The sequence below is a fragment of the Rattus norvegicus genome, chromosome 7 (genome assembly GCF_021556685.1).
Source record: "Rattus norvegicus strain SHRSP/BbbUtx chromosome 7, alternate assembly SHRSP_T2T, whole genome shotgun sequence".
Lineage (NCBI taxonomy): Eukaryota > Metazoa > Chordata > Mammalia > Rodentia > Muridae > Rattus > Rattus norvegicus.
Genome location: NC_141540.1, coordinates 14,585,639 through 14,691,636, shown reverse-complemented (window position 1 = coordinate 14,691,636; position 105,998 = coordinate 14,585,639). Strand labels below are relative to the sequence as shown.

General features: G+C 56.2%; 8 protein-coding genes and 1 long non-coding RNA gene across 104 annotated transcripts; 5 read left to right on the top strand and 4 right to left on the bottom strand.

Annotated features, from left to right (window-relative positions):
- Positions 1–12,022: 12,022 nt before the first annotated feature.
- Positions 12,023–13,463, top strand: Rps15 (ribosomal protein S15). Its single transcript, NM_017151.2, has 4 exons — positions 12,023–12,046; positions 12,357–12,442; positions 12,982–13,216; positions 13,317–13,463. Exons 1-4 carry the CDS (start codon positions 12,044–12,046, stop codon positions 13,428–13,430), a joined length of 438 nt encoding a protein of 145 aa, NP_058847.1. The 5' UTR covers positions 12,023–12,043; the 3' UTR covers positions 13,431–13,463.
- Positions 13,464–15,163: 1,700 nt separating this feature from the next.
- Apc2 (APC regulator of WNT signaling pathway 2) lies at positions 15,164–37,005 on the top strand. 2 transcript variants are annotated; one of them, NM_001106769.3, is given in 15 exon segments: positions 15,164–15,259; positions 20,760–20,918; positions 21,086–21,176; positions 21,260–21,440; positions 23,202–23,310; positions 23,411–23,527; positions 23,714–23,791; positions 23,938–24,033; positions 24,730–25,117; positions 25,801–25,896; positions 26,109–26,248; positions 26,593–26,670; positions 26,876–26,992; positions 27,559–27,773; positions 29,357–37,005. In NM_001106769.3, coding segments are annotated over 15 exon segments (6,918 nt in total). In that variant the 5' UTR covers positions 15,164–15,205; the 3' UTR covers positions 34,356–37,005.
- Positions 36,958–39,087, bottom strand: C7h19orf25 (similar to human chromosome 19 open reading frame 25). The gene is given in 2 exon segments (NM_001007657.1): positions 36,958–38,266; positions 38,779–39,087. Coding segments are annotated over 2 exon segments (330 nt in total). The 5' UTR covers positions 38,909–39,087; the 3' UTR covers positions 36,958–38,066.
- Positions 39,088–39,760: 673 nt separating this feature from the next.
- On the bottom strand, positions 39,761–48,150 carry Pcsk4 (proprotein convertase subtilisin/kexin type 4). 29 transcript variants are annotated; one of them, XM_087555628.1, is made up of 15 exons: positions 47,685–48,150; positions 47,363–47,467; positions 44,383–44,475; positions 44,172–44,300; positions 44,004–44,080; positions 43,818–43,906; positions 43,468–43,640; positions 43,167–43,379; positions 42,354–42,454; positions 42,174–42,277; positions 41,984–42,101; positions 41,500–41,715; positions 41,242–41,366; positions 40,516–40,642; positions 39,761–40,387 (listed from the first exon to the last, which is right to left on the bottom strand). In XM_087555628.1, the coding sequence occupies exons 1-15, from the start codon at positions 47,862–47,864 to the stop codon at positions 40,243–40,245; spliced, it is 1,995 nt and encodes a 664-aa protein (XP_087411754.1). In that variant the 5' UTR covers positions 47,865–48,150; the 3' UTR covers positions 39,761–40,242.
- Positions 42,010–46,481, top strand: LOC108351405 (uncharacterized). 7 transcript variants are annotated; one of them, XR_015625067.1, is made up of 5 exons: positions 42,010–42,265; positions 42,365–42,867; positions 43,968–44,019; positions 44,180–44,309; positions 46,284–46,481. It is a non-coding gene; the product is annotated as an uncharacterized LOC108351405 (long non-coding RNA). The 7 variants fall into 7 exon arrangements; XR_015625068.1 differs by having other exon boundaries at positions 43,802–44,019; XR_015625073.1 differs by lacking the exon at positions 46,284–46,481 and adding an exon at positions 44,723–45,446 and having other exon boundaries at positions 42,365–42,520.
- A 426-nt stretch (positions 48,151–48,576) lies between the features above and the next one.
- Reep6 (receptor accessory protein 6) lies at positions 48,577–55,301 on the top strand. Of its 3 annotated transcripts, none has more exons than XM_087557751.1 (6): positions 48,577–48,774; positions 51,963–52,056; positions 52,148–52,286; positions 52,528–52,696; positions 53,263–53,347; positions 53,789–55,299. In XM_087557751.1, exons 1-6 carry the CDS (start codon positions 48,660–48,662, stop codon positions 54,954–54,956), a joined length of 1,770 nt encoding a protein of 589 aa, XP_087413877.1. In that variant the 5' UTR covers positions 48,577–48,659; the 3' UTR covers positions 54,957–55,299.
- Positions 55,302–57,994: 2,693 nt separating this feature from the next.
- Adamtsl5 (ADAMTS-like 5) lies at positions 57,995–66,161 on the bottom strand. 38 transcript variants are annotated; one of them, NM_001400965.1, is given in 15 exon segments: positions 57,995–59,507; positions 59,643–59,714; positions 59,796–59,994; positions 60,114–60,277; positions 60,362–60,448; positions 60,987–61,098; positions 61,645–61,772; positions 62,933–63,041; positions 63,148–63,208; positions 63,434–63,525; positions 63,625–63,818; positions 64,151–64,320; positions 64,870–64,972; positions 65,115–65,183; positions 65,894–65,950. In NM_001400965.1, coding segments are annotated over 11 exon segments (1,458 nt in total). In that variant the 5' UTR covers positions 63,757–63,818; positions 64,151–64,320; positions 64,870–64,972; positions 65,115–65,183; positions 65,894–65,950; the 3' UTR covers positions 57,995–59,205.
- A 7,933-nt stretch (positions 66,162–74,094) lies between these two features.
- Positions 74,095–82,509, top strand: Plk5 (polo-like kinase 5). Of its 21 annotated transcripts, none has more exons than XR_015623977.1 (16): positions 74,095–74,277; positions 75,395–75,455; positions 75,593–75,700; positions 75,834–75,950; positions 76,359–76,488; positions 77,209–77,296; positions 77,379–77,474; positions 78,070–78,268; positions 78,355–78,481; positions 78,670–78,746; positions 79,083–79,155; positions 79,356–79,433; positions 79,815–79,971; positions 80,917–81,020; positions 81,099–81,209; positions 82,119–82,505. XR_015623977.1 is itself a non-coding variant. In XM_087557037.1 (16 exons), exons 3-16 carry the CDS (start codon positions 75,626–75,628, stop codon positions 82,308–82,310), a joined length of 1,650 nt encoding a protein of 549 aa, XP_087413163.1. In that variant the 5' UTR covers positions 74,095–74,277; positions 75,395–75,455; positions 75,593–75,625; the 3' UTR covers positions 82,311–82,505. The 21 variants fall into 21 exon arrangements, 11 of the variants coding, with proteins under 11 accessions (XP_087413163.1, NP_001424354.1, NP_001424353.1 ...); XM_087557037.1 differs by having other exon boundaries at positions 80,891–81,020; XR_015623981.1 differs by lacking the exon at positions 75,395–75,455 and having other exon boundaries at positions 78,432–78,481.
- Positions 82,510–96,969: 14,460 nt separating this feature from the next.
- Mex3d (mex-3 RNA binding family member D) lies at positions 96,970–104,219 on the bottom strand. 2 transcript variants are annotated; one of them, XM_087556225.1, is made up of 3 exons: positions 103,182–104,219; positions 97,856–99,243; positions 97,506–97,683 (listed from the first exon to the last, which is right to left on the bottom strand). In XM_087556225.1, the coding sequence occupies exons 1-3, from the start codon at positions 103,939–103,941 to the stop codon at positions 97,630–97,632; spliced, it is 2,202 nt and encodes a 733-aa protein (XP_087412351.1). In that variant the 5' UTR covers positions 103,942–104,219; the 3' UTR covers positions 97,506–97,629.
- Between the last annotated feature and the right edge of the window lie 1,779 nt (positions 104,220–105,998).

Below are 105,998 nucleotides of genomic sequence, written 5' to 3'. Positions count from 1 at the left end.
TCTCCCGGTTCTGTGACCAGTGCCTTAACCTACTGATCCTTCTCAGCCCCTGGTCTGCCTCTGTGTGTGCACTGTGACCCCTCCACAGAAGACAGCAGTGCTCAGCTCCCTAGGACTCTGGTGAGCTGCTGTGGGCTTGGGGCAGCGCCAGGTCCTCCAGAAGAGCAGCTGGTGCTTCTTTCACCCTGTGCGCCTCGGTCCCCCACTATCCCCGTCCCTCCTGTCTGACCCCGGCCCTGCAGCTCCCCCAAGAGGAAACATTAAAAAATTAGCCCTTGCCATGGAAGCCCCGATGTGTCACAGTGTACCCTTCGTCACACTCTGCATGTGTTCATCGTCACCGGTCACTGGTCTGGTTCTCGGCCTCTGACTTCTGTACTATAGCCCTCAGCCCTCGCCAGGAGGTCAGGAGGGGAGCAGCTCTTAACTGCTAAGCCATCTCTCCGTGCTGGAAATACACCTTTGAAGTATGGCCAGGCACCCAGACAGACAGAGCTTGGGGAGTCTTACTGAAGCGTTGAGAGATTTGAGGGACCCAAGGAGGACAGGCACTCCAACAGAGGCAACTCACCTGGACCCTTGGTTACAGAGACAAACTATCACCATCAGAGTGAGCCTAGGCTGGACCTTGGCCTCCTGTGCCTATGTAGCAGATGAGAAAGCAGCTAGGTCTTCCTGCCCATCCCCCAAACAACTGGAGCAGGTGTTGTCCCTGAGCCTGTTCCCTCCCTGCCTGTGGCTTCCACACCCCAACATGGACAGTCCTGCCTGACCTCCATGAGAGAAGATGGCTAGATTCACAGGGACTTGGTGTGCAGTGTGAGGTGGGCTGGGGGCTGGACAGCCAAAGTGAGGCTTCCCCTGCTAAGGAGAATGGGTGGAGGACTTACCTGAGGGGGTGCTGAGAGGAGAGAGACGCTGATCGTGGGCTGTAAAATGAGTACATTTAATTTAAAATTTAAAAAGTGTTTCCAGGTGTGGATGCACACACGTCACTTGGGAGGCAGAGGCAGGTTTATCTCTGAGTTCAAAGCCAGCCTGTGAGACTGTCTCAAAAAATGTTAATGAAGGCTAAGACACTGGTTAGGAGCCCATGCTGGTCTTACAGTGGACCCTGGCTCTGTTCCCAACACCTAAATGGATGGCTCACAACCATCTGTAATGGGATCTGATCTGATTCCCTCTTCTGGTGTGTCTGAAGACAGCTATAGTGGACTTATATAAATAAATATCTTTTTTAAAAAAGTTAATATAAAAGCCCTGCCTTGAAATAGGTCAGGGCACTGAGCCACACTGCCATCCTTCCCACAGAGTAGAATCACAGTTGTTGGTCTCTGGACCTAGATTGGCAATTCATATCCCCGCCTGATCTTTATACAGGCAGCCAACGGCTCCTTTTATATTAAATAGTAGAATCTTAAGTTTTCACGGGTACATTTGTGTGGACTCTGCCCCCACACACACACCCACGTGTGGATACGTGTGTTGGACAGGGCTTGGGCGCTAGGTCAGGATCTCAGTGGCTTCTCCCCCTTACTGAAGGAGGCAAGGTCTCTGGTTCTTTGTTGTTGATTTTTTGTTTTGGGCGCTAGGTCAGGATCTCAGTGGCTTCTCCCCCTTACTGAAGGAGGCAAGGTCTCTGGTTCTTTGTTGTTGATTTTTTGTTTTGGTCTGTTTGTTTGTTTGTTTGTTTGTTTGAGACAGGGTTTCCCTGTGTAGCACTAGCTGTCCTGGAGCTAACGTTGTACATCAGGCTGGCCTCAGACTCACAGAGCCACCATCCTCTGTCTCTGGAGTGCTGGGATTAAAGGTGTGGGTCAACACCACCTGAGGCAGGGTCCCTTAATCAAACCAGGAAATCTACTGCCCCTGGGGCATGCTGGGATAATAGATGTGTGCCCTGCCCTGTTTGTTTGTTTCTTTTAAGACAAGGCTTCACAGCTGGGAGACGATGCCTCAAACCTTTGATCTCAGTGCATGGAAGGCTGAGGCAGTTGGATCTTTGAGTTTGAGGCTAGAGTGAGTTCCGAGACAGCTAGGGCTACCTAGAGAGAAGTCCTGCCTCAAAAAACAAAAGGGGGGCAGGGTACTACTTGGTAAACACAGGAACTCACAACAATCCTGCTTCTACCTCCAGGTGATGAATAGTGATTTTAATGGGTATGACTGCGTGCATGTAGGTCTATGAATTGTGCCAGTGCCTTCTGCTCTCCGAGGCCAGAAGAGGGCATCAATCACATCCCTTGGTTAGCAGTCACCCGGGCGCTGGCCTCTGCAGAGCAGCAGTGGCTCTGAGCTGAACCATCCCTGCAGCACCCACCACCCATTCTTTTTTTTTTTTTAAACATTTATTTATTTATTATGTATACATCATACAGCTTTCTGCCTGCATGTATGCACCTGCAGGCCAGAAGAGGGCACCAGACCTGATTATAGATGGATGTGAGCCACCATGTGGTTGCTGGGAATTGAACTCAGGACCTCTGGAAGAGCAGTCAGTGCTCTTAACCGCTGAGCCATCTCTCCAGCCCCCCCACCACCCATTCTTAATTTTGAGGTGCGTTCTCACGTAGCTCAGGCTGACCTCCAGCCTGCAGTTCCTGGCCCTCCTGTCTGTGGGGCTGAGAGGCAGGAGTCACTACTTCACCCAGCTCACGTTGGGACTGCAACCCAAGGCTTGGTGCACCCTGAACTTGGCTATTCATGCCCAAGAACCGCTGCCTTCTCCTCCTCCTCCGCCTCCCCTTCCTCCTCCTCTTTTTCTTTAATTCACAGGTACTTATTTAAGTGTATGTGTTTTGCCTGCAAGTATAACTGTGTCTGTGCCTAGTGCTGGAGGTGGACAGAAGAGGGCTTCAAATCCCCTGGGAGTAGGGTTATACATAATCGGATGGGTGCCCCAGTCTTTGGAAGAGCAGCCAGTGCTCTTAACCAAAGGTCTCACTGTTCCTCCCAGCCTGCCTGGACTCAAGAGAGCCCCCTACTTCAGCCTTCCCAGTAGGCGGGACATGGTTTTGCACACACACACACACACACACACACACACCAGGGCTAATTTTTTTTTTTAAAGATTTATTTAGGGCTGGAGAGATGGCTCAGCAGCGGTTAAAAGCACCCGACTGCTCTTCCAGAGGTGCTGAGTTCAATTCCCAGCAACCACATGGTGGCTCACAACCATCTGTAAAGAGATCCGATGCTATGCCCTCTTCTGGTGTATCTGAAGACAGCTACAGTGTACTCATATACATTAAATAAATAAATCTTTTTTTTTAAGATTTATTTATTTATTATATATAAGTACACTGTAGCTGTCTTCACACACACCAGAAGAGGGCATCAGATCCCATTACAGATGGCTGTGAGCCACCATGTGGTTTCTGGGAATTGAACTCAGGACCTCTGGAAGAGCAGTCAGTGCTCTTAACCTCTGAGTCACCTCTCCAGCCCACCAGGGCTAATTCTTTAACCTCACATGTCTGTGCCCGAGTAACAGACCCAGCTGAAAGACCCCAGCTTAGCAGCAGTAACGCCATTTTGCAAGGCTGTACTTAAGATGACTGGTTCAGGGAAAGGTTAGAACACTGAGTACACAGCGGCTGCCAAGCAAGATATGTTTGGTTGAAGGCCTGGCAACAGGACGACTTCGGTTGAGCACCTGACAATGAAAAAAAGCCCCAGGAGAGGTCCCACACCCTGGTGGGGGGCCGAGTCAGTCGTTATGTTCCAAGAAGGTAGCTAAGAAACTTGCCCCCGGGCTGAACCCTTGGGGGGCCGAGTCAGCCATTATGTTTCAAGAAGGTAGCTAGGAAACTTGCCCCCGGGCTAAACCCTTGCCATATTAGAATCCACCAATTATATCCCTGTAACCATGCATCTGCTTCTGTATGCTTGCTTCTGCTCCCCAAAATCCTATAAAAGCCCATCCTTGGTTCCGTGGGGCGCGCCAGTCCCCCGAGTGACTGAAGCGCCCGCAGGTGCCTGTGCCTGTGTATCCCGACAATAAACCAAATCCTCTTGCTGATTGCATCCTGTGGTGTCTCGGTCTGGTCTTTGGAGTTGGAGGGTCTCCATCCTGAGGGAAAGTTCTCCCTGAGAGCTTTTCATTTGGTGCATGGGCCGGGAAAGGAGATCCTCCACCCAGGGACCACCGACCACCCACTGGGAGGTAAGCCGGCCGACGTCTGTCTGTCTGTCTAATTTTGTCTCGTTCTACCTTATTCTGTCTGTTCTGTGAGCGCTCAGCCAGGTCTGTTCTGTGGGCGCTCAGCCAAGTCTGTTCTGTGAGCGCTCAGCCAGGTTGTTTGGAATTTGGGCGGGACGAAGAAGGAGCTGACGAGCTCGGACTTCTCGCCCCGCAGCCCTGGAAGACGTTCCAAGGGTGCTAGGGGCCCGACTTTTCAGGCCCCAATCTGGGACTCTGGTTAGAGGAGAAAGATCCGGACTAACGGCACCTCTGTCTGTATTTTTGGCTTTCAGAGGGCCCCGGACTTTTGCCACCTCCATCTGACTTTTTGCTTTCAGTTTGGTACCAAAGCCGTGCAGCACGCCTGTCTGTTGTTTGTTTGACTGTTGGTGTTGTTTGTTTTCTCTGTGTCCTAATCTTCCTTAGAACTAACATGGGACAGTCCCTAACAACGCCCCTAAGTCTCACTCTTGATCATTGGAAAGACGTCCACGACCGGGCACACAACCAGTCCGTCGAGGTTAAAAAAGGAAAATGGCAGACTCTCTGCACATCCGAGTGGCCCACCTTCGGAGCCGGATGGCCAGTGAATGACACATTTAATAAGATCATTATTTTACAGGTTAAAGATCGGGCCGTCCACGGACATCCTGACCAGGTTTCTTATATTATCACTTGAGAGAGTCTCGCCTTAAACCCCCCCCCCCGGGCGGAACCCTTCGTGGACCCGAATTGGCCTCCCCTCAACCCCCAGCCTGCCCCCTCGGCCCCGCCCGGTCTGCCAGCCACGTCTTCCTCTCTCTACCTTTGTGAAATCAGAGCCTTCTAAGAAACCTGTCCTCCCGGCAGACCCAAACTCCCCTCTCATAGATCTTCTCTCTGACAGGCCCGGCTAAAACGGAGGAGGCAGAGCCGCGGGCCAGATCAGTTGCCGGGCCACAGTCTGATAAGGGTTTCTCCCCTGTCGCAGGGAGATTGCACAATAAGCGCGAGGTGATGCCAGATTCAACCTCCCAGGCTTTCCCACTTAGACAGGGAACCGGTGGCCAGACCCAATACTGGCCGTTTTCAGCAGCTGACATTTACAATTGGAAACAACACAACCCTTCTTTCTCCAAAGATCCGGTGACACTCACCGACCTAATAGAATCTGTTTTACTTACCCACCAGCCTACTTGGGATGACTGCCAACAGCTCTTACAGTCCCTCTTAACCTCAAAAAAAAAAAAAAAAAAAACAAAAAAACAAAGAGTGTTCCTAGAGGCCAAAAAGCATGTTCTGGGAGATGATGGGCGTCCCACCCAGCTGCCTGAGGACCAAACTGGGATTTTAATACAGCTGAAGGTAAGGGACACCTACGCCTTTATCGCCAGTTGCTTCTAGCGGGTCTCCGAGGGGCTATACGACGCCCTACTAATTTGGCTCAGGTAAAACAGGTATTACAGGAAGCAGGGGAAAACTCCCTCCACCTTTCTAGAGAGACTTAAGGAGGCCTACCGTATGTACACTCCCTATGACCCAGATGACCCAGGACAAATGACGAGTGTCTCTATGTCCTTCATCTGGCAGGCTGCTCCAGATATCAGGACTAAGTTACAGAGGTTAGAAAATTTGCAGGGCTATACATTACAGGATTTACTTAAAGAAGCTAAAAAGATTTTTAATAAGAGAGAGATAAAAAAAGAAACAAAGAATTGAGTCGAATCTTGGCCGCCGTAGTTCAGGGCCAAAAAAGGAAGGGAGATAGGGGGGAGCTCGAAAGGGGCTGAAGCTGGATAAAGATCAATGTGGCTATTACAAAGAGAAAGGGCACTGGGCCAGAGAGTGCCCCAAGAAGCCTGGCGGACCCCGAAAGCCTCGACCACGAACCTCCCTCTTGGCTCTAGATAAAGATTAGGGAGGTCAGGGCCAGGAGCCCCCCCCCCCCTGAGCCCAGGGTAACGCTTAAGTTGGGGGGCAGCCGGTTACTTTCCTGGTAGACACAGGAGCCCAACATTCAGTCCTCACTCAAGCTTCAGGACAACTCAGCGACCGGACGGCCTGGGTACAAAGAGCTACTGGTGAGAAACAATACCGATGGACTACGGACCGCCGGGTTCAGCTGGCTACTGGTAAGGTGACCCATTCCTTCTTACATGTTCCGGACTGCCCGTACCCTCTGCTGGGCCATGATCTTCTCACCAAACTAAAAGCACAAATTCATTTTGAGAAAGGAGGGGCCCAAATAACTGGCCCCTACGGAACTCCCCTTCAATTTCTATGAATATAGACTATATGAACTGGGACAGGACAAGCCACAATCCCTAGAAATAGACACTTGGGTCACGAATTTTCCACTGGCTTGGGCAGAGACTGGTGGGATGGGGTTGGCACTCCAACAGCCCCCCTTAATTACACAGTTAAAGGCCACTACAACTCCAGTCTCCATAAAACAATACCCCCTGTCACATGAAGCTTATCAAGGTATAAGGCCTCACATTAGGAGGCTTCTAGATCAAGGCATCCTAATCCCCTGCCGGTCGCCTTGAAATACGCCTCTTCTGCCTGTTAAGAAACCCGACACTGGAGATTATAGGCCAGTACAAGACTTGAGAAAGGTCAACAAGAGGATAGAAGATATTCATCCGACTGTTCCAAACCCTTACAATTTGCTCAGTAACTGTTCATCGATGAGAAACAGGGGTATGCTAAAGGGGTCCTAACACAAAGGTTGGGACTCTGAAAACGCCCTGTGGCCTACCTGTCTAAAAAATTGGACCCTGTGGCCTCCGGCTGGCCACCGTGCCTAAAGATGGTGGCTGCTATTGCTGTCCTGATCAAGGACGCTGGAAAATTGACTTTGGGACAGCCACTCACCATCCTAGCACCCCACGCAGTGGAGGCCTTGGTAAAGCAGCCCCCAGACCGCTGGCTCTCTAATTCTCACACCAAGCCTTGTTACTGGATGCAGAACGGGTTCAGTTTGGGCCCGTAGTCGCCCTCAATCCTGCCACCTTGCTTCCTCTACCAGAGAAGGCAAAACAACATGACTGCCTACAAATCCTCACAGAAGTACATAAAACCAGGCCGGACCTATCGGACCAGCCTCTTCAGAATGCTGACCACACATGGTACACGGATGACAACAGCTTCTTGGCAGAGGGAGAGTGAAAGGCTGGAGCTGCGGTCACTACGGAGGACAAAGTGATTTGGGCGAAAGCCCTGCCTGCTGGTACCTCCGCACAACGGGCTGAACTCATCGCCTTGACTCAGGCGCTCAAGATGACAAAAGGTAAGAGGCTAAATATATATACAGACAGTCGTTATGCCTTTGCCACGGCACACATCCACGGGGAGATCTACCAGAGGCAGGAGCTGCTCACATCTGAGGGTAAAGATATGGCTAAAATTCTGGCCCTCTTAGAAGCCCTATTCTTGCCCAAAAGACTGAGTACATTGTCCAGGACACCAGAAAGGACACAACCCAGAGGCACGAAGAAACCGGCTGGCCGATGCCACGGCGCGAAAAGCGGCCATGAGCAAACAAATCTTGCCCTTAAATAGCCCAGACCAACCCACGCCCCCACCAGTGGGACAAACCAGTTGGGTTTATGCCCATGAGGACATAGAGCTCCTAAAAAAATGGGGGCCATCTACCACCCTCAACTAAAACAGTGGGTCTACAAAGGACTTTTGAATTGATCTCCTTTTTACATAAGAAGATAAAAACCTTACTAGATCGAGAAGAGATAAATCTGTGTTTTTTTTTAATTGAGACAAAGCGATACAAAAGGTGACTGAGAGTTACAAAGCGTGTGCTCAGGTTAACCTGGGAAGGACCATGATTGGACAAGGAGTTCGTCCTAGGGGACACCGTCCCGACATCCATTGGGAAATTGATTTTACTGAAATTAAACCAGGTATATATAGATACAAGTATCTCCTAGTGTTTATAGACACCTTCTCAGGATGGGTCAAAGCCTTCCCCACGAAGCACGAGACTACAAAAATGGTCACCAAGAAGCTCCTCGAGGAAATCTTTCCCAGGTATGACATGCCTCAAGCGTTGGGGTCAGACAACGGGCCCGCTTTCGTCTCCCAAGTAAGTCAGTTGGTGGCCAAATTGCTGGGGATTGATTGGAAATTACATTGTGCCTATAGACCCCAGAGTTCAGGTCAGGTAGAACACATGAATAAAACAATTAAAGAGACTTTATCCAAACTAACGCTTGCAACTGGCTCAAAGGATTGGGTGGCCCTCCTTCCCCTAGTTCTATATCGGGCCCGGAATACCCCGGGCCCCCATGGTCTAACTCCTTTTGAAATAATGTATGGAACACCACCCCCATTTGTCCATTTCTTTGATTCAAACATTGCTGATTTTGCTGACAGCCCTTCTCTGAGGGCCCATTTACAGGCCCTACAGATTGTGCAGAGAGACGTCTGGGGACCTTTGGCCGCTGCTTACCAGGACAAGCTTGAGCATCCGGTGGTGCCACACCCGTTCCAGATTGGAGACACCGTGTGGGTACACAGACACCAGACCAAAAATCTCGAGCCACGGTGAAAAGGACCCTACACCGTCCTCCTGACTACCCCGACCGCCCTAAAGGTAGACGGAGTCTCGGCTTAGATCCACACACCACACGTCAAGGCAGTCCGGTCTGAGGAATTGACTAATCACAACACTACACCCCAGACATGGAGAGTTCAGCGCACTCCAAACCTTAAAGTTAAAACTCCTACGTGGCTCCTCCTAGCCCTTTTGTGGCCTAGAGTCAGTGGGGGAATAAGCCCCCACCAGACAGAAATTTCTTGACCAAGTCGAGTGAAAGATTTCACTCTAAGTTAGCAAAAAATGGGGGAATGAAAGACCCCAGCTTAGCAGCAGTAACGCCATTTTGCAAGGCTGTACTTAAGATGACTGGTTCAGGGAAAGGTTAGAACACTGAGTACACAGCGGCTGCCAAGCAAGATATGTTTGGTTGAAGGCCTGGCAACAGGACGACTTCGGTTGAGCACCTGACAATGAAAAAAAGCCCCAGGAGAGGTCCCACACCCTGGTGGGGGGCCGAGTCAGTCGTTATGTTCCAAGAAGGTAGCTAAGAAACTTGCCCCCGGGCTGAACCCTTGGGGGGCCGAGTCAGCCGTTATGTTTCAAGAAGGTAGCTAGGAAACTTGCCCCCGGGCTAAACCCTTGCCATATTAGAATCCACCAATTATATCCCTGTAACCATGCATCTGCTTCTGTATGCTTGCTTCTGCTCCCCAAAATCCTATAAAAGCCCATCCTTGGTTCCGTGGGGCGCGCCAGTCCCCCGAGTGACTGAAGCGCCCGCAGGTGCCTGTGCCTGTGTATCCCGACAATAAACCAAATCCTCTTGCTGATTGCATCCTGTGGTGTCTCGGTCTGGTCTTTGGAGTTGGAGGGTCTCCATCCTGAGGGAAAGTTCTCCCTGAGAGCTTTTCACCAGCCATGCACCAAGTTAGCTTCCTTTGGATTTAAGCCCGGGGGGCTCTCAGGGAACCCCTCCCTGCTGGTAGCTCTGTCATTGCAACACATCATTAACCTCCTCCAACCGGCTTTGAACCCCTGAACCATTCCTACTTGTAAGTAATAACTTAGTGAATGCTTGCTGTCTAATGGATTACAGAGTATGCACCTGAGGTAGCCACTGCCAGGAGCATCCCTGTCACCTGGAACCCAGGGTGCTGACTCTGGACGGTCTTAAGTTTTAAACCTGCCAGGATTTAGTGAGGGGATCTTTCTTTCCCTGGCCACACACCCCTCCCTCCCCTCTCTCCTCCCCTCCCCTCTCTCCTCCCCTCCCCTCTCTCCCCTCTCCCCCCTCTCCTCTTCTCTCTCTCTCTCTCTCTCTCTCTCTCTCTCTCTCTCTCTCTCTCTCTCTCCCCTTTTTTTTTCACACAGCATTTCTCTGGACAGCCTTGGCTGTCCTGGCCACCACTGTCTGCCCTCTCCTCTCTCTTTCAAGATGGCGTCTCTCTGTAGCTCATCCAGTCTGCTCTGCCTTCTGTGTACACTGCATCTGCCTCTGCTGCTGGACTTTGCTACTTTGTGGGTTGCTCTTCTTCCATTCTTCTCCACCCCTCTCCTACCCTTTCAACCCCCGACCACTAGATAAGAGGGAAAAGTGCTGAACAGGAAGCCACATTCCTCAGACCACTTCCTGCTGATTTGAGGCATCGAGTTGCTTGGGGCAAATTGGATCTTCGGGGTCAGGACATCTAATTCCTTCTTCAGACACGTCTATCCATTTTACACATACGAGTACACCGCAGCTGTCTTCAGACACACCGGAACCATTACAGATGGTTGTGAGCCACCATGTCGCCTCTGGGACCTCTGGAAGGGCAGTCGGTGCTCTTACCCACTGAGCCATCTCTCCAGCTCCTTCTTGTTTCTTCTTTGTGCATGACTACTTAACAAACTGTGACCAACTGCAAGCAATGCATGCCACCATGCCTGACCAAGGGACATCGATGGCCCAGCACAGTCAGCTGAGTGGCACAAATCTGTTGTGCCAGCTCTCTGGAGGCAGAGGCAGGAGGGTCACAAGCTAAAGGTCATTTCCAGCAACACAACAGGATTGAGGCCAGCCTGAGCTAAACAAAACCCCCGTCTAAACCACAAAGAAGTAGGAGTTGTTGGCATTTAGTCTAGGCTCCGCCCCACGGTTACCTGGCAACAGCCAGGTGTGCCTGACTCACTGTAAAGCGGCTGCTTGCCCCCTCCTCTTGCTCTCCTGCCCTTCCTCCCAACCCCTCCTTCACCCCATGCTCATGGTCGGCCTCTACTCCCCTCTCCCTACCCCCTCTGGCTTTCTCTCCCTCAACTCCCCTCCCCATGTCCTGAATAAACTCCATTCTATACTATACCGTCGTGTGGCTGGTCCCTCGAGGGGAAGGGATGCCTCAGCCTGGGCGCACAGAGGCACCCCTTCCCCACACCTGACTGCACCTCCACCAAACATATTCCCTCTCTCCAGATCTTTTTATGAAGCTCACTGGGACAGGGATTTTGCTGCCATGCTTGAAGACCTTGCTGAAGAGAGAGGACTGATCCCTCCACGTTGTCCTCTAACCCCCACGCTTTTGAGGTGGCAGGCTCACACATCCCACAAGTAAAGCAGACAAGATAAGCCGGGCGTGGTGGACACTCAGGAGGCAGTGACAGGCAGATCTTTCTCTGAGTTAGAGGACAGCCTGGTTTCACAGGCTGGGTGCTTAGTAAGACCCTGACTCAAAACTATTTTGAAATAAAAATACAAAATCATCCAGATGGTGGTGGCCTTGCCTTTGATCCCAGCGTCCAGGAGGCAGAGACAGGAGGGTCTCTGATTTCCTGGACAGCCTGGTCTACAGAGTGAGTTCCAGGACAGCCAGGGCTACACAGAGAAACCCGTCTGCGCCCCCCTCCCAAAAAATGTATGTATAGATTTCGTGGCTACTTCATAACCGTAATTTTGCTACTATTAGGAACCGTAAAATATCTGTTATGGCGCCTCCAAAGAGGTTGTGACCCACGGATTGAGAATCGCTGCTTGAGACCTTGTACATGAGACAGAAACACAAAGACAAAGAAGACAAGGAAAAACACACAGAAACGGGAGAAAGAGACACACATCCGAAAGGACCGAGCGAAGGAGAAATAGGGACTGAAAGACAGACACAAAAACCCCAAAGGGAGCCACACCCCTCCGAGGTTAGCTGCGCTCGTCGCTATGCCCTCCGGACAGCAGGGGGCAATAGCGAGTCTCCGAGGGCGGAAGCTCCTGTGCGGCGGGAGGCGGGGCCTCCCAGCAGAGCTCGCGATAACTGCGCAGCCGCTGACACCGCTTCCTTTTCCCAGCAGCCGCCAAGATGGTGAGTATGTGTCTTCTTCGCTCTCTGCGCCAGTGTATCCGTCGCCATCCTCCCGGGGCCCTTTCGCAGGACTCGGGAGTCCCTGCTCGGGGATGGAGCGATGTGCTCGGGTCCTCGGAGACTGCGGATGGCGGGTGCGGAAGGGCCTGGAAGGCTGCGGGCGGCCGCGGGGCTGTGTATCGCCTCGTCGGGCCTTCGTAGCCGGGAGCGGGTAGCCTTAACGGGCAGCTGTGCAGCTCGCGCAGTCCGCCTCCGGGGCTCCCGGGAAAGAACGGCGAGCTCCCGCTAACCCCGACTCGCGCTCACGCAGGCCGAAGTGGAGCAGAAGAAAAAGCGAACCTTCCGCAAGTTCACCTACCGTGGCGTGGACCTCGACCAGCTGCTGGACATGTCCTAGTAAGAGGCCCCGTCACCTTGGTCCGCTGGGTTTCTGTCCGTTTGCGTGTTTTTTTTCTGTGCATGGTGCTGGAGATGGAGACAGGAACTTAACACACAAAAACCACACGGAGAGACGACTCCCGATCTTCCTGTCTCAACCTCTCAAGTGTTTGGGTCACCATCACGGTGCTGGGCATCAAACTCGGGGCGTCCTGGCCTCCCAGGCAAGCGCTCTACCAGCTCAGTCACTGAAACTGTTTTACAGTGTTTATGGCGACCCTGCCTCCGTCTCCAGCATGGCTGACTGACAGGCCTTCTCCAGGCCTCCCTGTGACCGAGGGGAAAATCAACCAGGGCTTGACAATTGGTCTGGGTGTGCTGTGTTTTGATTGGGTGGGCTGGAGGGTTGTGTCCTGGAGGTTGGCCACAGTACTTGGAGAGGACTTTTGAACCGGGTTGGTGGATTTGGTGCAGCCTCCTTCCCCTGGGTGGTCCACATCCTGGGGTCTCCAGACCGCAGGAGTGCTCAGGCCCTGAGCCACCCCCTTCTCCCACAGTGAGCAGCTGATGCAGTTGTACAGCGCCCGGCAGAGACGGCGCCTGAACCGAGGCCTGCGGAGGAAGCAGCACTCACTGCTCAAGCGCTTGAGGAAGGCCAAGAAGGAGGCGCCACCCATGGAGAAGCCGGAGGTCGTGAAGACCCACCTTAGGGACATGATCATTCTGCCCGAGATGGTCGGCAGCATGGTGGGTGTGTACAACGGCAAGACCTTCAACCAGGTGGAGATCAAAGTGAGTGTGGTCTGGGGGTGTGACCCGGCGGGTGGCTGCCCGCGGCCGCAGCTGCTCACACTTACTCACACTTGCTGCTCTGCTTACTCTCCCCCTGCAGCCCGAGATGATCGGCCACTACCTGGGCGAGTTCTCCATCACCTACAAGCCTGTGAAGCACGGCCGGCCCGGCATTGGTGCCACCCACTCCTCCCGATTTATCCCCCTCAAGTAGTGGGGACAATAAAGACTCGTTTTCAGCCCTGGATTCTGGTTTTTCCTGGGGGGGTTGGGGCTGGTCCCTGTGCTTGGAACCCGGAGCCCTTGGTGGCTGTCGCTCCTTCAGGATGGAGGTGAATGGTTACATGTAGCCTCCTTTTGCTTCTCCAGCGGCCCAACATTGCGAGCTGAACATTAGGAAGGGTGTAGGCCTGGGAGGTGGTGGCTCCAGATTTGAGCACGGGTCGGCAGGGTCCCCTCAGTCAGCGCAGGTGAACACTGCAGGAAGTGCTTGTGTGGGAGGGGATTGCCATGACAGTGGCACACAGGAGGCCTGCTGTCCTTTTCCCTGGGCTTAGTGCTGTTGCAGAGCTTGGAGCTCTCTGCACCATGGGGTGGCAGGTGTTAGCCAGCACTCATAGTAGTAGTGTCCTGGAAGACCTCAAGTGCAAGTGCGTCACCAAGGCTGTGTTAAAGGCTCAGTGCCTCCTACTGGTGGAATTCTGACATCTGTGGTGGAGAGATCCTCTGGCCAGTCCCTGTGCTGGAACTTGGGTCTGCCTGCCTCTGGAGTGGACTAACGCCACACTGGCTCGCATGGTAGTGGAGAACCTTGCATTTCTGGGGATGCAAGTCAGGGAGGGTTGCTGGAACCTTCCAGTCATCCTGCCTCGAAGCAGGCCTCCAGCCTAGCTGTCCACCAGGGGCTCCTGGTTGAAGACCTAACTATGTGGGTGTGCATATATGTAAGTGACTTTGTCCACCAAGGCCAGGAGATTACCTGAACCATAGGTCACCATGGGGCTGCTGTGCTCTGTCTTCCTGCCCCTGGTGTCACTGTCATCAGTCCACCCACAGCCCCAGGCATGTGACACAAAAGAGGAAACTTGTTCCAGGGGCTCCTAGAAGGTGTTGGGGAGGGGCGGTCAAAGCCAGTGACCTCCATCAGATAACTGGTGTATTCCTGCTCATCACCTAGTGGGAGATTACCCGGTGGGCTGCCTACCCACTTCCCACTGCACAAGACAACAGCACCCTTCCCGGTTCAGTTCTAGGCAGAGGTGGACTAGATGGGGACCAACCCCTCAACCAGGTCTGCTCCTCAGTCACTGGGGGTCGCCTACTACACACACTTCCTCCTGTGGTAGCTCAGTGTTAACCCATCCGCCTAGATCACGTCCCCAGCACCTAGAACAAATGACAGTCTGTGTGCCGGGATTAAAGATGTGCAACCACCCCACATGGCCGACTTAACTTTTTGCTTATTGCTAAGTAGCCAAAGACCAGGGTTCTAGAACTGTTTGTCCATTATACAGGGTTGAGCACACAGTATGTATTTCAATAATGTTCATACGACAGAGTCCACGTCCAGTGGCCGCTCCATGCCCTGTGCCCACCTTTAAGGCTGGCACCCAGAACATTTTTCTTGAATGACTTGTGAATCTTAGCGGGTATCCGGGCTCCCAGGTGACTGACATCCACACGCGGACACACTGTGTCCTAGCCACAGGGTGGCGCTTCTAGCTCCCACAAACCCAGGTTCTCCAATGCTAGCTCCTTGGACTGGTTCCAACCCTTAGGGTGCCCCAAGTCCATCAGAGACACCCTTTGTCGTTCTACTCAAAGGGGGTCCTGTCTTAAACATCCATCTTCAGAGTCTTGGGTCATCCCCCAACAGTGGAGTGACACCCCCCTCCCGCCCCTGTCTGTGCGCGCAGGCGCAATACTCCCGCCCCCTTCCATCCCTGCGGTGGAGGGCGGGGCGCGCGCTGTCCGGGCGGCCGCAGCTCCATGGGGCTCTTGGGACTCCTAAGCCTGCTGCACTCAACCTTCTTTGGGAACCAGGTAGGATGCAGGGAGTCCTGGTCGGAGATGAGGGTGTGGGGAGAGTCAGGTGAGGTCCTGACTCTGGGAATGGCGGCCCGAGGACAGTAGAGGACACTCATGCTAGAAGTAACCAACTTGATGGGTCGGGGGTCTTTCATAGTTGCTCTGGAGACAGTTGCCAAGGAAACCTCCTGAGCATGTGCATAGGGCTGGGTTCCCCTCCCTTATACTGCAGCGACCCCTCCCCCATCCTGCGCAGGCGCAGGCCTCCCTTGTGGGAGCATCCCTCTGCAGGAGACCCTCTCCTCTCCCTTTTCTCTTCTGGGGAGACCTGCAGGTCTCGGAAGAACAGAGGGCTGCAGCTGGTGCACACCCACCTTAGGCTCCAGCCAGGGCAGGATGCAGGCCTCGACCACGCCCTACATTTGCTAGGCCTCAGTTTCCCTGTGGACACTACTGAGCTAGGGCCTCCCCCACTCATCGTCCACTGACTCTGACATTTCAAAGGTTCTGTTCTGAGTCCTGCAGTATTGCAGTTCCGACATGTAAAGGGAAACTGAGGCTGGGGCACAGCTAAGCAGTCAAGGTCACATGACTGAGCCAAAGAGAAGCTTGTGTGCTGGGGTTTCCGGGAGGGACGGACTGTGCAGTCAGCCTGCTCCCCTCTGGGGAAACTCTGGTCCAGCGGCTGCTAACTCCTCCCCATTAGGGCTGTTCCCTGTCACCCAGCTCACAGCCATGCCAAATGATACCAGCATGTGGTCGTGCAGCCCCCTTTGTGCCCACTCCACACTCAGTGAAGCCCACTTAGGGGAGGGTGGCTGGCGGGACGCCAAGAGGACCTGCAGTCATCAGAGAGGCCCAGCGACCTCTGCAGTGTCATGGACAGAGGTCCCAAGGTGCACAGTGCCCACTGAGAAGCCTGGAGTGCCCTGGAGCTGGGAGACATGGTCTCGGGGCAGCAGGGATAGTCTCCTGTGTCACTTGAAGGTCAGGCCTCAGGTACTTGGTGACTGGGAGTGCCTGTGCCTCATGAGCAAGGAGGGGGACAGGAGTGAGGAATGTTCTAAAGGCTTGGGACTAAGGGCATCTTGCGTGTCAGCTTTCCTTGGAGAGAAGTCAGGAGAGAAGACTGTCCTGGCCTCCCCAGAAATCTGAATGGCACTGCTGCAGTGTGAATTGAAGCTGTGTGTTTCCTAGCCAGAGTCTCAGTTTGTCTGTATGGGAGCAGCCAGTCTTCCCTTCCTCCCACCAGCCCTTGCCTGTGAGGACCAGACAAGCGGTGGTGTCCGGGAGGGAACAGACTAGACTAAGGACTCCCACCCAAGCTGGGCACTGAGGCCAGAGACAGGTATTCCCAAGGGAGGTGGTAGCAGAGCTGAAGCCAAAAGGCTCTGAGCTCTGTGCCCCCCAGTGACCACACCCCACCTCCAGCTCTGCTCAACCCTGCGCTGTTAGGGGGATCCTCGTAGCTTTCCAAGGCTCAATGGCTTACCCTGGCTAAACCTCATGACCCGCTCCTCCAATGCTGTGCCAGACACCCACCTTGGATCAAGCCCTCCCTCATTCTTCCGTGTCAGGCACCTTCCCCTCCTGCCCCCCAAGCTGACTACCAATGAGCCATGCCACCTCTATTTCCCCCTTTTATGTTGGACACAGGATCTGACCCTAGCACAGGCTGATCCTAAATTCCATGCAATTCTTCTGCCTCAGCCTCAGTGCTGGGATGACAGACATGGAGAACAGCCTTGCCCGTCTCCATCAGCAAGAGCCCCTTTTGCTACCTCCTCCCTGGGGCCACAGGGACAGCTGTGTCCAACTCTGGATGCCACTGTTCAGTCAGCTGGGCCCTTCTGGTACTGCAACTGCGGGTCTAAGATGAGCCTTCTTGACTGCAAGCCTTCAATCCCCTGCTGCCCTAAGCTCTTACTGCTCGCTCTCTCCTTCCCCCTTCTGTGTATGTGTGCGCGTGTGTGCATGTGCATGTGAGCTCCCATGAGCAGGTGCAGGCAATCAGTAGAGGTGTGGGATCCCCTGGAACCGGAGTTCCAGGCAGGTGAGCCTCCAGACTTGGCTGTTGGGATCCGAACTTGTGTCCTGTGGAGAGGAACGTATACTGCTAACCACTGAGCCATCGGCTCCAGCCACAGGCTCTGCAGGTTAAGCACCTTCAAGGACCCTTTGGGCATCAGGGAACTGGAGCTGGAGAGAGACTGGAGGGGAGATAGAAACAGGGACAGAGGGGTTGGGGATTTAGCTCAGCGGTAGAGCACTTGCCTAGCAAGTGCAAGGCCCTGGGTTCGGTCCCCAGCTCCGAAAAAAAAAAAAAGAAAAAAAGAAAAGAAAAAAGAAACAGGGACAGAGAGACAGAGGAACTGTCACATGAAAATGGCAGGCCCTGGTAGTGATTGATACTCTGCTGCCAGAGGGTTGGAGAAAGATGGGGAGGGGATGCCAATCTCTCCCCCAGAGTGCCTGCCCATCTCCCAACCTTCCAAGTCCCAGGTTACTCGGGACCTCAGGGCACTCTTGGCTTTGCTTGTCCCCAGCGCCTCCTGCTCGAAACTTCCACACCTGGCAGGTGGATTGGGTGGTCCCCTCCCCCCAAGACTTTGGTGTAATATTTATCAACTTGATGTTTTGCATGGGGTCTTGGTCCTCTTGGCGCTCCCTTTCCCCCTTGGTAAGGGGTTTGCCAATCTCACTGCCCCCTCCCCCCATCAGCTCCTGAGCCCAAGACAAGGCCCGATGCCCCACGGTCAGCACGGGTCCCTGCCCCGGGTTGCTATTGGCTGTCGCCATAGCACCAGCTCGTCTTCCCGCGCCGCCATTGGCCCAGGCCCCTGCATCCCGCATCCTCCCCTGCTAGCTTGCAGTGGTCTCGCCCAGCGCCGGAGCGGCAGCGCCGCCTGGCCAGGCCCGGATCGGGCTTTGTCCCTCTGGAACAACCCCCTCCGCCTGTGCTGCCGAGACCCCCGGAGACCTAGACACCCCAGGTCTGGCTTGTAGGCCTAGCCAAGAGGGAGACCGCCCTGGGCTTTTACAGCAATCCCAGGCGCAAGTAAGCCGTGCGTCTTACCCCGGGAGGAGGGCAGGGGCGCGACCTGCCGCGCCCTGTCAGTACGGACTCGAAGGTAGACTAGGAGCTGAGGGGAAACTGAATCTGGATGAGGCAGTCGGGCAGCTGAGTCCGGCTGGACACACACACACACACGCGCGCGCGCGCGCGCGCGCGGTTCCCACACCAGATCCTTGGGAGAGGCAGGATGCTGTGCGCCCCTGGGGAATTGCTGTGTACCCTGCTCTGTTTCTTTTCCACTCTGTAAAGGGGATGGGATGACAGGAAATCGGCGATGAGCCCTCTGGGTGTTTTGCCTCCCCACTCTGAATCGCTCTCAATAGACTGATGTCCCGTCATTGCTGTTTCCCTGTCTGTCATCTGCTGTCATCTGCCGAGGCCGAGGTGGCTTCTTGACAGAGGTTTGGGGCTGGAGGCAGGCTCTGGGCGGAGGGGGCGCTTCTGCAGGAAGATGTAGGGTGTGAGGCTATAGCAGTCAAAGGTGGCCTGGTGTGCAAACCTGAGGACAAGTACATCTCTGTCTCCAGCGAATCCAGGTGTGCCAGTGGGGTCAGGGTTTATCCCGAGGGCACTGGGAACCATAGCACAAGGATGAAATCCTCATGGCTTCCTCTGGAGGGGAGTGTGACTTCAGTATCTAGCAGGCTAGAAGAGGCTGGGGGAGTGGCCTGGTGAGGGGTGCAGAGGCCTGGAGGGGTGTCTGTGGAGCAGATTTGAATGCTGGTAGTCGGAACAAGCTACATTGAGGAACAGCATCAAGTGTGGCTGGGAACGTCGCACAGGTCTGCATGTGGGGATAGATGTCCCCTACCTGCCAAGCCTCTGTTTCTCCTGGCTAGGCATGGCAAGGGTGGCCAGCTCCAACCAGGGGTTAGATTAGATTTGAGACTCTATTCTAGCTCCAAATTTGGCTTGGATGGAATGAGCGGGTCTCCTCAGAACCTCCTGTCAGCCCTCGAATGGGCCAGGGGTGGATTTTCCCCACCCTTCAGATGGATACACCAAGGCACAGAGAGAGGACAGGTCTGTTTTGTTTGTTTTAATTGTCGGTCTTTTGAGATAGAGCCATATGTAGCCCAGGCTAGCCAATATGTAGTCTAAGCTAGTCCTGAATTCTTGATCTTCCTACCTATCACTTCCTGAGTGCTGGAATGACAGGTCAGCCACCATGCCTGGCTAACGCTTGGACTTCTAAGCATCTCAGGGTCTGATTACATCTGTCTTCTCTCCCCCCCACCACCACCTCAGTCTCTTTTCTGGGAACAGCGGTTGTAGGAAGAAAACAAAAAGCATGGCTAGACCCACAGCAGGGCCTCCGGGGGACGGAATGATGAGGGACTGAGACCCTAGACAGTCACTGTCCTGGGTGACATCAGGGTGGGCAGGGCTTTCTAGAGAAAGAGAAAAAAAAACGAGCATTAGATTATGTGTGTTGGAGGGGGAGGCCAAAGGAGCAGCTGTCACCTAAGCAGGGTGGGGGGTGTGTGGTTGGTTTGGGTTGAAGCCTCCTCAAGGCTGGCAAGGAGGAAGCTCCCAAGGAGGAGGGAGCAGCGGATAGGACGAGACGCTATTGGTGGACCTCAGACAAAGGTGGAGGGAGGGGGCTCCCATAGATGGAAGGGAACAAAGACAGAAGGGGGATCCGGCGTGGGGGCTTCAGGCTAGCTGTGGACTGACAGCCAGGCTGAGGGAGAAGGCACTGGCCAGCCGGACAGAGGGAGGAGGCTGCACAAAAGAGAGGAAAGACAGGCAGAAGCACAAAGAACGGGACTGTGACAGAGCTGGGGGAGGTATGGGATCTGAACTGGAGCCATGAACTGGAGCTACCGGGGACCCTTGCATGAATGGAGGGATGTGTGACCACAGGGGGTCCCGGCCCAGGTCACAAACTCCTGGGATGATTGTGGTGAGTTCAGATCTTCTCCACCACCCTCCCTGACTCCTGCCCATAGCTCTCTTAGCCAGAACTCCTTGGCCTTCACGGTGTTCTGGGCCAGCTAGTGACCCCTCCTTCCCAGTGTGTCTGCCAGCCTGAGCAGTTCTGACTGTCTGTCTGTCTGTCTGTCTGTAGTCAGCTTCTCCTGTATCAGTCTGTGAACCTGGTGGCCTCCAGGTGGCTCTGACTTAGACTGCCAGGGTGACAGATGTCTATGTGTCCCTCTGGCTGTCGTCAGTACATGTGTCTTGGAGTCTTTCTGTCTGTCCACCCATCAGTTAACCTTGTATGCCTCAAACAGCCGTCTGCGGCCTCCCAGCTTCAGTTCCTCCTGTTTCTATGTCTGTCTCAAATGCTGGCTCCCAGGTGACTGGTTCACACCAGACAGCCAATCCTGTCTTGAGGGCACAGCCACAATGGGTGGCAGGGGTGGGTTCCAGTCCAGGATTTTCTGAAGGGGCACCAGTGACCAGCACTCACTCTTGTGACCCCCTTGGCCCCAGGCACTGCAGGAGTTGAAAATGGCCAGCTCCGTGGCCTCGTACGAGCAGCTGGTGCGCCAGGTGGAGGCCTTGAAGGCGGAGAACACTCACTTAAGACAGGAGCTGAGGGATAACTCTAGCCATCTCTCCAAGCTGGAGACAGAGACTTCTGGCATGAAGGTGAGAACCGGCATGGAGGGCGTGGGTCGGACAGACAGACTCGAAAGCACTGATGTATTGGGCAGGCTAAGAGAGGGGTCCCCAAGGCATGTGGACTGCCAGGGTGACAGACGTCCGGGGGCAGGCAGTCCTGATGCTCACAGCCTTACTCCCTACCACATCCGCAGGAGGTCCTGAAACACCTCCAGGGCAAGCTGGAGCAGGAGGCGAGAGTGCTGGTATCCTCCGGGCAGACAGAAGTGTTAGAGCAACTGAAAGGTGAGTGACTTCCAGAATGGCCATGGCCGGCAGGGATACACCAGGAGCAGGTTGCTGACTTCACCCTGCCTCCTTCCCTCCAGCTCTTCAGACTGACATCAGTAGCCTCTATAACCTGAAGTTCCATGCCCCGGCCCTGGGCCCTGAGCCTGCTGCCCAGACTCCAGAGGGAAGCCCAGTACATGGCCCTGCACCGTCCAAGGACAGCTTCGGAGAGCTGAGCCGGGCCACCATCCGCCTGCTGGAAGAACTAGACCAGGAGAGGTGAGAGGGCATGGGAAAGGACCCGCCCCCAGGAACCTCTGCCCTCGGATTGGGTCGCTGGCAGTGGCCCCGCCCCCAACTAGCCACACCCACCTCCGGCTCTTTCAAGCTCCTCTCCACTCTGTCCATGTCTGGCTGACCCCAACTGGTGGACAGAGGATATGAGGACATTCTTGGCAAGGGGAAAGGCTCCTGGGAGAAGAGCCCCCACCCGCATCCCCGGGTCCGAGACATACAGGCGTCTCTAGAGACAGAGCCGCATCCAAAGTCAGGGCTCAGAAACAGGCCTAACGCCAGAGATCCTCAAGGAGGCCTTTGTTGACGGAAGGACAGAAGCCCAAAAATTCTGGGCCCAGGGCCAGTGGAGGGGGCAGCGGCGGAGGGGGCAACCCGACTCAACCCCTCTGGGTTGCACAAGGTCACGACACACAGTTTAAGTCTGCTCTGCGGAGGAACTTTTAAACTTCTCCTCTGATAAATGGAAATAGTTTGTTTTTTTTTTTTTCCAGAGCTGGGGACTGAACCCAGGGCCTTGAGCTTGCTAGGCAAGCGCTCTACCACTGAGCTAAATCCCCAACCCCAGGAAATAAGAGTTTTGTTGATTGATATTTCTTTTCCTTTCTGGCTCCCCGACTACATTTATTTCTTTGGGGACACCATAGCACATGTGTGGAAGTCAGAGAACACTAGGAGATCCCGGGGTCAAACTCAGGATTCACAGGTTGCTGACCTTTGTCTGCTTCCCTAACTTGCCAGCCTGTTTAAACAAAAAAAAAAATTTAAAGAAAGGGGTCTCAGTGTCTGGTCCAGGCTGGTCAGTCTCCTGCCTCAGCCTCCTCAGTGCTGGAGTGACAGGGTTAACTTCTGAGCCTGAACCTGGTGTGTACTTGGAGATATGCAAGTGTTGGAGCGCTTCTCAGGCCTTTCTAAGATGGCCAACTCTTTCCTTTTTATCTGGTTATTTGTTTATTTTCCAAGATAGGATTTCTTTGTGTAGCTCTGGCTGTTCTGTAGACCAAGCTGGCTGCAAACTCAGAGATCCCCCTGCCTCAGCCTCCCGAGTGATGGGATTAAAGGTGTGTGCCACCACCACCAGGCTATTTTATCTTTTTTGTTTTTGTTTTTTTTTTTCCGGAGCTGGGGACCGAACCCAGGGCCTTGCGCTTCCTAGGCAAGCGCTCTACCACTGAGCTAAATCCCCAACCAATCTTTTTTGTTTTTTAAGTCAAGGCTGTCAAGTAGCCCTCGACTTTGCCAAGGCTGGTCAAGATTCTGACCTTCCCAAAGTGCCAAGATGGCAGGTGCCCAGTCCCACAGCTTTGGGCTTCTGTCCTCTTCCAGTTACATTTATTAACAATTATATTTGTATGTGCTCCGCTCCAGTGAGCCTGTAGGTGACAGGGCGACCTGCACAAGTTCCTTCCTTCCTTTCCATCATGTGGGTTCTGAAGATGGAGCTTGGGTCGTCAGACTTGGCTATGAGTTTCTGTATCTGCTGAGCCATCTCGCTGAACCCTTGTTAGGGCGGGGCTACACTTGGTAGTCAGGGCTGGCCCCAAACTCAGCTATCCTCGGGCCTCCGCCTCCCAAGGGATTTTTTTGTTTGTTTTCTTTTTTTTTTCTTTTTCTTCACCCACTGTCAGCTTTTCTTCACTCACTCAGTTCCTTCCAGTGTCCACCTCAGAGCTGGGAGCGGGGTCGGGGTGGGGGGAATCCTTGAGAATGCCACCTATAAGGTCTCGTGTGTACCCTCTCCTCCAGATGCTTCCTGCTGAGCGAGATAGAGAAAGAGGAGAAGGAGAAGCTGTGGTATTACTCTCAGCTCCAGGGCCTCTCTAAGCGCTTGGATGAACTGCCACACGTAGACACGGTGAGCTCCCGGGGCGCACCTAAGGAAAGTGCAGGAGTGTGGCGGTGGTAAGGGGTCCAGGTCAAAACGCAACTCACCATAGCCCGTGCCCCGCTCCCAGCAGTTTTCGATGCAGATGGATCTAATTCGGCAGCAGCTGGAGTTCGAAGCCCAGCACATCCGCTCGTTGATGGAGGAGCGCTTCGGTACCTCAGACGAGATGGTGCAGCGGGCTCAGGTTCGGGGCGTGCACACCCGGGCTTCAGGGAGTGGAGGACCAGCTAAATGGGAGGAGTCCGCGGCAAGGCGGAGAATTAGAAGGTGGAGCCAGAGATGGGAGGAGTCAAGGCTAGAAAGAGGCGGGGCCAGTCAGGGACCAGGTCACCAAAATGAACAAGCTTACTTCGGGTTCTCTGTTCTTTAGATCCGGGCTTCACGCCTGGAGCAGATTGACAAGGAGCTGTTGGAAGCCCAGGACCGGGTGCAGCAGACGGAGCCCCAGGTACCAAGCCAAGCAGAGCTAGGGCGGAAAGGGGTAGTGGCAGATGCCTATTAACTCAGTGGTATTCCCCTATTCTGGGCCCAGGAGGGGGTCTGCAGCCTGTGCACGGTGCAGCCTGTACCACCCAGCCTATGCTCTTCCTGCAGGCGCTGCTGGCGGTGAAGCCTGTGGCAGTGGAGGAGCAGGAGGCAGAAGTTCCCACACACCCTGAGGATGTCACCCCCCAGCCTGGCAACAGCAAGGTAAGAAGGGAAAATCTGACGATGGAGTGCCAGTGGCGTGGACTGGGAGTCCTCAAGCAATCCCCGTTGCTAGAAAGCCACTCTGGACTGAGGCTCCCTGTGAGGTGAGAGGTCTTTGTTTTTCTGAGACAGAGTTTCACTATATAGCCCAGGCTGGCCTGGGACTTTCCCTGTACACCAGACTGGTTTCAAACTCAAGAGATCCACCTGCCTCTGCCTCCGAGTGCTGGGATTAAAGCGGCCTACTTAGTGTGGGCGTCCTGCGGGGCGGGGTCTTGCTTTTGTGTCAGTATGGAGGTCAGAGGGCAACTTGCAAGTGTCTTTTCTCTCCTTCCATTATTTGAACCCTGGGAATACAACTCAGGTTGTCAGATTCGGTAGCAAGAGCCTTTACCTACTTAGCCATCTTACCGGTCCATAAGCCACCTTCTGAAGGAGAATTGCCAACAAAAGGTGATGGAGCGGGCTGGAGAGGTGGCTCAGAGGTTAGAGCACTGACTGCTCTTCCAGAGGTCCTGAGTTCAATTCCCAGCAACCACATGATGACTCACAACCATCTGTAATGGGATCCGATGCCCTCTTCTGTTGTGTCTGAAGACAGCGACAGTGTACTCATAAAATAAATAAACCTTAAAAAAAAAGTGATGGATCACAGTTCCCATTGTGAGCCTGCAGACATCGCGTGTTCCCCTGCAGGTGGAGGTCGTGTTCTGGCTTCTATCTATGTTGGCAACGCGCGACCAGGAAGATACTGCGCGCACGCTGCTCGCCATGTCCAGCTCGCCAGAGAGCTGCGTAGCCATGCGCCGCTCGGGATGTCTGCCACTGCTGCTCCAGATCCTTCATGGCACTGAGGCTGGGTCTGTGGGGCGCACAGGAACCCCCGGAGCGCCTGGTGCCAAAGATGCACGCATGCGTGCCAACGCGGCCCTGCACAACATAGTCTTCTCCCAGCCGGATCAGGGCCTGGCACGCAAGGAGATGCGTGTGCTGCACGTGCTGGAGCAGATCCGAGCCTACTGCGAGACCTGCTGGGACTGGCTTCAGGCGCGGGACAGCGGGACAGAGAGTGGTACAGGAGACAGTGAGTATGCCACATCCACAGGGCCTGGATTGGCTTGGGACAGGGAACCAACCAAGCCTTACACCTTCTTACTGTTTCTAGCTGAACCCAAGGGATCTTAAGACAGTGTGGCAAAGGAATGAAGAAGAATCTCTCTACCCCTGGACCATGCTCTCAAAACCTCCCTGGAGGATTCTAGACCGGGGCTTTACCCCATGACCACGCCCCCAGACCGTCATTGGGGAATTCTAGGGTCCACCCTGACCACGCCCCCAGCTCCTCACTGGAGGAGTCTAGGCAGGGATGTATTGTTGATGCAGGCCACCAGTCCCTTTTCTTCTTCTTTTTCAGTCTGGTCTCACTAAGTTATCCAAACTGGTCTTGAACCTGCCTTATAGCCTAGGGCCTATAAGGTCACAGGCCAGTCTACCAGCACATGTGAGCAGTAGCACTCTGCTGCCGCGAGGTGTTAGTCAGGGAGTGTGTGACACGCCACAGATTTTTTTTTTTTTTTTTTTTTTTTTGGAGCTGGGGACTGAACCCAGGGCCTTGCGGTTGCTAGGCAAGCGCTCTACCACTGAGCTAAATCCCCAACCCCCACGCCACAGATTTTGAAGCAGTAGATACGGCAAGGGGAGAGAGAGGCAAAGGAGAACTTGGGTATCAGTTCAGGATTGGGAATCTAACCTCACGCCTGTCCACAGCTCCTGTCCCTATCGAGCCTCAGATCTGCCAGGCCGCCTGTGCAGTGATGAAGCTGTCATTTGACGAGGAATACCGTCGGGCTATGAATGAGCTAGGTGAGTGTCCCTTTCCTGGGCCTTAGCCACAGCTCTTGACGACGCTCTAGGTGCCATGACACAGAGGGTGGGCTGGCCAGTGCGTGTGTGTGTGTGTGGGGGGTGAGCTATAAAAGAACTGGGAAGGTAGGCGTGTGTGGAATGGGGACACTGGCCCCTCTGGCCAGCCTCAGCCCTTCCATGACACCCAGCTCTTCTTACCACACCTATAGGGGGGCTGCAGGCTGTGGCCGAGCTACTGCAGGTGGATTATGAGATGCACAAGATGACCCAGGATCCACTCAACCTCGCCCTGCGCCGCTACGCTGGCATGACCCTCACCAACCTCACCTTCGGAGACGTTGCCAACAAGGTTCCCGGGGTGGGAGGAGGGTGGGCAAGGGTCAGGTACCATCTTGAGGCATGCCGCACCTAACCTCAGACTGGATATGCTCCTGAGAGGTAGGGACAGTCATTCCCAGTAGACAGATGGGTAGAGCAGGCAGGTGATGTGGCCCAGAGAGGGCGGGAGCTCACATCCACACTGCCTCCCTGACCCTCAAGGTCTGGAGAATTGTGACCTCTGGGCTGGCAGAGTCCAGATGTGTCCATCTGTCTGAGGCTCACTTTCCTTAGCTGGGTGAAGTGAGAGAAAGGGCTGGGGAGTCCCCTGTCCTTACTGCTGTGAGCTCAACTATTCGATGTCAATCCCAACAGGCCACTCTGTGTGCCCGCCGAGGCTGCATGGAAGCCATTGTGGCCCAGCTGGCCTCTGAGAGCGAGGAGCTGCATCAGGTACACAGGGCGGGGTTAGCGGCGGGCTTGGTCTGCTTCTCCTGGGTTGGGGCGACCACCACAGGTCTCCACCTGATCCCCTCAAAGAGTAATACACCACGTTTTGTTACTGGCTGTCTTCCAGGGTCGCAGTGGGTGGGAGGAAATGATCCATTTGGAACCTGGGCTCTGGGTCCACTGAGGCCACCCCTTACTCCCTGGCCAGGTTGTTTCCAGTATTCTGCGTAACCTGTCGTGGAGGGCGGACATCAACAGCAAGAAGGTGCTGAGGGAGGTTGGCAGCATGACCGCTTTGATGGAATGTGTGCTGCGGGCCTCCAAGGTGAGAATGGGCAGCCTGGGACTGGGGAGGAGAGAGGGCGCCACCCAGAGGCTCAGAATGGGGAGTCACCCCCGGGCAGGCGTCGGGGACCCTGTCTCTCGGGAAACCAAAGGAACTGGAGGAGTGAGCCTAGGGAGTGAGCCTAGGGTTCCCAGCCTACAGCTCTGAAACTTCCAGCCCTACACACCACATTGCCAAGATGAAAGTACTGACATTCGCGTAACAGACAGCAACCTCACTGCTGAGCCACGCCCCCAGCCCTTCTCTGGGGGATTCTAGGCAGGGGCTCCACCCCTGGCCACGCCCCCAGTCCCTCTCTGGGAGTCTAGGCGGGGCTCCACTATAGAGCTACTGTAACAGCATTTTTGCATATTATTCATATTACAGATATTCCAGGCTTGGCCTAGAATTTGTAATCCTCCTGCCCCGGGCTCCTGAGTGCAGAATGACAGGCCTTCACCACCAGGCTGGGCTGTTGATTCTGTGGAAAATCTCTTGGCCATAGTAGTGGAGGGGCCCTGAGTGGCTACACGCCTCATGCTGACCATCCTTCCCTCCCACCCCAGGAGTCCACTCTAAAGAGCGTGCTCAGTGCTCTGTGGAACCTGTCGGCACACAGCACAGAGAACAAGGCAGCTATCTGCCAGGTGGATGGCGCGCTGGGTTTCCTGGTGAGCACCCTAACATACCGTTGCCAAGGGAACTCCCTAGCAGTCATCGAGAGTGGCGGTGGGATCCTGCGCAACGTGTCAAGCCTCATTGCCACGCGGGAGGACTACAGGTCAGCTTCCATCGTGATCCGTCCAAGTGCAGAGGCCGGGACTGGGAGATGGTGGGGCGGCAGCGGCTGCTCTGGCAGAGGACCTGGGTTTGTTTGGTTGCCAGCACTACACGGTGACACACAACCACCCTTAACTCCAGTTCCTGGGAATCCTGTGCCCTTTTCTTACATCTGTGGACACCAGGCACACATGCAGCCCACACACAAATAACACAAACCACGTTATTAAATAATGTTCACAATAAGGCAGACCTGGCAGGGCAGGCTCCTCAGAGGGAGTCTAAGGCCAGCCTGGCTTTTATCAATAAGTTTCAGGCCAGCCAGGACTGTATATGAGATCTTTTCTCAGAAAAAAAAGGAAAGAAAAGGGGTGGGGGTGAGGTATGGGGTGCTTCTCAATAACTGTACACATGTACTATTTTTACTGAGCGAGAACCAGGGCTTAGTTCCCAGCCCTCAGGGTGGGCGGCTCGGCACAGGTAACCAGTTCCAAGGGCTCTGCTGCCCCCTTATGGCGTTGGTGGGCACTTCACACATGGTGCACAGACACCCATACACGTGAAATAAAATGATAAGAATGTTTTTTTTCTTTTCCTTTTTTTCGGAGCCGGGGACCGAACCCAGGGCCTTCCGCTTGCTAGGCAAGCGCTCTGCCTCTGGGCTAAATCCCCCAACCCCTAGAATTTTTAAATTAAGTCTTACAAACAAATGAACAGCCAGGCACTGGGGGTACACAGCACACACCTTTAACCCTGCACTCAGGATACAGAGGCAGGAGGATCGCTGAGTTCGAGGCCAGCCTGGTCTACAGAGTGAGTTCCATGACAGCGAGGGCTATACAGAGAGACCCTGTCTCGAAAAACAAAAAAACAAGATGTCTTAAAACCAAACAAGCTAAATACATAACCTAGATAAGGAGGTACAGGAAGGCCACCTTCATCTGGCTACGGAGTTTAAAGTTAGCCTCGCCTTCCTTAGAGCCTTCCTCAAAACAAAACGAAACCCAAACAGCTGCGAGGAGTCGTGCAGTGCGGGCTGGGGAAGCTTATGCTCTAGTTACTTCGTTTTTTTTCTCAAATTCAAACCTAAAGGTGGACATGCTTATCTGCGGTGTCTGCTGGTTCTAGTCTGGGGGTAGTGGGCGGGGCAAGCAGGGGCGTGGCTAAACCTTGCTAGCTAGCTGGGGAAGCTCAGCTAGCCTGCGGCCAAGTGGAGGTAGGCGTGGTTGAACACGCGCCTGACTGGAGGGTATGTGCCGGGCAGGGCGGAGCAAGCCTGCGGCATAGCAAGGCAGAATTGTGATTGGCTGAGCAGGGTCACCACACAGCCAGGGGTGAACCTGATTTACTGGACTAAGAGTTCAGCAAGGTAGAGGTGGGTATAACAGAGCTGGGGGTATGAGCGACCAGGGGTGGGCGTGGCTGAACTAGGCTAGAGGAGCGGCTGAGCCAAGCTAGCACCGCTGGGCTGAAGACCTTGAGGGAGGAGCGCTTTTGTAGCGTGGATGGCAGTGTGGTGTGGATGGTGGGCACCGCAGGGCTGGGATATCCAAGCTCACCTTCCTTTACTCTGGGTTCCCTCAGGCAGGTGCTCCGTGACCACAACTGCCTACAGACACTGCTGCAGCACCTCACGTCGCACAGCTTGACTATCGTGAGCAATGCCTGCGGCACCCTTTGGAACCTGTCTGCCCGCAGCCCCCGCGACCAGGAACTGTTGTGGGACCTGGGGGCTGTGGGCATGCTACGAAACCTCGTCCACTCCAAACACAAGATGATCGCCATGGGTAGCGCTGCCGCTCTGCGGAACCTGCTGGCCCACCGACCGGCCAAGTATCAGGCCGCAGCCATGGCAGTCTCCCCAGGCACCTGCGTGCCCAGTCTGTACGTCCGCAAGCAGAGGGCCCTGGAGGCCGAGCTGGACACTCGGCACCTGGTGCATGCGCTCGGTCACTTGGAGAAGCAGGGTCTGCCTGAGGCAGAGACCACTTCAAAGAAGCCCCTGCCACCCCTCCGCCACCTGGACGGGCTGGTGCAGGACTATGCCTCTGATTCTGGCTGCTTTGATGATGATGATGCACCATCCCTGGCTGCTGCGGCCACCACAGCTGAGCCCGCCAGCCCAGCAGTGATGTCTATGTTCCTTGGTGGTCCCTTCCTTCAGGGCCAGGCACTGGCCCGCACCCCACCTGCCCGCCAGGGTGGCCTAGAAGCTGAGAAGGAGACTGGTGGGGAGGCAGCTGTGGCTGCTAAAGCCAAGGCCAAGCTAGCGTTGGCTGTGGCTCGCATCGACCGACTGGTGGAGGACATCTCTGCCCTGCACACCTCATCAGACGACAGCTTCAGTCTCAGCTCGGGGGACCCGGGGCAGGAGGCGCCAAGGGAGGGCCGTGCGCAGTCCTGCTCTCCATGCCGGGGCACAGAGGGTGGGCGGCGTGAGGCTGGCAGCCGGGCGCACCCTCTGCTGAGGCTCAAGGCGGCCCACACCAGCCTCTCCAACGACAGCCTGAACAGTGGTAGCACCAGCGATGGCTACTGTACCCGGGAACACATGACGCCTTGCCCACTGGCCGTGTTGACCGAGCACCGCGATGGCCCAATATGCGGACAGACTCGGCCCAGCCGACTGGACCTAGACCTTCCCAGCCGGGCTGAGCTTCCTGCCCGGGACACAGCAGCCACTGATGCCCGAGTGCGCACCATTAAGTTATCCCCAACCTATCAGCACGTGCCACTGCTTGATGGGGCCCCGGGGGCAGGTGTCAGACCCCTGGTTGGGCCTGGAACCTCCCCGGGGGCTCGGAAACAGGCATGGATACCTGCAGATAGTTTGAGTAAAGTCCCCGAGAAGCTGGTGGCCTCCCCACTGCCGGTGACTAGCAAGGTGCTGCAGAAGCTGGTGGCACAGGATGGGCCGATGTCCCTCTCCAGGTGCAGCTCCCTGTCTTCTCTGTCTTCCACGGGCCATGCAGTCCACAGCCAGGTGGAGAACCTTGATGACAGCGATTCATCCCTGGAAGAGCTTGAGGAGGCTGGTCCTGGCGAGGCCGAGCTAGACAGGGCGTGGAGAGCATCCGGGTCCACCTCTCTTCCGGTGTCCATCCCGGCCCCACAGCGGGGTCGAAGTCGAGGTCTTGGGGTGGAGGATGCTACACCATCCAGTTCATCTGAGAACTGCGTCCAGGAGACACCCTTGGTCCTGAGCCGCTGTAGCTCTGTGAGCTCCCTGGGCAGCTTCGAGAGCCGTTCCATCGCCAGCTCCATCCCGAGCGACCCCTGCAGTGCGCTGGGCAGTGGTACAGTGAGTCCCAGCGAGCTGCCAGACAGCCCCGGCCAGACAATGCCACCCAGCCGCAGCAGGACTCCACCGGCACCTCCCGGGCAGCCCGAGGCCAGCCAGTTCAGCCTGCAGTGGGAAAGTTACGTGAAGCGCTTCCTGGACATCGCAGACTGTCGGGAAAGATGCCAGCCGCCCTCGGAGCTGGACGCGGGCAGCGTACGCTTCACGGTGGAGAAGCCGGACGAGAATTTCTCTTGTGCTTCCAGCCTCAGCGCACTGGCCCTGCATGAGCTGTATGTCCAGCAGGACGTGGAACTGCGGCTGAGGCCACCAGCCTGTCCAGAACGTGCGGTGGGTGGTGGTGGGGGCCACCGTCGGAGGGACGAGGCTACCAGCCGCCTGGATGGCCCAGCACCAGCTGGCTCTAGGGCTCGGTCAGCGGCTGATAAAGAACTAGAGGCGCTGCGTGAATGTCTGGGGGCAGCCATGCCGGCCCGGCTCCGCAAGGTGGCCTCGGCCTTGGTGCCTGGCCGCCGTGCACTGCCGGTCCCCGTGTACATGTTAGTGCCCGCCCCGGCTCGGGGTGATGACTCGGGCACAGACTCTGCAGAGGGCACGCCTGTCAACTTTTCCAGTGCAGCCTCTCTCAGTGACGAGACCTTACAGGGACCCTCCAGGGATAAGCCGGCCAGGCCTGGGGACAGGCAGAAACCTACAGGCCGAGCTGCTCCTGCCAGGCAGACCCGTGGGCACCGGCCCAAGGCAGCAGGAGCAGGTGCTGGTAAGAGCACAGAGCACACACGGGGGGCTAATAGGAACCGGGCAGGATTGGAACTACCCCTCAGCCGGCCCCAGAGTGCTCGGTCCAACAGGGATGGCTCATGCCAGACCCGGACCCGTGGAGACGGTGCCCTGCAGTCGCTATGCCTCACGACACCCACAGAGGAAGCTGTGTACTGCTTCTATGACTCTGACGAGGAGCCACCAGCCACAGCACCACCAACTCGGCGGGCGTCCGCCATCCCTCGGGCTCTTAAACGTGAGAAACCCGCAGGCAGGAAAGAGACCCCAACCAGGGCGACACAGCCTGCCACACTCCCTGTGAGGGCGCAGCCGAGACTGATAGTAGATGAGACCCCACCCTGCTATTCCCTGACTTCCTCGGCTAGTTCCCTCAGCGAGCCTGAGGCCTCTGAACAGCCAGCCCGCCACCCTCGAGTGGAGGAGCAGGGCAGTAAACAAGATAGTAGCCCAAGGGCAGAAGAGGAGCTCCTGCAGAGATGTATCAGTTTAGCTATGCCCAGGCGCCGGACCCAGGTACCCAGCTCACGGCGTCGCAAGCCCAGAGCTGTGAGGTCAGACATAAGGCCCACTGAGTTACCACAGAAATGCCGTGAAGAGGTTCCTGGTTCTGATCCAGCCTCTGACCTAGATAGCGTCGAGTGGCAGGCTATCCAAGAGGGCGCAAACTCCATTGTCACGTGGCTGCATCAGGCAGCGGCCAAAGCCAGCCTGGAAGCTTCTTCTGAGTCTGACTCCCTCTTGTCTTTGGTGTCTGGGTTGTCAGCAAGCTCCACCCTCCAGCCCTCCAAGCTCAGAAAAGGGCGAAAGCCAGTGGCTGAGGCTGGGGGTGCCTGGCGTCCTGAGAAACGGGGCACAACTTCCACTAAGGGCAGTGGGAGTCCCCGGTTTCCTAGTGGCCCTGAGAAGGCAAAGGGTACCCAGAAAACGATGGCAGGGGAGTCAGCCATGCTCCGGGGAAGGACAGTGATCTACACTGCCAGCCCTGCTTCCCGGGCTCAGTCCAAAGGTATTTCTGGACCTTGTTCCGCACCTAAGAAGATGGGGACATCTGGTACCACTCAGCCAGAAACTGCCACCAAAACCCCCAGCCCTGAGCAACAACGTTCTCGGAGCCTGCACCGACCAGGCAAGATCTCTGAGTTGGCAGCCTTGAGCCACCCGCCCAGGAGTGCTACTCCTCCAGCCCGCCTCACCAAGACCCCGTCTTCAAGCTCTTCACAGACCTCCCCGGCATCCCAGTCCCTGCCTAGGCGGTCCCCACTGGCCACTCCAACAGGAGGGCCTCTGCCTGGACCTGGGGGGTCCCCGGTGCCCAAGTCACCAGCCCGGGCTCTTCTGGCTAAGCAACACAAGACCCAGAAGTCACCCGTGCGTATCCCATTCATGCAAAGGCCAGCCAGGCGAGTGCCACCTCCACTGGCCAGGCCATCCCCAGAGCCTGGCTCCAGGGGCCGAGCTGGGGCTGAGGGAACTCCTGGGGCACGTGGCAGCCGCCTGGGCCTGGTACGTGTGGCCTCAACTCGCTCTAGCGGCAGTGAGTCCTCAGACCGCTCCGGCTTCAGAAGGCAGCTGACCTTCATTAAGGAGTCCCCAGGTCTCCTCCGGCGCCGTAGATCGGAGCTGTCCTCTGCGGACTCCACGGTCTCCACCTCCCAGACCGCTTCGCCCTGCCGCGGACGGCCCGCACTCCCCGCTGTCTTTCTCTGCTCCTCTCGCTGTGATGAGCTGCGAGCGTCTCCACGGCAGCCCCTGGCAGCACAGAGGGTCCCGCAGGCCAAGCCAGGTCTTGCCCCACGTGCGCCCAGACGCACCAGCTCCGAGAGCCCCTCACGCCTGCCTGTACGGGCGACCCCTGGGCGGCCCGAGACAGTCAAGAGGTACGCCTCCCTGCCACATATTAGTGTGTCCCGCAGGCCCGATAGCGCTGTCTCTGTGCCCACCACCCAGGCCAATGCCACTCGCAGGGGAAGTGATGGCGAGGCCAGGCCGCTGCCCAGGGTGGCTGCGCCGGGTACGACCTGGCGTCGTATCAAAGATGAAGATGTCCCCCACATCCTGCGCAGCACACTGCCGGCCACTGCCCTGCCTCTCAGGGGCTCATCACCCGAAGACAGTCCTGCTGGAACTCCACACCGCAAGACTAGCGACGCAGTGGTACAGACAGAGGATGTGGCCACCTCTAAAACCAACTCCAGCACGTCGCCCAGCCTGGAGAGCAGGGATCCCCCACAGGCCCCGATCAGTGGCCCTGTTGCTCCACTGGGCAGCGATGTGGATGGACCAGTACTCGCCAAGCCTCCTGCCTCAGCGCCCTTCACCCATGAGGGTCTGAGTGTTGTCACGGGGGGCTTTCCTACTAGCAGGCATGGCTCCCCCAGTAGGGCTGCACGGGTTCCCCCCTTCAACTACGTGCCCAGCCCTATGGTAGTGGCTACAATGACCAGTGACTCAGCTGTGGAGAAAGCCCCTGTTACCTCTCCAGCCAGCCTCCTGGAGTAGTGGTTATAGGCCTGCCTTCTGGAACTCTCTCCTCACCCTGTGGCCCAGGCTGGCTGCGCTGTGGGCCTGCTCTCTAGCTGCTCTGATTAGGCACATGTGTGCCCTTAGAGCCCCCATCCAGCTCGCATCTCTGCACCTTAGGGCCAGCCCTTGCTTCTATGCCCGGGGCTCGAGGGAATCGGCTGTAGACTGGCCATAGGGCACATGCAGCGCCATTTTCTGAGGTCGGCCTGGGAAGGGGTGGACAGCCAGTCTCTGAAAGTCACTAGATGTGGGGCTGTGAGCTGCACCCGGCAGGAGAGTGGACATGGCTTCTCAGGTGACTGAGCTTTCCTGCTGGAGGTGGGGACAGGCTGGGGGATGGGGCAGGGAGCCTCTGCTTGGCAGCTGGGGACGCCTCAGCCCTGCACTGTGGAAGCCTGTAATTAGTGCTGGGGTAATTGGTTAATGATGACTCTGCCAGGGGTGTTTGCCTTCTCCGAGGCGGCTGAGGAGCACTGGGTGAGGGGTAGTAGACAAGCTTCTCTCTCACCCAGCACTTGTCATAGCCATGAGAGACTGCTGAGGGTGAACAGCCCTCCTGACGCAGGAGCTATGGAGCAGCCCATACTCTGTCCCTTTACTGATAGGAGGGACTCTAATCCCAAGGCCACCTGGCTAGGCTCCAGGGCCCAGGCAGGCAGGCAGGCAGGCAGGCAGGCAGGCAGGCAGGCCGGCCTGAAGGGAGGCAGGTCCATCTGCGGGAGCCTGGTCCTTCCCAGCCCTGGCTGCCTTAAGATGATGAAGGCATCAGGACCAGAACAGTTCCTCGGGCCTCACTCAGTCACAGCCTGGAATCAAAACAGGGACTTGGTGACGGTGTGGGGAGCCTGGAGCTGCTATGGAGGGCAGGGACCCAGGTGGAGAGCAGGATGCAGATGTGAGGTAGCCGAGCCTTCGAGCACCTGGGCGGTGGGTCTGTGTGCCAACCACAGGGACCCAGGGCAGAGTCTTCCTGCAGAGCCAACAACCTCCTGTGGGACCCCAGGCTGCTCTTTGTAAGGGGAGCCATGGACACCTGCACGAGCTGTCCCCAGAGAACGGACTGTCCCTTGAGCTGGCCTCAAGTCCCTCTTCTGAGATGAGGGAAGTGGCTTTGAGAACCGGGGGTGGGAGGCGGCCTTGGGAGGAACTGATAATTCTGCTGCCCTTCCCAAGGGTCCCCTTTAAGGCAGGGAGTTGACAGACCCAAGCTTGCCAACTCCCAGGGGCAGGCTGACTTGAGGACACCATTTGTGGGCTACACCTATTACACCTGTCCAGTGCTTTGCGATGCCTGATGTTTCCTTGTCTGGGGCTCTGGCCCTAATTGTGGGGACAGTGTCACAGCAGAAACTCCAGACACTAAATGCTCAATGCCAGGATCTTGCCTGCCAGACAAGGCCGCTGGCCTTTGGGTGACTGGTAGGGAGGGGACAAGGAAGGCCCTTTTCAGAACAGAGCAAAGTGGCTCTAGGACACCCTCTCTAGAACACCTAAGACACACTCCAGGATGGCCCTGTGCTGGGGACCACAATGCACAGATTGGCGGCTGGGGTCGGACGGCGAACCTCATCTTTGTAGACTGAGCCTGTGTACCATGCACTGTGAGAGCTCAGGTGGCACTCGCGCTGCTCTGAGCCTTGGTTTCCCCATGTGGGCCGTGGGGAGGACTCAGGGTGGAGCAGCAGGGACGTCTAGGCTGCAGCACCAGCATGCAAGGGCCATCTTTCTCCCAGCCACCTCCTCCCATCCTGTCAGCCTTGGGCCCAGCAGCCATGTTTGCCTTCTCCACCCCACACAGTGGGGGACACAAGACACAGTGGAACTTCCAGCCCAGGGTAGGTAAGCTCTGTTGAAGGGCAGCAGCTTCTGGAGTGTCCTTAGAGACCGAGCAGGAGATCTGCCACCTGCCAGGCTGCTGATGGCTGCTAGCTCCCTGAGCTGGACACCAGTGGTCTACTGGAGACTAACCACTGGGTGCTTGACCAGGGCACCATGCCCACCAGTTACCTCACTGTGTGTCTGTCTGTCGCACTGTCCCATGGCCAATGTCATTCCCTTGCTCACAGCTGGTCAGTGTGTTCTCTGCTGCCGTACTGTTTCCGCCTGTTCTGTAGTGTACACTCTGCACCCTGATGTACAGTGTGCACTTCTGCACCCTGATGTACAGTGTACACTTCTGCACCCTGATGTACAGTGTACACTTCTGCACCCTGATCTACAGTGTACACTCTGCACCCTGATCTACAGTGTACACTTCTGCACCCTGATCTACAGTGTACACTCTGCACCCTGATCTACAGTGTACACTCTGCACCCTGATCTACAGTGTACACTCTGTAACCTGATCTACAGTGTACACTCTGCACCCTGATCTAGTGTACACTCTGTAACCTGATCTACAGTGTACACTCTGCACCCTGATCTACAGTGTACACTCTGTAACCTGATCTACAGTGTACACTCTGCACCCTGATCTACAGTGTACACTCTGTAACCTGATCTACAGTGTACACTTCTGCACCCTGATCTACAGTGTACACTTCTGTACATACTGACCCCGGAGGACGCCCAGCCTGGCTTCTGATTCTTTGTTCATATCTTTAATAAAGCGAGACATTTGGCTGCTCTGGAGTTTCATCTTTAACATGGGCTCCAGAGCGGGGAGGTTGTTCCAGAACCTTCCTTCTTCTGCAGCTGTTGTCCAACCCGAGAAGGCGATTCGGGGCTCCCGAGCTCCCCACTGACTGGACAACGTGTCAGGTCTCCACATGCTGGAGCCAAGGTTGATTGAGGGTCACCGGAGCTGTACTTGGCCATCAGCCACTGGTCACTTGTGGTGGAGGTGTCATGGTGGGAGTGGAGACCAGGAATCCAGGCTGCACCAGTCAGGGCAAGCTAGACCCTGTGGCCACCAGGAATGTCGAAGGTCAGGAATGACATGGCCCACAAGCTAAAACCATTTCTGACAAAACAGGTCCAGCCAGCTTGGGACCCAAGAAGGCCGGTGCGGTGCCAACACCCGAGTGGCCAAGGGGTGGCATGGATTTGGGCCCCCAGTGATCTAGTCCAGCTTAAGGGAGATCTGTGTTCAGGCATCAAACATCTTTCATCTTCAGAACTAAAGTCCGGCCACTCCAAGAGTGGTGGGTCTTCTGCAAGAAGACAAACCAAACCCTAGTCCAGAAGGGTCAATGTCCACCACACACAGGACTCCAGCCTTTGGGGGGCTCCTCTGGGACCCCTAGACTCCCCAGAATGAAAACCCCTTTGTTGAGTAGCCCCAGCCCTAGGAAGGGGGTAGCCAGACTACTCTGTCAACCAAGCCAATAGTGGCTGACCTGCTGTGGATGTTGGGGACGGAGATCTTCACTGTCCAGGGTGACAGGGGGCAGGAAGAGCACATTGGTGGAAGACTGGTAACGATGGGGCAGACTGCCTCTGAGCCCTGACCTGCAGTCAAGTCCTAGATGCAATCTAGGCTGGTGTCCCCAAAACGAGGTGGCCATGTCCCCAAGTCCCATCACCGGTGAGAGGCCATTAAGGATGGAAGAGGGGACAAAGCCCCAAGCACGCGGAGTGGGCCACTGGGTCCCCCAAGGGTAGGGTTGGAGCAGTAAATGTTGACCCAGAGCTTCTGGTTGTCAGGTGCCCAGGCCTGGGCCAAGGACATCAGGTTTAACCTTGGCTCTAGGACGTGGCTGATGTCACCTGACTAATATCCTGTTCCAGCCTCTGACCAGCTTGCCGAAGGCCATCGAACTTCTGCCTCAGCGCATCCCCCGCCTGCCGCAGCCTCTCGTTCATAGCCACGTAGGTCCGGCTCTGTTGGTAGATCTGCTCCTGCTGGACCTCAGAGTCCTCAGCCCTTGGGAGTGGCTCTAGGGGGTCTGAAGAGAAGAAAACAGTGTGACCATCCATCAGTGATTCAAGGTCTTCCTTGGCCATGTGGTGAATCTGAGGGTAACATATACCTACCTAGACACTAGAAAATTAGTCAGTTTCAGGCCTGAAAAAACCCAGGGTTTGGGGGTCACGGAGAGGACAGGTCCCCTCCAGCCACCCTGGCTTTGCTGTTCTACCCAGGACTGTCTGGGTTCCTGGATTCTAGGACCGGATTCACACAAATGGCCCTTACACGTACCATTCCCCCATTTCTTTGTAGGAGCAACTGGCCACGCCCCCTTGAGACATGGTCCTGAACTCACAGCAATCCTCCTGCCCTAGACCCCTGGGTTGGCTTAAATCACCAAGCTCGGCAGCACTTCGGCTTTATTTTTGATGATCCCATTTTGTAGGGGAAGAGAAGGACAGGGACAAAAAAGATAGGTCCCTAGGTGTCTGGCTGCAATCGGTTTGCTCCCCACTCGGGCTGGGACTCGGGACTCTTATGTTCTCCTACCTTCTGGGGCCAGGGCAGTAAAAACAGGATCTTGGGCGGGTGCCCCTCGCACGTCCTCCAGGATCTGCTCTACCGTGGGAGGCGCGGGGCGAGTGGGCAGCACCACGCGTTTCTTGGCCTTGGAGCTCATCTTGTAGGCGAAGCGCGCGTTAACGGGGTGCACTCTCGGCTTGGCCCTCTCACCCCGCGAACTCCTACGCACCCGTTACGGACCTGCGCCGAGCTCCCTGACCCTCCTCCTGGGACCTCGGAGTTTGGTTCGACCTCCGCGTCAGTATGCCGTAGAAAAACCCTGCTGCCTATCTTCGCTCCAAGAACTTAGGAAGCCGCCACCACTTCCGCTTCCTCCTTGAGCGCCCCTACGTTCTAGCACTTCCGGTCCGCTCCAGCGCCACTCCTCGGGAAACCCCTCCCCCTTCTTAAAGAGCCCTAGGCTTAGATGCTCCTAGGCACAATCCAGTAAGATCAAAGGGAACTGTGCTTCTGTCACCACGTGTGGTAAGAGGCAAGGAGTGATTTTGAGTTCGTGTCTCCCTGGCCGAGCAGTAAATAGTAATCAGTGTCCAACCATTGCCAGGTACACAGTGGGCGCTCAATAAATGCTGGATGGAACCTAGCTGCAGGGTAAGGTATTCCTAGAGTCTTGTTTCCTTGTGGTAGAGCTTTAATCTCAGTACTCGGGAGGCAGAGGCAGGCAGACCTCTGTGAGTTCCAGGTCAGCTTGGTCTACACAGTGAGACCCTGTCTCAAAAGAGCAGTGTGTGTGTGTGTGTGTGTGTGTGTGTGTGTGTGTGTGTGTGTGTGTGTACACGGGGGATGGCGATGAGCTAGCTTTCTGTTTATGGCTGTTCAGCACTTGGTGGATCCCCCTGCCAAGGGTCTCTGGGCTCAGAGCAGTCTTCCTTTGTGGTTCCTTATTCCTCCAGGGCCCCATGTCTCACCCTGAGCCCACCCTACCCTCAAGGATACCACAAACTCGACATCTTCTGTTTAACTTTATTTGCCAACTATGAGGTTAGACATGGGGATGGTTTGGAGACAGGGAAGGGGCAGGTGGTTGGTGGCTGTGGTCTGACCTCTTGTCTGCCATACCTGCTCCAAAAAGAATGAGGAAACGTCTCTTCCACTGGGAGCAGCTGAGGCTGAGCTGCGGGCTGTCACGTGACCCATGCAGCTCTCTGCCGTGGCCTTCTGGGGCATATTCCTATCCCGGCCTGGGAGCAGGGCCTTGGGGTACCGGCCTTCTGTCCTGAGAGTGGGGCATCTCTGGCTCTCCAGGGGTATCCAGCCTGGGGAGAGGTGGGCCTTCCTCAAGATGAGGGGCCTTCCAAAGGCCCTGGTTAGCAGGGACAGCACCATGGCCCAAGACTGATAGCCAGGATGGCTGCCAGAGGTGACAAGCCTTGGAGGGGCTCTGAAGCACTCCCAGCATGAGGGGCAGGGAACAGGCAGTGTAGTCGCTGGTCAAGCTGCCGAGCAGGTGTGGTAGGAGGGTGACAGCTGTCCTGTCCCTTGGTCACTGGCTGCTGTGTGTGGCTGTAGAGCCACCACCACTGCTTGCTGGAGATGAGGCAGAGTTCTGCCACGATGGAGAGGGGACAATGACTTTCTGCAAAGGGACAAAATGGAAACACAGGGAGTGAGGCTGCAGCTGGTGGGAGCAGCCAGTGCCTGCCCGCCCATCCCGGCCGCTGCGCCTCCTCACCCAATAAGTGACCATGCGCTGCGGCCACTCACCCTGGCACAGCCCCTCTGTGTCCCTCTGCACATGCGTGCGCGCAGCTGGTCACCTGGGGGGTCTGGGGCCGCGCTGTCATGTCCTCTGCCGTCCCATACAGCAGCAGCGTGCAGTAGTACAGAGTTCCTGGGCAGGGGTCGCGTGGACACCGAGGGGGACACGCTGTCGGTGACCTGCCAGGCTCTGTAGCTGACCTCAGTACCTCCTAACCAGGGCCCATTCAACCAAGCCTGGCTGCTACACACCTACTTGTGCCAGTGGCTGGAGGCCCCCACTTCCTCAGGGCAACTGTACCTACTGTGTGTTAGTGGCCACACCACCTCACATCTCCCAGGTAGGTACTTTATTGTTTGCCACTGGTTAGACCACCCCCCATGGTTGCTGCACATCTACTGTGTGCCAGTGGCCAGACCCCCTCCCCACTTCTCTTAGGTGACTGCACCTACTGTGTGCCACTGTGCTCACAGTGCCCTCCTCCTTTGGGTAACCCTATACCTAATTTGCACCACCATCCAGATCCTCACTTTCCCCATGAGTCAGATTTCCCTCCCTCCCTCCCTCTCCCCCCATAGCTATACACCTACTATTCACAGATGGCTGAGACTTGGCCATCTACTCTGTGCTAGAAAGGCATGGTCTCTCCAAGAAAACCCCTAGGACCCTCTGTGGCTGAGGGTCAACCAAGGCAGGGCCAGCAGCCCCAAGCTCGCAGCCAACTCCCTCACCTGTGTTATAATAGTAGCCCTTATTCTCCAGCCCCAGGGTCCACAGGCCCTGCGGGTCCTCATCCCAGTAGTGAGTAGACATGAAGATCCAGTTGTTGTAGCCTTGGCCGCTGATATCCAAGGGTCTGTGGCCAGTGGGTGGCACAGGAGAGAAAGGGCTCTCACAGGAGTCTTCTGAGTCCCACCGGGTAGGGTCCCACCTGCGGGAGGCTAGGGAGGACACCGCTGGTTCCCAGGGCCCTTGGGGATTTCTCACACCTGATGGCCACAAGCGTGGAGCGCGTGCCCATGGGGCTGGTGAGGAAGATCTCCAGGTCCCCGCGGCGGCTGTAGGAGAGCGACAGCTGGACCTGAACATGCTCTAGCGAGCGGATGAGGCGGCGGCGCGAGCCATCGCAGCATACAGTCACGTTCTTTGGCACCAGCATCCGAGGCAGGATGGGGCTGGTGGGTGAGGACGGTCCTGTGGGTCTGCTGCGGGCCAGGTAGAGCCCAGAGGCGGGTTTGGGGGGGCACTGTCCAAGGGCCTGAGGGCACTCTTTCCTCAGATGGGTAAACTGAGGTTTCGGGGCATCCTCCCTGCCTTGGACTAAGGTGGGGGAATTACTGGAGGAAGGGGACTACAACAAAGTGTAGGGTGGAGACCTGGACAGAACCCCCCGCGCGGGCGTCGAGTCTGGACCTCCGGACCTCCCTCCAGTGGGCGGGGCCCCTCCCTCCATCGGGGCGGGGCCTCTCTCACGTTGGGGTGTGCACCACCCGAATGGTGCATTTCTTCTGAGGCTTAGTAGGGAGCCACACGCGAGCCAGGTCTACCAGCAGCCCCGCGTCCAGCAGCCCATAGCCATAGTGGTGGCTCACTGCGCGGGAGGGGTAGCCGTCACTGGCCCTGCGTACACGGCACCCCCTTCCCCTGCCTGGCCCCGCCGCACCTTGGCGCCCCACGCCGTTGATCCTCCAGTCCTCCGCCTGCAGCTGCGCCGGCCTGGACGCGCGGACCACCAGGTGCTGCAGGTCCCTCCAGGTCAGCAGCGGGCTGGGGGGGCGAGGGCGGGTGAGCGGGGAGCCGCCCGTGGGGGCGGGGCGGCGGGCGGGGCCCCACGGTCACCTACTTGGCCTCCAGCGCCAGGGCGATCATGCCAGCGGCCAGCGGGGCGGAGGCCGAGGTGCCCGTGTGCTTGTCGGTGCATTGATGGTGTAGGTCCGTGGTGACCTGGGGACAGACAGCAGAGGGACCTTGATCTCCGTGCGCAGCCCAGATGGGAAACTTGTGTGGAAGGTACTGGGGACTGAGTACAAAGTGCTGAACATCAGCTTAAGTACGAGACTAAGCTGGGGAAACACATGAATGACTAAGCCCAAAAGGTACTGCGAGGGCCTGGTGACGCAGGAATTTAATTCCAGCACTCACTGGGGCAGAAGCTGGGACTTTTGGCCTAGACTGGTCTACACTGTGAGCACCTGGCTCAAATAAAGAATGCTAACGACCAAGTTTAGCAAGTACTGAGGACTAAGTCCCTGAGGACTAAGGGTCTGCTAAGGACTAAATTCCAAAACCACTGAGCACTGAGTTCAAAAGGATACATGGCCCTACATCTAAAAAGTGCCAAGACTCAAGACTTCAAGGTTGGTGAAGTGGGGGTAGGGGAGTGGAGACCACACAGGCAATGGCCTCCTGGTGGAGAACATCAGAGCCAGAAGCCTCCATGTAACTGGGGCAAAACTAGCTTAGGCATTAGCACAAATCTTGCCCAGGGATGGGGGAAGGAGGGGCAGGGCCTGTGTGGCCCCAGGACATGCTTGGGGACCAGTATCTGGAAGGGTGGAGCCAGGTTGACGCCTAGGGGTGAAGCCTGAAGAGGCGGGCCTAGGTGAAGACGCCCCTGTAGGCGGGGCCTGTGGCGCGGTCTTGGCTGGATGCTCACGATCTGTGGGTCGGTGACCACACCGCTGCTGAAGGTGGTGGTGAACGTGGAGGCGCAGGCCTCGCTGTACCAGGGCACTCGGCCCTGCCGCGTGGTACTGCCCACTGACAGCGTGTGGATGCTGTTGGTGTAGCCGTCACAATTGCAGTTGTCGTAGTGGAGGCCACCGTTTCCCGAGGCCCAGATGAACAGCGTGCCCAGCCCTTGGCGGCCCTGGGTGGGGAGTGACCCGAGAGAACAGAGTCAGCCCTCCAAACCCCGGGGACCCACCCCCTCCGCCCAGGATGTGGTTCCTGTGCACCTTGGTTACACCACGCCTGAAGGCCTCCTGCGTGAGGAGGCCGGGTCCGTCCACTGTGCGCCCATCATCCTCGGGGCCCCAACTGGCGCTATAGATGTGTATGTGTTGCGGCTGCAGGCTGAGGGACTGAGCCTCCACGATGTCAGTGATGGCTCCATCCAACATGCGCACGCCTGCGCGGGTGGGCGTGGGCCTTGCGCCAGCACCAACTCTGGTTGCCCTACCAGGCCACCTCCCTGCCACCCTCAGCCTGAGGCCTGGCTCTGCTCAGCGATCAGTGATGGGAACGGGGGTCCCTGCACTGGTCAAGCTTAGCCTGACACCCTGTCCCCAGCCTTCACCCCTGGTACCTCCAATTCTGGCATTGAAGGCCACACCGGCACCACAGAAACCGTTGTTTGCTGTGGCAGACACCTCCCCAGCGCAGCGTGTTCCATGCCTGGTTCCAGAGCAAGGAGGAAAACGGACATTTGTCCCGTGCGACTTTGGTGTCTCTGCAGGTCCCAGGAACACATGATACTCTGCGTCTAGCTCACCGGTTCTCATCGTTGGGTGTGTATCGAGGCTGGGGATCTGGGTCGTAATCATTGAAGTCATAGCTGGCCAGGGGGTCCTGCAGGGCAAGCAGGGGAAATAAGATAATGAGGTGAGGCCAGCTGTGTCCGGGGGACCTGGCCAACTGTTCTGATCCCTGGACAACTCACATAATTAGCCCAGAGGTCCGGATGGTCCTTCTCAATGCCATCATCCAAGATGGAGACCACCACTCCCCGGCCAGTCAGTCCCTGGTTCCAAACCTTTAGGATGTTGAGATCTTGTTCTATCTCCTTGTTCTATGAGAGGTAAGGAGGGACCTGGGGTCAGAGCGTCTCGGGATGGTCTCCCTTGTCCACCCCATCCAGTCCAAGTGCTCACCATGTACCACTGCTTGGAAAACCAGGGGTCTGTGGGTACCACCAGGGAGCGCTTCACCCGCCGCCTCAAAGTCTGCTGCTCAAACCACCGCACCTGCAGGGGGCATGGGGGCTGAACCAGCTACTGCCTCCAGGGGTGGGGGACCTCAGGCAGAAGGGCTGTAGACCTCCGAGGAGGTCCTTGCTAACTGACAGGCACGTTGGCAGGAGCTGCTGCTTGGGTCCCCGACAATCCTCAAAGCTGTGTTCTCAGACACCATCAGGCCTGATGATTCATGAGTCAAACCGCTAGGGGCAAGTGTGGCTCGTCTGCCCAATTCCTCCCCTCCCCCCTTTCCTAGGTCCTTCTTGCCAAGGTCGGCAGCGTGATTTTTTTCTTATGAGACAAGGTCTCACTGTGTAACTCTTGCTGGCCTGAGGCTCACTGTGGAGATGAAGCTAGCCTTGAACTCTGGAGTGCTGGGGTCAAAAGTGATGCGGCACTTCAAAACCCCCAGCACGCATGAAAGTCTTCCTTCGTCAGGACACTCCCTTGTCACACGACCTCCACAACCTCCACGTTTCTACTCCTGTTTTCCATTTGTATTCCCAGCGCTCGTTCTCTCTCCCTCCCTCTCATTTCTGTGTGTGTGCCCTCACATGCGTGCACCATGGTGTATATGTGGAGGTCAAAGGTCAAGTTGTGGGCCTGGAGAGGTGCCCCAAGGCTTAAGAGCGCTGGCCGCTCTGGCAGAGGATCTCGGTTCAATCCCAAGTATCCACATGGCTCACGGGTACCTGGAACAAGCTCTGACTAGATCTTATGCCCTCTTCTGAGCTCCTCGAGCACCTGCACACATGGGTACAGACGCATGGGTACAGACCGGCCAGCCAAGTACTAATCCATGTTAATAAAAACAAACACAAAGAGGACAATCCTAAATTCTTTAAAAAGTAACAGAGGTGCAAGGAGGTTGCGGTGCCGGGAGGTGGCGGTGCACATCTTTAATCCCAGCAGAGGTGGGCTGCTCTGTGTTCCTGGGAAAGCCAGGGCTACACAGAAAAAACGCTGACTTGAAAAATAAACAGGGGCTGGGGATTTAGCTCAGTGGTAGAGCGCTTACCTAGGAAGCGCAAGGCCCTGGGTTCGGTCCCCAGCTCCAAAAAAAAAGAACCAAAAAAAGAAAAATAAACAAAAAAGTAACCGTGGGAGTCAGTTTTCTCCTTCTACCTGGATCTGCGGATTGAGCTCAGCTAGGTTGGGCGGCTGGCACCTTCACCCTGTGAGCCATCTCACTGTCGATTCATTTCTGTTTTCAGAGATGGGGGTCTCATGTAGCCCAGGCTAGCCCCAAATTCTATGCAACTGAGGATAACATTGAATTCCTCATCCTCCTGCCTCCACTCCTCCAGCGAGTGGATGACTAGAGTGTGCTGCCATGTCTGGGTGGTTCTGGGATGGAATGCAGGATTCCATCTCACTGTGCATGCTACCCTCTGAGCCTTAGCCCCAATCCCCTCCACCTTCCTCCAGCCTCACACTTACTGCCCAGCTGGCCTACAGCAGTCAGCCTGCTCCTCTCAAAGCTACAGCCAGTGGCCAGGAAAAAGTCCTGTCTTCTACCCCGGACCTTTGCATGTGCTGTTGATGAGCGCAAACCATCGCCTGTCTCCTTCCCTTTAGACCCCATCTTAATCTCTCTCAGGAGCCATGTTCTCCTGGGTGATCTGGCTTGATCTCTGTCCATTCACGATTCCTCTCCTCCTCTTGTCCTCTCCCCTTTCCTCCTCTCCCCCTTACCCCTCCTTCAATTTGTCTTCAATCTCTTCCTTAGAGGCTTTGGCCTCTAAAGACACTGAATCCCTGTGGAGGATTGAATGAGAATGGCTCCCATGGGCCTTTATACTTTGTTTGGTTCCCAGTAGGTGGACCTGTTTAAGAAGGATCAGGAGGTGGTGCGCTTGGAGGTTTCAGTAGCCATGCCATTTTCAACTAGCTCTCCCTGCCCCCGTGTGAGCTATCAGCGCCGGCCTGACCAGCTGCTGCTGTGCTCCCCGACATGGTGGCCACGGACTCACCCTCTGAAGCAGTAAGGTCCAATAAAGTCTTCCTTCTATAAATTGCTTTGGTCATGGTGTTTTGTCATAGCAATAATTAAGACAGGTCCTGGTGCGGGTAAGCCCCCCCTCGAGTGTATCCTGTAATTTTTTTTTAAAGATTTATTTATTTATCATATACAAGTACACTGTAGCTGTGTTCAGATACACCAGAAGAGGGCATCAGATCCCATTACAGATGGTTGTGAGCCACCATGTGGTTGCTGGGACTTGAACTCAGGACCTCTGGAAGAGCAGTCAGTGCTCTTAACCTCTGAGCCATCTCTCCAGCCCTCCTGTAATCCTTTATGGCTCATACTACCACACCTCCATGCCTGTTTTTTTTTTAAAGACTTATTTATTTAGTTATTTAATGTATATGAGTACACTGTAGCTGTCTTCAGACACACTAGAAGAGGGCATCGAATCCCATTGCAGATGGTTGTGAGCCACCATGTGGTCTCTGAGAATTGAACTCTGGACCTCTGGAAGAGCAGTCATTGCTCTTAACCACTGAGCCCCCATTTTATGACTGCCATCTAAGGGCTGTTCCCACTGGCAGACTGGCCTAATGTAGACTGGACACCTACAGAAGAACCAAAAACTCAGGCTCTGCCCCAGGTCACCTGCACACTCACTGACTCCAGCTTGCCTGAGTATTGAAATGGACCAGTTCCCTTTCCTACATCCCATGGCTTTCAGTGGAAAAAGGACAGCGCATGAGACTTTCCATCCATGATAAGCGAGGTTATCAAAGAGTACCCCCAGATGCTAGGTTGTGTTACAGATGCACCTTGATCACACATGGCTTCCCCAACTAGGCCCACTTCACAACCGTACAGGCCACTTGTAACAATGACAGAAGGCCACTGGTTAGGACACAGCAGCCATGAGCTCAGCCTCACCTTGGGCTCTTTCTTCAGGCGCAGACGGTGGCCCCAGTGCGGAGTCAGGGACTGCTGGGCCACACCCCGGTGCCTCAGATGGAAATACTGGTCATCAGGAAAGATCTGGGAATGCGACGGACAGGGGCATTGCTGGGATCCTGCTCCTTTGATAGGGTCTCCACGACTTTATATGCCTCAACCAGGGGTTTGGATGAGAGCCACAGAATCCCAAATTGAACATGGAGGGGCACACAGACGCATATTTGGGAAGGTCTTAGGGACACCCTTCCATTGGTCCAGGTCTGAGGTTGTCCAGGCCCACACCCCATGACCCACCCACCTGTCCCAGGTTGACGAAGCCAAATTTACGTGCCAGGCGCTCAGCCTCCTGGTAACCTTTGGTCACCCGCACTGCCCAGCTGCTGACATAGATGGGTGGTCGGGCTGAGGCCCACCCCACAGCCAGGAGGGCCAAAGACAAAACCAGACCCAGCCACAGCGCTGTCTGGGAGGGCCGCATAGCGGGGGGCGGGGCGGGGCGGGGGCGGGGCTTCAGGAAGCCTCCCCAACCTGGACACCATAGCAACCTGAAGCTTTCAACTCCCAAGGGGCCTTGCGCTTCCTTCCTCCCCAACCCGTGAGGGGTGGGAATAGCCCACACGGAAAATCACATCCATACGGACCTAAGCCTTCGGGAACCTCACTTTCCCCACTTACACAAGGGCAACGCCTCCATCTGCCCCTTAGAAGCAGGTTTAAGGTAACAGGTGCCTTCAACCTTTTTGGTCCCGCCCACTTTTCTCCACGCCCCTCCTTCGAGATCAGCTTCGTTTTTTCCAGTGTAGTCCCGCCTCCTTTGTGATCAACCCCGCCTTTTCTGGTCTGTCCAATCAGCGCTGACCTTAGCCAGGCCCCTCCCACCTGCCCTACAGCTAGCTCCACCCACTCCACTCGCTGTCCGTCAATAATCTACTGCTTGTCCAATCAGTATCGTGCCACACCCTCTTGACCAATCACCATGCCAGCAGCCTGGTGCCCCGCCCCCTCAGGACTCCTCGCTGCCGCCCCGGCCTCTACCCTGGCCAGAGGGCCATGCGGCCGGGGAGACGGGGCAAGCCCCACCTCCTTTGTCCGCCCTGCCCTCCCATTGGCCAGAGCCGGGAGGCGGGGGCGGAGTCAGGGTCGGGGGCGGAAAACAGCGGGCTGGGGGCGGGGCAGGGCGGTGTGCGGGTGGCGAAAGTGGTGCGCTCTCGGCGGGACCGGTGCGCGAGGCTGCGGGCTTGCTTTAGTGGCCTGCCCCGCGCCCGCCGCTGCCATGGACGGTCTGCGCCAGCGCTTCGAACGTTTTCTGGAACAGAAGAACGTGGCCACCGACGCGCTGGGGGCGCTCGAAGCCAGGACCGGTGTAGAGAAGCGGTATCTCGCCGCGGGTGAGCCTGGAGAGGGGTGCATGTCGCATGGTCCCCAACGGGCACCTGGGGTCCCATCACTGTAAAGGGCGCATGTCATGGGTCCTAGACGAGTTCCAGGAGGCCCCGGGAACCCAGACCTGGCTCCTGGGTCCCATCACTGGATAAGTTGCACGACCCAAGTACTGATTAGGCACCTTGAAGTTTGGTGGGGTTTACAACTTAGGTTTCCCACGAGTTATGAGTGGCCCTGAGAGCTCTGGCCTAGTCGTGGCATCCCATCTCTCAAGTGGACTCTCATCCCAGGTCCCTGTTTAGGCACGGTGAGGTTCTGTGGACTCTGACCTGGAAAGTTTGCACATTCTAGGTCCCTGAGGGCCTCTACAAGGCCATAAAGACTCAGACCTAGAAGGAGTGCATATCTCAGGTCTCTGATGGACCTGGCAAAAGGCCTCATGAGGTATTAGGCACCGAGGTAGGGTCCTGCCTGGGAAGGAGTGCGTTAGCTGGGTCCCCAACAGTCAACCAAGATGTCCTGAATCCTTATCCATGGAAGGGGAGCACATTCTGGTTTCCCCATGGATCCTGATATTATCTTGGTACTCTGGCCTACCTCTGGGATATCATCCTAGAATCCCGAAAAGGGGGATTTTCATTTGCCTGCCTTGCCTCTCCTCCAAGGTCTTTGGAAAAGGGCACCCTAGGGTCCTGCAGCCCTCTCCTTGTGACCTGCCTCCTCTGAGCTCTGGTTGTATACCAGGCCCCATGGTTTCTTTGCAAGTCTGGTTTTTCCAGTGGCCCAACTGGCCCTTATGTAGGTAGGAAAACAAGGGACAACACCCCCATCCCGTCAAGTCAATCCATTGTGTATTCCCAACCAACTCTTTCTCACATATTCTCATGGAGAAATGTCCCCATGTATCTCTGGGCCATCTAAGGCCCAGGCTGGGAGGGAACTGACCCAGCACCCAGACTCTATGCTTCTCTTCCTCTGTGCCCCAGCACAAGAGCTTTGAGTCAATATTTGTTGAGCTTAGGTGTTGGATGGGGTTTGGGAAGTGGGGAGTCTGTCTGGAGGGACCATCCATCCAAACACCCAACTGTGTTTAGGTCCATTCTTGTTCCAGACCCTTCTGAAGTGTGATAAGGTCCTTGGTACGTCATCTTTCTGAAATGATTGTAGTGTGCTTCTTTTGGGGTCTTCAGAAGCCCACAGGCTTGTTCTGAAGTCCCTCTCCCTTCCTGAGTCTCCAGACTGTGGTGGCTCTGTGTGAAGGACATGAAGCCTTTTGCTACAGATCCCTAAGATTACATGTACTGTGACTTCCTCCCTAGCTGGAGGACGGGCTCCCGTACTCCCGTACTCCCGTGTTTGTGGGGGTTCTCAAATCTGTGTCCAGATTCCACCTGTGACTCAGCACTGCAAGACAGCTCACTGCCCCACTGTGCAGGCAAGCCCAGGTGTCCTGGCTTTCCACATCACTAGGCAAATTGCATCATAGTACCCTGGCAGGGGGCGGCCAGGAGGGGAACTGAGACCCACCAGGCAGGGGCTGTGTTGGGAAACCCCTCACCTGTCCAGTCCGTCCATCTCTATGCCTATGCTCCCTGCCCGAAGGCCTTTGTCCAAGGTTATCTTCCTCCTGCTGAGGCTGCAGTTAAAGAGATTGAGTACACTGGGAGAGCCCTCTCCACCCCCACAAATGCCAGAGACAGGGTGGCATCCCCCATCTGCTTCAGGACCCTTATCTCAACTGCCCCAAATGGCCACACTGTGCCCTCAGACACTAAATGAGACTGGCTACTTATATTCGGGGCAGTGGTACAAAGGTCATTGGGGCCAGCTGCTGCCCCCTCCTTCTTTGTCCTCAGGTCCCAGGAGATAAGACCCAGAGCAGATGGAAGGAGGGGCAGGGACTCTGACCTTAGACTCAGAAGCCTGTGTCCCTGCAGATAACAGTCTCTGGGGGAGGAAGGAGATGTCCCAGCTGCCCCGAGGGCAAAGGTCCCCTCAAGTGGATAAGCCTTCCTACAGCCCCCCCTTTGCCCAACCTCTGACTTTCAGTGGAGCACAATGATGCCCCAGATTCCCCCAAACACTTTCCCAAAGCCCCCGGCTCTCCCTCAGCACCTTCTGGCAAGTTCACAATGGTGGTTCCCATCTTTTCATCGCCTAGAATCTCTTAGTGGCCAAAAGGCTGCTCTGTGGAGTGTGGTAAGGAAGTTACTGAACCACAACCAACCACAAGCGCCCCAGGGTGCCAAGGTGAACCCCAGACACACCTGCACATGGAGAGGAAGTGAAACCTGAGAGCAGGGGATATTTCACCTTGTTTGTTTGGAAGGCGGGGAGTTCCAGCACATGCTGTAGGGAGAGAGACAGAGACACAGAGACACAGGTCTTCCATCACGTGGCTCCAGAAATCAGATTACATGGCCCACTTTTTTGGCAAGTGCCCCTGCCTGCCGAGCCATCGCTGGCTTCTCTCCACTTGCTCTCCGATTCTGTAGCTCATCGCTTCAGTAGAATGACTGTTCCAGTGAGGTCCAAGGATCTGTTTGTCTCTGTCACCCTGTCCCAAGTGCTGGGTTTCAGACACACTGCAGCAAGCCTGTTCTTGTTGGTTCCACTTTGTTAGCATGTCATGAGTTCCAAACCTATGTCCTTGGGCCTTCATAGAAAGCATTTGGCCAACTGAGTCATCTCTCCCTACCCTTTTTGGGTAGTGGGGTTTGAAACGTGGACTCTGGAGCCCAGGCTGTCATTGAGCTCACTGTGTAATCTGTGTGCTCTGTCATCCAGGGCTCCAAAGACTGACACAGAGGTGGGAGTGGGGGGCAGAGTCCAAGGCCAGCTTGGGCTGCACAGTAAGACAGTTTCAAAAAAAACTCCAAACAAAACAAAATGCCCAAGACAGTCAATGTGGCAGAACACGCCTCCAATCTCAGCACTCGGGAGGCAGAGGCAGGCAGATCTCCATGACTTTGAAGCCAACCAGAACTGCATTCATTGTGAAACCCTGTCTTGAGGAGGAGGAGGAAGAAGAGGAGGAAAAAGGCTGAATTTGTGATCCAAAACTGAGACCTGGGTGTGAAGCCAGGGTTCAGTGATAGGGATTCACTGCCCAGGGCATCACCAGGAAGAGGCACAGGGAGCTGTCAGATAGGTGCTGTGTGCCAGGCCTTGCCCAACGCTCTTGTCTTTGCAGGAGCCCTCACCCTTCTAGGCCTGTATCTTCTGTTCGGCTACGGGGCGTCTCTACTTTGCAATGTCATCGGATTTGTATACCCCGCATATGCTTCGTGAGTGCAGCAGGCAGTCCACAGGGTGGGGGGCTTCTGGTGTTCCCAGATGGCACCTTGAGGGCAGACACATGCATTCCTACCTGGACAGAGTCAAAGCTATCGAGAGCCCAAACAAGGAAGACGACACTGTGTGGCTAACCTACTGGGTGGTGTACGCCCTGTTCGGTCTAGTCGAGTTCTTCAGCGATCTACTCCTGTTCTGGTTCCCTTTCTACTACGCGGGCAAGGTGGGTAGTCGGGCCAGCCCTGGGGGCAGGGGGCAGGCAAGGGGGAGAGGTGGGCTAGTCCTGGGGGAAGGGGGGGCATAGGTGCCCTGTTTGACCCTGTGGTGTGTCCCTTTGTGTAGGGCAGGGCCCTGTGGGTGACAGCATGCTGTCCTCATGCATGGGGCCGGGCCCTGTGGTGACAGCATGCTGTCCCCATGCGTGGGGCCGGACCCTGTGGTGACAGCTCCATGTCCCTATGCAGTGCGCCTTCCTATTATTTTGCATGACACCCGGGCCCTGGAACGGGGCATTGCTACTGTATCATCGCGTCATAAGACCTCTGTTTCTAAAGCACCACGTGGCTCTAGACAGCGCCGCGAGCCAGCTAAGCGGAAGAGCATTGGACATAGCAGCTGGGATAACCAGGGACGGTAAGTACATGGGGCAGATGCCCACGGGGCTTGGTTTGGATACTGTATTTGTTTTGTTTCCCCCCCCCTACCTTTTTTTTTTTTTTTACATTTTGTTCTGCTTTGTTCTTTTGAGACAAGGTCTCACTATGTAACCCTGGCTGGCTAGGAACTCGCTTTATAGACCAGGCTGGCCTTAAACTCATAAAGATCCACCTCTCTAAGCCTCTCTCTGGAGAGCTAGGATTAAGGGCCCCACACATGGCTAATTAGGTTATTTTGAGACAAAGGACTTCAAGTAGCTCAGGCTACCCCCCTCCTCACAAGGGTGGTCTTTTGTTCCTGACCTTCCTGCCGCTACCTCCTGGGTGCCGGGATGGCACTATCAGGCCGCCTTAGCTTGCTCCTGGGTCTCGATTGACCCTCTGTCTGTCTGTCCCCATGATTGAATTTGCCTATCTGTCCCTTTACCTGTTGCGAGCCTCCTGACTCTGGCTACATTCCTTGTCTTGCGTCTCGACCAACCCCTGCATGGCTCCACTATCCTCTTACTGTCCGCCTCTCTCTCCTTGGCTGTCGGGAACCAGTGCTACAGGCCTTGGCTCGGGGTCGGACTCTCGTAACCCCAGCATCAGCATCGGAGTCCCCAGCCGCTCTGGAACCGGACCGTATGTAATCCTCTGAAGGGATTGTATAGGGCACATTCACTCAGTGTGCATGTGGTGTGATTGTCTGCATGTGTGTGTACGTACGAGCACGGCGAATGCCACTCTGGGTGTGTGTCTGCATATGTGCGTGTACGGGGGCCTCTGGACAAGCGTGTCCCATGAGGAGCAGAGTTGCAGGCCTATGTTCAGATGTCCTCAAAGTGGGGGCAAGCTTGCCTGCAGAGCAGAGCTGACACCACATTTTTTTTTTTTTTTCTTTTTTTCGGAGCTGGGGACCGAACCCAGGGCCTTGCGCTTGCTAGGCAAGTGCTCTACCACTGAGCTAAATCCCCAGCCCCCTGACACCACATTCTTACCAGCTCTCCCTCAGAGACTTGGTGGGAGGGCCCCCAGCCAACCTCAGCTGCCCTCACATACCTACACCGGCGATCTTTTCTCTCCACAGCCAAGTCAAGTCAGACCACACTCCTGAAGCACAAGTGAGGTCTGCTGGCAGTCTGTGTGTAGAGCCCCCAACCACTGACAAGGAACACATAGCCGATGATGGCCAGATCTCTGACAGTTCCTCAGACTCCCAGATAGAGGAGACACAGCCACAACCGCAGCCACAGCTACAGCCGCAACCACAGCCACAGCCACAGCCGCAACCTCAACCACAACCTCAACCTCAACCTCAACCTCAACCTCAACCTCAACAACCACAACAACCACAACCGCAACAACCACAACCGCAACAACCACAACCGCAACCGCAACCACAACCACAACTACAACCACAACCACAACCACAACCACAACCACAACCACAACCACGCCGACCCTCAAGTCCAAGTAAACCATTAGGAAGCCCTTCACGGGCCACAAATGGGCAGTCCCCGTCCCCAGTCAGCCCAGGCTCTGCGTCTGCGTCCCGGGGTCAGCTGGCCACTGGTTCTTTCGTCATCGGCTCCCAGTTTCCCAGCAAGACCCGGACCCATCGAAGCCGGGGCAGTTTGACTCCCAGGGCCGCACAGCGCGCCCGGCTGCCCAGTGGAACACTGGGGTCCATTCAGCTGCCCATGCGCTCTGTTGCTGCCCCACAGTCAGCAGGCCGGTCCTTGGGACCCAGCCGGACAACAGGCCGCCACACAGGAACAAACCAGCAGACCCCCCAGGTCTCCACGGCAGGCCCAGGCCGAGCGGCAGCCGCGGTGGCGGCAGCGCCAGCCCCAGCCCCAGCAGCCCCAGCAGCCCCAGCAGCCCCAGCAGCCCCAGCAGCGCCAGTGCCAGCGCCAGCAGCCACATCTGTACCCACTCCCACACAGCGTGTCAGTGTGTCTGTCCAGGGCTCACCTAGGGTCCCGTCTCCCTGCACATCCCCTGACCTCAACCAGGGGGCCGGCAAGGCTCCGGTTGAGTCAGGGAATGCAGGTCCCAAGATCGGCAAGCGTAACCAGAAGACACAGGCGGCTGGCAGCACCTCTGTGCCCGAGCTGTTGGTCCCCTGTCACTCTGACACCTCTCTGGATTATTTGTCCGAGTCCACCACGGAGATCACCTGCAAATGGCCAGACTACGGTCACCAGCTGCGCTGCCCTAGACACTGCTGGCTCCTGCCACACCTGGCATACTAACGCCACGCCTGGACATCCGTGGGCCATGAGACCGCAAGAGACACCTACCCAGGGGAGCCACAAGAAGCACTAGACCTCCGGAGCACCATACAAGAGCCACGTTGAATAACTGCCCGTCGTGCAAATAGTTTAAACATCTGCCACAATGCCACGTGAAACACCCACCAGCCAGGCCATCACACGTCAAACCTGCCCGTGGACTCCCGGGTGAGACACCAACCACGAAGCCCCATGTGAAACACCCTCAACAAAACATCCATCAAGGTGCATGTGAAACACCATCCGGGGTCCCCCATGTAACATCTATCCTCCGCGGCACGCAATAAAATCACCCGCTCAGGCTCACCGAGTGTGTCCAACTATCTGGTCAGGCCCCAAGGAAACTGAGGCAGAGGAAAGCAGGTCACCTACCCTGGGTCCTGCTAAAGGGGCCAAGACACAAGCACACCCAGGCAGGAAACCTATGTCTTCCCTTCCTGAGACAGAAATTTCGTAGCTAGCCCAGGCTGGCCCAGAACATATGCTCTCCCATCTCAGCTGCCAAGTTCTGACTTCACAGCATGGCATCCCTCTGCCTGGGGAAAAAATAGAGTATTAGTGTTTACTCCAGGTAGAAAGGGCACCACAGGCCAAAGACAAGTGGTGTGGCAGGTCTGCCTGTGAGGTAGAGCTTACTGGGGTCACCCACAGGAGCAGGAGTGACTCAGGCAGGAAGTCTCCGTGAACAGGTCACCCCAGCATGGGTGACCAGGCCTCTCCCCGTTATTGTTCAGAGACCGGAGAGGTTTCTTGGGATTTTCTAAGAGGTTTTTTTTTTTTTTTTTTTTTTTTTTGTTCTTTTTTTCGGAGCTGGACCGAACCCAGGGCTTTGTGCTTCCTAGGCAAGCGCTCTACCACTGAGCTAAATCCCCAGCCCCTAAGAGTTTTAATCTTTTTACATCTGTGCTCTGGCCTTGGCACAAGGTGCCAGGAAGGGCAGAGGGGCCAGAGCCCGTGGACGTGGAGCTGCAGGTATGAGCAACAACATACGTGCTGGGAGCATCTCTCCTGGCGCCCTGTCGGTTTTCCTGAGCCTCCCTCTCTTCTCTCTATTCCATTTTGCCTCAGGGAGAAATGTCTTCAGGAGAACGCAGCTACACACAGACCCATCACCCCTGTGATAGATTGGTGGCCAGGTTCATTCCCTCACCTTTCTCCCTGAAGCAGAGGTGGAAAGAGGGCTAGGGTTAGCTTGGAGAGGGAGCCAGGACTGTGAAGTAATTCTCGACACACCTGACACCTCTGCCTGGGCAGGTGAGGGCTGGGCTGTGCGCATCTGATCAGTGTGGGACAGAGCCAGAGCCTGGGTGAATGCTTGCAGACAGCAGGGGCTGCGGACTATAATGTCTGTTTAGATTTTAATTTTTGTAGATCTGCAACGGAATCTAGCAATTCCTGAATACTGGACTGGGGCTCCACCCCCAACCACTCCCCGAGCCCCCCACTTTCACTGAACTTTCCACCCCTGGCCCTTCAATTAGAATGTTCAGTAGAAGGGGCTGGAGAGATGGCTCAGTGGTTAAGAGCACCCGACTGCTCTTCCAGAGGTCCTGAGTTCAATTCCCAGCAACCACATGGTGGCTCAAACCATCTGTAATGGGATCTGATGCCCTATTCTGGTGTGTCTGAAGACAGTGACAGTGGACTCATGTACAGAGTACAGATTTATTCATTCTCAGAAAAGAATGTCTGCTAGAAACATAGCAGTGAGGTCAGCCATGGACCCCAGCATATTTGCTCACTCATTGGGCCATAACAGTGACTGCCAGGAGGGACTCAGTGCTGGGGGTGCTGTGCATCCAACGGTTTCCAGAAAAGAGTCTTACATTCAAGGCTATCCTCTGCTACCTAGGGAGTTTGAGGCGAGCCTAGGCCTAGCAGATCTTTAATCACAGCACAAACCAGAGGATATTGGGGAGCCTGAGGCCAGCCTGGTTTACACAGCAAATTGCAGACCAGCAATGGCTACATGGCGAAGTCTATATAGTAAGAACTTGTCTTAAAGAATGTAAGAAATGGGGGGGTGGGGATTTGGCTCAGTGGTAGAGCGCTTGCCTAGCAAGCGCAAGGCCCTGGGTTCGATCCCCAGCTCCGAAAAAAAAAAAAAAAAAAAAAAGAATAGACAAAAAGAATGTAAGAATAGAAGTGAGGTCGTCAGGATGGTGTGTTCCAGGGACGTCAGGAGCCACTGTTCAAAGGTTCTGGGGCAGGATGGGCCTGGTGCGTTGGAGGGGCACTTGAGCAAGCCGTTGTCCCTGAAGCTGGAGATAGAAGAGGAGGGAGGGTCGACGCGGGTTTGGTCTTGGCTTTGGGACATGGGTAGTCATGTAGGACTCCCATCCTCGTCCCAGGTGATGGTCCCCTTGGCCACTAGAGGCAGCAGGGTTTGTAACCGCTGCTTTGAAATGACAAGCATGGCCAGGGCCATGGGGGGATAGGTTTGCTCTGAGTCAGGGTCATGGGAAGTCCTGGGTAGGGGAACTCCAAGGGGAACTGACAGTAGTTCCTTCCCTCAGGTCAGCTGGAGGTGGGGAGGCTATAGAATTCCTGGAAGCCCTCCAAGCTTCCAGGTCAAGCCAAAACCAGCTCCTCACTAGCCCGGCTCTTAAACCACAGATGAGCTTGCTGTGGACTAGGATAGGATTTGGACTCCAAGGAGTTAGGGTCCAGCCTGGGCTATTTGAGGCCTTAATGGCTCTCCATCTTAATTTTTTTGTTTTTGGGTTTTTTGTTTTGTTTTGTTTTCTTTTTTTCGGAGCTGAGGACGGAACCCAGGGCCTTGCGCTTACTAGGCAAGCGCTCTACCACTGAGCTAAATCCCCAACCCCTTGTTTTGTTTTTTTTATCCACATGGAAAGGTTTAATGAGAGAAGAGTAAAAGAGGACAGGAGTAAAGGCTGGCCAAGATGAGCATGTGGAGGGAAGGGGGGAAGGGAATAGGGAGAGAGGGGACAGAGGAGAAGAGGGGAAGAGGGCAAGAGCAAGAGGCAAGAGCTTTGTTTTGTTTTGATTTTGTTTTTTTAAAGGCAAGGTTTTTCTGTATGGCACTGACTGTCCTGTAATTCACTCTGTAGACCAGGCTGGCTTCGAACTCACAGAAATCTATCTGCCTCTGCCTCCCTGGTGCTGGGGTAAAGTCATGTGCCACCACCTCTTAACTTCCACCTTGTTTATGAGGCTCAGCACAGGAACCCTGTCAGGGATGACCCTGTCCTGGTCTCTAGTGTCACATTGGCCGCCATTATAGCTGAGTGAAGTCCCTGAAGCCTGCTGCAGACCATCTCCCAACCTGGGAATCCACGGCCAGCCACCAGGGGGCGCAAGGACTCCACAGGTCCCTGTGGAGCTACACTGTGGGGTTTGGGGGGAGCTCTTGGGCACCATAGAAAGCCCTGTTAGACAAAGTGACCCCTGCTTATCCTGGCACAGCACTGCACCTCCCTGGACCGCCGGGTCTTTCACATACAGTCGGTGCTCAATAGCTGTTCATTGGAGAACTAAGTGTCCACAGGCAGAGATGAGAACTGAGGCAGAGGGGCGAGGCAACTGGTTAGACCACGTGACAGATTCAGAACCCAGAGGGGATAGCCTTAAAGGACACCCCACTGGGGATAGCTTGCTGTGTGACTATAGGACAGACACCCATGATAGACAAAGGCGCAAATGAACCCATTGCATAGAGGAATGGAGGTCCAGCGGTTCCTGTGCACCCCAACCTCCCAGACTTCTTGTGTTGGTCTCATAATGAGCGCACTGCGTTGGGTGTTGGGCCAGATCAGAAAAAGATGGGAATGGGCTTATGTCTGCACAGTGCCTGCCACTCCTAGAGTGTCTTGGAGTCCCTATAGCTCAACACGTGAGGGGGAAGGCAGCATTCTTTGTTTCCATGTTTTTGTAAAACTTAAATAGTAATTTGAAAAGAGACAAACAGAAGTTGTTTAAAGGAAAGGTAGCCCAGGATCTTGAAGCTCCTTAAAGTTCTCAGATATGGAGTGCACCTTTAATCCCAGAATTCACTAGGGAGACAGAGGCAGGTGGATCTCTGTGACTTCAAGGCCAGCCTGGTCTACATAGAGAGCTCCAGGCCAGCCAGGGTTGTGCGCACAGGGAGACCCGAATTAAAATATACGAGCTTCCAAGTGGGAGACTTTCCTGAGTCATAGGACACCAGAACAGGAACCCGCTGACCCCGACCGCCGGAGGTGGGGGTTTACACTGGACAACGCCGGGCAGCTAGTCGAACTCGGCTGTCCTCCGCAGGACTCCAAAGCCGAGCATAGCCAGCCTGAGGCAGCAGTAGCCGGTCCTGTGTGCCATCAGGGCTGACGTGTCGCCTGGTAGCCAACAGGTATTCTCGATGTGGGGCCAGTGGTGGGCATGGGCAGTGGCCTGGTGCCCACACATACTCTCGAGATCGCAGAGGCGAGCGGTTTTTGTAGATGAGCAGGACCCGCACCTCGTAGCGGGTCTCCTGGGCCAGGCGGTGGCGGCCCAGCACACGGGCCTGGAACACTGTATAAAGGGGACATAGAAGGTCATGTGGGCCCTCGGGACCTTTGGGTCAGCTGAGATCAAGGGTGAGGGTCAAAGCAACTATTCAGGAGGAGTTAAGGGTCACTGGAAGGGGTCAAAGGTCAGGGGTCTCACCAAAGTCGCTGCCACAGTAGTGAAGAAGCCGGTGTGCGCGACCACGGCTGTCAGGGCATGGCCCGCAGGGGTCTAGGGGAGAGGTGTGAGTGAGACGAGCTTTGCCCGCTGCCTGGTACCCCCTAAATCCCAGCACCACTGTTCCTGCTTCACCTGGTGCCAGGGATGCAACACGGGCAGGGATGGCCTCGGGGACCACAGTGGTCTCTGCAGGCTGCGGCTCCACCTCCCGAGGCTGAGGCTGTCGCAGGGGCCAGCCCAGAGCGTGCACCTGAGCCTGGAAGGAGCCATAGCGCTCCCGGGGCAGCCAGAACTCGAAGTGCACGCCCGGGTTGGGCTCCCGCAGCAGCACCTGGAGCGGGAGAGCGCACTGGAGCTGGTGGCCCAACCTCCCCTCAGCACCGTGCCTCCCGTCTAACAGACCTCAGTGTCCCGCCTGTGCCTCGTCCTAAACTGTCCACATCGGCCCACCTGCAACAACAGCTCCTGGGAGGTGGGCCCGGTAGCCTGCAGAGTCTCCTCCGGACCCGCACTGCGGGTGTAAACCACGCGGGTGCCCGCGGCCTCATAGGTGCCAGGCAGGCTGAGCACACCATCACCGTTGAGCACGTAGTGCCCGTCGCGGGTCACCAGCGCTGCAAAGAATCTGTCAGCCCGTTCTCGCAGGAACCGCCTGCCCCCAAGCCCAAGCCTCAGTTTCCCCAGAGGCCCCGAGGTACCCAGGTGGTTGTGGCTGCGCTGTGTTACGCGGATGTGCCTGGCGCCCTCGGGGATCAAAGTCACGTTCCAGTAGCCGGCGAAGGCACCTGAGGCAGGCGGGAGTTTGGGGTGTAGCGCGGCAAGATTTTCTGGGACGCGGTGGCATGTACAGGGGTGCGCTGTGGTGGGATGCACTGGGACGCACTGGGGTACACAGGGAAGTATGCTCTGGAGTACGCAGAGCAGGGATACTCTGGGGTACACAAGCGAGGGATGCTCTGGGGTGCGCAGGGAAGGGATTCTCTGGGGTGCGCAGGGCAGGGGCGCTCTGGGATGCGCAGGGGAGGGATGCTCTGGGACTCGCAGCGGCGAGGTACACTTTGGGTGCGATAGTGCGCTCAGGGACCGATAGCTGAGGATAAATGAGATGATACTGAGGGGAGGCTGGGAAGGGGTTAAAAGCGCATCTATTCGAGGGAGGGTGGGACGCTCTGTCAGAGGCCAATCAGGGGAAGGCCTCGAGGAGCCGGGCCTTAACCTGTCCAATCAGCAAGAGTCTTGGCTCCCAGGAGCCAAACTCGTTAAAGGGACCCCTGTCCACCATGCTCCTCAAGTGCAGGCCGTGAGGCGGGATGGGGCAGTCACCGGCGTCGCGGAACACGCGCTGCACGAACAGGCAAGAGTCGTTAGCACCACCACAGAGGCCGCAGCGGTCCTCGAGGGTGCCGGAGCCCAGTAGTCCGTCACAGCCTGCGCTCTGTGGGGTTGGAGGTTGGGGGGGAAACTGGGTCAGGACGGGCGGGGCTGTGGGAGGGGGCGGAGCTGAGAAGCAAGGTTTGGTAGGTGGGCGGGACTGGAGGGACCTAGTGAGAACAAGGCACTTGAGCGGAGTCTAGCGACAGGGCACGATGGTGGGCGTGGCCTGGCGGTAGGCAGGGCGTGAATATTAAGGAGGGATTTGAAGGGAGGAAGGGGCGAGAGGGTGTGCAAGACTGGAAAAATTGGTGTGCTGGGCCTGGAGAAAAGACTGAGAGAAGCCACGAATAACTTGTGACTGGAAGGTGGGTGGAGCCTGGAGCCATGTGGGCGGGGCCCTGAAGGAGGAGTCAGAGAGAAGCCCCAGTGTGGTTTGGGGTCTGAACCTGAACGGTGGGTGGGTGGAGTGTAGTTTTTAGGGACGGGGGGCTGGGGAGGAGGGTGGAAACTGATGTAACTGTCCTGAGACAGTTTGGAGTGGGGCCGTGCGTTAAGGCGGAGTCTGCAAGGAAATGGGCGTGGTGGGGAAGGATCAATGGGTCCTCACCAGACAGCGGCCTGCCACGCAGAGACCCTGGGTCCCCGGGGTGCAGGGGGTGCCATCCAGCACGCGGCCAAAGCTGTGGTAGAAGGCGTGGCCTTCAGCCAGGCAGTTGAGGTCACACAGATTGGGCGCTGAGGGCGGGAGGGGTGGTGAGTCGGGGCCTATCATCCCATCGCCAGTCCCTACAGCCAGCTAGCTCACTGTAGCTCAAGCTCAACCTAAAGCCCTACAGGCGCCAACACTTACCGGGTATCACTTCTCGCTTCTCACCTCTGGGCTCTGCCCTCTTCATGGCCCGCCTCCACCCTCCTCTTTCCAGGCCATGATTGCTTGCTTACTTTTTTTTTTTTTTTTTTTTTTTTCGGAGCTGGGGACCGAACCCAGGGCAAGCGCTCTACCACTGAGCTAAATCCCCAACCCCGCTTGCTTGCTTTTTGAGACAGGGTCTCTGTACATATCCCTGGCTGTCCGAGAACTTTGTAGACCAGGCTGGCCACCTGCCTCTGCCTCTCCAGTGCTGGCATTAAAGGTGTAAGCCACCACACCAGCCCATACATTTTCCTACCTCGAGTCTTCTCCTTCCCTCCTCGTTCCATTTCTCTAGCACCTTCCCTCAATGCCTTCCCCTCTCAGGCCACACCCCCATTGCCTTCCATCCAGGCCAGGCTCCTCCTGGACCCCGCCCTTCTCCCTCCATGCTCCGCCCTCCCACTCAGGCCCAAATAAACTGCTCTTCCTGTATAGGTTCGGTAGCCCGGGAGCCCAACTGTACCACTGGCCTGCAGTGTACCTCAGTTTCCCCTGCCTGTCAGATGAAGCCCGCAGGCTTTATCTCAACCACTTGGAAGCAGGCTGGGGGGACAAGGCCAATGTAGTGGGCCGCTGTGGAGGTGGGATGGGGTGAAAGCAAGGAGGCCCGGAGCTGATGGAATGCCCTGCGTTCAAGGCTGTTCTCATCTGTCGCCACCACTCTGGCGGCTGAAGTTGCCTGTCTCCCTTCAATCTGGAGGCGTGCTGCCCCGGGCACCCAGTTATATAATCTGCTATTTTCAGCTCCGTGCAACAACATTTCCTGTTAGTGGGATCAGTTTGAAAACTGTTGGCCTCTGGATAGAAGTCTATGTCAGTCCTCAGCCTGGAGTTGACCCTATGCAAAAGGGACCGTGTCCTTCCTTCACCAACTCCTACATATACTTTAAAACCCCATTCCAATGCCCACCTCTCAGAGTATTTCTTAACTCCTCTCAAGATTCTCATTTTCCTTTTAACCCCAGGAGATCAGGTTACTCACCCCCGTGGAAGGGCACCCATTGATAGGTTTTCTGGGTGCCCAGGACGGGGTGGCCATTGTAGAGAGAACACTGCAGGTCTCGGAATGGTATGGCCCCTGGGGGGCAGTCCTGGGTGAGCATAAAGGTGGATGGGTAAAACTGGGCAAACCAACAAGGGGTATTTGGAGTGGGCAAAACCAAGTAAGAGGGATTCAGGGCAGATTCGAGGGCCTACCGGCAGCTGGCACACCCGGTATTCATGACTGTCCCCCCAGCAAAGTTCCTCCTCAGGAAGTCTGCAAAAACCAGGGTGGTCTGAGTGTAACAGGAACCACCCCAGCCCACCCCCGCCACCGCACCCTCTTGGGGACCCCTTTCCATCACCTGCCAGGACACCCTCCGCCCCCATCAGCCCCACCCGCATTCCAGCTGGCTCTGTAAGATTAAAGGGCACGCTGCGTGCGTGGGCAGGCAGAGGGCGCGGCCCGGTGTGTGGCAGAGGGGAGGGGCTCCCGGTTTACCGGACGCAGTGGCGTCTGCGCACTGAGACGCCCCGACCACACGAGCTGGAACACCGGCTCCAAGACCCCCAGAGCGTCCACTCTCCCGGACCCTACTTGATGGCAGAAAGGAGGGTCAGCCAAGAGGAGAGTTGCGGTCTCCCACCTCATGCACATTCCCATGTGCTTCTTGGGCTCCTTCACTCCCTTACCTGAGCAGCACCCCTCAAATCACAGCTCAGGAGAATCCACAGCAAGAACAGAAGAGGCGGGAAGAGGCGGGGTCTGAGGGAGCACTGGGTTCCCAAGAGGCAGTGATCAGCAGAATCGGAGTGAACTGCCATCTCAGCCCTGGCTGACTGTGTGGTCTTCGATGGTAGCCAAACCTCTCTGGGTCCTCTTGTCTCTAAAAAGAAATGAGGTAAAATGAGGTAACAGCAGTCTCGCCCCATCTCCGGAAAGCCTTGAGAGGGTTAAAGCTCAGGTCAGGTACATGGTGTGGGACTAGGGACTTTATGTGTTGTAAACGGTACACTTGTGAGACAGATACAGGCAGATCTGAGTTCGAGGACAGCCTGGTCTATAGAGTGAACTCCAGGACAGCCAGGGTTACACAGAGAAACCCTGTCTTGAAAACAGCATACACACACACGCACACTTACACACACACACACTTACACGCGCACACACACATACTTACACACATACTTACACACACACACACTTATGTACACTCACGTGCGCGTAGGGCAGCGCGACAAGATGCCAGGTGCACTGACTCCCTTTGAGCTAAGCTGAGTTCCAGTTGCTCACAACACGGCATGGGTGCTTGGAACCAGTCGTGGGTTCTCTTAAAGAGCAAGGTGACATCTTGAACCCAGAGATCTCTCCAGCTCCTCCTGTGTTTACTCGAGATTTGAGACACTTTCTCACTGTGTAGCCCAGGCTGTCCCAAAACTCCCTATGTACCCCAGGCTGGTCGGTCGCTAATTCACAGAGACCCACCTGCCTCTGCTCCACAGGCCTGTGTTTTTTTTTTTAATTATTATTAATTTTTTTGAGACAAGGTCTTGTAGCCCAGACTGATCTGAAACTTCCTTGGTAGCTAAGGACGACCTTGAACTCATGACCTTCCTGCCTCCCCTACTAGTTGCAGGACAATAGGCACTGGGCATTTGCTCTAGGACAGGCAGGCATCTTCTGCTTTTCTTTTGAGATGGGGGTCTTGATCTGTAGCTCAGGCTAGGCTCAACCTCTGAAAAAATCCTCCTGCCTCAGCCACCTGTGACAAGACTCTCTCAGACCTGCCTGGACTGCCACACACCCATCTTAATCTGGTATTATAGATACTGTGCTCTTTCATGATGTACACAGTAGGTGCCTAATGCCAGCCATTGAAGGAGTCCTTGAAGGGTACTGTTTAGTTGGCTACAAGTTTATTCGCCCCTCTCATTTACCTTCCTGGGTGGCCAGGAACCGACCATTCCGTTTTTCCAGGCCTCAGGTTCCTCATCTGTGCAGTGAAAACTCGCGGAACTCGGTCCGTGAGTCTCCGAGACCCTGTAGAGGGGCAACCAGTGGAGGCTCATTCAGAAATTCGGGGTAGAATGGGTGTCTCCCTCCCAGCATCTGGAGACTGCTTGTACTCCCAGATACCCCATAACCTAAGGGAATCCCCGTGGCAGGCGCGGGGAAGGCTGACCTGGCCTCCTGCCAACATGTGCGTCATGGTCTCATCAGCCAGGAGTGCGGGCTGCGGTGCCCAGAGGGTCTGCAGAGAAGAGAGGCGGGTGGGGCTGAGTGGAGGCCTCAGTTTCCCCAACTGCAGAGACCCGATGAAGTCATTCTCAGCCCACGCCCTCCTCGTGATCCCGGCTTGGCCAGGAGGGAAGGGAACCAAGATGAAGTGAGTCCCTTCTGGGCCCCGGTCCAGGCTCTCTGAAGGGCACACGGGCTCTCAAAGTTTTGCAGCCCACAGGGTCCAGGTACCCGAGGAAGGGGTAAGGAAGGCCAAGGTCTCCTAGCCCGGCTGGAACCAGGGTCTCCCGGGTTGTCCGCCAATCTGATGCCCTTTAGGGCACCTTGGGACCGAGGTGGCTGTACAAGTTGGAAACCCACGGGAGCTGCTTCAAGACGCGCGCCGGACCCTTCCCTCTGCGGACCAAGAGACCGGGCTGCCCCAGGAAGGAAGAAGGAGGCTGGGGACCGGCCATCCCATAACCCCCTTCGTGGGGGGCGGGGGCTCCTACCCACGTCGGTCAATGCCCTCTCCGGAACACTGCATCCCTGCCTGTCCGGCATTGGCGTACCAGCCACTGGGGTGCCAGTCTCCTGAGTTTCAGTCCCATCCCGGAGGAAGTGCGACCCCCAAAACTCACAACCATCCTAGGGATCGCTGCTTTCGCTCCAAGGAGAGAAAGAAACCAATCTCATCGTCGCCACACCAGGTGGAATAGCGGCAGGATACGAGGAGGGACTTACCAGTTGCTCAGAGCCCAAGGCAATGCGTCCAAGCTTCCCTGGGTCGCCCCAGGGACTGGCGGAAGCGGCGGGGCCCCAAAGTGCGGGACTGCGAACTTCGTCGATCCCTCCCACCCGGGCCTCCCAGGCGCGCCCAGGCTGGGGTCACTAAGGGCGCAGGCTAGGGGCGCCCTCATGCGGCGGGAGAGAGTGCACGCGTTGGGCCAGGAGCTGCGGCAGGGGGCTGATCCACTGCGCCTGACAGCGCAGCGGCCCGGCGTTGGTCTTCGTATCCTGGGTGCCAGTGACCTTGGGAAGTCCAGCTGCGGGGCGGTGCGCGGGGGTGACTGGACTGCTATTCCGGGCGGCGCGCTCAGGGCCAGGGAATGTGCCTAGCGCTGGGGCTTGGGGTGGGATAGTACATGCCGGGGCGCCCTCCCACCCTCAGTATCCCGTCCTGCTCCGCATCACCCCACAACCAGATTTCCTACCCTCGTCCTCATCACCCGCTCAGACCAGGCTCCTCTCTCTGTCCCAACAACCCCAGGGACACCAACCCAGGTCTCCATCATCCCTACAACCGGGACTTCCCACCCTGTTCCCGTTACCCTCAATCGGACTCTCCACTCTGGTCCGCATCATTCCCCAATTAGACCTCCCTGCCTTGGTTCGCATCTTCCCTCCACAGTCAGCCTCCTCACGAGTCCCCGGCATCCCCTCACGAGGCCCCGCGCGCCCGCTGGGGGCGGAGGGACCCTCCCGGCCGCACATTCCCAGGCGCTGCCGTCACCAATGCCCCACCCGATCCCGCCCTGTAGGCCTAGGCGTCGATGCAGCTTCCCTCTCCTGGCTTTGGCCTCAAGCCCTCCGCCTCAGTTTCTCCATTCCCGGTGCCCTGCCAGTTTCCTGTGGACGACCCGTCCCATTGCCTTCGTGGCGCCCCCTAGCAGCCAGGCAGAAGGCCGCGGTGCTGTGTGGGCCATGCTGTTCCTGGGAGCTGAACTCGCCTCCTCTAGGAAGCCCACCTGGCTGACCCTTGGTACAGAACACTGTCCTCACAGGACACAGTGCCTGCTGTCTGCACTCCCTGAAAAGCAGACTGCCTGCAGCGTTTACACCATGCAGGGGACAGTGTCTGCCGTATACAGTTGCCTCAGGTTAGCCTGCTGGACAGGGCTCAGCACGGAACAGCCATTGGAAACATCTCAGAGTCTAACAACTCCGGTGACATTATGCAAGCCACTGTGTGCACATAGCTATGGGGTACAGCAGCCAAACCCAGTTCTGGGAGGTGGCCACTCTGGGCCATGACTTCAATTTCCGATACCCATCATCCTATTGAAGAGAAGGTGTTAAGGGGTATCAGGATAACTCCCATGGGATAGTAACTCCCAACGGGGCCAGGGAGAAGGGTTGCTTAGCCAAGGTCAGCACGAAAATGAGGGACAATGCCGGTGTCCTGCTGTGAAAGGAAGGGACCTCAGCAAAGCAAAGATGAGGACAGTGTTGAGGGAGAAGCCATGTAGCAGGTCTTCTGTTTTGGTATACAGCAGGCATACACTCTGCATGGATCATATACAGCAGACATGCATTTACAGGAGAAAATATGCAATAGATGCTATACTCCCCAGGAGAGCATAAAGTAGGCACTGAAGCGGAGTATACATGAAACACCCTGCCCTTCATGATGCGTGTATACAGAAGACACTATGTCTGGGAGAGTGCGCATACAGCCAGCGCCGAGCCTGGCATGGTGCATATATACAATAGGCCCTCTCCCTTGCAGGGATAATATAGAGCAGGCACTGTGCTGCACCTCCCTGCAGTTCCGACTCAGTCCAGCAGAGGGTGCACCAGGGCTCGAGAACTCCTCTAAGTTTGCTGTTAACCTGCTCTGGACAGTGCAGCCTGCTGGGCATGGCTCTGGTCAACACCCACTCTCAGCCGGGTCCCAATCTCGGAGCTCCTTCTAGGTAGGACACATTCGCCTCTGCCAAGATGAGATTGGGGCAGGGGACAGGGCTTTGTGGGGCTCTAGGTTATCTGTAAGGCCAGGGCCCTAGGCTTGCAAACCAAATGGCCAACAGCTTGTCTTATGCACTTTAACATTTACCAAGAGGGTGAAGTGGGCGTGGCCATACACACGTGTCATCCCAGCACTGCACACATGGAGGTAGGAAGATCGAGTTTGAGTTTATCCTCAGCTACATAGGACGTTTGGGCTAGTCTAGGCTACAGAAAGGGTGTGTCGGCAAAACAATACAGGGGCTCGTGTCTTATTTGGCATAAACATCTCTAAGCATTCCCACGACAGCAGCCAGGAGAGGTTTACACATCTGACATCCCAGAATCGGGGATGTGGAGGCAGGAGGAGCAGAAATTAAAGTCATCACTGGCTACGGGTTGAGTTCCAGGCCAACTTGAGCTCCAGAGTGAGGGTCTCGAAAGTGAGGGCTGGAGGCTGCTGTGGAGGCCTCTTCACAAGTGAACCTCGTGGTGCCCTCCCCGTGTAGGCCCTGGAGCTCTCCTGACTAAGATCCCTGAGACCATCTGGTCCCCAAGATGCTCCCTTCTGCCTCCCAAAGACACGAGTCCTGTGGCTGCTATGCCTAACCTCTCTGGGGCTCCCAGCTGCCCCTTGGCACAGGGGTGGGGTCAGAATCTGGACGTGCACTGTCGTGCTCATCCTGTGCATGGGTATTGGGAGACTGGGGGCTTCTGACTTCCCTCTTGGGTGCTCACTAGTGGAGAAATGGCTTTGGCTTGGATACTCCTGGTGGCTGACGCTGAGCTCCTGGGGCCTGCGGTGTTGTCAGTCCCCAAACTGCAGACAGCAGGGGAGATGCAGGGTCTGAGACTGGAGCTCTTGCACCAACCGTGGCTGAAGGAGGATGCTTGATTGCTCCTTACTTTGGCAACATTGTTGCTTGTGTGTGTGTGTGTGTGTGTGTGTGTGTGTGTGTGTGTGTGTGTGTGTGTCCATCCCTGTCGTGGTGTGTGTGCACATGAGTGTGGAGTCCAGGAGTGAAATCAGGTGTCCTCACTTCCTCTCCCCTGTGTCCTCACTTCCTCTCCCCTGTGTCGTCACTTCCTTTCCCCTGTGTTCTTTCAGACAGGGTCTCTCACTGAAGTGTCAGGAGTCTGGGATCCTCCTGTCTCTCCCCACCCACAGCAACTGTGCAACCCATGCCCCCTCCTTTTTTTTAAAGACTGGATTTCTCTGTATAGCCCTGGCTGTCCTGAAACTTGCTCTGTAGCTCAGACTGGCCTGGAACTCACAGAGATCCTCCTATCTCTGCTTCCCCAGTGCTGGGATTAAAGGTCTCCTCCACCACCGCCCACCCAGTTCCCATGCATTCTTCTGAGGAAAGGTCTCAAGTAGCTCAGGCTGGATTTGAACTCTCTCTAGAGAAGGTTGATCCTGACCTTCAACCCTGAATTGTCTTGATTCTACCTACTGGGTTTTGGGATGACAGGTATGTGTCACCGGGCCTGGATCTCTCTCCTGCTCTCTCCGCCCCTCACATCTGCTGACACTCAGTTTCTCCCGCCATTAGCAAAAAGACCCACGCAGACAAAAACAGATCACTCCTGCGGAAACCTGGCCAGTTCCGATGTCCCCACAGCACCCTGTTCAGCAGGTCGAACAACGTCCCCTGCTCTAAGGTTGATGCCTCATCCGGCAGGAGAAAGATAAAGAGAGGGGCCTGTGCGGCAGAAGTCCCACCTGCTGGGCAGTGGCACTCAGGTCCCCTGAGGACATCAGCTCTGTCAGCAGGAACATGGATGACTCAGGAATAGCACAAGGACCAAGCACCAAGCAGACACGAACCAGCAGGGAGAACTCACTTTGGGGGCAAACAAGGAATGCAGTAAGACCGGAATAGAAGGGTAACCTCCTGCCTCCACCCCCTGATGCTGGACTTCAAGTTGAGCACCACCATCACCCAGCTAGAAATTGGGTCCATCCTCCAGCTGCAGCGTGTGACACAGTCTGTTTGTGGCTGTATGACATTCCAGTCTGTGGACGGGGCACACTGTGTGTCCGTGCACTGTGTGGACACTGCTGTCCTCGGAGGATTTATGGCAAGAGCACTCTGGAGATGCGACACTGTATGCTGAGGTTCTGGGGTGGGGTAGGCGTCACAGGAAGAGAGAGGAGAGAGAGGGACGGCTGTGGGAGGACACAGGAGTCTCAGCCCACCCTGGCCTGGAAGGTACCACAGTGTGGAAACCTTCAAGCCTCCTGGCTGTTGGGAGCTGGAGTCAGCTTTTGGCGTGGGCAGAGGCCCTGGCCAGTGAGCCCAGGCCCAGGGGTGGGGCTGACACTTTCCCGTGTTCCTTTCTGACTGTGAAACCTCTGCCCAGGTCTCAGAGCCCCCCATTTGGTTTGCCCAACCCACCCGATTCTGCAGATAGATTCTGCCCAAGCCCTTCCGGGCTCTGCATCTGAGAGGCTCAGAGCGGAGATGGGGAAGGGTGGAATGGCTCCTGTCATCTGTCCCCAGTGCTGCCGGTAGAGTCAGCTACCTTCCTGGGCAGTCAGCACACTGGGGGTCCCTCCCCCACACACTCATATGCTGGGTCATATCACCCAGATCCTGGGGTGTCTGGAGTGTTCAGACGGTCATTTCCCTCCTACCTCCTTGTGCCTGGGACTCCAAGTCTCTGGGGATGTTTTGTGAGCAGCTGAGGGCTCACGGGTGCAGCTGTGTGGAGCCCAGATAGGGACAAGGCACTGTCCTCAGTCATGTGGCTGGGAGGCCTGTGCCACCTCTTAAAGACCCATAGCCAAGCCGTTCCTGGGCCTCTGGGGAGTTTCAGCAGCAAGGAGCAGTCACCCCCTCCACCTGCAGCAGGTATTTTGAGCAATACTTCCTCAAACTTCTCCAGAGAAATCTGCTGAGTCTCAAGAGTTATCTCAGGTCAGCAAAAGAGCAGAGATGGGAGGGGCCAGGGCTGGGCACGGGCGTACAGCAGTTTGGGGTGTTGGGGGTGGGCAGCTGGGCTGAAGTCCTGCCGAAGGCCGTGGGCCATGGGGGCTCAGTGACTGTGAGTAGCATAAAGCTGGCCAGTGTTTGTCAGGTGTGACAGAGCAGGCCTGCCACCCAGCACTCTGGAGGCGGAGACAGGATTAGGAGTTCCAGGCCAGCCTGTGCTATGTGAGCATTTCTTTCTTTTTAGTGCATGGCTCAGCGACTTGAAGCTCAACCACAGGCCCGTGCAGTTGTCCCTACCGTTTATCTCCAGAACTTTCCATCCCCCATCCTGAAGCTCCGTCGCCATTCGGTGTGAACTCTCACCCACCCCCAACTTCCAGCACCCACAAACCCACTTCCAGTCTCTGGATTGGCTCCTCCCTGACATGTACTGTCATGGAGTTCCAAACAGTGTGGCCTTTTGCATCTGGGTCTCTCACTGAGCACAATGTCCTTAAAGGCCCTCCGTGGTGTGGGTGTTAAAATCTCCTTCCTGTTCATGGCTGCATGATATTCTAGCATGTGGGTAGGCCTCCTCATGTGTTCCCCATCCATTCCTGCTGGCTGCTGGGGACAGCTCTGTCTTTGCCCATATTTCCCCAACTCCTCCTTCTTTTCTTTCTTTCTTTCTTTGAGTTTTTGAGACAGAGTGAATCCACTATGTACCCAAAGCTTGAAACTCACAATCCTCCTGCCTCAACCTCTTGGGCAGCTGGGATTGCAGCCCTCCTAGCCTTGTGATGAGCATGGAACTCACACCCCATGCCATTCAGAGCTTGCAAGCCCACAGCTCAGGTGACCCCAGGGTACATTTCACTTAGACATTATTCGTCACCACCCCCAGTGGAGACCCCAAGCCCTTCCTACAATCCTACCATCTCCTAATGTTGTCAAAGACCTTTCAGGAGAGCCAGGGTTGGTGTTAGGCTGCGTTGGAATGGGCAGGCAGGTTGGGGAGTGGGGTGTCCCTCCTTAGTGGGGCACAGGCTAGCAGGAGGCCACCTTGCTCCCCGTGCAGTCTCAGCCAGAAGCCCCCCGGGGGGAGGGAGAGAGAGAGAGAGAGAGAGAGAGAGAGAGAGAGAGAGAGAGAGAGAGAGAGAGAGAGCGCGCTAGCCATCAGCTGATATCCATGCTGCAGGGCTCCAGGCCAGACACCGTCTCTTCTGTCCCAGGAAGTTGCTGTTATTCTGTGGACTCAGCCACCCACCCAAGTGCCTGTCTCTGCTCTTCTCTGGGGCAGGGAACCAGGGACCACAATGCAGCTGCCAGATATCCAGGGTCCACCCTACCCTACAGCCATGGTGGGGGACCCGGAGCTTGCGAGAGCCCCAGTTACTTCGTCTGCCACTTGGGGCTTGAACGACCCCTAACCTAGAGACCAGATCCCAGAAAAGGCTTTGAAAGTGTCTCGGGCCTTTTAATGTCGTCACTGCTCTGTGTCACAGCCAGCACATGCACTCCACAATGCCCCTGTGGGTGTCAGAGGACAGCTTTTGGGTGGGAGTCGGCTCTTCTTTCAGTGTGGGTCCCAGACACTGAGCTCAGGGTGTTGGGATTCAGAGGCAGGCGTTTTAAACCTGCCGGGCATCTCAGGGCTCCCAAAGGCTGCCTCCTTTTCCAGTGTGCTTGACCTGGAACCAGCTCCGCGTAGCATCTTTTTTATTTTGATTTGATTTGATTCGGTTTTGGCTTTTATGAGACAGGGTTTCTCTGTGTATCCCTGGCTGCCCTGGAACTCATGCTGCAGACCAGGCTGGCCTCGAATTCACAGAGATCCTCCTGCCTCTGCCTCCGCCTCGCAAGTGCTGGAATTAAAGACATGCTCCACCACTGTCAGGCTCTTTAGGCTTCTCAAACATGTCCTGTATAGGGGCTGGGCTCCAGCTATCTGGGGTGGGGGGGCACAAAGAGCCCTTCAGAGTTTGGCACAAAGTAGGTATTCAACCAACCCAGAGTTGTTTACCAAACATGGTAGGTGTTCAGCCAACAATGGACTGAGCCAACACAGGAAGACAGGTCTACAGGAGAAGGAGCTGAGTGCCAGCCATGGGAGTGGCTCTGTTCCACTCCCGGTCTCCCCTCCCCACCCCCACCCTGACTGGCTTCCCATTAGCAGGGGTCCTGGGCTTTTCTGGCTGCAGCTCTTACCCCTGAGCAACTGGGAACTCTTGCCCCAGCTCCAGAGGAGACATCAGAAAGTTGAACCAGCCCCGGTGCACACTATCCACTTAGCTCACCTTCAGGGCTCCCTAGGGACCACTAAGACTTAGGAGCACTCAAGGGATGCTTCTTGTCCCCCTCAGTGGCACGGGCCAGGCTGGATTCCAAATTCTGGCTCTGGAAAATTCCATAGCCTGAATCCAGCCACACGGAGTGAGGCTAATCCCTCCGCATTTACTGTGTTATGTAACGTTCGGGGTTAATACTAGAGGCAGATGGCTCACACCCTGCCCTGTGCCTGCCTGGCTTTGTGAGTGAGGGGACTCCCACCTGGCACCCGCAGGCGGGGCCCAGGGACCCAGATCCTTAAAGTGCAGAAATGTTTTATTCAGGACGGGGTGTGGGGGCGGGGGTGTGAGGGGTGGGATCAGGCGAGAGGTAGCCTGGGGTTCTGAAGTCCCTCGGCTCCTTGATCTCTTCTGTCAGCCCCACCCAAATTTCCATCTCCATCTTAAGGGTCAGTGCGTCTTAGGCCATCAGACCTAGCGTCACGCACACGCCCACATCTGCCCCTCCCTCATCCTGGTTGCAATGCCTTCCGTGGCGCCCCATGCCACAGTGACTCATTTGTGCCCATAGACTCCCAGCCCTGCTTCTTCGGTCCATATATCCCCAGACATCCTTAGGCTGCCCTCTCTGAATCCCGCTGAGCCTCGCCAGTGCTCAAGTTGATGAAGCCCCACAGGTCGTTCCGTAGGGAGCAGCCAGATGCGCTTGGTTCGCAGGTTGTGGGCCTCCCATGTACTCCCATGTGGGCACCTCTGCAAAGGAACTAGCCGAGTTCTCTGGACCTCAGTTCCCCGGGTGGGTGAACTGGGCGCTGTTAAAGTCCCAAGAGGTGCGAGGTTGGTAGCGCGGCAGAACTGAGCCAGGTATCTATTTGGCTGCCACTTGGCTCCAGAGCACCTGCCACTCGGCTTGGTGCTGGCGGGATCCCACGGGCATCCGGGCTCCGCCCCGCCCCGCCCCGCCCCGCCCCGCCCCCACTCTCCAATAAGACCCGCTCCTGCTGCTCGCGGGCTCACAGCGGCAGCGCTGCAGGCAGCACTGGCTTGCCCAGTTCCCGCGCGCGCGCTGCGCACCCAGGCCCACCCCGCGTCGATGGAGCCCCGGTTGAGGCGGCGGCGAAGCCGCCAGCTAGTGGCCACCTTCCTGCGTGACCCGGGCTCAGGGCGCGTGTACCGGCGCGGGAAGCTGATCGGCAAGGTGGGAGTTCCCGCGCGCGTACACACACACACACACACACACACACACACACACACACACTAGTTCAAAGCGCGGGAACGGAGAGAGCCGAGGGGCGGGGATCTCGAGCAGGACGGGACCCCGAAAGCCATGGCTAGAGTTTGGGGTCCGGGCTGTACGGTGGATGGCGAGGCGGGAACCACACTTGGCGCTCTGTCTGCAGGCTGTGCGGAGCGTGTGCAGGGCGTGTGCGGTGTGTGTGTGTGTGCGTTTCCCGCGTTAGTGCGGGCGCTGATCGTCCTCTGGGTGCACAACTGGTTCTCCGCACGCAGTGGCAGGCTGTCATTGCTCTCCACGGGGGGCCCGTGGGGCTGTGAGTGCTGAGCTGCGCGTGGGATCCCGCGCCCTGCACCCAACTCCCCTGTCTGGCTGCGGCTGGGGATTGCTCCCTTAGTGGCAGAGTACGCAGCTTGGGTGTTGTGCGTTGTGTTCAGGTGTCTGAGTGATGTGGGTCTGTGTGTTGTGTATCCGGGTGTACCTGGTTGCTGTGCTGTGTTTGGCTGATGTGTGTCTGGGTGAAGCTGTGTAATTGCTGTGGATCTGGGTGTTGTTTTTGTGGATCTGTGCTGGGTCAGGTGTTGTCAGGAGTTTCTTTCTGGGTCTTGTGTGTCTGGGTATTTCGAGGCTGTATGCTGTGTAGGCTTGGTGCTGTGTTGTGTGTCCAGATGTTTTGTATGGTGTGAGTGTGGAGTGTGTGTGTGTGTGTGTGTGTGTGTGTGTGTGTGTGTGTGCTGGGTGTTTACATGTTGTCAGTCTGGGTGTTGTGTGTGTTGAAGCGCTGTGGAGAGATGCTCGGCTGGGTTGTGTGGGAGCTTCCTGTTGTGAGTGCTGTGGTGGATGCCAAGTCCGGAGTGTTTGTAGGTGTGCGAAAGTGCTGTGAGGGGGTGTGTCTGGGTGTTGTGTGGGGGTATGCGGTGCCTGGATACTATGTATGTGTGTGGATAAGGTGTGGGGGTGCTGTGTTTGTTGGTGTTGTGTGCGTGAGTGATCTGTATGGAGTTTGTATATTTGGATTTTATGTGTGGATGTTCTGTGTGGGTGCTGTGTGGACATTATGTGTATGGGTTTTGTGTTTCAGGGTGTCGTGAGTCCCTCACTGTCCTGCGTCGGGGAGTACACGCGTCTCCTGCTCTGGCAAAGTCCGTGGGTCTCTTGTCTAGCATGTGCGATTAGGGTGTTGGGGTGTGATCGCTGCAGTATCTCGTCTTGGCTGAGTGTGTTGAAAGCCAGTGTCTCCAGGTGTGATCTGCTGTTTCCACCTTATTGTCCTCCGCAGGGCGCCTTCAGCCGCTGCTACAAGCTCACGGACATGTCCACCAGCGCGGTGTTTGCTCTTAAGGTGGTGCCGAGGGGCGGAGCGGGGCGGCTGCGCCTGCGCGGGAAGGTGAGACCTCCTCCGCCTCAGCCCCCGTTACCCACGGCCTGTCCTCGAGTTCCCCTGCTTCCCTACCTGCGAGCGAGCCGGGCCTAGGGCCTGTCTCCTGCACTGCAGCTGAGGGTCCTTCATGGGGACACAGGTGGAGCGTGAGATCGCCCTGCACAGCCGCCTGCACCACCGCAACATCGTGGCCTTCCACGCACACTTTGCTGACCGCGACCACGTGTATATGGTGCTGGAGTACTGTAGCCGCCAGGTGGCCCCAATGGGAAGGGGCCTGGGGTGGGGCTTGCAGCAATGGGGCGGGGCTTGGTAGTGTGGGCGGAACTTAGTGTACGTGGGTGGGGCTTGATAAACCAGGCTGTGTGGAGCAGTGTCAAGCACTCCCGGTCGCTTGAGAGGGGTTCTGAGGTGGGGCAGGGGCAGGTCACTGAGAGCCAGGCAGGAGGCCTCTCCCCTGTCCTATCTGTGCCTCTGCCCCACTGTGACTATCTGCTTGTGCAGACACCATGTTCACTTGGAGCCCCCCCCCCCGCCCCGTCCGATCACTAGTGTCCCCTTTCCCACATATAACCCTGTGCACCCACCTGGCCTTAACACCCTCAGCCCTGCTCTCCCACCCAGAATCCACAGCCCATCTAACAAGTGCCAGGTCCCCCTACAGTCCTTGGCTCATGTACTGAAAGTGCGGCGGACCCTGACGGAGCCTGAAGTGCGCTACTACTTTCGGGGCCTGGTCAGTGGCCTCCGCTACCTGCACCAACAACGCATCGTGCACAGGGACCTGAAACCCAGTAAGCATAGGAAAGGGACTTTCGGGGGCTGAGAGGATGGTGAGGGTCTGGGAGGATGGTGAGAGACTGGGAGGATGGTGAGAGACTGGGAGGATGGTGAGAGACTGGGAGGATGGTGAGGAGATGGGAGGATGGTGAGAGGGATGGGAGGATGGTGAGGAGATGGGAGGATGGTGAGGAGATGGGAGGATGGTGAGAGGGATGGGAGGATGGTGAGGGGACTGGGAGGATGGTGAGGGAGCTGGGAGGATGGTGAGGGGACTGGGAGGATAGTGAGAGGGATGGGAGGATGGTGAGAGACTGGGAGGATGGTGAGGAGATGGGAGGATGGTGAGAGGGATGGGAGGATGGTGAGGAGATGGGAGGATGGTGAGGAGATGGGAGGATGGTGAGGAGATGGGAGGATGGTGAGAGGGATGGGAGGATGGTGAGGGGACTGGGAGGATGGTGAGGGAGCTGGGAGGATGGTGAGGGGACTGGGAGGATGGTGAGAGGGATGGGAGGATGGTGAGGGGGATGGGAGGATGGTGAGGGGACTGGGAGGATGGTGAGGGAGCTGGGAGGATGGTGAGGGGACTGGGAGGATGGTGAGGGAGCTGGGAGGATGGTGAGGGGACTGGGAGGATGGTGAAGGGCTGGGAGGATGTTGAGGGGATGGGAGGAAGGTGAGGGACTGGGAGGATGTTGAGGGACTCATGCTCTGCTCCTCCTCACCTGCAGGTAATTTCTTCCTTAACAAGAACATGGAAGTTAAGATAGGTGACCTGGGGCTGGCTGCCCGTGTGGGGCCCGCTGGCCGCTGCCACAGGTGACTGTGACAGGCTCTGGGTGGTCCTGCGTGGGTCTAGGGAGCTCTGGCCTTCCTGACCCTCCCATGATTCCCTCCCAAGGGTGCTCTGTGGGACTCCGAACTTCCAGGCTCCTGAAGTGGTGTCCCGAAATGGACACTCGGCCAAGTCTGACATCTGGGCCCTGGGGTGCATTATGTAAGTGACAGTCTGGGGGACCTGGGTCTGGGGAGGGTGGCAGGTGAGGGGTGGGGAGGGAGGGGTGGTGACAGGGTGGGCTGTCTGGGTGAGACCAGATATGGTCAGGAAGAGCAATGGTGTGCAGATGTGTGTGCGCACAGGAGACCCAGTGCTAGAGCCGGGACTGGCTGTGGAGATGGAGCTGGCCTTGAATTCATGGAGATCGCCTCGCCTCTGCCTCCCCGGTGCTGAGATTAACAATGCACAGCACCACACCCAGTGGGCATCTGGCCTTTATGTCCAGGTCTTGGTTTCTCTCCTGTCTCAGTGTCAACTGAGTTAAAGTGGGGCTGGGGCCCAGTTAGCGAGATGCTGGCCTGGCACGAAAGCCCTGGGTCCCATCCTCAGAACCAACGGGCAGGGGTGGCAGTGCCAAGTCATCCCAGTGAGGGCACGAGGGTTCAAGAGGCATGTGCCGGGAAAGCAGGGTGCAGGCGGAGAGGGTGTGTATGTCCGAGATGGGGAGCCGGCCGGGTGTAGAAAGGAAAAGGTTGTGTAGTCCCCGAACACCCAGGAGTTCCTGGCTTTCCTGCTCCACCCACCCTGGCCCCAGGTACACGGTGCTGACGGGCACGCCCCCCTTCGCTGCCGCACCCTTGTCCGAGATGTACCAAAACATCCGAGACGGTCACTACCTTGAGCCCACTCAGCTGTCACCCAGCGCCCGTAGCCTCATTGCACGACTTCTGGCACCGGACCCTGATGAGCGGCCCAGCCTGGACCACTTACTGCAAGATGACTTTTTTAGTCAGGTGAGGAGGGGCTTTGCAGGGCGGGCCCCCGGGGACCTAGGTTTCATCCCGATCCAGGGCTGACCCCAAGCCCACCAACTCCACAGGGCTTTACCCCAGAGCGGCTGCCTCCACATTCCTGCCACAGCCCACCCGTGTTTGCCTTCCCCCCGCCACTGGGCAGGTTGTTCCGGAAGGTGGGCCAACTCCTGCTGACCCAGTGCCGGCCGCCCTGTGAGTAGCTGTCCCCTGGCTTGTCACGGCCTCTTTTCTGTCCCATATCATGTCTGTCACCTGTTCCCTCCTCATTTCCACTGGTCTCTCGATTCTGTGGTCACTTCTCCAAGGCCATGACACAGTGGATGGGGGAGAGGGTGGGTAGATGTCTGCATCTCTGTCCCCCAAACCTGTGCCTCCCTCAGGTCCCTTTACCTCAAAAGAGGCCTCAGGCCCGGGAGAAGAGAGTACAGAACCTGACCACATGGAGGCCAGCAACGAGGCAAGTAATTTAGTCACGGCCTAGAGACCTCTGAAGGCCTCTGCAGCGTAGGCTTCCCTGCAGACTCGGACTGAAGCTTCTGTCCATCCATTTAAGGGACCCCAGACCATGAACACTGCTGTCCCTAAGTCACAGACCCAGCCCCTCACTGGGAGATTCTAGGCAGGCCTCTTACAGCTCCTGTCCTCCTGCCCTGCATTTATGGGGTCCCCGATGCAACTTGCAAGTCTTGTCCAAAATGGAAACCTGTGCTTAGTGCAAAGTGGGGTGGACTCTGGGGCTCCCTCGTGGCTCCCTGCACCTCTCTTCTCCTCTCTAAACACCTCTCCGCCTCAGGAAGGGGCTCCTCTCTGCACTGAGAGCCGAATCCACCTCCTCACTCTTGGAACCCCTCGGACTGACCCGGCCGGTGAGCAGAACGTCTCACCCCTAGCCAGTGTCACAGATGCTGAGTGACTGGGACTTACTTGCCTGTGTCCTGCTGCAGGGCCCAACCGCCTTTGAGAATCGGGGTTCGATATGACATGGATTTGAGTGTGGGGACCAGGCTAGTGGGAGGGCACCCCTCGCCAGGGCTGTCTGGGCCCCTACATGACTCTGTCTCAACAGATGCGAAGGGGACCTTGGCCCTGCAGCTGGAGGTGGCAACCAGAAAACTGTGCCTCTGCTTGGATGCAGGACCTGTGGGTAGGACGGCCACCCCAAAGTGCAGGACTGAGGCAGCCTGGAGGGGCCCTAAACCAGGCTTCCTCCACACCCAGACCCAAACCCCAGGCCAGACCCTGACCCAGACCCAGACCCAGACCCTGACCCAGACCCAGACCCAGACCCTGACCCCGACCCAGACCCCGACCCCGACCCCGACCCAGACCCCGACCCCGACCCAGACCCAGACCCAGACCCAGACCCTGACCCAGACCCTGACCCAGACCCAGACCCAGACCCTGACCCTGACCCAGATCCCGACCCCGACCCCGACCCCGACCCCGACCCAGACCCAGACCCTGACCCCGACCCCGACCCCGACCCTGACCCTGGGTTGTCTTCTTTCTTTCTCCTCACGCACAGCTGGACAGGACCCCCCCGGGGAGCAGCGCTCTGTCCTCTGGGCTCCCAAGTGGGTGGATTATTCCCTCAAGTATGGCTTCGGTTACCAGCTGTCGGATGGGGGCAGTGGCGTGCTGTTTCGGGATGGCTCCCACATGGCCCTGCGCCCCCCAGGAGGGTAATTAGTGGGGCTCCTCTCCCCAGGGACCAAGCATTACCTCGTGTCTTGATTAATTCCCCAGCTACATGTGAGCCATCTGCCAGTCGGAGGAAACACGTGTTTTAGTTTTTTTTTTTTTTTTTTTTTTTTTCGGAGCTGGGGACCGAACCCAGGGCCTTGTGCTTCCTAGGTAAGCGCTCTACCACTGAGCTAAATCCCCAGCCCCGTGTTTTAGTTTTTGAAACAGTTTCTTCATGTAGCCCAGGCTGGCCCCAAACTCACAGGGATCCTCCTGCCTCTGGCTCTGCAGTGCTGAAATTAAAGGCTTGGCCACCAATAACAGGCTGGACTCCTTCTTTCTTCCTTCCTTCCTTCCTTCCTTCCTTCCTTCCTTCCTTCCTTCCTTCCTCTCTCTCTCTCTCTCTCTCTCTCTCTCTCTCTCTCTCCCCCACCCCACCCTGTTTAATTTATGTATATGTGTACTGTCTTCAGACACACCAGAAGAGGGCATCAGATCCCATTACAGATGGTTGTGAGCCACCGTGTGGTGCTGGGAATTGAGCTCAGGACCTCTGGAAGAGCAGTCAGTGCTCTAACCGCTGAGCCATCTCTCCAGCCCCGTATTCTTTTTGTTGGGGGAGGGAACCCAGGGCTTGGCCGATGCTCCGCCCCTGAGCCCACCTGATATTTTTACTCTAGTGGTTTTTGACGGGTGGGCAGGGAGGAGGCTGGGCTGGCCAGGAAAGCAGTGGCCATTTCCATGGAGACAGGAGAGGGCCCGGGACCTGATGTAGACGGGCACAGAGAGGTGTGTCTGGCGTGGCCGGCACCCGACTAGCCAGGGTTACACGGAGCGGCAATGAGGTACAGCGCTGTGGGAAATGTCCCCAGGCACAGGGTGCCTAGGACAGACACTCATTCAAGTCCCTGATCCCAGCCATGTCTCCTACCAACCTGACCAAGGGACTCTGTGGATCTTCGCCCTGAGGGACGTCCCCGGCCCACTCCGCGCCAAGCTGGCCGTCCTGAGGCTCTTTGCCTGCTACATGCAGCGGCGTCTGCGGGAGGTGAGGGCCCGGGGTGCGGGGAGGGCCAGAAGAGGGAGGTGGGGACCGGAGAGACCCTGATCCAGCGTGTCCCCGCAGGAGGGGACAGCACCCATGACGGCCACACCCGCCTCTCCTGACTTCTGTCTGCTGAGCTTCACCGCTGATGCCCAAGCTCTGGCCATGCTCTTTAGCAATGGGACAGTGCAGGTGAGTGAGCAGCACCAGCGCTCAGACCGCGGGTCCCACTGCCCTTCGGGGTCCTGTGTCTCACAGTGTGGAGTGCGAGGGGCGCAGCGCCGGAGCAGCACTGCCCTGGGATGGACCCGAGGGGCCTGAGCTTCCAACCGAGCCTTGGCTGAGGTTGGGGCTGTACCGGGCTTGTAATAATGACATTAAATAATAACGAAGATGGGACATCTTCGTGATGGGGAAGTTCAGGAGCTCAGAGCTATCCTAGTCACGTGAGGCCATGCCAAAGGAAAACAAATGCAAAGAACAAATAGAGTACAGGATGGGTAGGCGCCATGGCTCAGTGGTAAAGGTCTTGCCTCCAAGCCTGACGACTGGGGTTCAATCCCCAGGACCCACCTGATAGAAGGAGAGAGCCAAGTCCTGAATGTTGCGCTCTGACCTCTCCGTGTGTGCCATGGCAAAACCATGTACAAATCCACACAAATTATACAAAATGCAAAAAAAAAAAAAGGAGAGAGAAAGAGAGAGGAGAGACAGAGAGGAGGAGAGAGAGGAGAGAGAAAGGGAGAGAGAGGAGAGACAGAGGGAGAGAGAGAAGAGTCAGAGAGGAGAGAGGAGAGAGAGAGAGAAAGGGAGAGAGGGGAGAGAGAGAAAGAGAGAGGAGAGACACAGAGGGAGAGAGAGGAGAGAGAGAGAGGAAGGAGAGACAGAGAGAGAGAGGAGAGAAGAGAGGAGAAAGAGGAGAGAGAGGAGAGAGAGAGAGACTAAACAAACAAATGGGTGTAAATGCAACTGGTTAATGTGGGCAGGTGAGGGCCCCAGCTGAGCCATTTTTTCTGCCCTTGACCCCGAGTCTGACCTCTTACAGGTGCCTATCCTGAGGGTGACCACTGGGGCTCACCTTGACCTTGGTCTCTCTCCCAGGTCAGTTCCAAAACCTCCCCAGTCCAGCTGGTGCTGAGTGGGGAAGGCGAGGACTTTCTGCTCACCATCCAGGAGCCAGGGGGACCCAGCATGGGCACCTCCTACACGCTGGACGTCCTGCGGAGTCACGGCATCAGCCTTGCGGTCCGCCACCACCTGCGCCTTGGACTGCATCTGCTTCAGAGTGTCTAAGGAGCCGGACGGAGATCTGGGCGGACCTCTGCGTGATGGTGCTGGTGTCTGTTTCTGTCTGCGCTCCTCCGCCACAGCCAGTGTCTGTGGAGGGTGGACACATTGGGACCTCTGATGGGTGGGCGTCTTTGATTATTTGACTACTCAAGGTAGACTTTTTTTGGATTTTCATTAAAGAAAACAGAACCCTTTAAACTGCTGCCTGCTTCAATTTTGCTTGTTTTAGTTTTCCTTATTTTATGTGTGTATGCAGAGAGGATAGCGTATGTCTGTACGGATGTAGCAACTGTTGATAATAAATCTGGTGGCCAGTATCTTAGGCAGGAAATAAAAGGTAGAACATCCTGGAGGAGAGAGGATTCTGGGATAGCACAAGGTGTGAGACCTGAGAAGACGTGAGACAGACATGGTTCCTGAGCACAGGTGACTGGCCACCTGGCAGAATGCAGGCTAAAATAATTGGGTTATCTAAGTCATGATCTAGTCAGAGAAGAGCCTAGCTATATGGCCAAGATATTTGTATATACTTTAACTCTAAGCCTTATTTCTGGGAGCATGGTGCTGGGAGGAAGAACCAGCCCTTATTTCTACACGAATAAGTACTCCTTGCATGTATGTCTGGGCACCGCATGGGCGCCTAGTGTTCGTGGAGATGAAAAGAGGTTGTCAGCCTCCCCAGAGCTAGAAATGCAGACATTCATGAGCCACCATGTGGTTGCTGGGAATGGAATCTGCCTCAAGCAGCAGGTGCTCTCAACCGCTGAGCCATCTCTCCAGGTCTCTTTTGTTTGTTAAGAGACATGGTATCCTTGTAGACATGGCTGGCCTCAGCCTCAGCGTCTCCTAAGCACAGGACCACAGATGTGTGCCATCACTCCTGCCGTTCTCGAGCGTTGCACAAAGGCCAGGAAGAGCATCTGCCAGAACGGTTCCTACGCAGGTGGGAGCTAGATTCTCACCCTGTAATAATTAGTACCAGGAATGGGGCTGTGTAACTGAAATTAACAATAAGAGAGGTTTACTTGATGGAGGTCATCAGGAAAAGGACTGTAGAACATGGCAGGCTAAGACCTGGGTCAGGTCTCAAGACATAATGGTTGCCACCAAAAGAGGTGCTTCTGTCACAGAGTGGGTGAGATGGGGACACTGCTCAGGGCCCAGGACACTTCACTGAGAATAACCTGGCACAGTATCCTCAATGCCTTGGGGAACTGCAGTTTACATTCATTTTATTTTATTTTTGAAACAGGATTTCTCCATAGCCCTGGCTGTCCAGGAACTCACTCTGTACACCGGCTGGACTGGCCTCAAACCCAGAGAGCCTCCTGCCTCTGCCTCTTGAGTTCTGGGATTAAAAGTATGGGCCACTAACCCCAGCAGGTTTTCTTATGTCTCCTGGAGTGCCTGTGCATGGGTAGCACCATGCGCTGTGGCAGGACTCCCATGCATCAGATAGTCGAGAAAATGCCCTACAGACCTGTCCACAGACCAGTCTGATGGCGGTGGTTTCTCCGTTGAGATTCCTCAATTCTGGCTTGTGTTGGAAAAAACAAAAAAACAAGGACCTAATGGGAACTGTGTTAGTCGTGATTTCTGCTGTGGTGAACAGACACCATTTTTATAAAGGAAAACATTTAATTGGGGCTGGCTTACAGTTTCAGAGGTTCAGTCCAGTGTCATCATTGTGGAGGGGGTGCTGGAGGAGGAACTGAGGGTTCTACAACCACAGGCAGCAGGAAGAGAGAGTGACACTGGGCCTGGCTTGAGCACCTGAGACTTCAAAGCCCGCCCCCAGGGACACACTTCCTCCACCAAGGCCACACCTCCTAGTACTGCCACTCTCCAGGAAGTCATTTTCATTCAAATCACCACCGGGAGGACAGGTACAGTACCTGTGGTCTATAAACCCTACAATATGACATGAGCTGGGAGACCATGGTGAGAGGCTCAGTCCACACACCAGCACGAGGACCTGAATCCACACTACTATCCACAGAAATGCATGCTAGTCATCTAAGGCTCAGGCTGGAGAAGCTGAGGCTGGAGAGGCTGATGGTGGAGAGGCTGAGGGTAGAGAGGCTGAGGCTGAGGCTGGAGAGGCTGAGGGTGAAGAGGCTGAGGGTGGAGAGGCTGAGGGTGGGTTAGGCTTGTTCCTAAGTGCCTGGCCTATCTAGATCCATCTCTTGGGTTTAGTGGGAGATCAACTGTTTTGTGGAGATGTTGGGGAAGGAGAAAAAACTGCACACACAGACCCAGTTGTGGTCACTACAAGAGAAGGGCACTCTAGACCTTAAGGTCATGGTGACCACATGCCTTGCTATGTTAGACTGGAAGGGTCTGTGTGAGGTTTGGGTGGGTTTTAAAAAGGTCCTGGAACTAGGGAGACAGGAAGTGTGAGAGAGGAGTGGAGAGTACTCATAACTCAAGCCCCAGAAGTTGTTTTTAATTTAACTTTAATTTGCTCTTTAATTGACCTTCTACCATCTGCAGCTTCCTCCTCCTCTACACCTAAGGAACCTCCCCCACCCCCCCGCAGGCCACAGCACACAAAATCCCATTGTCCTTACAAAATCCCATTGTCCTTGCAAATTCTGGGTCACCTGCTGTCCTCATGTCCTGTCACGGAGTCCCATGGTGGCCTTTCATATTGGGTCTACATATCAAGCACAATGTCTTCAAGGTCCCTCAGTGCCACATTGACTTCAAAGACATATTGTCTGCCCTCGCTCCTACCCCTGCCCCTGCCCCTGCCCCTGCCCCTGCTCCTGCCCCTCCTCCTGCCCCTGCCCCTCCTCCTGCCCCTGCCCCTGCCCCTGCTCCTGCTCCTGCTTCTGCTCCTGCCCCTGATCCTGCCCCTGCCCCTGCCCCTGCTCCTGCCCCTGCCCCTGCTCCTGCCCCTGCTCCTGCCCCTGCTCCTGTCCCTGCTCCTGCCCCTGCCCCTGCCCTTGCTCCTGCTCCTGCCTCTGCCCCTGCCCCTGCTCTTGCTCCTCCTCCTGCCCCTGCCCCTGCCCCTGCCCCTGCTCCTCCACATGCTCCTCCTCCTGCCCCTGCCCCTGCCCCTGCTCCTGCACCTGCCCCTCCTCCTGTCCCTGCCCCGCCCCTGCTCCTCCTCCTGCCCCTGCTCCTGCTCCTGCCCCTGCTCCTCCTCCTGCCCCTCCTCCTGCCCCTGCCCCTGCCCCTGCCCCTGCTCCTGCTCCTGCTCCTGCCCCTCTCCTGCCCCTGCCCCTGCCCCTAGCCCTGCCCCTGCTCCTCCTCCTGCCCCTGCCCCTGCCCCTGCCCCTGCCCCTGCTCCTGCTCCTGCCCCTGCCCCTGCTCCTGCCCCTGCCCCTGCCCCTAGCCCTGCCCCTGCCCCTGCTCCTCCTCCTGCCCCTGCCCCTGCCCCTGCCCCTGCCCCTGCTCCTGCTCCTGCCCCTGCCCCTGCTCCTGCCCCTGCCCCTGCCCCTAGCCCTGCCCCTGCTCCTCCTCCTGCCCCTGCCCCTGCCCCTGCCCCTGCTCCTGCTCCTGCTCCTGCCCCTGCCCCTGCCCCTGCCCCTGCCCCTGGCCCTGGCCCTGCCCCTGCTCCTCCTCCTGCTCCTGCCCCTGCCCCTGATCCTGCTCCTGCTCCTGCTCCTCCTCCTCCTGCCCCTGCCCCTGGCCCTGCTCCTGCCCCTGCTCCTGCTTCTGCTCCTGCCCCTGACCCTGCTCCTCCTCATGCTCTTCCTCCTGCCCCTGCTCCTGCTCCTGCCCCTGCTCCTGCCCCTGCTCCTGCCCCTGCCCCTGCCCCTGCTCCTGCTCCTGCTCCTGCACCTGCCCCTGCCCCTGCCCCTGCTCCTGCCCCTGCCCCTGCCCCTGCTCCTGCCCCTGCCCCTGCCCCTGCTCCTGCTCCTGCCCCTGCCCCTGCTCCTGCTCCTGCCCCTGCCCCTGCTCCTGCTCCTGCCCCTGCCCCTGCTCCTGCTCCTGCCTCTGCCCCTGCTCCTGCTCCTGCCCCTGCCCCTGCTCCTGCTCCTGCCCCTGCCCCTGCTCCTCCTCATGCTCCTCCTCCTGCCCCTGCTCCTGCTCCTGCTCCCCCTCCAGCTCCTGCCCCTGCCCCTGCATGTTCTTCTGCTGGTGTGCTCCAGTGTCTATGTGTGTTCACGGGTGAACTCATCCACTCATGTTTCATGTTTGTTGGTTCTTTGAAATGACTAGGTCAGGTGTCTGACACTGGAGATAGATGGCTGCAGGCATAGCTGCATCTGGGCTTAGATGAAGAGAAAAGATTCTCTGTATATTTCTCTCTCTCTCCTCTCTCTCTCTCTCTCTCTCTCTCTCTCTCTCTCTCTCTCTCTCTCTCTCTCTCTCTCTCTGTGTGTGTGTGTTGTTCCATTTCTGATCTCCTTCCAAGCAACTTACAACTGCTTGTAAAACATGACCCAGGGCTGGAGGGACAGTTCAGTGGTTACAGCACTGTGTGTTCCTGCAAAGGACACTGGTTCAATTCCCAGCACCCACTCAGCAGCTTACGACCATCTGTCACTCCAGTTCCAGGGAGTCCAATTTTGTTTCCGGACCTTCATGTATTATATCAGTGTGTATGGTGCACAGGCATACACGCAGGAAATACATTTCTGCCCATAGGATAAGGAAAGGCACATCTTTAAAAAGAATAGGGAGAAAGCTGGGTGCTGGAGACACACATCACTAATCCCAGCACTCTAGAGGCAGAGGCAGGTGGATGCTCAGAGTTTAGGCCAGCCTGGTTTGCAGAGCCAGTTCTAGGACAACCAAGGACACATAGCGACAGCCTGTCTGGAAACAGAAAAAAAAAAAAAAGGAGAAGAAAAGGTTTAAAGGTAGAAGGAGGAGATCTCTCTAAACCCCAAGGAGCACCCCCACCCCCAGCCTTTCACAGCAGGGCAGCGAGCAGCTGTGCGCATGCGCACTTGCCTTCTCAGGGGCCGGGGGCACAGGCAGGACAGTCCGGAGTCCAAGTCAAGCCTCAGCTACCTGAGATTCTGAGAGAGAGGGGAGAGGAGGGGGAGAGGGAGAGGGCCCTAGGCTGTGCTGATGTTCACACAGCCAAGTGAATACCGAAGATTTACATCCACTCCTTCCGCATTTCTGCCCCAACCAAGTACCGAGTTGGGAGTCACTGGCCAGGCCTGGGCCACATGAATTGAAGTGGACTAGGGGGTGAACTGGCACTGGAATTGACTTCCGACTCCCAATTAAAATTTCTTTCTTTCTTTTTTGGGCTGTCCTCGAACTCGCCCTGTAGACCAGGCTGGCCTCGGACTCAGAGGCCCACCTGCCTCTGCTTCTCAAATGCTGGGATTAAAGGTGTGCGCCACCTTTAAATAGGTAAGAACCTACTTCTTATTCATGTGTGCGATAGTGTCTGTCATAGGCATGCAGTGCCTGTAGAGGCCAGAGGGGGCGTTTGCTCCCCTGGAGGTGCCATTGCACCAAGGTCCCCAAGACTAGAGGGAAGTGTTCCCCCTCCCCCACATCACTGGATTCCTCATTCCTTTTTAAGAATGGGTCTCAGTGGTAGCATAGCCTGACTTTAAAGTCAGGGCAATGCTCCTGCCTCAGCCTCCCAAGTGCTGGGAAGAGAGGTGTGTGAGGTCACACCTGATGTTGTGGCTTTAGGTCAACAAGCTTAAGGGTGACTTCATGACTACCGTGTCTACCCAGAATGTTCGTCTGTGGGGTAAGAACAGGACAGAGCGCGGAGCCTCCTCGAGTGACTGTATCTTGCTAAATGACCTACCTACCATGCTTATTTCAATCTGCCTGTGGGCGTCCAAGCGGGAGCGATCTGTGAGAATCTCCCACGCCCCGAGCCCACAATGGGTGCTTTATTAAAAATAAACTAACTACAGAATACATTAATTCCTAACCTCCCAGGACGATTTATTTCAAGGCAGAAGAACTTCAACAAATGGAACCTTGCCCATTCTGCCGCCCACGGAAACTTTCTGGAATTTTCTTTGGAAGGGTTAGCCAGGGAGCTTCAAGAAACAAAATATGGACCGAGGCGTGGTGACACCTGCCTTTCATCCCAGCATTGGGAAGGTGGAAGGATCAGAAGTTCAAGGTCCACCCTCAACCACATACTGAGTTCCAGGCTAGCCTGAGCTACAAGAGACTCAATCTTAGAAACACAACAAAACAAAACAATAAAATAAAATAAAGTAAATCCTGGTCTGGCAAGATGGATCAGTGGGTAAGGGAAGCCTGCGAACTTCAATTTGATCTGAGACACACATGGTAGAGAGAAACGACTCCTACATGATGTCTTTTCACACACACACACACACACACACACACACCCCTATACATACAATAATACTAAATAAATAATAATCGAATGAAAGAACGAGGCTGGATGATGGTGGTGCACGTCTTTAATCCCAGCGTTTGGGAGGCAGAGGCAGGCGGATCTCTGTGAATTCAAGGCCAGCCTGGTCTACACAGCGAATTCCAGGACCGCCAGGGTTACACAGCAAGACATTGTCACAAAAACAACCAAAGAATAGCGAAAGGCCCAAAACTCCTCACTAAATCTCTTCTAACACTGGTTATATTTTTTTGTGTGTGAGGAAAATCCTGTCTATTTCACACTAGGAGCAAGAATGTGTGTGTGTGTGTGTGTGTGTATGTGTGTGTGTGTGTGTGCGCGCGCGCGCGTGTATAAAACTCAGTTCTTTCTTTTTCTAGTCTGGAAGCAACAGGCGACCCCGGACCACCTCGTTGGTGGATTCAAACACGTAACAGAGTCACACCTCCAATCAGCGGCAAGAAAGGTATGGTCAGCCATCTCCAGGTGGACAGATGCCATAGCAACCGCGAGTGACAGTCACGTGTGAAATTCCCAAACGCTTGTATTTCTCACCATGTGAGCTGTAGAGAAAGCGGGAGAATGTGGGGTTCCCGACACAGCCCAGTCCTCCTGCTACGAGAAAGGCGTAGCCGGCCTGGATAACAGAGACACCTTTCGCAAAGCAAAAAGAACTTTAGGGACAGGGGTGGAGCCCCACTTAGAATCCTCCAATGAGGGGCTGGGGGCGTGGTCAGGGTGGAAGCCTGTTTAGCCTCCCCCAGGAGGGGCTACGGTGGAGCTCCTGCTGTGCTTTTGTGGCATCAGAGGAGGGCGGGCTTTGTAGCTGATCTCGAAGAGTCCAGTCGATTGTCTTTTTACTTTGACTCCTCCTCTTCGCCTTTGTAGCGCAGGCAGTCTCAGTGGGGACATCACTGTATCTTGGGCTGCTTGGAATAAACCAGCATTGAGATTTCTGTTTAACAGTGCGGAACCCGGCGTGGGTGCGGGAGAACACAGGGGTTGCGGGGTAAGGGACATTTTGACTCAAATTGGTTTGACCTGGTGTTTAGCTGTTCCAGGCAAGCGGAAGCATCCACGACCCAGGCCTGTCGCACTTGCTGCAAACGGGATGCAGAATGATAGCCACACGTTTAAGATCAGCCGAGGGCTCCCAGGCCAACAGCTGAGTCAATGAAATCAAAGGAAGGAAGGAAGGAAGGAAGGAAGGAAGGAAGGAAGGAAGGAAGGAAGGAAAAGGATGAAGTAACAGAAATCTTCCTTAAGTCCAGGGGTTCAGCTGCGTGGTTCTGCCCTTCCAAGAACACTTTAGAGACATTTGGGCTGTCAGGATTCAGGGGGTTCCTACATGGAGTGAGTAGAGGCCAGGGTCAGCGCTTAGTACTCTCTAGGGTCCAGGATAACTCAGGACAACAACACGGAACGGTGTTCCCTAGCTCAGGAGGAAGAAATTCTGCATTAATTATTTGAAAAGGAAAAAAGGGGGGAGGGGAGCGAGGGCCAGCAGCAGGGTGCAGAGGGTGAGGCAGCTTGCCGCCGAGCCCTGCCACAGGAGAGAAGCGACGCCCACAAGTAGCACTGGCTTGGTAGCTCACAACCGGCTGTAACTCTGGTTCCAGGGACCCTGTCGCCCCCTTTCGGGCTTCTGTAGGTACTGCATGCATGCAGGTCGTACACGGACTGAAAAGCACTCAGGCATGTAAAATCAGATTACATTTTAAATTGTAACTGGCCAAGGGAAGCTGACTTCGTAGCATGGGAAGAGACTGTTTATTTTGTTTTTTGTTTTTTAAAAAAAACAAATATCTGGTGGTTGAGGGGGACAGAAGGTGGATTAGAACCCAGAGTTTTCACCTCTGTCAGTGATACCAAAGTCTCTAAGTAGTAGAGGATGACCTCGAACTCCCAACCCTCTCTGGCTTCCACCTCTCCAGCACAGGAATGACAAAGCTGTGCCACCACCCAGTGCTTCCGTGGTGCTGGGGATGGAACCCGGGGATGCATGCCAGGTGAATGCTCTGCCACTAAAGCTGCGTTGTGTTGAGGGTGGCACCAGGGCTAACGTGCATGGCGCTGAGGGTGCCGTGCAGGATTGGTTCCGTCCCATCACATGGGTTCTGGGAACCTAACTCAGGAGCCCCCTGAGCCGTCCTGATGCATCACTTTCATTTGTTTGCTTTTGAGACCAAGCCTTTCTCTAGCCTGGAATCTGAGACATCCTCCTGCCTCAGCTTCCCGAATGCTAGGGTAACAGTGGTGGACCATCATGAAGCTATGGAGCGCTTAAGCTAGAGTTCAGCACACAAACCTACAGGCGTTTCTACTGAAAACTATGAAATGGGACTTAGTGGCACACATCTTTAATTCCACCAGTGGGTGGGGGGCAGAGGCAAGGGGATGTCTGCGACTAGGAAGTCTAGTCTACATGGAGAGTTCCAGGACAGCCAGGGCTACATAATGAGATGCCATCTGAAGAAAAAATAAATAATTGAATTTAAAAAACAAGCCAGCGGGCTGGAGAGAAGGCTCAGCGGTTAAGAGCACTGACTGCTCTTCCAGAGGTCCTGAGTTCAAATCCCAGCAAGCACATCATCAGCTCACCACCATCTGTAATGAGATCTGCTGCCCTCTTCTGATGTATCTGAAGACAGCTACAGTGTACTCATGCATAGAATAAATGAATAAATCAAAAAATTAAAAAAAAAAAACAAGCCAGCGAGGCCAGCAGGATCTGCTAATCGGTGCTCATGGGGCTCACAGAGACTGAAGCTCACAGCCTGCACAGGTCGGCACTGGGTCCTCTGCAAATATGTGAGGATGATCTGGGGTGACTCCTAAAAACGGAAACGGGGCTGTGTCTGACTCTCACCTCCTCCTTGGAAGCTTTTCCTCGTATTGGGTTGCCTGGTCTAGCCTTGATACGAGATATTTGTATCTAGCCTTATTGTGACTTGCCTTGCCGTGTGGTGTTTGGGTGACATCCCTTGGAGGCCTGCTCTTCTCTGAAGGGAAACAGAGCAACTGTGGATCTGGGCTATCTGGGGGGAACGGCGGGTGTAGGGGATGGGGGGAGGGGAAGCCGCAGTCGGGATATATTATATAAATAAAGAATAAATGATTTTTATTAAAAAAACATTCCAGTTACTACTGTCAGAGTCTGGGGAAAGACAATCCCTGGGGTCCTGGGACACGTCAGGGAGGGCCTTGGTGGCAGAGGCTCAGCTCGCTGTAAGCTGCTTGGTGGAACAGGACCCAGGGTGGCGACTTCGCCACCTCGTGGTGAATATTGGAAGTGCAAGCAGTGCTTGTGGACAAGATTATGTGTAGCTTTGGCCACACGGGGGCGGCAGAGGACTGGTCCAGGGCGACTTTTTTTTTTTTTTTTTTAAATCTGGCTGTCCTGAAATGATTAGATGTGTAGAACAGGCTGGCCTCGGGTGAGTGAACTTTTAACACAGAATTCTTTTTTTTTAAGATTTATTCATTTATTATATATCAGTACACTGTAGCTGTCTTCAGACACACCAGAAGAGGGCATCAGATCTCATTACAGATGGTTGTGAGCCACCATGTGGTTGCTGGGATTTGAACTCAGGACCTTTGGAAGAGCAGTCAGTGCTCTTAACCACTGAGCCATCTCTCCAGCCCTTAACACAGAATTCTTAAACAAATAAAATTTAAATGTGAGCCTTTTTTTAAAAGATTTATTTATTTATTATTTATGACTACGCTGTAGCTGTCTTCAGACACACCAGAAGAGGGCATCAGATCCCATTACAGATGGTTGTGAGCCACCATGTGGTTGCTGGGATTTGAACTCAGGACCTCTGGAAGAGCAGTCGGAGCTCTTAACCACTGAGCCATTTCTCCAGCCCACAAATAAAATTTAAAACGTAAATATTGGTTGGGTGTATGAGCACGGGGAGGTCAGAGAACAAATTAGAGTCACTGTCTCCTTCCATCATATGTATCACCATGTAGGTCCTGAGGATCGAACTCAGGTTGCTGGACTTGGTAGCAAGCCCCTGCACCCGCTAAGCCATCTCACAGGCCCTCGCAGAAATGTTTATAGAGTCCAAGGCTTGCTCTCTTTCCTTACCATAAAGTTATTATAGTTAGCAGGTAAAGCCTTCTCCTATTTCATTTGAATTTCTAGTGGACCTTAAAGGTTTAATGATATTGCACATGACACTTGAGAACCACAGCAAGAAATTATCTTACTAGGTGCAGACTACAAAAGATAAGAAATTTAACCCAGCACTAGGGAGGCAGACGTAGGCAGATCTCTAAGTTCGAGGCCAGCCTGGTCTACAGGATGAGTTCCAGGACAGCTGGGGCTACACAGAGAGACCCTGTGTCAAAAAAGGAAAAAAAAGGGGGGGGGGAAGAAACGTATTTGTTGCCAGGGCAATCACTGGATAGAGATTTAAATATCCTCACCTCTCCCACCCCCCATTTCATGAAATCCGCACATCATGAAACCCAATGCAAGTTTACAACTGGACAACTGGTTGTGCTGTCCTGGCTGGACATAAACTCCGGATCCTCCCTCACCTCCAGACCGGGTGACCAGGTTGGCTGGAGTCCAGGGCGGCCGACTGGCTTTATCATAACCTCGACTACTGTGAGCAGTTCCGTGTGGGGCGGTGTCCGTCTAGTGCCCTTGTAAGATGCGGGATGCTCTGAGGTGGTGTGGAGAGCTCTGCTGTATTTTGCCATGATTTTACCTTTCTTTTACAGTCCTCAGGGGATTTTTATTTAGGCCTTACATCTCTAGAGGAAGAATCCCAGGATCCCCGCCTGTGTGTTTCTGCCTTGACTCTTCATATTACCACAACGAAGCCCACTGAAGCCTTCTGCCATTTCTCTAGGTCTTTGAGCTGCGCAGCAAGTCTAGGGCTGACTGCTCCACACTTGTTCAACCTGCCTGTGAGGTTCACAAGGGTTTCCCCAGCTCTGTGACCAGCAGGGGTGTAAAATCTACCAATGCAGTCCCAGAGGTGACTTGAGGACCTGATGTTTGGCCTCTTCTCAGCCTCGTTGATGCTCTTGAGAGAGTCTGTGAGGACATTTGTGCGCACCAGAAAGGTGGTGGGAAGAGGCAGGGAGGGCCATGTTTGTTATATATAAATAACATTTGCTATTTGTGTGTGTGGGTACCATGACACAGGGGATGCAGGGGACACTTTGGTAGATGTAGGTCCTGGGATCCAGTGTTTTGTTTTTATAGGTTGTCCTTGTGTTGCCCTAATTAGCCTGGGTCAACACATGGATGTTAACTGGAAGGGGAGGAGGTGTGTAGGCCTGTGGTCCCAGCACTCAGGGTCTGGGGACACCTCAGAGAGAGCTCCAAGCAGAAAGTCAAAATAGAACCGAGAAGATGGTAGGTGAAGTGGGGGGAGGAGGGGGAGGGAGGGAAGGATGGAGAGAGACAGACAGACATACTAAAGAAAGAGGAGGGCGGGAGGGACAGCTCAGCAGTTACAGCACCGGTTGCTCCGGCAGAGGATCCGGTTCTGTTCCCAGCACCCGCATGGCGGTCTCAATCTTCTGTGACTCCAGCTCCAGGGGAGCCGACGCCCCCTTCTGGCCGCTATGGGTACTGCACGCCCGTCGTGCACAAACAGACGTGCAGACAAAATGCCGTAGATATTAAATGATGCGAGAATTGTTTGAAGGGAAGTAAAGGGATATGACAGATTAAAATGAGATAACAGGGGCTGGGGATTTAGCTCAGTGGTAGAGCGCTTACCTAGGAAGCGCAAGGCCCTGGGTTCGGTCCCCAGCTCCGAAAAAAAAAAAAAAGAACCAAAAAAAAAAATGAGATAACAGCTGGTGAGATGTCTCAGCAGGGAAATGCATTTGCCTCCGAACCCGAGGACCTAGATCACTGCCCAGACACAGGGTGGGTGGGCAGAACCAGGACCTGCAGATGACCTCTGACCTCCCTGCGACTGACCACCCATTCCCACGTTTGCCCTCAGCGGCACACACATAAACATAAACATCACAATAAGTAAGTCTTTAAAAATTATTTAAGCGAAAAGAAGGCAGAGTTAGTGGTGACCCGTCCAACACGCAAAGTCCTTACAGTGAGGTGCAATTTGGAACTCGATACTGGCCCCCAGGTCCCGCCTGCTTCTGAAGGTCCCTTCCACCCCGCCCATGCGTTCTGCCTGTCATCGACCGCCCTGCGGGTCACTCTCTTCCTTTCCAAACTCTGTCAGTTTGCGGATGCTGTCTGCTGTACGCCCATCTGCAGCTCAGCCCGTCTACTCTCCCTGTGCCCAGGTCGCCATGCTCCTCTGCTGACCACTCGCCCTTGTGCCTTCGATATTTTAGTTTCTTTGGTCAGGGCTGCAGGGACAAAGAGACCCAGTGGAGTCATTGAAACATCAGGGCACAGGCTGATCCAGTTATCTTGAAGGCTGAAGGCTGAGTGTCCTTGGGCTGTGTCCTGGTCACTTCGGGCTCACCCTGTGTCTATCTGACAGCTTCACTGTTTTCTCCCAATCCTCCTGCCTCAGCGTCTTGTACGCAGGGATGACAGGCCTGTACCGGGTTGCCCCACTTACACAATGCTGGGTTTGAAACTCAGGACCCAGTGCACACTGGGAAACCCCTCTACCCAGCCACAGACCCACCCCAAGCCGCCTCCCCGCTTTTGTTTCTTTTCTTAGACAGGTTTCCATGTAGTCCAGGCTAGCCTGGAACTTACCTTCTCCAGCCTCAGCCAGGTGGGTGCAATCTCTCGCTCAGTGTCTCTTCCCTCAGACCACCTGTCACAGGACCTGGCACCCTAAGCCAGGGTGACCTCCACCCCGCCCCCTTTTATTTTTGGTTTTCTTTTCTTTTCTTCTTTAGTATTGAATAGAGGGGGAAGTAGAGGCAGAGAATGGCAGAGAGAGAGAGACACACACAGAGACAGAGAGAGAGAGAGAGAGAGAGAGACAGACAGACAGACAGAGAGAGAGAGAGAGAGACAGACAGACAGAGACAGAGACAGAAGCAGAGACAGAGGGGGGGAAGAGAGAGAAACAGAGAGAGAGGGAGGGAGAGGGAGAGAAAAGAGTAGAGAGAGGAAGGGAGGGAGGGCTCCTCAACCTTATGAGATCCTCCTGCCTCTGCCTCCCAAGTGCTGGGACTAAAGGCGTGCATGCATGGCTACACCTCTCCACCTTCTAGAAAGACCCCTTTGTAACAATAAGGTCCCAGTGAGACGTTCTTGGGACTTTGTGTGTGGTGGTGAGCATAGCCTCAAACAGGTCAGCACCTCAGCTCCCAGAGTAGGACAGACGTCTTAGGAGTGACCCCTTTCTTAGGGCTGGGGCATAGCACGGGTGGTGCCATGGTGTCCTGCCTCTTCCTTCTCTGCCTGAGCGCCATGTGTCGGATGGCCTGTCACCTCCTCCAAAAAAGCCTTCATGTCAGGCCTTCCTGGGCTCTGCTGCCTGCCCTGTGTTCCTTCCTAGGAGTTGAACTATGGCCAGAAGAAGGCACACTGTTTGTGAACCTCATGGTCCTGTGTCTGGTGTCTGGGAAGGCTGAAGCATAGATTAAGCAGTGTCCCCCAGGTTAGGGACGCTGAAAACCACCAAAGGACGGGGAACATGTGACCCTACCAGGCTGTGGTGATCTGCATTCAGTCCAGGGAGCGGCACTATTAGGAAGTGTGGCCCTGTTGGAGGAGGTGTGGTCGTCACTGTGGGCGTGGGCTATACGACCCTCACCCTAGCTGCCCGGAAGCCACTAGCAGCCTCAGATGAAGATACAGAACTCTCAGCTCCTCCTGCACCAGGCCTGCCTGGATGCTGCCATGTTCCCACCTTGATGAAAATGGACTGAACCTCTGAACCTGTAAGCCAGCCCCAGTTAAATGTTGTCCCTTAGGAGACTTGCCTTGGTTGTGGTGTCTGTGCACAGTAGGACCACCCTAAGACACAGGGGAAGGTTGACTCTCTAGACCTGAGCTGCAGGTTCCCAGGTTTGGGAGCTGTCACACAAGCTGGGGTGGGTGGGCCTTGGCGGTGCCCTGTCCTTGGCTCATTTTTCTCCTGTAACCCCAATAAGGCTCGTCTCTTTGTCCTGAACCTGTCCTGAAGTGTATCATGTCCCCCATGCTTTTCCACACAGCCCATCCCTGGCCCTCGCCCGTGGCCAGGACAGCATGACACTCATGCCACAGGTCCGGTCACACATGCTAGATTCCCTCTTGACTAGGGAACCATCTGACCACAGGTGCTCACGGGGCTCCTATCCCGTAAGAGCAGTTTGCCTTCCTACAGGTCACAGCTATTATAGTAAAGGGACCGTCGTCCTCAGGGTCTCCCTCCTCCCACACCACGCCAACGCCAGCGCTTACATATAGGAAAACAACTTTATTAAGAAGGCTTTCAAGTCCAAAAATAAAACTCTGGATACAATGTTTTTAAACCCTTAAATCAGTTCAGCAAATATATAATCAGTGATTTAAGCTGTCAAAGATTAAAGGTCCGTTGCTTTATTTAAAATAAAATATATTTTAGTTCTTAAAATTTATTCCGTAAAGTACATATATCTAATATAAATTCCCTACATATACACAGGGAGTATGAAGTAAAAATAACAATTAAAAAAAAAAACTTTAAAAACCTTTTTAAAAAACAACAACAACAAAAAAAAAGAACCGCAACACTGAGTCTTAATTTAAAAACAAAAGAACCACAATCAAACAAAAGTTATAAATCTGTTGATGGGACCCCCCTTGGATACCCTCCCATTACCCTCCTCTTGGCCACTCTGTGGCTGATGTACAAAATGGTATATATTTGCCCCAAAAAAAGGGAGTGTGTTGGGGGTGGGGGGAGCCGCCTGCCTTTTGAAGTTTCTACAAGAATCCACACTGTCAAATCCAGTGAGAGCTGTAAATATCGTGTTATTTTTTGTTTTAAGATCACCCCGGAAATGGGGAGGGGCGTCTTAATAAAAAGTGCAAACAGAGAATTTTCCGGTTTATTGTCACCGGCACACTCAATACTGTCACTTGTCAAGAACGGAGGCGCTGCCGCTGGGCCTCAAGCTGATGGCCTCGACGTCTGCTGCAGGAGTTAAAGCTGTTTGCGACACACACACGCGTGGGCCCCCTCCTCCCCACCGCCCTGCAGCCCACGCCCCACTTCACCACCTCTCCCACCCGGAGGCCAGAGGGCCTCCTGCCTGGAGAGCCATGGCCGCCCGGTCAAGTAGGGGTACACTAGGAAAAGATATGAATGGCTTGGGTAGCCGGCGTGCGGCAGGCGGGACACTCTGGTTCACTCTTCCCGCAGATGCGGACAGCACAATCCATGCAGAAGAGGTTGTGGCCACAGGGGACCAACGCAGCCATGGCCTCGCCTTCAGAGCACACCACACACTCACGAGCCAAGGCTGCCGCGGGCGGGCCAGGAGCTGCCGCAGAGGCAGAGGAGTTCGCTGCTGTGGTAGATGGCTTGTGGTTGCCCTCCGAGGGGACAGTGTCCATGGTGGAGGACGCCGGGGTCGTACTGGGCAGAGAGGGGGTCGTGGAGAAGGTGGTGCTGCCGGAGAAGGGTGGCAGCGTGCTCTGCGGGGGTCGCCAAGGCACAGCACCCACTGGATCTGGGACACCTCGCCGTGCCAGCGGCAGCTCCAGGCTCAGCCCTCCTGGCTCGGGCAGTGTCGGTGAGTGGCGTGGTGTGGTAGCGGCCCCGCCGCCGCCGCTGCTGCGCCGTGTGCCTGTGTTGGGTTGTGCGGGCGCCCCATTAACTGTGGGGCAGCCGCTGAAGGCTGGCAGGGGCGCGGCTCTCTCGAAGGGGGCCCAAATGGTAGCCGTGGCAGGCACGGTCAGGTCTAGCGCCAGGAAGTCAAAGCCAAAGTCACAGTCCTCTGGGGTGGTTGTCCCTGTTGGGGCACCGGGACCGTCCCCACCAAATGTGAAGCCCCCGTTGCCCGAGCCCCCGTAGGGGCTGCTGGGACTCGGATCGGGCAGTGCCGGCCCTCCACGGCTGCCCACATAGAAGGGCTCAGGGGTGCTGGCTGCGCCCAGGGCGTTATCCCCTCGAAGCCCGCCGGTGGCTGTGGGGGGCCTCCGTCCTGGGTGGGGGGCCTTGGCCCAGAGGCTGGCTGCAGCTCCCAGCAGGTCTAGACACACATCGGTACCATTGGCGTGGAAGTCGCTGTCGGGGCCCGCATCAGTGAAGGCCCCCGTGCGCAGCGTGATGTGCGCTTCGATCTCTTCCCGCGCACGGTCCACGTTCTCTGGCATCCCGGTCACAGCGAACACTGGCTCCTTGTCACGCCCGGGAGTCACGATGTACGTGTGTGTCCTTTGCTGGATCCGTTTGATGGTGGCACCCTTTGGCCCCACCACCAGCCCCACCACACGGTAGGGCACGCGCACCTGGATGGTGGTCTGGCCCGGCAGGTTGGGGGGGCCCGGAGTGGCCCCCGACAGCCCGCCCGCCTTGCTACGTGTGGCTCGGATTAGTGAGAAGTGCTCAGCGGCTGACAGGATCTCGCGCTTGGCCATCTCTACATCCTCCTTTCGCCCGGTCACGATGAAGACCGGCTCCTCACCGCGCACCGGAGTCTTGATGTAGGTATTGGTCTTGGCACGCAGGGCCTTGATCTTGCACCCTAGGAAGATGGGAGACACATGACCTAGGACACCAAAACTTCACACCCATAGTCTATGGTCTATGCCTAGACAGTACACGAACTTCCCACTCTGAGCCTCATTTCCATCTCTTGAAGCAAAGAATTGACCAGCAGAGCAACCCCCGCAGTCAGGCAGAGAAGACTAGTCCTGCCGAGCCCGACAATGGAAATTTGAGTTACCAGGGCCAATGTGGTGCAAGGAAAGACCCGGCTCCCACAAGTCCTCTGACTGCCACATGTGTCTTGAATCTGCTCCCCCCAGGAATGAATGAATGAGTAAAAGATTTAAATGGAGGGAAGTTGGCCACACCCCCAGCAGCTGGCCACACCCCCCACCAGCAGTACCACTCTCATTCCCCAGAATTAGCAGGAATGAAATAACCAGGACTAAAGTAATCAAGGTACGCCAGGAGTCTGCCGCCATGCACAATGGGTTCACTGGCCCCTAATGGTGGTGTGGCGCACACTTCTGCTCTTCCAGACCTTGGGAGGCTGAGGCAGGAGAATTACAAGTTCAAGGCCAGCTCAGGCAACCCAGTGATACTCTCAACTCCAGCACTGGCCCTGTGGTGGCCGGAGGAGAGGAGTTTAAGGTCAGGCTCAGCTACAGTGAGCTTGACCAAGGCCAGCCTAAGCTACAAGACCCTACCTAGGTCCTAGACCCTCTAACAGCAACCTGTGAGGGGGAGGCCCGAGGCCCAGAAGGTGGGAACACTAGCCATGCCAGGTTTTTCTCTTTTACCAAAGGAATCCTCTCAGGCTACTCGGCTGCAATCTTGGTTTGATGGAGACTCCTGGGCCCTAACTCTGGGGCAGCCCGGAAGGTTCCTGTGGGAGGGCCTTTGTCTGTGGGTTGTAGACATCTTGGAGACCCTGCAGCCCTAGGGGGTCCCCCGGTGGCTGTCAGTGCCACCCAGGGTCACAGATGGCAGCAGAGAGCACAGTGTTGCCTGTGTCCAGAAAAGCCGCTGAATCAGCAGGCTGAGTGTGCGTGGACCCTGGCGACCGTGCCCCGTGAGAACCACAGCAGGGGCTCAGCAGCACCCGACTCGGAACAAGTTAGTGGGTAGTCATCGCCCTCTGGCAACTCCAAGAATGACCAGAGTTTCTGCCAACTGCTGGGCCAGGGCTTGAGGGGCTACTTCCCCTACTTGGCTAACATGTCTTCTTTCAGGGGACCCCAATAGCAGGAGGATATCCAAAGCCTCTGCACTAACACCCCGCAGTGTACCAGGCTTGCCCGATCCGGCTGCTCAGATGCCTATCTACCGGAAGCCAGGAAGGGACTGGGTGTGGGCGTGGGAGGGTACCACAGTGCAGCAGCCTGGTCTGTGGACTGGATTTCACAAAGACCTGGGATTTAGCTGAGAGAGATGGTGGCAGCTGGGGACAGGGATGTGAAGCAAGAAGATCTGGAGGCAGTCAAGGAGGACAAGGACTCCTCCCACTCCAGCCCGCAGCTTCTCCCTAGTCTTGGACCAGATTACCTAGGCCTTGCCTAGGGCCATAAGGACCAAGAAGACACACGGAGCAGGATGTGTGGCAAACCTGGCCACCTCTGCACTCGAGGTTAAGGAAGACCCGTCCCAAGACCCAAGACGGAGGTCAGCCTGGGCTACAGCAGAGCTGACCTGGGGGCGTGGCCCGGGGGCGTGGCCAGAGTGGAGTTTCTGCCTAGACTCCCCCAGTGAAGGCCTAGGAGTGTGGTTCAAAAGACCCGAAACCACCCCCCGCCCTGTCCATTCTACAGTGAAAAAGACTGAGCATCTCGAACAGCATGGTGCCAGGGGACAGGGCGACCTTGGTTCCCCGCTGCTCTGGTCAGGTAGGGTCCATCTCCTGTGTACATAGGTAACCATGAGCTCAGGGAGCCACCCTGAGGAAGAATGGGGGAACGAACCCAGGGACATGTGGTCAAAGGAAGAGGTCAAAGGGCTTGATAGATGGCTTGTCAACCCGACACAAACCTAGATACACTGGGGAAGAGGGAATCTCAACTTCCTGCGTCTGTCAGGCCGGCCTGTGGGCATGACTATAGGGCATTTTACTGATTAATGATTGGTGGGGACAGCCCAGCATATTGCCATCCCTGGGCAAGGTGGTCCTGCCTTGTATAAGAAAGCAGGCGTGTAGGCCAGGAGGAGCAGCCAGTAAGTAGCACCCCACAACGGCCTCTGCATCAGCTCCAGTCTTGAGTTCCCCTCAGTGAATGGCCGTAACTGGAAGATTAAAATAAACCCTTTCCTCCCAAGCTGCTTTTGGCTACTGTCTTATCACAGCAACTAGGCTGGATGTCTTTGTGGGGGAAGAAGCCGGAGCCACAGATGTCAGAGGAGAGCCGTGAGGCTGACATCCTGTCCCTACATCCAGGGTGCCCTCTGCGTGGGGCTGAGTCCACTTACTCAGCCGAGACTTGAGGACCATACAAAAGGGGGGGGGCTAGACACCTCAGGGCCAAGCTTGCTGCTGGCCACCAATGGCACCCCAAGTCCCAATAACGCAGCAGACGGGGACTGAGCCTGAAGCCCCTGGATTTGATTCTCCAAAGAGTGCTAAGCTACCCGAACTGTGGTGTGGGACCCGCCTCCAGAAAGAGGCAGCAGGCAGGTGACTTTGGGACAAAAGATTCCAGGCCTTGACTTCTACACTTGGCCACACAGACTCTGAACAAGTCTGGGAAACTGGTACAGTTACAGGGGATGGCATCGGGCAGAAAGCCATTCCAAGGTGGCAGAGACAGCCTACACAAAGGGACAGCTGGCTCCTCGCTGACTGCCCATTCTCAGTAGGCATGGCTCTGCCCTATGCTCCTGGGACAGGGAAGTGGCCATGGGTAGTCCCTACTTACTGGAAGACTTCACCTTTGCAATTCAAACCACCCACATCCTTCTGGGCAGCCGGCTAGGGATGCCTGAGCCCCACCCTAAAGTCCTTACAACTAGGGTGATCCCCCATCTTAGTCGGGGGAGGGGGGACTAGAAGTGGGCTGCCATGGGTGGGGAAGGAGGGAGAAAGTTGGGGACCACCACTATCCAGGCTTGTGGGTGTGTGAAGGGCCGGGCACTGCCCACCACACTCCTGCCCGCCCCAGCAGCTCAAGGGCCAATGAGCATCGGCTGGCCTGATGTCACCGTGCGAATCTCAGCCTGGCTTTCGAACAAAGAGAACAATGGGGCGGCCAACAGAGACACTCCCCAGCTCCCACAGTGCCGCAGACAGGGACCCCCCATGCTTGGGTACCTTAGATCCCTACACCCTGGGCCTGCTGGGGGTCAGTCTGTCAAGATGGGCGGGGGAACCCCATGGAGAGCTTCAGCAACCAGGAGACCCTCCTATAAACCCCAGATTCTCAAGCTCAGGTTCGCTTAGGGCTAGAGTCCCTTCTCAGAGGACAGCACCTGGTCTGGACCCCCAAGCTAGAGAGCAGAAGAAGGCACCTTCTATCTAAACTACTATACTTCAATCATACCCTGCGGGCACCCTCCCTGGGCTAGCGAGTCTGAGCTGGCCCCGCCCCATGTCTGTGTGTGTGTGTGTGTGTGTGTGTGTGTGTGTGTGTGTGTGTGTTGGGGGGGGCAGCCCTAGCTGCTTCTAAGGGGCCTGTGTCTTGGGGTGTCCTCATCTATGGCACATGGACTGTGGTTGTCCCTAGGAACCCAGACAAAGGCGGCGGCTGTGGCCAGAGCTTGGGCTGTGCCCAACTTCTGCAGCAGCCGGCAGCTTTGAACAAAGGCGCCAAGAAATCCACCAGGCCTAGATTCCACATGGGGCGTGTCCCTGGGGTCTCCCGACCACATTCACACTGGGTTAGAATGGGATCCAGCTTGTCCCTTCCTCTCACCAAAACACACGCCCTCCCCATGATATTATCCACGAGAATAAACGTGCCCCTGCACCCCCCGACGGCAACCACTCACCCTGACGACCCACGATCTCTGCGACATGCTCCGAGCTGGGCACCGGCACACATTCGGTCATGTTCACGCTTTTCTTGCGACTGCCGATCACGTTCAACTGTTCAGCCAGCAGCGTCGAGGGACCCAGGGCAGCCGGGTGTGGCGCGAAGCTGGCGAACACGTCTGGGGGAGATGGCCGAGGGCTCACGTCGGGGTCCAGAAGAGGCAGCCCGCCGGGGGCCACCGGGGAAGCCACGGCCATCGTGGGTGCCAGGGTCACCGAGGGTGTCAGTGCCATCGAGGGTGCCACGGTCACCGATGGTGCCACAGCCATGCAGGGTGCACAAGTCACCGAGGGTGCCACGGCCATGGAGGCTGCACTGGTCACCGACGGTGCCAGGGCCATCGAGGGTGCACAAGTCACCGAGGGTGCCACGGCCATAGAGGGTCCCACGCCCATCGAGGGCGCACCAGTCACCGGGGGCGCCACGGCCGCCTCGAGCTCGTCGGGGGGCACGGGCTCATCCTCTCCGCGTTCTGTCGCCCCGTCCGCGCTGCGTGTCGCCATCCCCTCGTCTCCGGGGCGCGCGTCCCCCAGCCCGAGCGCGGACAGCTGGTCCAGCGCCAGGCGCAGCGCAGCGGCCGCGTCGTCGGGCTCGGGTGGCGGCCGGGGCGCGGCATCCTCGGCTCCTGCGAGTGCAGGGTGCGGATGACCGGGGTCGCCGGCGGTGGTCCCGGTTCCCGTGCCGCCCGCGTCGGGCTGCCCGGTGGAGCCCGGCATGGCTTTAGCGCTCGGGCCCGCGCCGCCGCCGCCGCCCGCGCCGCCCTCCGCGTCTGCGAGCTCGGCCGCCGGCCGCCGGCATCCAGCGGCGGGGCGGGGACGGCGGCGCGGGGATGCTGCGGGGACGCGGGGCTGCGGGGCGGTGGCGCTGTGGCGGGGCTGGCGGCGGTCCTGGGCGGCCGAGGCGGCGGCGGCGGCGACGGCGGCGGCGGCGGCGGCGGCGGCGCGGCGGCGGCGGTGGCACGGGACGCTCGTGCCCTCCCTCCCTCCGCCCTCCCGCCGCCCCGCCCCGGCCCCGCCCCGCGACGTCACCGCGGCCAACAATGGGCACCGCCGCTGCGCACGCGCGGGCCGGGCCGCCGGTCACGTGTTTGCCCCGCCCCCGCCCAGGGTGCGGACCCTCCCCCTCCCCCTAGCCGGCCCGCACGTGCGGGAGGCCCCACAGGTGGGTCGGCGGAGCCCGCAGTTCTCAGAGCCACCTTGGTGCGTCCGGGGGGGTCGGGGAGGGTCCTGTGCTTCAGGAGCACTCGCCATCACCCCTGGCTTCCCCCGGCCTTTCCCGTCCTCCTCCCAGCGCGCGCCAGGGGACCTTCGGGACCTCTGTCAGGGATCGCTTGGCGATCGCACTGTGCTTCCCCCTTTCCGGATCCCACAGAATCTCCTCAGTACACAGAAGTGTGGCGTCCTCCTCCGGTGTCTATCTTCCCAAGTCAGCCCTCGCTTCTCCAGAGCAGGGAATTTCTTCCCGTGTGCCTGGGAACCTTGGGGACCCTCTGGCAGGGATCACCTCGTAGCCACACGGTGTTTTCTGTGACTTCCACCTCATTGCAAAGGCCTTGCTGCAGTCCCTCCTCCCTGCCTAGTTTGCCCGAGGCTATCCTTGCCCTCCAGACGCTGGGGACTTCTACCTACGTGAACCTGGGGACTCTCTTTCTCGTTTAGGGTACCACAGTGAATCTAGTCCCCCCATCTCACCCTCAAAGTAACAGGGTGGTGCTCCCTTCTGTGCTCCCTTCCAGCTGGTTCCGCCCTCCTCTCTCCCAAGCACATCTAATGACTTGGGGACCCATTCCCCTAGTCACATACTTCCTGCCACCGTGCCTGGGCAGTCTGAGGTCCCCTTCCCCAAGTCAAGCCTCCTTTCCCAGCGCTTCATCCTCGGGGATGGAGGGGGTTGTGTATCACCAAACTTAGGCATAACCAGTTGGTCAGGGATTCTGGGGTGAGTGGTTTCCCAGCAGCCACTACCCATAACCATTGAGACCGACGCTCACCGGAGATGCCTGGGCTCTGAGGAAGGCAGCCTCTTCCACAGGCTCTGCCCACTCAGGGCCATACTGTCCCCAGCTGTTGCATGTACCTCGGTGTTCCTCTTGAGATTTCTCATGAATAACAGGGAACAGGAAGGACCTTGTCTAGGTCCTTACGTACGGCTGACTGCAACCTCGGGTCAGTTGTGTGGGGTCTGGAGCAGAGGCTGCCCCATTCTGTAGCTCTTAGCCTCGACAGTGTCCCCCTCCCCCAATCCATTCTTTCTGGTCACTTTTACAATCATCATGGACACAGAGTGTCCTCACACCCCCAGTGTGTTGGTTCTTCTGCCCAGAAGCCACCTTGACTCTAACAGGCTAAGAGCTGGCAGGGTATGGTGGCTTGCACCTCGAAGTTCCAAGCCATCCAAGTCTACTCAGGAAGTCCCAGGCCAGCCAGGGCTACTCAGTGAGAGCCTGTTTAATAATATTATTATTGTATTTAGAGTTTTATTAGATCAAAGCTGAGTGGTGGTGGTGACACAGGGTTTGGGAAGACAGACCGGCAGATCTCTGGGAGTTTGAGGCCAGCCTGGTCTACAGAGCGAGTTCTAGTACAGGACTATGCAGAGAAACCTTGCCTTAGGAGGGCAGGAAAAAAAAAAAACTACTGATTTTTTTCCCCTAACATTTAATATCTAACCATTCCCTGGTGACTTGGCAGAAACTTCCAGCAGCCTTGACGGGTATTCAAAGCCAGAGGCTGCACTGATGCACCCAGTGAAGGGTCACTTCTGCCCGTCCAGC

What these genes read in the sequence shown, in the direction of transcription:
- Rps15 (NM_017151.2), top strand. An exon ending in CAGCTGCTGGACATGTCCTA is followed by an intron (nt 12,443 to 12,981) that starts GTAAGAGGCCCC and finishes CTTCTCCCACAG; the next exon opens with TGAGCAGCTGATGCAGTTGT. An exon ending in TCAACCAGGTGGAGATCAAA is followed by an intron (nt 13,217 to 13,316) that starts GTGAGTGTGGTC and finishes CTCCCCCTGCAG; the next exon opens with CCCGAGATGATCGGCCACTA.
- Pcsk4 (XM_087555625.1), bottom strand. Translation starts at nt 47,864, where the DNA reads ATGCGGCCCTCCCAGACAGCGCTGTGGCTGGGTCTGGTTTTGTCTTTG. An exon ending in ACACCCAACGATGAGAACCG is followed by an intron (nt 43,907 to 44,003) that starts GTGAGCTAGACG and finishes CTCTGGAACCAG; the next exon opens with GCATGGAACACGCTGCGCTG. An exon ending in GGGCTACTATTATAACACAG is followed by an intron (nt 40,643 to 41,241) that starts GTGAGGGAGTTG and finishes ACCCCTGCCCAG; the next exon opens with GAACTCTGTACTACTGCACG.
- Reep6 (XM_087557751.1), top strand. Translation starts at nt 48,660, where the DNA reads ATGGACGGTCTGCGCCAGCGCTTCGAACGTTTTCTGGAACAGAAGAAC. An exon ending in CTTTCTACTACGCGGGCAAG is followed by an intron (nt 52,287 to 52,527) that starts GTGGGTAGTCGG and finishes GTCCCTATGCAG; the next exon opens with TGCGCCTTCCTATTATTTTG. An exon ending in AGCTGGGATAACCAGGGACG is followed by an intron (nt 52,697 to 53,262) that starts GTAAGTACATGG and finishes GTCGGGAACCAG; the next exon opens with TGCTACAGGCCTTGGCTCGG.
- Adamtsl5 (XM_087557004.1), bottom strand. Translation starts at nt 66,069, where the DNA reads ATGAGGGCGCCCCTAGCCTGCGCCCTTAGTGACCCCAGCCTGGGCGCG. An exon ending in CCCAGGAGCTGTTGTTGCAG is followed by an intron (nt 59,995 to 60,113) that starts GTGGGCCGATGT and finishes CTCCCGCTCCAG; the next exon opens with GTGCTGCTGCGGGAGCCCAA. An exon ending in CTACTGTGGCAGCGACTTTG is followed by an intron (nt 59,508 to 59,642) that starts GTGAGACCCCTG and finishes CCCTTTATACAG; the next exon opens with TGTTCCAGGCCCGTGTGCTG.
- Plk5 (NM_001437424.1), top strand. Translation starts at nt 74,173, where the DNA reads ATGGAGCCCCGGTTGAGGCGGCGGCGAAGCCGCCAGCTAGTGGCCACC. An exon ending in GCGGGAAGCTGATCGGCAAG is followed by an intron (nt 74,278 to 75,592) that starts GTGGGAGTTCCC and finishes TGTCCTCCGCAG; the next exon opens with GGCGCCTTCAGCCGCTGCTA. An exon ending in CCCGCTGGCCGCTGCCACAG is followed by an intron (nt 77,297 to 77,378) that starts GTGACTGTGACA and finishes TTCCCTCCCAAG; the next exon opens with GGTGCTCTGTGGGACTCCGA.
- Mex3d (XM_087556225.1), bottom strand. Translation starts at nt 103,941, where the DNA reads ATGCCGGGCTCCACCGGGCAGCCCGACGCGGGCGGCACGGGAACCGGG. An exon ending in AGAGATCGTGGGTCGTCAGG is followed by an intron (nt 99,244 to 103,181) that starts GTGAGTGGTTGC and finishes CCATCTTCCTAG; the next exon opens with GGTGCAAGATCAAGGCCCTG. An exon ending in CGGCTACCCAAGCCATTCAT is followed by an intron (nt 97,684 to 97,855) that starts ATCTTTTCCTAG and finishes CCTGCAGCAGAC; the next exon opens with GTCGAGGCCATCAGCTTGAG.